This window comes from Chrysemys picta, chromosome 9 (genome assembly GCF_011386835.1).
Source record: "Chrysemys picta bellii isolate R12L10 chromosome 9, ASM1138683v2, whole genome shotgun sequence".
NCBI classification, from domain to species: domain Eukaryota; kingdom Metazoa; phylum Chordata; order Testudines; family Emydidae; genus Chrysemys; species Chrysemys picta.
Window position 1 is genome coordinate 75,185,083 of NC_088799.1, and position 144,179 is coordinate 75,329,261.

At 42.5% G+C, this 144,179-nt stretch overlaps 1 protein-coding gene across 1 annotated transcript; it reads left to right on the forward strand.

Annotated features, from left to right (window-relative positions):
* Window positions 1-72,527: 72,527 nt before the first annotated feature.
* Window positions 72,528-112,914, forward strand: LOC135973420 (protein POF1B-like). The gene is made up of 14 exons (XM_065556496.1): window positions 72,528-73,381; window positions 85,501-85,608; window positions 90,287-90,493; window positions 100,325-100,455; window positions 101,420-101,447; window positions 102,566-102,640; window positions 103,370-103,462; window positions 104,461-104,574; window positions 105,612-105,764; window positions 105,969-106,079; window positions 107,438-107,566; window positions 108,168-108,244; window positions 110,016-110,130; window positions 112,774-112,914. Exons 1-13 carry the CDS (start codon window positions 72,722-72,724, stop codon window positions 110,122-110,124), a joined length of 1,995 nt encoding a protein of 664 aa, XP_065412568.1. The 5' UTR covers window positions 72,528-72,721; the 3' UTR covers window positions 110,125-110,130; window positions 112,774-112,914.
* Window positions 112,915-144,179: the final 31,265 nt, after the last annotated feature.

The following is a 144,179-nucleotide window of genomic DNA, read 5'->3' on the forward strand; positions in this document are numbered from 1 at the left end:
CCACATAAGAACGGCCATACTGGATCAGACCAAAGGTCCATCTAGCCCAGTATCCTGTCTTCTCACAGTGACCAATAGCAGGTGCCCCAGAGGGAACGAACGGAACAGGTAATCATCAAGAGATCCACCCCCTGTCGGCCATTCCCAGCTTCTGGCAAACAGAGGCTAGGGACACCATCCCTGCCCATTCTGGCTAATAGCCATTGATGGACCTATTCCTCCATGAACTTATCTAGTTCTTTTTTGAATCCTGTTATAGTCTTGGCCTTCACAATATCCTCTGGCAAAGAGTTCCACAGACTGACTGTGTGTTGTGTGAAAAAATACTTCCTTTTGTTTGTTTTAAATCTCCTGCATATTAATTTCATTTGGTGACCCCCAGTACTTGTGTTGTTAGAAGGAATAAATAACACTTCCTTATTTACTTTCTCCACACCAGTCAATCATATCTCCCCTTAGTCGTCTCTTTTCCAAGCTGAAAAGTCCCAGTTTTATTAATCTCTCCTCATACGGAAGCTGTTCCATACCCCTAATCATTTTTGTTGCCCTTTTCTGTACCTTTTTCAAGTCTGATATATTTCTTTTGAGATGGGGTGACCACATCTGCATGCAGTATTCAAGATATGGGCGTACCATGGTTTTATACAGAGGTAATATGATATTTTCTGTCTTATTATATATCACTTTCTTAATGATTCCCAACATTCCATTCGCTTGTTGACTGCTGCTGCACATGAAGTGGATGTTTTCAGAGAACTATCCACAATGACTCCAAGATCTTTCTTGAGTGGTAACAGCTAATTTAGACCCCATCATTTTATATGTATAGTTGGGATTATGTTTTCCAATGTGCATTACTTCGCATTTATCAACATTGAATTTCATCTGCCATTTTGCTGCTCAGTCAACCAGTTTTGGGAGATTCCTTTGGAATCTTCGCATTGTGTTTTGGACTTAACTATCTTGAGTAATTTTGTATCATCTAATTTTGCCACCTCACTGTTCACCCCTTTTTCTAGACCATTTATGAATATGTTGAATAGGACTGGTCACAGTACAGACCTCTGGGGGACTCCACTATTTATATCTCTCCATTCTGAAAACTGATAATTTATTCCTACCCTTTGTTTCCTATCTTTTAATCAGTTACCAATCCATGAGAGGACCTTCCCTCTTATCCCATGACAACTTACATTGCTTAAGAGCCTTTGGTGAGGGATCTTGTCAAAGGCTTCCTGGAAATCTAAGTACAATATATCCACTGGATCCCCCTTGTCCAAATGCTTGTTGACCCCCTCAAAGAATTCTAGTATATCGGTGAGACATGATTTCCCTTTACAAAAACCATGTTGACTCTTCCCCAACAAATTATGTTCATCTATGTGTCTGACAGTGTTGTTCTTTACTTTAGTTTCAACCAGTGTGCCCAGTACTGAAGTAAGGCCTGTAATTACTGGGATCACCTCTGGAACCCTTTTTAAAAATTGGCGTCACATTAGCTATCCTCCAGTCATTTGGTACAGAAACTGTCCATGTGGAAGGACTACTAGGATGATCCAATGGAATGAGAAGAGACTCAAAGATCTTGGATTGTTTAGCCTAACCAAAAGAAGGCTGAGGGAAGATATGCTTGCTCTCTATAAATACTTTGGAGGGATAAATACCAGGGAGGGAGAGGAGTTAAGTGCCAATGTAGACACAAGAACATATGGATGTAAATTGGTCATCAAGTTTATGCTGGAAATAAGATGAAAAATTCTTACCATCAGAAGAGTGAAGTTCTGGAACAGTCTTCAAGGAGAACTGGGGGTGGGAGGACAAAAAACCTAATTGGCTTCAAAGACTGAGCTTGATAAGTTTATGGAAGGGATGGTATAGTGGGACTGCTCACAATGGAATGTAGCCAAGCTGTGACTATTAGCAGCAAATATTGAGGGCTCTAAGTAACTAAAGAGAATTCTTTTCTGGGTGTCTGGCTGTTGGGTCTTGCCCACATGCTCAGGGTCTAACTGATTGCTATATTTGGGGTCGGAAAGGAATTTTCCCCCGGGTCATATTGGTAGAAACCCTAGAAGTTTTTTTTGCCTTCCTCTGCAGCATGGGCACGGGTCACTTGCAGGTTTAAACAAGTGTAAATGGTGGATTCTCTGTAACTTGAAGGCTTTAAATCGTGATTTGAGGACTTCAGTGACTCAGCCAGAGGTATGGATCTATAACAGTAGTGGGTGGGTGAGGTTATGTGGCCTGCGATGTGCAGGAGGTTAGACTAGATGATCATGATGACTCTGCTGCTGTGCTCTAAAAGGTTCCTAGTGCACTTTGGTCTATGTTGCTTTGAAATGGGAGTAGATCAAAGTGCATTAGGGAATGTCTAGTGTGTAATAGCAGGGTCCACATGGACTGTTAGTGCTTGGCAGGCTAGTGTGAAGTAGATTTATACCTCAGTTTGCGGCATCTTAACTGTTCATATAGACAAGACCTTAAAGCTCCATGCATACTTTTATAAAGCATTATTCAATAGTAACAGCCTCTAGATGTGATGGACAGTTTGGCAGGGCAATCTTACAGTAGTTGTTTAAATAGGACTCCTGCCACCTATTACCTTAGAGAGACAACTGCTTGCCAGTCACTTTGAGTGGGGTCCATATAGACAAATACTCAAAGAAATAAAAATGGTTATTTACCTTATAGTAACTGTTTGGTTTGTCAAGATGCTTTGACTACACAGATCCCACAACCTGGGCCCTTTCCCCACTAACATGGAGTCCTTTTGCCTTTGGAATTCTGTATTAGCTACGGAACTGAGTGATGGTTGAGGCCACCTTGCTGTTTATGCCTTATGGGGAAGGACTCAAGAACATACAAGGTGCATGCTCATCACCAGTAGACACTGCTGGCCCAAAGGAATCTGATCTCGTGGTCATGCTGTATGTGCACTCAGAGTGGGATCTGTGTGGACAAAATAGCTCTAACAACTCTTATAAGCCAAGTTACTGTTTTTTAGTTACCATGACCAAGGTCATAGTCTAATATAACCTAATTTTTAAGTGAAGACAAGCCCTTAATTTTTTGGCTTATGCTCTGAAATATGTGGATTTATATACCTTGAAAATAAATAATCTTATTCAGTGGAACTGTGGATGTTTTTGTTCTCCATATAAATCTTTTTTTAATACTTCTAAGTTCCTGGCTTCAATGATACATTGTAGCAATGAATTTCACAGGTTGTGTTATGTATATATTCCTTTTTACCAATTTTAAAATGCTACTTTTCTATTTCATTGAATGTCCCTTTGTTCTTGTATTATAAAAAAGTAAATAGAAACACTGAATTTACCTTCTTTCGAACATTCAGTGTTTTATCTCCCTTTATCATGTCCTCTCTAATTCATTTCCTTTGTAAACCAAACAGCCCCATTATTTTCAGTCTCTCCCCATATAAGAGTCTTTCCACACCTTGATCATTTTTGTTACTCTTCTCTGGACCCCTTTGGTTTCTGCTGTATGTTATTGAGAGATTTTGACCAGAACTAAACAGATTTTCCAAGGGAGGGTATACCATTGATATACATAATAGAATTATAATTTACTTTCTCATAAAAAAACAGAAGTTGTTTTACCATAGAAACAAATTCTATTTAAGTTTCCTGACGCTGATCTGTAGCAACGCTGTATGGTATTAATGATAGCTTTTCACTTCTTAATTTGACTGGACTTCTTTGACTTTCTTCATCCTGCTCATTATCTCTTTAGGCTGGGATTATCAAAGAAACTGACACTTTTAAAAAAATATATCATTTATATGATTTGTGAACTGATTGGTTTATGATTTGACCTGCTATCAACTTTAACTGGAACCTGTTGTCCATAAGTAGAAAAGGTTCTCTTTAAGCAGAATATACTGAGAACTATGATGTAAGTGCTTCATTTTCAGTTAGGCATACAAACATGGAAATCACATCCTATTGATATGCCTTGCATATCTGTTTATATAAAGACCAAATAATGTAAAATGAGGATCATTTTTCAGTCCATGTTCACTTTTAAAAATTACTCCTTATAAATTATCTCTGTAATTGATATTCAGATGTGTATGTCAGTCCCAGTGTGTTTCCCTCATGCTTTATAGGAGAGAGGTATTAACACAATGCATTCTCCAGCATGAAGAATATGCCAACTTTCTGTAGCTTACCCTTCATTCACAGGAGAACCATACTGCTGCACATAATAGAAAAGGGTTCTCTCCTTCTTTGCCCTGTGCCTTTCATTAAGAAATCAAAGGACCTGCTTCATTTATGTAGACCATTCCATTGTTTTGTCTGAAAAGCATAAAAAAAGCAAAGGAATTCCCCCAAAATTTGTTGGCTAAGTGACCTAATAAAACAAGGATTACTGATTAAAAAACAAGGTCCATTTGGTGTGCAAGAGTGTGCCTAATTTATTCATGCAAATGCTATGACTGTATATGAAAATTGGATAATTGCTAGCACAAATGACTACTGGCATTTGCACACACATTTACTCAATTAGTATGTGCAATCATAGTAATTTCATGCACAAATTAACTGCACAATTGTGCATGCCTTTTGCACATGTAATTGCATGCCTAATTGGTCTGAAAGTCTGGTCTACAATATGTATCTAGAGTTTTATTGCAGTATAATGGCAAAAATAGTCAGTTGCACACAAAAAATTGCAAATGTTACATAAAACTTGGCATTTTAAAATAAGAAACCAAGCTCACTTTATAAGGTTTCAAGGAATGAACATTTCACTAGATTCACTGTCATCTGCTACCTGTGGCAAGTAGTAGGTAATGTTAGATCATATTCCATAAATTTAAAATGACATTGTAAAACTTAATTTGCCCTGAATTTTAAGTAATAGAATTAGGTTATTAAGTAGAAAAAAGAGGAGCACAAAATTACATTATTATTTTGTTCATTATTAATATATGCTGTACATTTCAGAGAAAATCATTTTTGTCTACAGGCTTCAGCAAAAATTATCAATACTTCCATGAAAATGAGGGTTAGAATATCACCACCACAATCTCATATTGCAAGTGCAATGTATTAGATATAGATTTAACACGGAGAAGTACAAAAGATATATATATATATCACAAAAATACCCAAAATCAGCTATGTCTGATATAATTTTCTTCCTAAACATAATCTCACACATGTTAATTTCATTAAAAATAATTAACATATTACCATTTTAAAAATTATGCTTACAAATGATGTTCCGAATATTTTCTAATTTTCCTTTAGTTAAATTGCTAGTCACCTTAACATGGAACATAATGTGATCTTAAGAATGCAGAATTTACATGAACTAATTAAATTATATTGTCAAAATAATTTGTAAAAAGTTTAATATAAACCTGAAATAGCTTTTTGAAAAGCATATCACTTGTAAAAGTTCAGTAAAATTCAGTGGGCTGTGTTAAGTTGGTAATAGCAATATCTCATAATACTATAAATAAACCAAAATGCCTATATCATCTTAGGCCAAATAATTCCATATTTGGTGTGACAGAAGTGGAGCTGCTCTGTAATAATTTCTGAATATTGTATGTGACCTGGTTATTGGGATGTTTACTGCATGAAAATGATGGTTTAGTTAAATAGGAGTGTTGTAAGAAACAACCAGAAAACCAAAACAATGGCTTAAGACACCCCTCAGCAAACAGTTAAGTTGGTGATGGGATAATGGAAGAACCGTTGACTTTGAGGATCTGGTTTGAGCTCCTATAGAACTTTCTGAGCTGGTTTTGAGCAGCTGGGTTGAAGCCTGGGCACTGACAGGAACAAAGAAAGTCGGGCTGGGGATGTTTGAGTGCTGTTTGGGGAAACCAGACTGACCCAGGCACCTGCTGGGAAGTCTGCAGTTGTTTGGTATCAGGGGGTAGCCGTGTTAGTCTGTATCTACAAAAACAACAAGGAGTCTGGTGGCACCTTAAAGACTAACAGATTTATTTGGGCATAAGCTTTCGTGAGTAAAAACCTCACTTCTTCGGATGCATAGAGTGAAAGTTACAGATGCAGGCATTATATACTGACACATGGAGAGCAGGGAGTTACTTCACAAGTGGAGAACCAGTGTTTGACTTGTTTAGGCCACAATCACAAAGAAGATATGGCAAGATGTGGGAAGACTGTTTCTTGTAAAATCCTTTTTCTCTAAAGGCTTTGTTCCTTCTGTTAAAATTAAACAATAGTTTGGTTTTAAGAGGGCTGTCTGGTCACTGTATACACCCCTTCACTCAGACTGCCAAAGGAAAGCACTGCAGAGGCTGAACCCAGGCAGACCATGTTGGGTAAGCATGGTTGATATACTGAGTACTGTAGACCAGAACCTCGTTTAAGACTGGGAAAATCGTCTGATTCCACCTCAAGGGAGATAAATGCATGATGCTGGACATGTGAGGAGGTCCATTCAGAGGGACCAAGAAGGGGGACAGAGGTGCAGCTAGCTCTGCAACCATGACACTTGGTACTAACAATAAAAAATCAGGGCACCAAAAAACCCTCAAATCATATTCTTTGAGATCAAACACACCCTATGCACCTCCTCAAATGTTGAAAATTATTGCACTGCTGGTTTGGACAGTAGCAAAACCTGCCGGACACCTTTTGAAACATCTGTTTTCAGTTCTGTTTCATTTAAAAAATGTCTGGCATTGCTCTCAAAAAATTTCAGGTAGTGAAAAGCAACTTTCTGTACTTCACCCTCCTCTCACCCAATACGGAGCAGGCTCCAAGTAAGGGAGTTACTTTAGGCCATAGCTTTGGGTAAAAAAGGACAAAGATGATAACTTGTGTGTGTGTTTCTATTAAATGTTTAGGACTTTTAAAAAAAAAGTTCCTTTTGTTCCCTCAGGCCAAATAGCCTGACATACGCTAAAAAGCAACCACCCCAGTTAAGAGAGCAGCATAAAATGAGGGAAAGGTAGAAAGTATGTTTGTTTTTCAAACAAATAGTTTTACTCTTCATTTTTAATATGGTAAATAGATACGATGATGGACAGGTTAGAAATTCATAAGCAGATTATGTGGGGGGTACTGGAAGCAATACCTTTATTTAGGTTACCTAATGCTTCCCATTATGAAAGATTCTTGTGATCTTTCTTTGAGGAGCTCTCATACCTCCATGGTTTGCAGCAGGCCTTTCAATTATGTTGAGGTGATAGCCTTGGGGCTTAGAATCTTGCCTTTTGTTTGTTCCATGAAATTTTATTCCGATTTGGCTGAGTTATAAGGTGTTGAAAATCACCATTTCCCAATTCTGACTTGCATCTCTCAGTATAATTTTGGTAATGTGTCAGTCTCAGAACTATTGTAAAGTTGGCTTCCCATCGCAGCATCAGCAGCATACACTGTGTTGTGAACCCTCAGGAGCAGAGCCAGCCCAGCTGTTGATTGAGCGGCTGCAGCCTTTGGGGAAGGGAGAAAAGAGAGAACTGGCAGTCAACCCAGCTGAGACCCAGACATACCACATAGCCCCAATGACCAATCTCCTTGCTCGGGGGTGAGGGCATCGCATGGTGCTGTAGCCTCCCCATCTCCCAGGGACAAAATGAGAGTGCCTGGAGCAGAGGCAAATGATGATAGCAGGGAAACAGGAAAGCATGAATTTCTGGACTCCTTTTACTAACTGATGTTATATACTGTATCTTACACATTACTATTATTGCTTTTTATTAAGCAATGCCTCCTCTCACTCTCTCAAACTGGGAATAGAACCTAGGTCTTTAAGATTAGGGAGGCAGACAAATTGCATCACTCAGCCCCACTGCCTCTTAGACAGAACTTGTCCATAGCTTTGACCTTGGGTATATTGTAAAATAGGGCTACTCACTATTTGTGTGTTATCCTCTAGTGGCTGATTCATAGAGGATCAAAGCCTTCTTCTGCTACCCCTAATGTAGTTAGTGTCCAGTAGTTGAAAGTTGTGGAAGCCTGTGCTGCAGAGCTGATAATGCATGCATTATCTTTTTCCTTAATTAAAAAACCCAAGCCTGTAGAAAATTACATCGTGTTAAACAAAAGTTACTTCGGTTGCATAGTTGAGCTTAGAAAGTTAGGACATGCCAGCATTAAGTTGCACAGGCAACCTTAAATCTGCCCATTTGTGAATGATTACTTGATCATGTTACCTTCCACAGGACTCCTGTTTCATTCAGCACACAAGATATACTATGCACACAGGGAATGAATCAGGGTTGTGTAGTGAGTGAGGCTGTTATCTTTAGGACCCCTGCCTTATTACTCTAAAAGTTTGGAAGGGGTGTAAAGAATGAGGCAGGGAACTGCGGGAAGATAAGAGATCTCAATCCTGGCCTTGCCTCTACAATGGACTTCCTATATAAAGCTGAGCAAGTCACTTAAACCAAAACTTTGGTGGGTGGTCACCCAGGAAGAGGAACACAGTTCATGGTTAACTTAAGATGCATGGTGCTGAATTTTCAGATGTGCTGAGTACTTACAACTGTAGCTGAAGTCAGTAGGAGTAGTGGCTGCTCAGCACCTCTGGAATGTGTTAGGAGTTCCTGAGCCCTAATCTTAAAGCTGCAATTTATTCACTCTGGTCTCAGGCACGTCACTTTGTTTCCATTTGTTTCCCCTTTTCTAAAATGGGGGACCACAATGCTATTTTATCTCCTATGGGAGTTGAGAAGATAGATTCATTTGTGAGAAAATGTGGTGATGAGCCCCATAGAAAAGACCCTGAGGAAGTGACTAAATCTGTTGATTTCAGTGTATGTGTTTGCAGAAAATAAAGAGTGGGACCACACACTGAATGAGGAGGATTAAAAGAAAAATATTTAATAGCTACCTCATTAGCTGAGCGCCACTGTGTGTTAAATGAGGCAGGGGGGCTGTGGAAAAAAGTGTGTGTTGTGGAATTAAAGATGGAATGATAATGCGTGTGTACAACCTTAATTCTGATCTTTCCTGTTTTTTGAGCGCTTGACTCTGCAACTTAACTTTATTTTAATATTTTCTATGTAATATAATATAGAACAAGGATAGTGGTGATTAATGCTTATACTCCTTTAATTTCAATAAACTGAGTCACTAAACTGCCTCTGTTTTTTCTGGTACAAAGATAAGCTCAAGAGGAGTCTGATTGTGAGCAAGTGACATTCATTTTGATTACTAGGGTCTATTTAGCTAGCATGTGCCAATAATGTGTGTTTTTAATAACTGTGTTCTTGTGCTCAGGGCCTCATATTCCTATTTTTTAAATAAATTTTTTACTGACTGAATTACTTGGAGAATTCTGTGCAGAACTATAGAGGCTGGGTTGAGTCCCTCTGAAAATTTGGCCCTAAATACATCCTTGGAACAATACCTTTTGGATGATCTGTACTACTTATCTTTGACTTAGAGATGCAAATCTCCTACTGAAGTTCTGTATATTCCTTTCCCTCACTTTAGTCAGGAAATGCCTCTATTCATTTGTATCCCTAATAGTGTCATGGTGTGTTGCCAAAAAGCAGCTTTTAAACGTTGTTTTGTGATTCAGAGGTTGTATTTTAATGTTAATTCCTATATTAACCAGCACTGCCTTATACTGACACCTGCTGGGAAGGGCTGGATGTTAACTTTCTTGTACAAAAACAACAAGGAGTCTGGTGGCACCTTAAAGACTAACAGATTTATTTGGGCATAAGCTTTCATAAGCTCCAAAGCTGCTCTCTCTCACCCACAGAAGTTGATCCAGTAAAAGATCTTGCCCTCTCCACTTTTGTCTCTCTAATATCCTGGGACCAGCACGGCTACAACAACACTGCGTACATTGTACAGTCTTGTCATTCTGTAGAATTGTCTGAAGCAAACAGATTATCTATGACTCATACTATGCATCCTATTAACTTCTACTGTAAGCCCACTACTTTACTTTACATCCCTTTCCAGTGTACCATTCTCCTCTGGCATTGAATTTTCTAGAATTTTGCCATCTTTTCTTTTGGACTCTATTACTGTTTGTAGCTTTAGGCTTCTCCTGTAAAGTCCAAAGAAATAAAATAAACAAAGGCTAGAATGAAAACATAGTTGATATGTGTTATATGTATGGAAAAACATGGAGACTTACAGATAGGAGGCAAATTCTCTGCTGACTTAACTCCATAAACATCAGCAAAGTTTTTAGAGACCAATTTTCTTTCTATATAGGTTGTTTTTGTATAATTTTTATAGATCAGTTTGTTTACATTTTAATTCAGTGTGTAAAAGTTGGGATAATTAAGCATTAATTATGAGTGACCTATATTTGCAATTTGCCAGTTACTGGATACATGAAGAACTTTATTATATCTCACTTAATCAGAGTGACTGGTTGCTATGGTTATGGCAGTTTCTAAGGAAAATGGCAGAATTCACTAGGGAGATCAGGAACAACCTGGAGTATTTCACTCTGTCTACACTGGGCCTTGAACCAATGTAGACACACTGTTTTAAAGCTCACAATACAAATAGTTCCAACTAAATGGTTTTGATACTGTTTAGCTGGCCAGTATGGACAGAGTTAAATGTAACTGTATTTAAGATGAATTTGTAATGGTTCCAGCAACTCCATGAAAGGCCCAGTGTAGACTAGGCCTAAGATTTCTCTGTAATTGTCACAGATAAAAGGTATTAAATGTATTTTTAAAAATTGAGCCAAATTCGGCCCTTAGGTGTACATATACAGCTCTTATTGAGGTCAGTGGGAACCACATGGTTCCCTGTGATGTTGGAATTTGGCCCTTAGTGCAGCAATGATTGATTTTTGGCTTTGAAGTAACCCAAAAAAATGCAGTTGTAGAATGCTACTAATTGAACATAATGGTGTTGGAAAAGATTCCCTATTGCCTCATGGACAAATAAATTCAAAGATTATTGGACGTGCACTCCCTGTGTAACTTGGCCAAGAAAACAGGAAAAGTGTAGCAGCAAAAGAAAATCTTTAACATATTTCTTGAATGTAAAGAAATAAATTAAAGGTGAAATTTTCAAAAACAATCAAGGATGGGCCTAACTGTGTCCCCATTGAAATCAGTGAGTTTTACCATTGACTTCAGTGGGGGCTATCCAGAGGTGAAGTTTTCTGTCAAGCAGAATGAGAACCACCTACATAACTACTACTGATACATCTCTTCAGATAAGTCATTTCCACCCTTGAATGTGCAATGCAAATCCTATGATTTTGTGCTTGTTTTTTAGAATTACTTTAGGAAAACTGAGAGCAGCAAAAATCAGCCTGCTTACACTTATGGAAGTGATGCCGCCTTAATGCTTATACTTCACTTTAACCAAAATCTGTTCTGTTATGACGTTCTAGTTAGTAGCATAATTGAGTGATTGCAGATATTGGAGCTGATGAAAGTGCGGAGTTCATGCTAGACATATTGGATACAGATTTTTCAAAACTGCATGTATAGCATTTATGGATTTGCAATTTTTTTTAAAAGGGAAGTGAGAGAGAGAAGATAGCTGACTAGGAAACTCACCTTTGTCTCATCTCATGTGCAAGTTTTGCTTCGGAGACTGGGATTCCAAAATAAAATTACATGTAAAATATTAAAAACTCATTCCTGCCATCCTAATGCAAGATAAACTCTCACTGAAGTCAAAGGGAATCTTTCCTGAGTAGGAACTGCAATTGCATCGGCGGCGGCGGGGAGGAAACAGATTTTTTCCCCTTTGGAATGTGTAAACCATTTCATAACATCTAAAATTCTGATATTTCTTTTTACATATTTGATGTGATTCAAGATAAAATATAGTTTTACATGTAAAATACTTTTAGGTCATTTTAACACCAGGAAAGGCAAGAAATTAAATAGTGCTTAAGGTAGTTTATTCTGAACTTACATATTTGGATCTTGGTTTAAGGAACAAATGCTCTACATTGATTATGGGATATATAGATGTCCTAGCCTTTCAGCAAGAAAGAAATTACTGCTGTAATTTTTATTTTTCATCTTTTGACAGGCATGGTAAGACTCAAAACAAGCTTTAATTTGATCTGGAAAATCACCCAAAGCGTTGTGATAAAATAGTTAGTTTAAAACTATCTTAACATCTGGGATAACATCCTGGCTTTACTGAAGTCAATGGTAAAACTTACTTTGACTTCAATGGAGCCAAGATTTCATCTTAGTAATTTATAAAGCTGGGATTTATATTATGAGATTTCTGGAATAACTTGCTTTTAGTGAGAGCAAAAATACACTCAAGGAAATTCATTGTTTCTGTTACAAGCAGATGTATTTAAAAATGGTGTGTGCAGTATTGAGTGGTGGAAGGGAAATGACCAATATTTTAAAGTTTTTATCTGAAATGGTTTGCCCATCAGTATATTTCCAACAAGTCCACATTTTGATCATTGTATAAATAAAACAAATCAAGGTGAGCACTGAAACCCTGTGAAGGTGCTATCCCAGAAGGAGAAACCTCTGCCAAAACCTCTTCCCAAATGTCAGCTGCTGTTACAATTCCAGTTTCTTTTTCTTAGGGTTTGTCTATGCTACAAGTGCTACCGTGGCACAGCAGTGGGGCTGCAGCTATGCCTGCGTCGTGCTGTACTGTGTAGACACTTGCTACATTCTTCACTGGTGCTTTATTTAGGTAGCATTTACTTTCACTTGTTTGTATTTCTTTTTGAATTGCTTATGTGCAGTAGTAGCTCCATAGCTAAAGCTGCATAGATTTTTCTCTGAAATCATATATTTGGACCTCTCAGTTATTTATGAATAATATTGTGTACTCTCACCAGGCTTACAACACTTAACTCTTTGAAAAAGGAATGAATTTTCTGAGAATGTACTAGCAATTTTAAGTTTTAGTTTATGTTCAGAATTGAGCTGGGCAACATAATTCTATAACTTTTAGCTCCTCTGGGTGATATCAGTTTTTCAGTTTGTAAAACCACTCTGGTGGTAACAGTAGTAAAAGCGTTTCAGAATGCTTGGGAAAGGGAAGGTTACTAATAACAGTATGGTTCTATTTTAACCAAAGAGATCTGAAGAAAAACTAGGTTTGAAATGAACAGGGGAGTAACACACAGTAATAAACATTGCTATCAAAAGATATCATCCTTCATTTAATGGGCAGTTTTGGTTAACAAAAGGTTGTTTAAACAGGCTATTGTATAACTTTGGTAGGAGATTTTGGAATGGTTTAATTTCCTTTTAAGTGAGGAGCTGAATTTTGGCTGATAAATTTGGATTCAGACAAAATTTAATAATTTGATTCACATAATGTATGAATTTGAAACAAAATTTTTGATTGCCTAACTGCTTAGCTTCTATTAATGTGTCCATAAAGGCTTATATTTCAGATATCCTGGAGATATCTGAAGTTCAGGCAGGTGAAATTTAAAATAAAATAAAATCTGAACAAAACACATTTTTTACCAGACTATTTAAGTATCTATACCTGTTCTGTGTATAAATAAAAAAAACAGAGTTTTCTATCCATCACCTGTCACCGGCATAAAATTTGCTCCAAATGTTTAGGGGAAAAAAACAAAAAAAGCCCTGACATCTTCAGTTTAGGAAGATAACATGCACCTACCTGTATTCTGTTGATAAGTGGGGTTTATTTTTGTGTGTGCTACAATGTAAACACTACTTTTCCACATGACCCAGCTGGGGATTGCACTAGTTATTTCTTAAAGCATTGTTTTCATGGGGATCTAGTATAGATGGTGAAATGACTCATAGAATCCAATGGCTGGAATCTGAAGATAGTCAAATTCGGACTAGAAATAGGTGCAAAGTTTTAGCAGTGAGAGTGCTTAACCATTGTAACAACTTAGCTGGGTGTGGACTAATCCAATAGTTTTCAACCAGGGGTACACATTGTGATGGGTTAGACTTCCTGTCTGGGATGCCATCTGATGTACTGGGGTTTCACTGAGTCCCTCCTGCTCCACCAACCTGGATTCCCTCTCCCTGTTTTGCTGAATTAGGCTCTCCGGCCTCTTGTGGCGCGCACACGCACACACACAGGTAGGGCCACACGCAGCTGCAGACACAGACTGAAGTCAGCTCTGTGTGAGAGGATTCACTCAATCATGCACATGCACATCCCTTTTGGGGAATAAACCCAAAATAATACTGTCTTGCGCTGTATAGAAAGATCTGCACAGCACAAGCTCATAAAAGTTCGTCCTCTCCCTCAATGTGAAGAGAGAGATGCACAATTTCTTGTGCCCCCCGCCCCTTAGAAATTGCACAAACTGGGTTTAATAATAAAATAAACAAATTTATTAACTATAAAAGGCAGATTTTAATTATTATAATGGATAGCAAACAGAACAAAGCAGATTAGTGAGCAAATAAAACAAAACATGCATACTAAGCTTCAGATCTTAAAGACTGGTTTCAAGAAGTAATTTCTCATCCTAAATGTTACTTTAGGCAAGCTGCAGAGTTTCAGTAGCTTAGAGTTCCAGTTATTTCTTCTTACAGACTGGACCCCTGTCTCAGTCTGGATTCAACCTTGCCTTTCCCTTCAGGTTAGTTCCTTTGTCCCTTCAGGTACTTTAAGCAGTCTTTCTTCTTGAGTAGGCAATGGAGGAGAGTCCAAATTAACGCACTCCCCAGCCTTAAAAAGGATTTACCTAAGGCAGGATTTGTTTGATCCCCATCCCCCTACAGAGGAAAAATACCAGCAGTGTCCAAGGTGGTATTTTGTATTAGATGATCTTATCACCTGACCTTGCTGTGTCAAAACAACTATGAAACCAGGTTTATTTGCAATGTCCACAGGAAGGAACTCCAGACAGATGGGAGACCCACACCTTCAAAGACTCGTTGTCTTTTTCTAATGGCCCATTAAGACTGATTGCTTACGGTCTGGTGGACGTTTCCCCAAGTACACACACAGTTGTAATTGTTACATAGTCAATATTCCTAACTTCAGATACAGAAATGATACATGCATACAAATTGGATAATCGCATTCAGCAAACCATAACCTTTCCAATTATATCTTACATGAGCCATCTTGCATAAAGTATATCTTAGTTATGCCATATTCATATCATAACCATATTTCTATGAAGAATATGGGGTGTAACATCACACATATACCCCTGGTGGTACACAGAGATCTTCCAGGAGTTACATCTAGATATTTGCCTAGTTTTACAACAGGCTACATAAAAAGCACTAGCGGACTTGGCATAGACCAAAAATTTCATAGAGACAATGACTTGTTTATACTGCTATATATACTATACACTGAAATGTAAATACAATATTTATATGTCAATTGATGTATTTTATAATTAAATGGTAAAAATGAGAAAGTAAGCTATTTTTCAGTAATAGAATGCTATGACACTTTCTATTTTTGTCTGTATTGGTAAACAAGTAGTTTTTAAGTGAGGTGAAACTTAGGGTTACACAAAACAAATCAGACTCCTGAGAGGGCTACAGTAGTCTGGGAAGATTGAGACTAATGAAATAAAATACAAGCTAGATAACTGCAGCCTCATTTGGGAATCTCCATCATTTATACTATGTCAATAGACATACACATTCCAAACACACTCCTCACCATTTCTCAGAGATTCATCTTCTTTCTCCTTCTTACACTTTTCAACCCACTTTATGATCACTACCCCTAACTTTACTTTAACCTATGATCCTGAGATGTGAACATTTGTAATGTGTTGTTGCTTTAAAAAGGCATACTTTCACCATTAACATATTTCAAATGAACAATGTAGAGTACTTTGATGTGGTCCTGAACACATTTGTATTTGCAGCTTTTCACCTAAGAGAAAATTATTAAAAGGCAAACTTTGAAAACACACAAAAAAAGAAACAGCAGAGGGAGCTGTTTTCTTACTTTCTTGCTATCTGTTGCTATTTTAAAAATCTGGAACCAAAATGATTGTTCATATATTGCAGAAAAATGCACAATTTGAATAGACCATAACTTATTCAGGTAAAAAGATGTTCTCTGGGAGGGCCTTAAACTCAACTCCCCTACACACAGGGGAATTGTTCACTATAGTTTCTGAAATGTTATCCAGTAGACTTTTAGCTGCAAAGTTATTACAGCATGATGCCCCATACATCTCTGCTTCTTACATGGTAGAACAGATATGCTCCATTATATCCAGATATCAAAATAATTTGTTTTCTTAACATTTGAAGGTTAACTAAAGACAATCAATTGTTTTATTATTTACATTTTAAGAGATATTTGAAGGCAGTTGAGTTGAAAGTGTATGTTTAAAATGTCAAATATGCTTAGCATATATTCTGAGACTCAACTTTTATTGTTCATTTATATGCATATGGATTGTTTCCTATTCACTTACAGAGAGCGCACACAGTAGAAAAAGTAGTTTTAACTCGACACATTCAAAAATCATGCTGAGATTCTCTTAAAAATCATATTTTATTAGATTTATTTTTGGCCTGCTTTTTTAGTTTTGAGCCTCCAGGAAGAAGACTCTCTCTCACCCTCAATTTATGTGTGATTATTTCAGGTTCAAGTTCAACCTTTATATGCGTATACAAAAATGCAGGTCTTCCTCTGCTTATCTTTTGCTATTCCTTACGATGTAGTCAGCTATCATTATATTCCTCTTCCTTATCTCTACCTTGTCTCTCTCCCCTCCCCATTTCTTTCTCTGTCCTACTCAGTGAATTATCCCACTAACATTCTTTTTGATACAGCCCCCCCACAGCCTCTCTTCCTCTACATGCCCCTGCTTTAACCTGCCCCTATATTTCCTCTATCCTCTATCCCACCCTTATTTCCTTGCTCCCAACATTGCTTTGTACCCCCACATTTCCCATCCCTCATCTCCTCTTGTTCTTTCCTCACTCTGTCCCCTGTAACTTCATATTCACCTGCCTTTCTCAGTCTATGTCCTCCCTCACATTCCACTGCATTTCTCGGTCTTTTCATGACTTCCCAAACTCCTGTGGTCCTCCTCGGTCTCCGTCAAACTCACTCATATTCTTTTCTCTCCCTTCTTCTTTCTGTATTTCCTTCTCTCCCTCAGTTTTCTAATGGAAAACATAGGCGGCAACTTGGCTTCTATCCTAATGGGCACAGTAAGAGGCTGTGTAGCATCTCAGGAGCAGTAGCATCACTTTCACATGCAAGAACTGTAGGGAAATAGTGGCCATCTTGTCTAAGGGCAACAGAATAGAAATAGATTAATGGTGAGTTTTTCAAAAGTACTCCGTGCTGGCCTAAATCTAAGGGCAACATGTGACATCAGTCCATTGAGAGAAATGGGGAGGGAGTAGCCAAGTAGTAAAAATTCACTAGAAAACTGTAATAGTTCATGAGAAGTTCTAAAAACCGAAAACAAAACCCACCAAAGAGAATGAGATTTGTGATAAAGTTGTGAGGATTGGCAGTCCTTGTATAGCCAAGCACACAGATTTGGACTAATATTTGTGAGAGGAAGTGTAGCTGAGCACATGAAAACTGGTTCTGTCATAATAGGCATGCAGGTTCTATTCCCAGCTTCTCCAAAAGTGTTCCTTGTGCAGTCACCTCATCTGTAAAATGGAGAGAATTATATCTGCTGCCCTCCTATGTTCAGTAATAACTGTGAAGCAGGGACTCTTGGCTCCCAGCCCAGTGTGCTTGTCTCTTGGTCAAAGGGTATTTTGATGGGGATATCTCTTTCTCTCTCTCTCTCTCTCAAATTGCAGAGGGTCAGGCGCTTTCCCAGCTGGGGAACCATATGCCATTATTGCTGAAATTTGGTGACTTTGATGTGATATTTTTCTTTTCACTTAAGTGGAAATTGTCAAAAAGAGAAGTGCTAGATGGACATTAATGGATGGTCAATAAATTGGACATCAGGAATGGTAACATACAAAATCCAGTAGGAGAACACTTCAATCTCCCTGGACATTCTATAACAGATTTAAAAGTAGCTATACTTGAACAAAAAAACTTCAGAAAAGACTTCAAAGAGAAACAGCAGAACTAAAATTCATTTGCAAATTTATCACCATTAATTTGGGCTTGAATAGGGACTGGGAGTGGCTGGCTCATTACAAAAGCAGCTTTGCCTCTCTGGGAATTGACACCTCCTTATCTATTATTGGGCGTGGACTACATCCACCCTGATTGAATTGGCCCTGTCAACACTGGTTCTCCACTTGCGAAGTAACTCCCTGCTCTCCATGTGTCAGTATATAATGCCTGCATCTGTAATTTTCACTCCATGCATCTGAAGAAGTGGGTTTTTACCCATGAAAGCTTATGCCCAAATAAATCTGTTAGTCTTTAAAGTGCCAGCAGACTCCTTGTTGTTTTTATAGTATTATAATGGATTTCTTATGGAAGTACTTATTCTAGTCACATATTTACCAAATAAATTAATTATCATCATTGCTTAGCTCTTTCCAGGGATGCCAGGCTAGTGTTCTTTCAGGCTATTATTTATTCATCAAACTATATTTTGCTATTCTATTTATCCCTAGTTATAAATTGGTTTTCTGAAAGGAATCACTTCTCATATGAATGTTTTTTGAACACATACATCTAGGATTTCATGCTCCTACCTCTTTTCTAGATATGCAGGTATAGAAATCCCACTCTAAGAATGTACCTCTCATTCTCTTTAAGATCAAAAAATGTAAAATCAGCCTAAAGTTTCATTCCGCCATCACATTTAAAAATATGACTCCCTATGAATTATCTCTAATTGACATTCAGATATGTACATCCGTCAGAGCATATCTGAACAAATCTCTCATATTTTGTGAGAGCGAAATGTTACAGTGATGCAAAGGGTTGCATGTACAAGGTATTGTTTGTACAAAAAAAGGTTTTCTTCTTGTTGTCCCTTTGCTTTTAATATCCATGAGTGATTAAAGGCCCTGCTTACTCTCCTGTTGAATTTAAAGTACCACTTTGGGAGTGGATGCTTGTGTCATCGTATTTAAAACATTGCATTATATTAACTTCACAGCATTAGAGAAACCAGAGAAATTCCCACAATATTTGATTGCCAAGTGACCTGGTGAAACAAGGATTATTGATTAAACACCAAGGCCAGATTTTCAGACAAATTAGGTGTGCAAAAGAGTGTTTAATTTAGGCATGCATTAACCAGATGCTCTATACAAGTCAGATAATTGCATACACAAATAAGTATTTGCATTTGCACACATTGTATACAATTTGTGTGTACTATCAATTTGCATCCAGAAGGAAAATGTCCTTCAGGGAAAGGCCATTTACACCAGTTTTCCACATTCCCCAGCTATGTAAGTGGAAGTTGCCCCTGCAGTACCTTTGTCAATTATTCAGAAGTTGTGTGAAAGCTAATGATGGATGGAGCATCACCTGATAAATTTGAGGTTCCAGATTTCTTTTTGGGGGATTGGTAGATTGGGGTGATTTCCAAACTTGTTCCGCTGCTTGTGCAGAGAAAGCCCCTGGCGGGCTGGGCCGGTTTGTTTACCTGCCGCGTCCGCAGGTTCGGCCGATCGCGGCTCCCAGTGGCCGTGGTTCGCTGCTCCAGGCCAATGGGAGCTGCTGGAAGCGGCGTGGGCCGAGGGACGTACTGGCCGCCGCTTCCAGCAGCTCCCATTGGCCTGGAGCAGCGAATCACGGCCACTGGGAGCCGCGATCGGCCGAACCTGCGGACGCGGCAGGTAACAAACTGGCCCGGCCAGCCAGGGGCTTTCCCTGCACAAGTGGTGGAACACGTTTGGGAACCACCGGTCTAGGGTATGTATCTGTAGTTGAACTGTCATTAATTATAGTTTTCCTTCTATATTCCTCTTGTAAAATATTTCTCTTGAGTGAGCTGTTTTTAATATATTATAATTTTTAATATGTATAATATAATTTGTTTTTCCTTTGGAGAAGATGACAAGGCCAGAGTTTTTAATCATCTCTTTACCTATCACATTTATGTTATGTTATATTCCATTCAGTGCATTACATCTGTTTTTAGAGTACTGTTGAAGATGAGACCTGAACAATTGAGTGCTTTAGTTGATGCCAGTTCTGCTTAAGCAGGAGAAGAGAATTGGGATTTGCTGAGTGCAGCAGGGACAGCAGTGTCCCCTAAAAGGTATGGATCCCAGTATTGTAGGATGAATGTGAAAGGAACAGTTTAAATGATTTTGTTGCAGACTGTTGTTCTTGGGCGCACACATGCACTAGTGTGAGCTGAATCACTACGGGTGGAGTCATTGTCAAGTCTTGCTCTAAAAAGATCCATTCAAAAGATGACTGGCAATGCTTGTGAAACCATTAACTTTAGCATATGGATCAAAGTGTTTCCCCTGTGTAGAAGGCCCCTAAACTGATGGAAATAACAGCTTTTCTCTCTAGTGTAGAAGGATCTTGAGAAGTCCACAACTAAAGTGAGCCGAGCTGGACTGTTTTTGATAACAGCCCCTATATTTGAATGTCTGGAGAATTCTCAATATGGGATTTTATGCTCTGGAATTTGCTTGATCCATAGGTCCTGTCAGAGCAGAGTTTGTTGTCTTTCAGGGCATGCTGTAGGCCGAGGGTTGCTCTTGAGGTTGATGGGGGGGGGAGGGGGAGAGGAGACTTTGAAAGTATGAGCAAGCTTGCCATTTGCCAAAGGAAGGCCCATCCGTGGTCCTTCTCAAAAAGAAAACAACTCAGAAAGGTGATAGAAGTTGTCATGAGGTAGATCTGTCATAGAGTTTTGGGAGAGCACTGAGATTTTAAGGGATGGAAAGCTGAGAGAACTGGTGAGAGCCTCTATAGGTCCAGAGAGAAAAGGAAAATTAAAAATTATTTATTTTATTGATATTTGTGCCATTCAGCATCATCGTGTTTCAATATGGAACTCAAAATTGAGCAAGGAAATATTAAAGCCAACACTAATAAAAGTAGGTCTGTGGGCCATGTAATCTACTCAACCCTCACTATGTACTTAAGATATTTGTTCAGTACAGCTCATAAATGACTGAGAATAGAGGTCAAATTCAGTAGTCCTGTAACTTTACATAGTCAACTGGATCCTAGTGGGAAACAAAGCCAGGAAGTCAGTTTCATTCTGCTCTTCCTGTGAGTTTATCACAGTTGTTACAGGTGATGAGGATTATTACTCCCAAGACTTGCAGTATCCGGTGCACTGGTCATAAATCAGTAATGCTTTGGGTTCCCTGTGTCTTTGCTGCTACTACTGCTGATGATTATGGTCTCTGCATATAGTTGTGAATATACTTATTTAAACTCTGCCTTTTTTTTTTTAATCTTGCTGCTAGTAATTGATGTTGACTGTTCTCTATCTCTGTGTTCTTGCTGCCTGCCTTAATTTCCATATACACCCCATGGCCCTCTTGCTGAATGCTGACCTGGCAAAAATGTTGGCAATCCACACATGCACCAGACATGTTTGCTAATAATGAGACCACTGATTTAGGCCAAGTCTGCCCTTAAAAGGTTTGCAAGTATAGTAAGGCTGGGTTAGGAATGTGGGTTGGTATTTTTACAACACCTTCAATCCAGTAAAAGTCCTACTGTAGATGCAGTTACACTGGCAAAAAACGTTTTTGCCTGTATACCTTATTCTGAATGGGAACTGGCATAAACTATATTGGCAAAAGACGGTACCTGCTGCATCTAGGCTGGCAGCTCTACTGGCAACTGTTTTCTAATGTATGCTAGGTCTGTGATGCACGTGAACGCTGACCAGATCAGCTTTGGGAGAAGAACTATAGGCAGGATTTGGGGTGAGAATCAATACTATCATCCAGCAGTGTGATACATTTCTCTCTCTTCCCATGCCTTGCCAAATTCTGAAAATGGTTATTATATGGTATCATTTCTATTTGTACTCAAAATATTGTAAGCATAACATTATAAGCAAAGGGGGTTGCTTTCATTTTTAAATGTTCTGAAGTGAAAAATAATCATTGCTCAGAATTAAATGTTGGGGATTAAATTAACTGAAAGGATGGATCTGTTATATAACACAAATTTCACAGCTCTGTTCAGTCCACACAGCCATCAAATAATATCGTTTTTGATCATTGGTGACTACTGCTGGTTTGACCTGATAAGAATGGCTCCATATCCTGTCTCCAGTTTTGTGAACCATCCAGCCCCTTCCCCCAGTGAACATTCTGACATTGAGAGAGGAGACAGACTGATCCAAGGGTATTATAAGTATTCTGGTCTTTACTGTTCTGGAAGCCTGGACTCCTGGAAGCACCAACCATGATGTGCGTCAATGGGTACACTAAGGCATGTGAAATTAGCTAGTATTTTAATTTGTAATGTTATATACATCCACCTCTCCTATATAATGTTACTAATTTTAGAAGTGGGCACATTTTTCTGTCAGATTAATTAAAGAGAGGGGATATAATTGTTTGAAGATAAGTTAAAGGGGAATGTTTTAGGTGGTGGTGGTAGAAAACACAATTTTTAATAAGATTTTTTTCTATTGATTTACCAACTCCATCTAAATATCTATCAATATAATTGACTCACAGTTTGAATTGAGTCATAGTTATGAATTTGAGTTGTAGTTATGTATTTGTATTACAATATCTTGCCTTTTGTTTGCAAAGTTTCTAATTAAGTATAAGCACTAAGTTTTAAAAATCAAGTTGTCACTGGTACTAGCATGGGATGTGCAAGGAGAGAAAGGTAACTTCCTTATGCTTCATCCATCACCTGTGCCAAGCACATGAACAAGCTGACACTGATTTGATAACATCATTGACATGGCTTGGTCAAAACACACTTCTGCTTAATCTTGTGATATTTTTGTTCAGAAATTATAAAACTTTGCCTGATGCTCTGAGACCCCAGTGACAGCACAGTTTTCGGTGGAATGGATTTTTAAACCATGAAAGTCCAGATTATACATGGAACAAATTTCATTTCATAACTGCAGATAATTTGGGGTCAGAAAATTAATTGCAAACTACAAGAAATCTGTTTTCATAGATATTAGAGACACTCCACCTAACTAGTTTCAAATTTGTATGCCCTTGTATTATCCTGATTAGCAAATCTTAGCATGCTTTAATCAACAGTAGAACCACAAGTCATAAAGATATCAAAGAAAATAACTTCCAGAAACACATCTTATTAAAAACAATACATAATTATAAAAAGTGTAGAATGAATTGAACAGCCTTTTATTTACTTGTTCGCAAGTACAATGATTACCCTGAATTACCTTCTGTCGTAATAAAACTTGAGATACAAGGCCAAATTAAGATGATTAATTTGAAAATTAACATATGGCACATCCTATACACTATTTCACTACTAAATACTGCTGTACAATCCCCCATATGGTTCACTCATAAGGGAGGAGTTTTATGTGTGGTTCTGCCAGGCATAAGTGATTTTGATCCTAACCTTTGAATACTTCAGGAAAATATATTTAATTACAGTCTATTTTGTATTTTGTGAATTATATATACATGCAGGGTGAGTATATGACCTGAGACATAATGATGTGATATTAAAGCATTTTGACACAAAACACTGATCTTGGCAATAAAATATAGGCAATGAAGCCCAAAGTCTGCCTTTGGGTAAACTAAAATTTGTAACAATGAAAACCTTAGTGGAAGAGGTGGATCGTCACATATAGCCATTTCACCATAGGATAAGAATCACATATACATTATCAGGGCCACCCAGAGGATTCAGGGGGCCTGGAGCAAAGCAATTTCGGGGGCCCCTTCCATAAAAAAAAAGTTGCAATACTATACTAACATGTATTTGGAAATGTAAAAAATAACCAGTGAAATACATTCAAAAATTAATTTTTAATAATTTGAAAATACACAAAATACATTATTTAAAAACATTAAATGCTTTAATGGTATGTATACATTTGAAATTACATAATGGGCTGTCACTGTGTGATGGTGATGGTTGGTTGGTGCCAATGGGCTGTCGCTGCCTGGGGGTGGCGCTACTGTTGCCCAGGGCTGGGTGGGGAGCTTGGCTCTGGGTTGGGGGGTGCCCAGCTCAGAGGGGCAGAGCTCAGAGCTGGGGGTTGGGGATGGGTTCGGGGGAGTGTCTGGTTCAGAGGAGCTGGGCTTGGAGCTGGGGGTCAGGGCGTGCCCGGCTCAGAGGGGCTCGGCTCAGAGCTGGGGGTCAGGGCTGGGGGGGGGGGTGTCACGTTATTGATTTAAACTGGGACCATATAGAACATGGTTGCAACCAAAGTCCTGTAGTGGCACCAAATCTTGTATAAAGGGGGTCAAATGAGGTGTCTAAGACAAGGTTATGGTTTACTGGTTATGATTATGCGGTTTATATGTGTGTATCAATTTTGTAGTTGAAGTTATGAATATTGGCCCTATACTGTCTGTATTTCAAACTTATGCTATGCTTCTGGGTGACATCCGAGACAAGCTGGTGTTAGCTCTGCCTAGCCTGCTTGATGGCCCATTAAGGATCATCAGCTATACAATGGACCCATTGAGAGAAGGCAAATATGCCTTGAGACTCAGCAAAGTATGCAGGGACTGGCCCATGTGACTCCAGACTCCATTTTGCTGTAATTTTTCACAGTAAGACCAAAGAGGTGTTCTTACACCTGGAGAAGACTATAAAAGGCTGCTGCAGCTCCTCCATCTTGTCTTCAATCCTGCTTCTTACCTCTGGAGGGACTTTGCTACAAATGGAAGCTCTACACAAAGGACTGAATGACCCATCCCAGCTGTGGATGTACTCCAGAGACTTGATTTGAACCTGCAGTTTATTCTATCACAAGCCTGAACTAAGAACTTTGCCATTACTGTATGTAAGTGATTCCATTTAACCAATTCTAACTCTCAGCTATATCTTTTTCCTTTTATGAATAAACCTTTAGATTTTAGATTCTAAAGGATTGGCAACAGTGTGATTTGTGGGTAAGATCTGATTTGTATATTGACCTGGGTCTGGAGTTTGATCCTTTGGGATCAGAAGAACCTTTTTTCTTTTACTGGGGTATTGGTTTTCGTAACCATTTGTTCCCATAATGAGTGGCACTGGTGGTGATACTGGGAAACTGGAGAGTCTAAGGGAATTGCTTGTGTGACTTGTGGTTAGCCAATGGGGTGAGACCAAAGTCCTCTTAGTCTGGCTGGTTTGGTTTGCCTTAGAGGTGGAAAACCCCCAGCCTTAGGCTGTGACGGCCCTGTTTTAGCAGTTTGTCCTGAATTGGCACTCTCAGTTGGGTCCCGCCAGGACCACATCGTTACAGGGGGGATGGGGTCAGGGGGTGCCCGGCTCAGAGGGGCTTGGCTCGGAGCTGGGGATCAGGGCTGGGGGGGGGAATGGGGTTGGGGGGTGCCCGGCTCAGAGGGGCTGAGCTCGGAGCTGGGGGTCGGGGGTGCCCATCTCAGAGGGGCTTACCATGCCGCTTATCCCCGCCTCCCAGAGCCTCTGCGAGCCGCGTCCAGGAGCCCCTGCCACTCGGTCCATCGGAGCTCGCAGCCCCGCCCCCTTACCACGCGGCTCTGAGTGGGAGGACCTCAGACCCTGCCCAAGCCACGCCGCTGCAGCACTGTCCAGGGCCGCTCCTGGATGCGGCGCGCTGAGGCGCCTGGGGATGGAGGAAGGCGGAGGCAGGGGGGAGCATCCAACATTCTTGTGGGGACCCTTGCGGGGCCTGGGGCAAATTGCCCCACTTGCTCCTCCCCCCCACCCGAGCGGCCCTGTATATTATTATTATTTTACTAATGGATCTATCCCTCAAAAGGATCTGCACACTCAATGAAATATATTTCCTTTTAGATGGAGCCTTTTACTTGTAATTCTAATTTTTGCCAAAAGAAAGCAACGGTTTTGGTTATACCCAAAATATGCAGAAAAATATTTAGCAAGTACATACTGTTTACGTTTTTAATTGCTATAAAAATAATTCTCATAATACCCCAGGAGGTTAGCGAACAATATTATGTTTGAGAATAATTTTGAAAAATAAATTTTTCCAGTGAAAAATATATAAATTACATTTTTCTACATATTTAAGATTAAATAAGTTATTGTTAGGAATATATTATAATTATGGGAAAGTTGAGAGCCATTTTCAAAACACCATTCATGTCATCATGCACATTAAAGGTGAAATTTAAAAAGTGATTTATAAGAGGGGGTTTCTCAGACTGATACACATTATATCTGTAATATTGTAGCAACTGCATGGAACTTGTAGAGAGGAGCACAGATTGCAAAAGAGAAAAGTTTGGAGGAGGCACCAAAAAGTTAGCTTGTTTGCACATGGCTTGAATCCTAGCTGCAGTATCAGCACCTTTGTAAATTGTTCTCTTAATAAAGAGCCATTTAATTTTACAAGCCTGGAGTCCTCTCCAGGGCCAGTCGGGGGCTGGGAGGGCGGGGGGGCAGGAGGACCATTTGGCCTGGGCCTCAGGCTCAAAGAGGGCCTCAAATGTAGACACTTGTTAATTTTTTGGCATTTTATAAGTTTCTAAACTTGTTTTTATGCGCATCCCTATCGGACCAAAATGTGACACAGTCTCAGCTTAGAGCTGCAAATTTAAGCAAATAAGAGATGTGATTTGGTAAAAGACGTAATTTTTTTGTTAACTGAGATAGATTTTGTCATATTAAAGAGTTAAAAATGTTCATAAATATTAATAAAAATATATTGGTTCTGATGGCACAAGATTAGACCATCTGTCGTCATTTTTTATTTTTATTATGGCTGGGGGCCTCAAAAGCTGGAAGTGGCTCTCTGAGAGGGCCTAGTCCTCTCCATATGCACCGACTCTCTGGGTGCTCCGGGGCTCAAGCGCCTACCGAAAAAAATAGTGGGTGCTTACCACCCAAAAGACCAGATTAATCTTTTGTGAGCCCCGATGCCTGGACTGTGGCCCCACTACATGCACTCCACTGTCTCGGCCTCTTCCCGCTGAGGCCCCACCCCCACCTGCTGCTCCACCCCGAGCCCCTCCCATGCTTGGCCTCTTCTCCCCAAGGCCCTGCCTATGCACCGCCTTGAAGCCTTGCCCCCCCCCCAGCCTCTTTCCCCTGAGGCCCTGCCCACCAGTTGCACGGGGGGAGGAGCAGAGAGGAGCACCCATCAGCAAAAACAAAAGTCAGCACGTGTGGTCCTCTCATGTTATTACCCAGGACGTGGTACATGAAACATGGAGGCAGCAGTGAGACTCAGAGCAAGGAAAAGTGTGTGATTAACAGGAAGGCAAAGCAGCAGCTAGAAACAGAGCAAACAGGCAGCAAGGAGGGAATCAGACCACAGGGATTGCTGGATTTTCAGACAAAAAACCTTGCACAAGCATGGAAGCAAGAAATTCTGTATATAGAGCTGACCATGGCAGATAAAATTTAAGAAAAAATAATTGGAGAAAAAAGAATGAGAAGTGAGAGAGATATTACGACCAGGACTAATACCTGAAACCCTGGATCACCTCATAAAGGTGCATCAGGCATGTTGTGACTCCAGAAAGAATGAAACGATACAGAGATACTGAATTTTTTTAAACCCCAAACTAAGATACAGAACAGGGTATAGAAACACATGGTTCCAGCTTACAGGAGATGTTGTTGAGAAAAACAGACTTACATGGGGTCCTCGGTATACATCTTCCCCCTTATCCGTTGTTTCAGATATCTGTCGCTCATCAACAGGGGAACACATTCCGATTTATGTTGGTCCTGATCAGCATATCAATCAATTGCATGGATCGGGACAGACATGAATTGGAACACATTCCCCTATTGTACAGTACAGTTCTGTACTTGTGTCCGCCGGCCACATTCAAGGCTTATTACCGATGGAGGACGTTTGAGCAACTGACAAATGAAGAACTGATTGAGCTGGACCAACTACGGATATCCGAAGAAAGCAAGGACGATGATGACGATGACGTAGGGCAGGAAGCAAGGAGTCTGATGACAAAGAATCTCTCCCGTTTCTTTGGATTGCTGGATGAGATGATGGAAATCATACAGAGCGGTGATCCTTTTCGTGAGCGGTCTACCAAAGTCTTCAGAGCTCTCGATGCAGTGGCTTGCTACAGGGAGATCTATTGTCCAAAGATTCATGCAGGAGAGCAGACATCGATAAAATCCTTTTTTAAGACTTCTGCAACCAAAAAGCCAGCCACGAAAAAGCCAGCCAAAGAAAACCCAGCCGCCACCCCTACCTAAGTTCAGCATAATTTACACTGTTTTATTCTATATTACTGTACTGTATTTACTGTATTAAAATGTGTTTGAACGGTGTTAGTAGGATTCTACATTATTTTATTCAATGTTTTATGTGTAAAATGTGTACTCTATAACCTGTCAGTGTAAAAAGGTACACTGTTTAGGCGAAAAGAGCATTGTCATAGGTGAGTGTGGTGAAGTTGTGAAATCATCCTCCCCTCCTCCTTATTCCATTGTTTCTTATGGGGAAAAATTCCCCAGTATATGTCGTTTCGGTATCCATCGCTCTTTTCAAGAACGCAACCCCAATGTATACAGGGACCACCCTGTATCCCTAGAATACTGTCTCCAAATAAGAAGTGCAGCGAATTGTCCAGGGAAAGCATCACAACAATGATAGCCACTAGTGCAGAGCAAATACACAGGATGAAACTAAAGGAAGCCAGGAGACTGACTGAGAATGCAGGCATGCGGGTATTATGATCCAGTGGATGTACTATGAAAGGCAAAAAGAAAAATGCCCAGCCATTGGGCAACAGTGCAAGGGGTGTGGGAAATAGAGCCACTTTATATCCCAATGCCGCAGCTAGCCCAGGAAGAAAAAACCAGCAGTACATGCAATGATGGAGGATATGACTAACAGATCCAATATAAAAAGGCTGACCATCATTCCATACCCATGTTTGCAACTATGCTATTGGATCAATTCAAGCCCAGATGGATTGCAGAGAAATGTGACCAAGTGGTGTTGATGTACAATAAAATTATTCCGAGACTAGTGGGCAGATAAAGGCTGTCGATAAAAATCCCACAAAATAAAAGATATGATTGGTTGGAGTTTATAGTAGCTGTTACACTGGAGTACCACCCACTGATGGGCAGCAGGCTAGTGAGAGCCGTGGATTTGATTGCAGTACAATGCCACAATATCCTCTTTCAGGACACCCAGAGGGCAAGCTGAAGTTAGAAATAAACTCTGGAGTGCAGTCCGTGAGACTACAGAAACAGAGTTCCACTAGCTTTGGTGGAACCACTGAATAAAAACTGGCAAGCCTGAAGAGGCATCACAACAGCTGTTGAAATGAGCACAGAGTGAACCAGCAACCTAGTAAAAACAATGAGGCGTCTGGTGGCACCTTAAAGACTAACAGATTTATTTGGGCATAAGCTTTCGTGGGTAAAAACCCATCTTCAGATGTACCGAAGAAGTGGGTCTTTACCCACGAAAGCTTATGCCCAAAGAAATCTGTTAGTCTTTAAGGTGCCACTGGACTCCTCATCGTTTTTGTGGATACAGACTAACACGGCTACCCTCTGATACTTAGAAGCCTAGTAGTTATGAGAGAACCTACATAAGCAGAGGAGCTGCATTGATCCAAAATCACGTAGCAGAGCATTGAAAAGAAGTCACTCCGCATTACTGATGACTGAGGAATATTCTATCCAATCTATTTAAGGCAAAAGCATTTGCTTTTTGCGATGTTGAGAATGGGTTCTGGCATACTGACCTAGATGAACCATCCAGCCACCTGGCAACTTTTGCATTGCCAGGTACTGCTGAGCATGAATACCTGCAGTGTTCATCAGCTCAGTCCCAGAGGTGTTCCAGTGGAAACTGAACCAGGCACTAGAAGTATTCCCAAGCATCAAGGTTGCCATTGGTGACATTTTTATTGTAGAAGGGGCTAACAAGGAAGGAGTAATCCTGGACTACACTACCAAGGCTGCAGGAACTCCTAAATAGATGCCAGGATTGGAATATTAGGCTGAATGCAGACAGCTGAAGCTGAGGAGAACTGAAGTCCCCTATACTGGATATTTGTTAACTCTTGAGGGACTCTGGCCGAAACAGACATTAGGGAAGTGCCCAAACCAAAAGATATGAAGGGAGTGCAGTGACTGAGAAGGAGGGCCAGCTGTCTTTCCAGATTCTCTACACACCTATCAGAAGCCTGTGAACCCTTGAGACCATTAACACACTAATGTAGCATGGGAATGGTCAGAGACCCAAGAACAGGCATTTGGAAAAATGACGTAAGAAAGAAAGACACCAATCCTAAAGTGCCATAGCCCTGTGGAACTGCTAGTGCTACAGTGTGATGCCTCAGAGGGCGGCCCCAGGAGCAGCACTGATGCAAAGCCACCAGTCCCTACCATTTGCTAGTAGAGCTTTGACATGTATCAAATGGGGGTATGCTCAGATAGAAAAGGAGCTACTGGCAGTGACCTTTGGAGTGGAATGATTCCATCAGTTCACCTTTGGGCATAAGGTGGACATGCAGGCTGATCACAAGCCATCAGAAAGCATTAGGAAGAATCCACTAGTGAGTGTGCCCAAGCGACTGCAATGCCTGTTGCTGAGACTGTAGTACTGTGAGGTGAGGCTAAGGGAATGCCCAGGTACATTGAGCAGGGCATACCTTCCAGAGTACAATGCAGGTGGCTCTGTGGCATAGTAGCTAGAGTCTATCAACTGTAGCTGAGGTCTGGCCTAACATGAGTGATTAACATGGAGGGAAGCCCCATTCTTGAAAGATAGAATTTGGCAGGTAAATAGGTCATTGGGCTAAAAAAACAGAATATCTGAACAAGCTACAATAAGAGGGAGGACACCCAGGGAACCATGAACTACAAACAAGATAACAATGAACATGATAAGATAAGGCAGGAATGTAGAGAGGTGGGGAAGAAGAGGTCCAGCATAGGCAATGCATAGAGAGCTTCTGCTGCACAGCAACTGGTTCTTGCAAAATAAGCCAATCGACTGACATGAGACAGGAAGTATATCTACTGGCCAGGTATGAATGCCCAATCGAGAGTGTACATGGAACAGTGTGACGTGTGCAAAGAGCATAGTAATCTACAACAGAAGGAGACATTGCAATGAAATCCTTACCTGACCCTGAAAAAAAGTCAGAACAAACCTGTTCACTTTTAATGACCTGTACTACATGGTCACAGCAGATTACTACTCCAGGTGGACTATATGGAGGATAGTCAGGCAAGAACTGTGTTCAGAAAACTGAAGGAGCATTTTGCAAGGTATTGCATATCTGACGCACTATCCTCAGACAATGAGCCACAGTACACTGTAGCAGAATTCAAGCAGTTCAGCGCTAAATATGAATTTGAGCACACAACATCTTCCCCCCAGGTACTCACAAAGCAGCGGGAAGGCAAAGTTGGTAGTAAAGACAGCAAAGAGACAGATGGTAAAAGCAAAACAGATAGGAAAACACCACTGCAATACATCCTCCCAGAGACTAGATAGAAGCCCAGCTCATGGACTGATGGGCTGGAGAATCACGATTCTGATTCCCAGAAGAGGTAGTCTGCTGCAACTTGGTGGAGTAATGACAGAGAGTACACAGATGAGTTTAAGAAGAATCCCGAGCTAAGCAGGCAGCATTATACAAAAGAAGATCCAAGGACCTGATGCCATTATGCACAGTTGAGCAGGTCTGGGTCCAACTATCAAATAGCCACACAAAACAGTAGCAAAAGACAATAGTCCAAGTTTCAGTGGGACATAGGTCATATGAGGTAGCTACAGCCTTAGACAGTGGTGGAGATGAAATGGAAGAAACTGTGGAGTAGTGGTAGACAGACATGGCCAATCAGGGCCTCTGAGAACGGGTTTGGGCCCCGGTGAAAAAAAATTTTGGGGCCCCCCAGCAAGGGCGGACTGGCTAAACAGGGCTCATGAGAGAGCAGGGAAGCCGGGCCCCGGGCCCCGGGCCCCCTTCTGGACCACCGGGCCCCAGTAATTTGTACCGGCTTCCCCACTCTCTCGTCGGCCCTGGGGCCAATGCCAGAGTCAGAAGGACTTAGAATGAATTAAATTTCCTTTTTCCCTTCCCCCGCCCCACCCCCAGAAATACACATTCTGATTATTTTTTTCCAGACAAAAAAAATCTGTTTGCTGCCAGAATTGGGAATTTTCTCTTAAGGTAAATTTTTGAAAAAATCTCCTTCCATGTTCTTACCATAGTTACTGATTGTAGGAAGGAAGAAAGCTCCAAATATCAGGATAATTTCAGCAGGGGGTCATTCTTCAGACCAGAGTTGCAGAAGGCTCTACCTGGCATTCAATTCTGAATCATTTGTATGTGCTAGTGTAATGCCAACAGCTCCCTGTCATTGGCGGGTGGGATCGAACCGGGGACCTCTGTAGCTTAGTGCATGAGCCTCTACTGCATGAGCTAAAAGCCAACAGACTGTTAGCTAAGGCTGTAGAGCAGATGCATTAATTGCTCTCTAAATGGTCTTGGTGCCCCTAGATGGGACAGAACACCACACCCAGAAGGTGTGTGGGTTACACTAGCAATAATACATGTGCACAAAAATAACTGCATCTAAAGTTGTGTACACAGAAAGGGTTCACATTTTGAAAATGTGTCCATTAGAGTCTGTTTCAAAGAGACAAAAATTTCAATCTAGGATTCTCCTATAACTTTCAAACATGAAAAGGGTTAATTTCAATAATGAATTATTCTAAATAAACTAACAGGCAAAGAAATATGACATAACTGCAGACCTCATTATTTTTACTTAGCCCTTATATAACACCTTTCTTCCATAGATTTCAAAGTACATTACAAAAGAGAATAAGCCCTATTATGCAGTTTTTGCAGACAGGGTATGTGAAGCAGAATAGCTAAATGCCACACACCCAATGTCACAAAGCATATTAGTGGCACAGCTGCAAATATAATCCAAATCTCCTGAATACCAGTTCTCAGCTCAGTTCAGTACTAATACAATCTCAAATGAATCCAGCACGACATTTGTTTTTGTACCTTCTCCCAATGCAGAAGGTAGCAATGGAATTACATCAGGGATCTGAAGAAGTGAGGTTCTTACCCACGAAAGCTTATGCTCCCAGTACTTATGTTAGTCTCAAAGGTGCCACAGGACCCTCTGTTGCTTTTTACAGATTCAGACTAACACGGCTACCCCTCTGATACTTGACATCAGGGATGAATTTGGCCCTATATGTTTACAGAGTAGAGGAATATTTGCACTGCTTTACAGGAGAGTGTCGTTTGAGCAGTGAAGATGCGCGTGTAAGCACGCAGTGCTTTATAACTTGACCATAATAATTCACTGTAGGCTGACCCTTAGTCATGTTGATTAGTATTTTACTATTGATTTCAGGGGGGCTACTTTGCAGCGAACCAGCTGAGTGGCAAACAGCAGAGGCTAACAGCGGGAGTTTGCCTGGGAGCTGTCCAAGAGGAGGTACGCTAAGTGCTGCATTAGGGGGGCTGTGTTGGTGAGTATCTGAGTGCCTGCTGCTGGGACAGTTGGTCAGTTTGACCGTGTGCTTGATTGCTTGCTTGTTTGTTTGAAAAGTGTGAATTGGGAGTGCTTTGTTCCAGGTGGGCCTTGAGTAGGCCTGACTGGTATATAAGGGCAGTCAGCAGCGAACCAGCTGAGCGGCGAACAGCAGAGGCTAACAGCGGGAGTTTGCGTGGGGAGAGCGCACGGAGGCTTTCATCTGCAGATTTCTTTGAGTAGTTCCTGCAACAGTTGAGGAAGTTCTTAACAGGACGGTGATATGGAAGGTGAGCGATCAGCTGTTGTCACCTGCACAGGCTGTGCCATGTTTGTCTTTCTTCCACAGGACAGAAGTGACTTTGTACAAAGTGCAAGCTGGTCTCCATATTAGAAGAGAAGGTTCGAGGGCTGGAGAAACAAATATTGACTCTGCGTTGCATAAGGGAAAATGAAGATTTCCTGGACAGACGTCAGGAGATGCTTCTACGGCCACACTGTTCTGAAGATTCAGAGCAGGCGCAGCAGGGACAGAAGGATTGTGAAGAGGTTTGGCAGCATGTGACCTCCAGAAGGCGAAAGAGGAGCGTCCATGCACCAGCAATGGAGATACAGGTGAGCAATCATTTCCATGTTCTCTCTACAGGTACTAATGCGGAGAGTGGACTAGATGACCCATCTGAGGGAAGGGAGCGGAAGGAGACTCCACCGATTGGAAGGCAAAAGATGCACTGTCCTAGGGTTGGGGGTTCCACGACCACCACTCCCAAGAGGAGGAGGAGGGTGGTGGTGGTCGGGGACTCCCTCCTCAGGGGGACTGAGTCATCTATCTGCCGCCCCGACCGGGAAAACCGTGAGGTCTGCTGCTTGCCAGGAGCTAGGATACACGATGTGACGGAGAGACTGCCAAGACTCATCAAGCCCTCGGATCGCTACCCCTTCCTGCTTCTCCACGTGGGCACCAATGATACTGCCAAGAATGACCTTGAGCGGATCACTGCAGACTATGTGGCTCTGGGAAGAAGGATAAAGGAGTTTGAGGCGCAAGTGGTGTTCTCGTCCATCCTCCCTGTGCAAGGAAAAGGCCGGGGTAGAGACCGTCGAATCGTGGAAGTCAACGAATGGCTACGCAGGTGGTGTCGGAGAGAAGGCTTTGGATTCTTCGACCATGGGATGGTGTTCCAAGAAGGAGGAGTGCTAGGCAGAGACGGGCTCCACCTAACGAAAAGAGGGAAGAGCATCTTCGCCAGCAGGCTGGCTAACCTAGTGAGGAGGGCTTTAAACTAGGTTCACCGGGGGAAGAAGACCAAAGCCCCGAGGTAAGTGGGGAAATGGGATCCTGGGAGGAAGCACAAGCAGAAGAGCGCAAGGGGGGAGGACTCCTGTCTCATGCTCAGAAAGAGGGACGATCAATGAGTTATCTTAAGTGCCTATACACAAATGCAAGAAGCCTGGGAAACAAGCAGGGAGAACTGGAAGTCCTGGCACAGTCAGGGAACTATGATGTGATTGGAATAACAGAGACTTGGTGGGATAACTCACATGACTGGAGTACTGTCATGGATGGATATAAACTGTTCAGGAAGGACAGGCAGGGCAGAAAAGGTGGGGGAGTTGCGTTGTATGTAAGAGAGGAGTATGACTGCTCAGAGCTCCGGTATGAAACTGCAGAAAAACCTGAGAGTCTCTGGATAAAGTTGAGAAGTGTGAGCAACAAGGGTGATGTCGTGGTTGGAGTCTGCTATAGACCACCAGACCAGGGGGATGAGGTGGACGAGGCTTTCTTCTGGCAACTAGCAGAAGTTGCTAGATCGCAGGCCCTGGTTCTCATGGGAGACTTTAATCACCCTGATATCTGCTGGGAGAGCAATACAGCGGTGCACAGACAATCCAGGAAATTTTTGGAAAGTGTAGGGGACAATTTCCTGGTGCAAGTGCTGGAGGAACCAACTAGGGGCAGAGCTTTTCTTGACCTGCTACTCACAAACAGGGAAGAATTAGTAGGGGAAGCAAAAGTGGATGGGAACCTGGGAGGCAGTGACCATGAGATGGTTGAGTTCAGGATCCTGACACAAGGAAGAAAGGAGAGCAGCAGAATACGGACCCTGGACTTCAGAAAAGCAGACTTTGACTCCCTCAGGGAACAGATGGGCAGGATCCCCTGGGAGAATAACATGAAGGGCAAAGGGGTCCAGGAGAGCTGGCTGTATTTCAAAGAATCCTTATTGAGGTTGCAGGAACAAACCATCCCGATGTGTAGAAAGAATAGTAAATATGGCAGGCGACCAGCTTGGCTAAACAGTGAAATCCTTGCTGATCTTAAACGCAAAAAAGAAGCTTACAAGAAGTGGAAGATTGGACAAATGACCAGGGAGGAGTATAAAAATATTGCTCAGGCGTGCAGGAGTGAAATCAGGAAGGCCAAATCACACTTGAAGTTGCAGTTAGCAAGAGATGTTAAGAGTAACAAGAAGGGTTTCTACAGGTATGTTAGCAAGAAGAAGAAAATCAAGGAAAGTGTGGGCCCCTTACTGAATGAGGGAGGCAACCTAGTGACCGAGGATGTGGAAAAAGCTAATGTACTCAATGATTTTTTTGCCTCTGTCTTCACGCACAAGGTCAGCTCCCAGATTGCTGCACTGGGCAGTACAGCATGGGGAGAAGGTGACCAGCCCTCTGTGGAGAAAGAAGTGGTTCGGGACTATTTAGAAAAACTGGACGTGCACAAGTCCATGGGGCCGGATGCGCTGCATCCGAGGGTGCTAAAGGAGTTGGCGGGTGAGATTGCAGAGCCATTAGCCATTATTTTTGAAAACTCATGGCGATCGGGGGAGGTCCCAGATGACTGGAAAAAAGCTAATGTAGTGCCCATCTTTAAAAAAGGGAAGAAGGAGGATCCGGGGAACTACAGGCCAGTCAGCCTCACCTCAGTCCCTGGAAAAATCATGGAGCAGGTCCTCAAGGAATCAATTATGAAACATTTAGAGGAGAGGAAAGTGATCAGGAACAGTCAGCATGGATTCACGAAGGGGAAGTCGTGCCTGACTAACCTAATTGCCTTCTATGATGAGATAACTGGCTCTGTGGATGAGTGGAAAGCAGTGGATGTGTTATTCCTTGACTTTAGCAAAGCTTTTGATACGGTCTCCCATAGTATTCTTGCCGCCAAGTTAAAGACGTATGGGCTGGATGAATGGACTGTAAGGTGGATAGAAAGCTGGCTAGATTGTCGGGCTCAACGGGTAGTGATCAATGGCTCCATGTCTAGTTGGCAGCTGGTTTCAAGCGGAGTGCCCCAAGGGTCGGTCCTGGGGCCGGTTTTGTTTAATATCTTTATTAATGATCTGGAGGATGGTGTGGACTGCACTCTCAGCAAGTTTGCAGATGACACTAAACTAGGAGGCGTGGTAGATACACCAGAGGGTAGGGATCGGATACAGAGGGACCTAGACAAATTAGAGGATTGGGCCGAAAAAAACCTGATGAGGTTCAACAAGGACAAGTGCAGAGTCCTGCACTTAGGACGGAAGAATCCCATGCACTGCTACAGACTAGGGACCGAATTGGCTAGGTAGCAGTTCTGCAGAAAAGGACCTAGGGGTCACAGTGGACGAGAAGCTGGATATGAGTCAACAGTGTGCTCTTGTTGCCAAGAAGGCTAACGGCATTTTGGGCTGTATAAGTAGGGGCATTGCCAGCAGATCGAGGAACGTGATCGTTCCCCTTTATTCGACATTGGTGAGGCCTCATCTGGAATACTGTGTCCAGTTTTGGGCCCCACACTACAAGAAGGATGTGGAAAAATTGGAAAGAGTCCAGCGGAGGGCAACAAAAATGATTAGGGGTCTGGAGCACATGACTTATGAGGAGAGGCTGAGGGAACTGGGATTGTTTAGTCTCCAGAAGAGAAGAATGAGGGGGGATTTGATAGCAGCCTTCAACTACCTGAAGGGGGGTTCCAAAGAGGATGGAGCTCGGCTGTTCTCAGTGGTGGCAGATGACAGAACAAGGAGCAATGGTCTCAAGTTGCAGTGGGGGAGGTCCAAGTTGGATATCAGGAAAAACTATTTCACTAGGAGGGTGGTGAAACACTGGAATGCGTTACCTAGGGAGGTGGTGGAGTCTCCTTCCTTGGAGGTTTTTAAGGCCCGGCTTGACAAAGCCCTGGCTGGGATGATTTAGCTGGGAATTGGTCTTGCTTTGAGCAGGGGGTTGGACTAGATGACCTCTTGAGGTCCCTTCCAACTCTGATATTCTATGATTCTATGATTCTATGAGTGGGGTACTAAGTGTGAGTTAGGGTATGACAATCCAACCCATAATGGTCTAAGCAGAGGAAACATTTAAGCTTTATTGATGTTAAGATTTAAAGATGTGATGTTGGCACATGTTAGCTAACCTGCTAACTAACAAGTTGTAAAAGTCTAATATTGACAATGTTCCACTTACTTTATCAGACCTGGCAAAGAATATGGTCTAGAGTTATATGTACACAAGATAAGAATTGTAATGGTATCCTGGGAAAACATGCAAGATTCCAGTGAATGGCACAGCCATACAGCAAGTGAGAAATTATTTCTACTTAGGAAGTATCATTACAGGAGATGGAAGATCAGATACAGAAGTCAGCACCAGAACAGCTAGGGCAAAAGAGACAGTCTGGAAGAATAAACACCTGATGAGAAGGGACATAAATAAGAAGACTAAATTCCAACTCTTGAAAATTGTCCTTCGGTCTGTATGAAATTACAGCTGTGAAATGACATTCAAACACTTGATAATAAAGGAATCCTATTATTTCAAATTATGGTGTTGTATCAGAATTCTGAAAATATCCTGGATAGACTGAGTAACCAACAAAAAAAGTATTAGAGATGATTGCAGCTCAGCAAATGCTTGTCAGGGATCTTATGGAAAGAACAATTTGATTTACAGGGCACTTTTTAGGAGGTTTAGAGGGCAGTGCATGTTTACAGGCACCGGAAGGGAAAGTTGATGGGAGAAGAACAAGAGGCAGAAAGAGAAGCTGTTGGATGAACCATTTGGGATGCTGATGGATCAAAAGGATTATTCATCCACAAAGAGATTATCAGAGGGCCATACAGAATGGGCTACTATGGTTGCAAACCTCCAGTAATGGAGGTACCACGTAAGAAGAAGATGGGAAATGCACATTGCTCTCTGCAAGTATTAAGCTAGTCTGGAGGAAGCAATTTGATTAGATGATCTTAATTTGATTAGATGAGATTGTTAAATTATACAGAGTGTTCTCTACACCAGACTTTCAGGTAACTTTTAATTAGCATTTATTAACACATGCTAACAAAAAAAATTTAGCCTGGTCTAGACAATGCAAAATTTATATAAATTGCATGAGAGTTCTAGGAGTGAGCTACAAATTAAATCTAAATTCCAATATTTTGACACTGGACTACATTCACCCCATCAGGCACAAGGGAGTATCTGCATCCATGGGAATATCTGCACCAGAGAAGTCACTCCCATGGAAGGAAAGCAGCAGTACTGTGGGCACACTCCCCTAGGATTCCATTTCCTAGTTTTAAATTCCAAGAGTAGTTTTAAATTCCAAGTAGGGTTCCACAGAGCTCCCTAGTGGTGGCTATCCAGGTGAGGCACTTCAACATCACATCTCCCACCTAACCCACATACCTCCCTTCCAAAATGAGGCTTGTATGTTTTTGGAGCTGCATCAATTTGTGCTAACTTGCTGTGTGATCTTAGGTGACTTTCACCTCTCTGTGCTTCAGTTTACTCCATCTGTAAAATGGGGACAATCCTGACATACCTCTCAGCAAGGTGAAAGCACCTTATGAGCTATTAGAAAAGAGAAGACAGGCTGAGTCAGAAAAAGCTTACTTTTCTCACACACATCTCCAAAAAATTCACGTATATAGCAACTTAGAACTTGACAGCTATGTGGGAGCAGGAATCAACTGCAAACCCAGAGTTTCAGGAGTACATTCTCAATGGATTGGCAGGGAAAATCCAAGGTGATATATCTTTCTCTTCAAAATTTCATGAGATCCGCTGTTGCAGGTTTTCTGCCATCTTTAACTGAGTTTAGTGAGAACATTCTTGTGATGTTTTAGCTACATCCAAGCCAGAATTTCAAAATATGTGTCTTCTGGGTTTGAGTCCAACCCAGAACAAAAACCCTGAGGCAAAATTGTTTCTGAGGATTCAAATTAAATCCTCCTCCACTGCCCCCAGCAAAATTCAAAGGAGTTTCCACTCAATGTTGTGATTTGATGTGTCTCTAAACATATAATTAAGATAATATTTATAAATACATAATAGTGAATGGAAATCTCTTTTAAGTGTTATAAGATGTATTGTAACGGATTGTACCGTAATGTATAAAATATTTTAAAATATTTACTAAATGTTATAGCAGCTGGTGATAAAGCTTTATAAAGTGGAGTAGATCAAGTGTGTCTATCTTCGTCACATTATTAAGAAACAGATCTTTGAAATTTCAAGTAATAAAGTATTTTAAAATATTGTGTTAATTTATAATGTTCCCCTTGATAATGTACTGAGTTTAGATAAAAGAATATTAAATACAATAAATAGAAAATTATTGTAAATATTTATATACAGTTTTTGCCAAGCAGTTTAAATATTTGATGTGAGAAAAATGAAACATATTTAATATATGAAAGAGATGTAAAGTATTTATGTGAAGTATTACAAAACTTAAACTATTATATATGCCACCATTCCATTTAATTTAGAAAGTCCTATAGCTAAATGGTTTTTCCTTCCTAGATGTATGTGCTATACATAAATGACTATTCTTGACACAATACTTAGATCAAAGACTATAATAAGATGAGGCTTGTCTTGGAATATAACTAAACTTTACCATTTGATTTGGGTTGGTAGGTTAAATTAATTGAATGCTATGATTCACTCAGATATATGTAGTTAGTGCCATCCTGCACCTATGTTTCCTATGTTCATTTTGGTCAACATTTTCAAACTTTACATGCCTGAAGTTAAGCACTTTAACAAGTGGCCTGATTTTCAGAGGTGCTGAGCATCCACAAATCTCAGTGAAGCTGGCTTGAAATCAGTGGTGAGTTGTGAGTACTCAGTAACTCTGAATCTCAGGCCACTTATGGTATGTTCACACTGCAATAAAAAGCCTGTGGCACCGAGTCTCAGAGCTTGGGTCAATTGATTCGGGATGCAGGGCTTAAAATATCAATGTAGAAGTTCAGGCTTGGGCTGGAGCCAAGTCTCCACCCCACCCCACCCCACCCTTCTGGGGTCTCATATCCCAGGCTCCAGCCCAAGGCCAAATGCCTACACTGCAATTTTATAGCTTTGCAGCCTGAGCCCTGCTAGCCTGAGTCAGCTGATCTGGGCCAGCTGCATTTGTGCTGTGGGTCTTTAAGAATAGACATTCCCTTAGGGGCCTAAATATAAGTTTAACTATCTAGTCTTATACATCCAAATTTGAAATTTTCGCTTTCGTGCATCCAGTCTGTCTTCAGAGATTTAGCCACTAAAGACAGGGAGGTTCGCCAAACAGAATGATTAACTGAGGAGTTGATTTATGTTTTTGATATTGCAACTTGTTCTGCAGTGACTGTGGACAGGTTACACCATGCACATAATTATATGTAACATAAACAAACTACTGCACTAGTTTCTATAGGCACAGTTCCAGGAACAATATAGGTTTGTTCTAATTAACAAATACAGCATCAGTGCAAAGTGTGAGAAATAGCATCCAGCAAAAATGTTCTCTATCAATGGAGTGTCATATGGGTATTATGCACATAATAAAACAGGAAATAATTCTAAATGACCTGGAGACAGTTAGGAAGGGGCTAGTGATAATTGGTTGATTGAGTAGCCCAAAGATGAGATCAGCCTCACTAGATAATCTCTTTGTCATTCCACTTGTCAGGAAAAGTACATGGAGATGTTAATTAGCTCTTATAGGAGAAAAAAAATTCTGATAAGAGGTTACCATTTTGGAAGGAGGAATGTTAAGTTTAGGAGTTGGTGTTTCTTGGTTGTTGAACTAGTTGGTATTTTGTGACCCTGGAACTCACTGGCAAGCTTCCTGTCTGCTTGGACTGTTCTGGTAGGTTCTCTGGGCCAAATTCAGTCTAGATGAATGTGCATACAACTCTCTGTGACTTCTCTCACTGCTTCTTCTAGGGTTGAGTTTGCTCCTCTGTAAGGTAACTGTCAGGATTCAGAAGGCTGCTTACACTGTATCTTCATGTTCGTCAGTAAAGTTCAGGGGATGTTTTCTTTTAATGATCGATATTGTAGTTATTATCTTCACCCTTTTAAGAAGTCTGGTCAGACCTTCCTTTTCAAAGGCATGAGCTCCCCATGGTGGCCTAAAGGATTGTCCACTCTTCTCAAATGCAGCTAATGTACTCTCGAAGGACCAAATCCGTAGCCCTGCCTCAATCCCCTTTACACAACTCCAGCAGTGCAAAAAGAGGACTTAAAACTCCTTCAGACAGGTAGCTAAGGATTCTCCCAGCATAGCGACACCTTTCAGCATGTTTGCAATGAATAGTGAGGTGCACCTGTTTTTTCCTGTTTCTACTGCTCTGCTCTGCTGCTCTCCTCTGCCCTGTCCCCCTATAGAAGTCTGGTACCACCCCCCAGGTCAGCCTTTCAGGTTTGTGATAGCTCTTCTCCATCTCTAATTTCTATGATCCCCTGTGTTTCTGTGAAATTAAACTAGTCTCTAAAATGTTACATGATATTCGGTATTCTTCTTAAAGCCTCTTGGAATCAAGAGATTGTATGAGAAAATCAGCTTTCTTTTTAAAGTAAATTTCTAGCCCTCATGGTTGTGCAGAAAAGCTCAAAAATGTAAAGCATGTACACCTTCATGGCTCAGAAAGCAGAGGCAAATAATAAGAGCCCCAAGTTTATTAATTGGTTTAAAAATCATGAGAGTTTTTTGGGGGAGGTCTGAATGCTTGAGTTTGGTAATATTGGTAGTGTTTTGTCCTAGAGAAAATCAGGCACATGTTTTGTAAGTAAAATAAAATATGGGGATGGGAAAGGATCTCCATTTGGCCCATTAAAGCACTGGCCATGTGGCAAAACCCTAAATTATAGCACTTATTAGATTTTTTTCTGCATATGCGACCTCTGGTTGGCAGCAATTCTACAGCAGCTGTGCTTGTCTAAGTCACCTTCTACTCATCTTTCTTAAACTTCCTAGTAGGGGGTTTAATTAAAGGGATTGTAGATGCCCATTTATTAAGGATGGATTTTAGAATAACAAAATAAATCCTACCATAATGCAGAAGAAAGTAGTACGTGAGCCACTAGTAGTTCCTTCCATCCCACTCAAGGTCTGTGGAGAAGAGACACTGGTCTAGTGATGAGAGAACAAGATTCAGGCCTGTAAAGCCATAGATTCCATTTCTGCATCTGCAACTACAATATTTGCTTTATGACATTGGGCAAGTCACTTAACTTCCCTGTGCTTTGTTTGCCCTTCGATAAAGTGGTGTAATAATGCCAGCTTTGCATGGTATTGTGAGGCTTAATCAATTAAATGCTGCTTCTAAAAAAACACTTTGAGGTCCTTGGATAAAAGGTGCTATATAAATGCAAAGTGATGTCATTCTTCTCATCATCACTATTTTATTTATTATTAAGGAAAGGTAATGAGCCGGAAGTGGAAACATTCATAGTGAGCTGTCCTATATAGGCAGGAAACCACCCTACCTCTCACCAAAATGGTTTGTTTGGTGTGCAGAATACAGAAGACTTCCCATATAATAAAGTAAATTGAATATTAGGCATGTAACCTTGGTGTGTCCCCTTAATTATTTTGATTACTGTATTCTAATTATAATAACACTTGCAAATGAATATTCTGTTTAATTACAAAGCAAATTCAGGCTGTTATGTGTAGTGATGACTGTACTCTAGAATACTCTGTCATGCTCTGCTTTCATTGAAGTTTAGCTCCACCTTACAAAGCACCCTCTTCCTGACTAAAGCTCATAATTCATTCTATAAAGTATTTTCACAAGATTAATGGAAATTAACAGAAATTCAAAAAACAAGACCACACACCAGAACTGTATCAATCTGAGTCAAACCAAAATTATCTAGTTATTTATTAATACCATTGCAGCATGATAACCTGCTATTGAATATTCTTTCATGGCAAACAAGAAGAGAAATGTAATTATTTGCCTTGGTTACTATTCCAGTGCCGTTAGGCTACAAAATTGAAATTACAAAATTAAATTAAAATATCTTGGTGAAATTATTCAATTGGATACAGTTTTCAATATATTGAGTCATTCTCTCATTATACTATTCTGTTTTCTGTATAATGTGCTTATCTTTACTATTATTTCTTCTCTTGGTTCATTTACTTTCTCCTTATATTGTAACTCCAAGTCAGTTATTGGCAATAAAAAACACAAAGTGATAAGACCACTTCTGAATGAAGATCTTTTTTAAAAATGATGTTATTATTGTCTAAAATTTTGTCCATATATTGAGCTACCACAAAGCCAGACAATTTCAGAAGACTGTAATGGAAAATTGATCCAGATGTGAGAAATAAGGCCTAGAACATAAAGCATAAGCTGTAATTTGTAGTGTTTAGCGAGTGTAAAGGAACATTGAGATCCACAACTTTTATACTTTGTTGTTCATTTTGCAATACCAATAACATAAGCTGAGCTATAAAATGTTGAAATTATAATAAAGATGCCCATTTATTAATTACTGCATGAGTCAAGTTTTTCCTGACTCAACTACTTTTGGAGGTAATGGCTTCTATGTTCTATAACAACAATATTTTTAAGATTTATCTTTAAAAGGATTCCTCTTTCAGCAAATATATATCTCTGACCAGTTAGATCAGGCTGATAAATGTGATGTGGTCCATAGCATGGTTAGCACAGCATTAAATATAAGCATTAGTAAGGGTATGTCTACACTACGAAATTAGTTCGAATTTATAGAAGCCGGTTTTATTGAAATCGGTTGTATACAGCCGATTGTGTGTGTCCCCACATAAAATGCTCTAGGTGCTCAAGTCGGCGGACCGCGTCCACAGTACGAGGCTAGTGTCGACTTCCGGAGCATTGCACTATGGGTAGCTATCCCACAGCTATCCCACAGTTCCCACAGTCTCCGCCGCCCCTTGGAATTCTGGGTTGAGATCCCAATGCCCGGATGATGCAAAACAGTGTCGCGGGCGGTTCTGGGTACATGTCGTCAGGCCCCTCCCCCCCCGTCACAGCAACGGCAGACAATAGATTCGCGCCTTTTTACCTGGGTTACCTGTGCAGACAACATACCACGGCAAGCATGGAGCCCGCTCAGCTCAGCTCAGCTGAGCTCACCGTCACCATATGTCCTCTGGGTGCCGGCAGACGTGGGACTGCATTGCTACACAACAGCAGCTGCTAACTGCCTTTTGGCGGTAGACGGTGCAGTAGACTGGTAGCCTTCATCAGCGATCTGGGTGCTGGCAGCCGTGGGGCTTGCCTTTTGGCAGTAGATGGTGTATTACGACTGTTAACCGTCCTATTACAAGTTGGGTCATCGCACATTAGCAGAGTCTTCCCCGAGCAGCCGATCGTGCAATAGGCCTGAAGACCATCGTCATACACTAACTGCCAAGCGCCCAGTATTTGCTGCCAAGCACCCAGAAAGATGCCGAGGGCTATCAGTCACGCTGCACCGTCGTCTTAAGATGTAAAAAATAGATTTGCTCTGTATTCATTTGCTTCCCCCTCCCTCCGTCAAATCAACGGCCTGCTAAACCCAGGGTTTTCAGTTTAATCTTTGGGGGGACCATTCTGTGTGACAGTTGTTTGTGTTTCTCCCTGATGCACAGCCACCGTTCTTGATTTTAATTCCCTGTTCCTGTACCTGTACGCCATGTCGTCACTCGGCCCTCCCTCCCTCCCGCCCTCCCTCCTTCTCCTGGTCCATCAGATACTACTTTCGCGCCTTTTTTCTGACCAGGCGCCATAGCTAGCACTGGGATCATGGAGCCCGCTCAGATCACCGCGGCAATTATGAGCACTATGAACACCACGCGCATTGTCCTGGAGTATATGCAGAGCCAGGACATGCCAAGGCGAAACCCAGACCACCCAAGGAGGCGATTGCAGCGCGGCGAAGAGAGTGATGAGGAAATTGACATGGACATAGACCTCTCACAAGGCACAGGCCCCAGCAATGTGGAAATCATGGTGTCACTGGGGCAGGTTCATGCCGTGGAACGCCGATTCTGGGCCTGGGAAACAAGCACAGACTGGTGGGACCGCATCGTGCTGCAGGTATGGGACGATTCCCAGTGGCTGCGAAACTTTCGCATGCGTAAGGGCACTTTCATGGAACTTTGTGACTTGCTTTCCCCTGCCCTGAAACGCCAGGATACCAAGATGAGAGCAGCCCTCACAGTTGAGAAGCGAGTGGCGATAGCCCTGTGGAAGCTTGCAACGCCAGACAGCTACCGGTCAGTCGGGAATCAATTTGGAGTGGGCAAATCTACGGTGGGGGCTGCTGTGATCCAATTTGCCAGGGCAATGAAAGACCTGGTGATATCAAGGGTAGTGACTCTGGGCAACGTGCAGTCAATAGTGGATGGTTTTGCTGAAATGGGATTCCCAAACTGTGGCGGGGCCATAGACGGAACCCATATCCCTATCTTGTCACCGGAGCACCAAGCCACCGACTACGTAAACCGCAAGGGGTACTTTTCAATGCTGCTGCAAGCCCTGGTGGATCACAAGGGACGTTTCACCAACATCAACGTGGGATGGCCGGGAAAGGTACATGATGCTTGCGTCTTCAGGAACTCTGCTCTGTTTCGAAAGCTGGAGGAAGGGACTTTCTTCCCGGACCAGAAAGTAACCGTTGGGGATGTTGAAATGCCTATCGTGATCCTTGGGGACCCAGCCTACCCCTTAATGCCATGGCTCATGAAGCCGTACACAGGCAGCCTGGACAGGAGTCAGGACCTGTTCAACTACAGGCTGAGCAAGTGCCGAATGGTGGTGGAATGTGCATTTGGACGTTTAAAAGCGCGCTGGCGCAGCTTACTGACTCGCTCAGACCTCAGCGAAAAGAATATCCCCATTGTTATTGCTGCTTGCTGTGCGCTCCACAATATCTGTGAGAGTAAGGGGGAGACCTTTATGGCGGGGTGGGAGGTTGAGGCAACTCGCCTGGCCGCTGATTACGCGCAGCCAGACACCAGGGCGGTTAGAGGAGCACAGCAGGGCGCGGTGCGCATCAGAGAAACTTTGAAAACGAGTTTTGTGACTGGCTACTGTGTGAAACTTCTGTTTGTTTCTCCTTGATGAACCCTCCAAACCCCCCCCCCCGACCCGGTTCACTCTACTTCCCTGTAAACCAACCACCCCACCCTCCCCTCCCCAATTCGAGCACCGCTTGCAGAGGCAATAAAGTCATTGTTTTTTCACATTCATGCATTCTTTATTAGTTCCTCACAGAAGTAGGGGGATAATTGCCAAGGTAGCCTGGGATGGGTGGGGGAGGAGGGATGGAAAAGGACACACTGCATTTTAAAACTTTAACTCTTATTGAAGGCCAGCCTTCTGATGCTTGGGCGATCATCTGGGGTGGAGTGACTGGGTGGACGGAGGCCCCCCCCACCGTGTTCTTGGGCGTCTTGGTGATGAGGCTATGGAACTTGGGGAGGAGGGCTGTTGGTTACACAGGGGCTGTAGCGGCGGTCTCTGCTCCTGCTGCCTTTCCTGCAGCTCAACCATACGCTCGAGCATATCAGTTTGATGCTCCAGCAGATGGAGCATTGACTCTTGCCGTCTGTCTGCAAGCTGACGCCACCTATCGTCTTCAGCCCGCCACTTGCTCTTTTCATCCCGCCATTCAGCCCGCCACCTCTCCTCTCGTTCATATTGTGCTTTTCTCATGTCCGACATTGACTGCCTCCACGCATTCTGCTGTGCTCTATCAGCGTGGGAGGACATCTGCAGCTCCGTGAACATATCGTCCCTCGTCCTACGTTTTCTCTTTCTAATGTTCACTAGCCTCTGCGAAGGAGAAACAATTGCAGCTGGTGGAGGAGAAGGGAGAGGTGGTTAAAAAAGACACATTTTAGAGAACAATGGGTACACTCTTTCATTACAAGGTCGCATATTTCGGCTTGCAGGCAGCCATGGTAGGCCACAGTGTTTTGGCTTTTTTAACCTTCTTAACATGCGGGAAAGGTTTCAAACAGCAGCGCATTTCCCATATCAAGGATGAATTGGGTTGTCCATTTAAAATGGGTTTTCAATGTAAAAGGAGGGGCTGCGGTTTCCCGGTTAACATGCAGCACAAACCCAAGTAAACCACCCCCCCACACACACACACACAATTCTCTGGGATGATCACTTCACCCCTCCCCTTCACCGCGTGGTTAACAGCGGGGAACATTTCTGTTCAGAAGAGCAGGAACGGGCGCCTCTGAATGTCCCCTTAATAAAATCACCCCATTTCAACCAGGTGACCATGAATGATATCACTCTCCTGAGGATAACAAAGAGAGATAAGGAATGGATATTGTCTGCATGCCAGCAAACACCGGGACCATACGCTGCCATGCTTTGTTATGCAATGATTCCAGACTACGTGCTACTGGCCTGGCGTGGTAAAGTGTCCTACCATGGCGGACGGGATAAGGCAGCCCTCCCCAGAAACCTTTTGCAAACGCTTTGGGAGTACATAAAGGAGAGCTTTCTGGAGATGTCCCTGGAGGATTTCCGCTCCATCCCCATACACGTTAACAGACTTTTCCAGTAGATGTACTGGCCGTGATTGCCAGGGCAAATTAATCATTAAACACGCTTGCTTTTAAACCATGTGTAATGTTTACAAATATTTACAAAGGTACACTCACCAGAGGTCTCCTGTGTGCCCTGAGGGTCTTGGGTGAGTTTGGGGGTTACTGGTTCCAGGTCCAGGGTCACAAACATATCCTGGCTGTTGGGGAAACCGGTTTCTCCGCTTCCTTGCTGCTGTGAGCTACCTACAGTACCTCCATCCTCATCTTCCTCGTTCCCCGAACCGTCTTCCCTGTGTGTTTCTCCAGTGAGAGAGTCATAGCACACGGTTGGGGTAGTGGTGGCTGCACCCCCTAGGATCGCATGCAGCTCCGCGTAGTAGCGGCAAGTTTGCGGCTCTGCCCCGGACCTTCCGTTTGCTTCTCTGGCTTTGTGGTAAGCTTGCCGTAGCTCCTTAATTTTCACGCGGCACTGCTGTGTGTCCCTGTTATGGCCTCGGTCCTTCATGGCCTTGGAGATCTTTTCTAATACTTTGCCATTTCTTTTACTGCTACGGAGTTCAGCTATCACTGCTTCATCTCCCCATATGGTGAGCAGATCCCGTACCTCCCGTTCGGTCCATGCTGGAGCTCTTTTGCGATCCTGGGACTCCATCACGGTTACCTGTGCTGATGAGCTCTGCGTGGTCACCTGTGCTCTCCACGCTGAGCAAACAGGAAATGAAATTCAAACATTCGCGGGTCTTTTCCTGTCTACCTGGTCAGTGCATCTGAGTTGAGAGTGCTGTCCAGAGCGGTCACAATGAAGCACTGTGGGATACCTCCCGGAGGCCAATAACGTCGAATTCCGTCCACACTACCCCAATTCCGACCCGCAAAGACCGGTTTTATCGCTAATCCCCTCGTCGGAGGTGGTGTAAAGAAACCGGTTTAAAGGACCCTTTAAGTCGAAAGAAAGGGCTTCGTTGTGTGGACGTGTCCAGGCTTAATTTGATTTAACGCTGCTAAAGTCGACCTAAACCCGTAGTGTAGACCAGGCCTAAGATGTTCTTTGTTACAAACTATACAGAGTTTCACAGAGCACAGACTTGCTCTTGCTCCGATTGATTTCAATAGGTGCAGGATAAGGCTTTGTTTTAGATATCCATAAAGGTATCTAATTATCCTTCTTGGATAAGAAATGGTAAGACGAACTGGTGTCGCAGCAACACTGTTCTCGTTCATTACTGTTAAGCCACCTGAAAGAGATGGGTATGAGAGCAAGAGAGAAATCTTACTGTATCTGTATGGGTAACATGGAATGGGAGTTTTGAAACTCTTTCCCTGTCATAAAATCATAGAATATCAGGGTTGGAAGGGACCTCAGGAGGTCATCTAGTCCAACCCCCTGTTCAAAGCAGGACCTAATCCCAACTGTCCCCCTCACACAGTCAGCAAAACTGCTATCTATCTATTTTCCTTCCTCTTATTCTTTCATAAGGAAGACTTTCTTCCAGGATATTGCCAGAAAAGATCTTGATAGTTTTCTTCTCTTCTTACTCTTCATTCTAAATGCAGGGCTACTTCCAAGGCCAGGGGAATAAGCTAGTCTGTTGTACTTCATGAGAATGAGCTTCATTATGGCTGTGCACAGCAATGAAACCAATAGTAAATTTTAATTATTTTAATCTCTTTTGCATAGCATGGAGAAAGTCTATGCCTTTGGGGAAGTAAAGGAAATACCTTGCATTTCACACCTGTATGTGCCTGGGAGACATGAAGCAACTGAGTCAAACAGGATTCATGTTGGTGGCAATTTTTGTTTGCTTGATTTTCCTTTAGTGAAGGGGATGCTTTGGAGACTGCTGGCCCTGTGGAGAGTCCAGGCAGCATGCATCTGTTAGAAAGGGAAAATAGTAAACCCAGGCTTCTCAGAACACTGGGAGTTACACCCAGAATATGCTATTGTGTTTTCTCACCACAAGGAAGGAGATAGGGGAACATAATGTGGTATACAAACATGGTCACTTTTTCTGTGCTCTGTCTGAATGCTTCCCTTTGCATGTAGCATGTTAAAGGGGAGCAAAAAGTGAGCAAGCAAAATCTGCCCAGTGCCCAATTTCCCATGTAGGAGTTAGGAAACGCCACTAGCTTCCCTTACAGTTTATGGATCATTCCCTGCAATTCCTCTACAGGACAACCAAGAAATCTGGCCCCCAGATGCATGGCTTTCCTAAGATTCACATCAAACTTGGGGGTACATATGAGCAAAAAATTTTTATTTTTTTTTCCAGCAAAAAATGCAGATGTGGTGCCACAGAAACATTTTGTAAATTAGTGTGGTTTTGCCAACTTGTTTCAATCTTAAAAAAAAAAAAAAATCCAAGGAAATTCAAACCTTTTGTTTTGACATTTTAAAAATGAAATGTTTAAATTTTTCAGTTTGAAATGACTTGTTTCAAAATTTCCTTTCATTTTATTTTTTAAAACAATCAAAATTTTAAAAGGCTCAAAATTGAACACAAGCATTTTATTTTGAACAAAACATTTTATTTGACCCCCAAATTAATTTTTTTTTACTTTTCGAGTCACCGAAAAGTTGGAACAATTTCAGTTTTCATTCGATACAAAATAGATTTTAAAACATTAATCGGAATTGCCAGCAAACCAAAATATCTATTCTTTGCACAGCTCTACTTGAGGATCCTCTAGAAGCAAAGGCCATCTGTGCAGAGGTTTGGGGCATGCAGTGCTTCTGAGACAAAGAGTCCTGTGGCACCATATAGACTAACAGACGTATTGGAGCATAAGCTTTCGTGGGTGAATACCCACTTCGTCTGATGCATGTGGTGGAAATTTCTAGGGGCAGGTATAAATATGCAGGCAAGAAGTGGGAATTCACCCAAGAAAGCTTATGCTCCAATACGTCTGTTAGTCTATAAAGTGCCACCAGACTCTTTGTCGCTTTTTACGGATCCAGACTAACACGGCTACCCCTCTGATACAGTGCTTCTGAGGTCACCATGGCTTCGATTAAACAATCCAGCCAAGTATTCCTCCACACACCTCAGCACCTCCCTAAAAATATATGTGGAGAAGTCTGCATCACAGAGGAGGGTACCTAAATTAATAACTTCAAGACTCTTAGGCAAGGAATTCTCCTAGGATTTGGTTGGGCGGGAATGGGAAAGGCAATGTGCCAACAGCAGCAACATACTGTCTCCCACATGTGAATCCCAAACCCTGCAGAGCTGAGGGGCTAATGGCGGGGTCTAGCAGGAGTGGGAAACAACGTTAAGAGACAGCATTTCTCTTCTGCACTCCCTCTTCCCTCCCACCCCTCCACCCTTCCTTGGGTAAAGATGCTCTGAATTTTCATTCCCTCCAGCCATCAAGCCAAAAGGGATAATCTGAGTCCACCTATTTTTATTCAGTGTTTAGGTTTGTTCCCCATTCAGTTTCCGCGTATAGCACACAGTAGCTGACACCGCAATCATACAGAACCAAGAGGGTTTTAATAATAATACAGTATTTTGCATTTCTCTAGTGCCTTCTGTCCACAAATTGCAAAGTGTTTTACAAACAATGACACTAGAAAATATTATCTTTATTTTACATATGGGAAAATAGACACAGAAAGAGGTTAAGTAACTTGCCTGTGGGGTCACACAGCAACCTTGTAACAGTGCAGGGAGCAAGCCCCAGTTTTCTTAACTCTGAGTCCTGCGCCTCAAAAACTATCCTACCTCTCTTCTTTAAAAGAAAAAAAACAAACTGTTGACTTTAAGAAGCCAAAGTATATTTTCCCCTGAATTATTTAATTCCAAATGTAAACTTTGAGGGTGCCCCCTCAGAGCTCTAGCTTCTCACCCATGAAGCCTGTCATAAACTTTTGCTGAATGGAGGAAGGTTGTTTTTTTTTTTCCCCATGGCTAAGTATATTCAAGTATATCTCATGTCTGAGACTGCAGAATAAGCTTCCCTTCACAGATCTAGGTGAGCAGTGAAATCAGAGGTCTTTGTTCTGTTTACTGAACAGCTTTTGTGGGAATACAAATACCAGCACATTCTGTTAAGTTTGCAAGGGGCAAAATGGCCTACTCAGTCCAAATATTGTCCTGAGTTACAGCAGATGGGAGTCACTTTTCAATTTCAACCCAGTAGTGTGTAATTAAATTGTAAAATCAGCTAATTTGTGGGTGTAGAGAAATCAGTTTACTAGATAGAAATCAAGAAATGTGCATCACGTACCTGAGATCAGGTTTAGGCTCTTAGTCTGTATAATGATTGCTAATTAGTATTATCCTTAATCTTTAGTGGGTGGAGTTGCTGTGAAACCAGTTTGAACTGGTGACTCCTGTTTACATTTCTCCTTCTCGTACAGTTGGAAAAACTTCTTAGTAACACAACTGTTGATTGTGTCATGTGCTTCCTGGATAGTGATGCACCCACTAGGATTTCAGAGCTCTCTGAAAAATTATGTTAATGTTATACAGTCAATGGGCCATCTAACAATAGCTTGAGGAACATCATGATCATCTTGTGTCTTCAACTATGGGAAATGAAATGGGATTGCTCTGTGCCATCTTCATAGGTCATCTGAATATTCAGCTGACCTGAGATAAATGAGACACATGAATGAAGGCTAGAATGCTGGAAATGGCACTGTGAATCTGATTGATCATAGTATAAATAGTTTGTGACTTCGTATGTCATCTCTGTGGTGAAAGGGGAGAAAATTTTCTTTCTCTACTGTAATGTCTACAAAACCTCAATCAGCTATTCTATGTGTTGATAATCTAGGTTATCATCTCCACTTTGATACAGAGTCGAGTGTTTCTCATTATGAAGAACTGTCATTCTACTTTTGGATAATCTTGATCACATTCAGAGGATGGGCTGTTTCTGTTGTTGCTCTTCCATGATAGGGAGAGGCAATGTGACATCTTTTCTAATAGAAATTTGGCAAGTATCCTTCACAGAGGTGCTTGGGGAGCATCAGGCTGCAACCTGGGAATTGTGTCAATGGCAGGAAAAACATAACTAGTAGGAACAGGAGGAATCCTTGTCCCACTGATGCAGCGCACACGCATGTGCACACACGCACATCCTGTTAGTGTCCATTTCATTATTAACTTGTTCCTTTATTCTTATCTCAAAGACACAAACTTTTCCAGTATTCTTAGTTTAAGCCACCAAATATGTTTTCTCAGGTTCTCAGCTGATGTAAATCAGCATAGCTCCATTGACTTCACAGGAGCTATGCCAATTTACACCAGCTGGAGTTCTGGCCCTGTAACTTTAGCTTCCTCCTAAGATGACTGTTGAACTGTTTTTCCTTCCAGAATGACCTGTTTCACACACACACACACCCCAATCTTCTCTCCAGCTTTACAGACACTCTGCTTTTTTATTCTCTGAGACATACCCTGGTCCAGCTGCTAGGATTAGTTTGCAAAATAGCTTTGCATCTCCATGCAGAGTTCTAGAACGAATCCCTTTATGGCTGCAGATCATCAATACTTCCCTTGAGAAGAACAAAGACCCGGCATCTCTCAAAAGAGAAACTGATAGTTTCATGAGCAGGAATATCTCTCTTTTACTGACAAATGCATCAAATATCAACTTGTCTCTGACAGGCCTTTTTTGGTGAATCACATTAGCTATTATTCGGGGTCCTCAGATTTCCTTGGACACCCCCCGTTTTAATCTGGTTTAAAACCTGCATATGGTACAGAGAAGGTGCTGGTTTCTTGGTCAATGATTTCCTTATTGCAATGAACAAATACTATCTGTCCATACTGACATCTGTCAGACCTTCTTCTGAGACATTTGTAGCTAAAAGTTACACATGTAGTCTTATCCAAAACTCAACGGAGTCATTGGAAATACTCCTTAGCATTTATTTACTGGATTAAACACTGTTCAAAACATTGATATTAACAGTCAAACCAGGGTTTGCCTTATTTCCATGTGGAGTTAGGATTGGTTAACCAAATTAGACTGTTTATGAGGTCCAAAAGAATTATTATTTATTAGCAGTGTGTGAACTTCTCTGTGCGTGAGATTCAAGAGTCAAATCTCACTTTGAGTACTGAAAGAGCATTTCAAGAAATGTGATCTTACACACAGTAGGCTTCTAAAGCTCTTTAACTGTTTTATTCTGAGACATTTGAATGAGAGCATTACCTATTTGTGTCTGTAGCTGTGGGGGAAAAGAAACTGAAAGTAGTCAAAAGCCCAGATTCTTTGGAACTTGCATCACTTAGCAAAATTTGGACTGATCAAATGTAGGCTTGTTTAAAAATTTGTATTCTTCTGAGTATAGATATTTTCCAGCAAATCTTACACAGATTAAAGACCTTCTGTATGATCAGTACAGGCTGTCTGATGTTCTTGTAGTGTTGTTATAATGCTTATAGTGTCAACAATTATGTTTATACTTGCAAAGTCAGGGCAGAGGCAGTTGAAGGAACATGGAACCTTATGGTGTTGAAATCAGCAGTACCTAATATGGGACATGTGGTGGGAATGCTCCTTAGTTTAGTCCTCAGCCTGTCAGCTCCCTTTTTTCTTGTGAATTCTTTAATGTTCAATTTTATAATTTTGAAGAATTATAGTCTCCTAATTACATGCTGTGAGTGGTTATCATGATACATTTTTAATACTGACAATTCTTCAAACTGTTAGTAAAAATAGGATCACACATCAATTTGATAAAACACATACTGGAACATTCTGAAAATCTAGCTTCAAACTTGTAAGGGGTATGTCTACGCTATGAAATTAGGTTGATTTTATAGAAGTCAATTTTTAGAAATCGATTTTATACAGTCGATTGTGTATGTCCCCACTAAGTGCATTAAGTCAGCGGCGTGCGTCCTCACTACCGTGGCTAGCATCGACTCACAGAGCGGTGCACTGTGGGAAGCTATCCCACAGTTCCCACAGTCTCCGCTGCCCATTGGAATTCTGGGTTAAGTTCCCAATGCCTGATGGGGCAAAAACATTGTCGCGGGTGGTTTTAGGTACATGTCATCAGTCTCCCCTCCCTCCCTCCGTGAAAGCAACTGCAGGCAATCATTTTGCACCTTTTTTCCTGGGTTATCTGTGCAGACGCCATAGCATGGCAAGCATGGAGCCCGCTCAGCTCACTGTTGCTGTTGCAAGCATTGTAAACACCTTGCGCATCATATTGCAGTATGTGCAGAACCTGTCTAAGAGACATCAGCACGAGGACAACTGTGAGGACAACATGGACACAGACGTTCCTGAAAGTACGGGATGTGGCAATTGGGACATCATGGCGTCAGCGGGGCTGGTTGATATAGTGGAACGCCGATTCTGGGCCTGGCAAACAAGCACAGACTGGTGGGACCGCATAGTGTTGCAGGTATGGGATGATTCCCAGTGGCTGCGAAACTTTCGCATACGTTAGGCCACTTTCCTGGAACTCTGTGAGTTGCTTTCCCTCACCCTGAAGCGCAGGAATACCAAGATGAGAGCTGTCCTGACAGTTGAGAAGCGAGTGGTGATAGCCCTGTGGAAGCTTGCAATGCCTGACTGCTACTAGTCAGTCGGTAATCAATTTGGAGTGGGCAAATCTACTGTGGGGGCTGCTGTTATCCAAGTAGCCAATGCAATCACTGATGTTCTGCTATCAAGGCTAGTGACTCTGGGAAATGTGCAGGTCATAGTGGATGGCTTTGCTGCAATGGGTTTCCCTAACTCTGGTGGGGCGATAGTCGGAATGCATATCCCTATCTTGGCACTGGACCACCTTGCCAACCAGTACATAAACCACAAGGGGTACTTCTCAATGGTGCTGGAAGCACTGGTTGATCACAAGGGACATTTCACTGACATCAACGTGGGATGGCCGGGAAAGGTGCATGATGCTCTCATCTTTAGGAACTCTAGGCTGTTTGAGCAGCTGCAAGAAGGGTCTTACTTCCCAGACCAGAAAATTACTGTTGTGGATGTTGAAATGCCAATAGTTATCCTTGGAGACCCAGCCTACCCCTTGCTCCCATGGCTCATGAAGCCATACACAGGCAGCCTGGACAGTAGTAAGAAGCAGTTCAACTATAGGCTGAGAAAGTGCAGAATGGTGGTAGAATGTGCCTTTGGACTTTTGAAAGCTCGCTGGAGCTGTTTGCTGACTAGAGTTAGACCTCAGCGCAACCAATATTCCCATTGTTATTACTGCTTGCTGTGTGCTCCATAATATGTGTGAGAGTAAGGGGGAGATGTTTATGGTGGGGTGGGAGGTTGAGGCAAATCTCCTGGCTGCTAATTTTGAATAGCCAGACACCAGAGCAATTAGAAGTGCACAGGTAGGTGCACTGCATATCAGAGAGGCTTTGAAAACCAGTTTCATGGCTGGCCAGGGTACGGTATGACAGTTGTGTGTGTTTCTTCTTGATGCAAACCCGCCCCCTTTGTTGATTTTAATTCCCTGTAAGCCAACCACCCTCCCCCCTTCGATCACAGCTGGCAAAGGAAATAAAATCACTATTGTTTTGAAACCATGCATTCTTTCTTTATTAATTAAAAAGAAAGGGAGATAACTGATAAGGTATCCCGGGTGGGGTTGGGGAGGAGGGAAGGACAAGGCCACATTTGATTTGTAGTGTGGCTACAATAAGCAAACTGTTTGAATGACAGCCTTCTGTTGCTTGGGCCATCCTCTGGAGTGGAGTGGCCGGGTGCCCGGAGCCTCCCCCCACCCCCGCATTCTAGGGTGTCTGGGTGAGGAGGATATGGAACTTGGGGAGGAGGGCAGGCGGTTGTACAGTGGATGCAGCGGCAGTCTGTGCTCTTGTTGGGTTTCCTGCAGCTCCACCAGATGCTTGAGCATGTCCGTTTGCTCCCCCATTAGCCTCAGCATTGCATCCTGCCTCTTCTCATCGTGCTCACTTAATGCTTTCCTGGACTCTGCCACTGAATGCCTCCATGCATTCAGCTGTGCCCTATTAGTGTGGGAGGACTGCATGAGCTCAGAAAACATGTCATCACGAGTGCGTGGCTATTCTCAGGGATGATCCCTTTTAGCCAAGTGCAAACAGCCCAGCATGAACAGGGTCTTTTTACTGTTCCCTTACAAAAATTTTCCTATTTCAACCAGGTGACCATGAATGATATCACTCTCCTGAGGCTAACACAGAAAGATATAAACCGAATGTTGCTTGAATGTGACCAAAACCCAGGACAATTCACTGCCATGCTTTGTGCTGCAATGATTCTAGACTACTTGCTACTGGCTTGGTATGGTAAAGTGTCCTACCATGGAGGATGAAATAAGGCAGCCCTCCCCGGAAACCTTCTGCAAAGGCTTTCAGAGTACCTCCAGGAGAGCTTCATGGAGATGTCCCTTGGTAGGCTTGCCTGAGCTCCTTGACTTTCACGCGGCACTGCTGTGTGTCCCTGTTGTCGCCTCTGTCCATCATGCCCTGTGCGATTTTGGCATATATATTAGCATTTCTTCTTTTTGATCGGAGTTCTGCCTGCACAGATTCTTCTCCCCATACAACAATCAGATCCAGTGTCTCCCGTTCACTCCATGCTGGAGCTTGCTTACGAGTCTGGGGGGACTGCATGGTCACCTGTGCTGCTGAGCTCGCCACGCTGACCAAACAGGAAATGAAATTCAAAAGTTCCCGGGGCCTTTCCTGTGTATGTAGCTAGTGCATTGGAATTGAAAGCGCTATCCAGAGCGGTCAGATTGGAGCACTCTGGGATAGCTCCCGGAAGCCAATAACGTCAATTTGCATCCACACTACCCCAAATTCGACACAGCAAGGTTGATTTTAGCGCTAAGCCCCTCGCCGGGGAGGAGTACAGAAATCGATTTTAAGAGCCCTTTAGGTCGACAGAATGGGGTTGCTTGGGTAGACACAGTCATTATAAAATTGACCTAACGCGGCTAAATTCGACCTAACCCTGTAGTGTAGACCAGGGCTAAGAACAGAGTTTTCCCACTGTCAGTTTCTGTGGCTAACTGCACCTCTGACCCCTCCTGGTCTCTCCAAACGCACCCCTGTGAGGTCTGAGGCTTGAGCAATCATCTGTTTTAGGGTGGGATTGTGATTCTCCCACTCTCAAACTGGGCCTTGGGTTGCAGCCCCCTGGTACTAACTGTGGTTCTCTCCGCAGGTCTGACTTAGGCCTGGGCTACACTAGCTATTCGCGTAGCTGAAGTCGAAGTATCTTAGTTCGACTTACCTGGCTGTCTTCATGGCAGCGAATCGACTGTCGTGGCTCCCCCGTCGACTCCACTTACTCCTCCTGCCGAGATGGAGTATGGGCATCGATTCGCGGTTCGATTTATCGCATCCAGATGAGATGCGATAAATCGATCCCCGATACATCGCCAGCGGGTAGTATAGACATATACCCTTAGGCTCAGACCCTGCAGCTCTGTTCCCTCAGGAAGCTGTGACTGTAACCAGTCTTCTTAAAACAAAATATTTAGTTAGAATCAAAGCATTTAAGAGAAAATAAATCTTAAAAACAATAAACCGATCTACATGTGTGCATGCCGTTCCCTAAGGCTTACCATTCCCAGTATCTGGGAAGGCCCAGCTCCTTCAGATTCCTCCCACAGTGTGTGTACTCTGTTGTCTTCACAGATCGCTGTAGCACTTTAGTGAAGTCGCTCCAACACCGACAGGAGAACTGCTCCCATCAGCGTAGTTAAGCCACCTCCCTGAGATGCGGTAGCTATGTCAACGGGAGAAGCTGTCCTGTCGACATAGCGCTGTCTATACGGGGGGATAGGTCAGAATAACTACGTTGCTCAGGGGTGTGGATTCTTCACACCCCTGAGCGATGTAGTTATACTGATATAGGTCTGTAGTGTAGACCTGGCCTTTGTGTCAACCTGTCTCCCTGGACATCTGTGTATAAGCAGGGAAATATCAAGTAGGAGCAGGGCTGTTATATCACCTCTCTATTTGGCACCCATTTAACAGCTACTGGAATACTGTGTAAAGTTCTGGTATCCTCAGTTCAAGAAAGACATTCATAAATTGGGCAGAGTTCAGAGAACAGCCATGAGAATGATTAAAAGATGGGAAAACTTTCCTTATAGTGATGCATTCAAGGAGCTCAATCTGTTTAGTTTAACAAGAAGATGATTAAGGGGTGACAGGGTCACAATGCATAAGTACCTACTTGGGGAACTGATAACTGGCTCTTCAGTTGAGCTCTAGCAGGCAGAGGTATAGCAAGATCCAATGACTGGAAGCTGAAGATAGATAAATTCAGACTGGAAATAAGGTGCAAACTTTTTACAGTGAAGGTAATTAATCCTTGGAACAATTTATCAAGGGATGTGGTGGATTCTCCCTCACTGGGACTTTTTAAATCAAGATGGGATGTTTTTTCTAAAAAAATATGCTATAATTCAAACAGGAATTAATTCAGGGAAGTGCAAAGACCTGTGTTATGCAGGATGTTAGACTAGATTATCATAATGGTCCCATCTAGTTTTATATTCTATGAATAGTCTAGGGGAAAATTCAGTTCTGATCTTTCACATATTGGTAACATCCAGGCAGGTTGCAGTTGTAATTTTAGTTTCACCTTTGTATGCAAAAAGTGCCATTCATAGCAAATAGTCCCCTCACTTATAGGTTTTAAAACAAAAAACAAAACAAAAAAACACCTTGTCCTTCAAAATTCCATTCAGTTTAATTTGTCAACAAAATGCAATCTGTGAACAAAAGGAACACCAAGCCATCCATTGACTAGATCATCATTATGGTTGGGTTGCAATCCCAGAACTATAAGTATCTCTTGCCACATAAGACTGGTTTAGATGGGTACTTACAGAGTTTAATATTATTACCAGTGACTTTAGGAAATTTGTAATGTATCTGCTAATCAGGCTTTTTTTAAATGAGGGAATAGACGTGACATTGGCAAAAGTCATGACTGATGTTAACCTTTAACTGCTTTGTGAGTTTTGTTCATATTCTACAGCTGAATATGGGGAGGCAAGGGGAACTGGAATGAATATGTTTGGAAATAGAACTAACAAAGGGAAATAAAACATCATATTCTATAGAAAAGTAACCCTTCATGCCTTTTTGATTATTTTTTTAAGACCATCATTTACCAGCAGATGGAATTTAGGCACAGTATTTAAAAGAAGGTATCTGAGGGAAGTTGCAAACACTTATGGTCTTAAATAAGTTATTGCTATTGTGTATGACATATTTCATTCTATGACCTACAAGGGAGTATATAGAATTTCAGAGATTGATGACATTTCAATTTAGCAAATTATCTCTTGGTCAAGTTTACAGTACTATCAAAGTGGTGAATCCTCTAACAACATGTAGGGCTTCCACATAATTTCTGAAATGTTACTGGGAAGACTAGGTTTGATAATCCAGTAAAATTTATTATAAATTCTGAAATTTAGTGCTCTTCCCAAAGAGGTAACACCAAAACAAATGTATCATAGCAGAATAGATTCTTGCCTTTCTCTTGGGGATGCTTTGATTCTTTCTTCTGTGATACACGTGTGTTTACATCTTTAATCCAGTACAGTAATTAATCATCCTGTTTTTGATCTTCATTTTCACAAGCTCATGCTGAAGGCAAGATACTGAGGGAAAAATGAAGCAAGATAGAATGCTAGTATTTGGGTTTTAAGCCTTCCACCCACCTCCTAAAGCTTGTATCTTTAACAATGGATAAAAATTAATGGCCAGAGGCAATGACTAGTTTTATACCAAACCTGGTATGGGATTAATTTTGCCTTGACCATTATTCATTCTTGAATTCTGGTGTGTTTAGAGTGGCAAAATAAAAGGTCACAGATGTAGCAATAGAAAATGCAGGAGCCTGCATGAACAAACTAAACCTAAGAAGAGTAAATAGGCAGGAACTGGATTTTCTGTCGCATGAGAAATTCAATGATTTAAAAAATAATCTCTGTTCTGAAATGGCATGAAAACAAATTTGAATGTTTTCTGTGAAGCAAAATTTTAGATAAAAAGTGTTTCAGGTTGGTAAGAATATTTCATTTTGATTTTGACCTAATTTTATATTGTACCATAATACACATTTTAAAAAATTGAAATGATTGTCATTTTGAAATTGAAAATCAAACATTCTGTTCCAAAAAAGTAATAAAGGAACTCTCTGCATTGACCTCAGCAGGGGCTGGTTCAGGCCATAGGTCTATACACTGATTTAGGTGCCTAATTCTAGGTATCGACGTTTGTCTTGGCCAGAGATTTTACAAAAAGCAGCATTCATTTATCTATCACATCCTTGTGTTTGCTGTATACCATAAGTTGTTTTAAAATATCCATTTATATTACAACCATTTTGTCTGAGTATCATGGTCCATACCATAGTTACATTAACCTGTTTAATGTATTTATATGGACTATATTTGTTTCCCTATTTTGAGATTTTTTTATAACTGTTTTAATCAGAAAGTTCCTTTACTGACTAGTTACACCTGACTCAGTGTTGTTACTACTGATGTATTTGTTTAAAGGCTTGATTTTTTTCAAAAGGCAACTGTCAAGGGCTGAGTCTGTTTTGGGCCTGTGCTGGGGTACCCCCATGGAGTCAGAAGAGAGTCCATCCCAAAAAGAGGACTCCATGGAAGGGACCTCGCAAAACGCTTCTGATCCATCTCCTCCCACAAGTGAGACAAAGACCCTACCGACCCTAGACTACTATTCTCCAGATCAATGGTTCTCAACCTTCTTGAGCTCAGGACCCATTTGTAATTTTATGGCCTGTTGCAACCCAGTAAATAGTTTGGAGGTGGAGGGGTTGGATCCTGCCCAGCATTCACCCCACAGTGGCAGTTCCTGTACTATGGGGCTGTCTGGGCTTGGCTCTCCGCTCCAGGCATTGCAACCTCCGAGGTTGCAGCGCTGCTCAGGTTTAGCTCTACTCCCCTGATTGGACCAAATTTGTGTGAGTGGAGTTGTGACCTGGATCATGGGGTTGCAGTACCACTCACTAAAATTTGGCCTACCTGGACTGCTGTCATCACAAAGGCTGGGCCAAACCTGAGTGGCACTTGGACCCCAGAGGTTGTAGTGCCTGGAGCAGGGAGGTGAGCCCAGCCAGCCCCATGGAACAGGAACCACAGGAGCTGCCACGTGACCCTTTGAAACATTCTGGTGACCCAATTTTGGGTCCCAACCCACGGATTGAGAAACCCTGTTCCAGATGACATCTTTGATCTCATTACTGCTCAGACCCTCCAGGAATGCTTCAACCAGGTAGCTGTAATCTATGGGGAAGCCACCTTGGAACACTCCACCCAACAATTTCCCCATTTTGAGTTATGCAATGAAATTCTTTACTGGGTGGAGTAACAACCTTATGCGAAAGAGCCAGAATCCAGTTCCACGTTCCCAAGCCTGCTCGACAAGAACTGTTGAGACTAGCACATTTTGTCCTGATAGCCAGACATCTGGGTAAGGCAAAGATGCTTGAGACACTACTGGCCCAATTCTTTTTTCTGGGAATTTTTTGGGAAGTAGCAGATTTTTGCCAGTTCTGCCCAGACTGCAAGAAGGTAGACAAGGCCAGGGTCCCTTGATTCCTTTCCTCCTCATAACAACCCTGCTTGAAAGGGTGGGGACTGACATCATAGGACCCCTTGAGAAGAGTGCTTGGGGCCACAAATTTATTTTAGTACCAGTTGACTATGCCACAAAGCACTCAGAGGCTGTTTACTTATGGAACGCCTTCATGCCCACCCTCATGTAGGAGTGCCTGCACATCTTTTCCAGGGTAGGTCTCCCCTCAGAATTGATCACTGATCAGGGGATAAACTTTGTCCCAACTGCTTCAACAAGTCTGGTCCCTCTTAAAGGTTTGACCACTCTGGATCTCGGTCTGTCATCCTCAGACCAATGACCTAGTCAAATGGTTTATTAAAAACCCTATGTCAATGTGTTTATTGGGACAGGTGCCACAAGTACTCCTGTTCTTTTTGCGGATACAGACTAACGCGGCTGCTACTCTGAAACAAGACAGAGACTGGATCAATTGCTGCTGTACCTTTTATTTACAGACGAGAAGTGCTGCAGGCATCTACTGGCTTCTCCTTTTTTGAACTTCTCTACAGGAGACAACCCCAGGATATCTTAGATCTGGTCAAGATGTCATGGGACATCCAGCCTACCCACTCATTGAATGTCCTCCACTAACTCTTGCAAATGAGGGAGAGGCTGGAGTGTCTCGGTTACTTCGTCTGGGCCAACCTATTCCAGGCCCAATAGAGTCAGGCCTAGCTGTATAATCAGGGAGTTAGGATGAGGGTATTCCAGCTGGGCAACCAAGTTGTCCTACTGCTTCCTAGCTTGGAGAAAAATGTCTAGCCATGTGACGGGGCCCTTATAAAGTTATTCAGAGGGTTGGTCCAATTGATTATAGGGTTTACTGCTCAGAGCAGTGATGAACAAAGCAGATCTACTATGTAAGTCTGCTAAAGCCCAGGAGTGCACACTTTATCCATCCAGAAGGAGATGATGAAGATTTAGGACTCTGCTCCTGGAACTAGTTGAGATAGGAGTTAAAGGGGTCCCACTGGGGGAGTGGTTGCTGAAAGGCCAGAGAGGTCAATTAGAGAGCCTAGTGTGAGCATATCAGGATGTATTTTCCCCCATTTTCAGGACAAACCTCCCTAGTGACACATCAAATTCATATAAAACCTAGAACCAAGTCCAGTCAAAAGACCTATCTAATCCTCAAGGGGTTGAAGCCCCATTTCACACAGGAGAAGATGTTAAAGCTAGGCATGATTGCAGGATCGAGAAGTCCCTGGTGTAGTCCAGAGATCCTCATCCCTGAATCGAAGGGGACTATTCAGTTCTGCATAGACTTCCACCAAATCAATGCAAACTCTAACATTAATGCCTACCAGATGTCCCAAGTTAATGACCTGTTCGATCAACTTAGCTAAGGCCAACACATCTCTACATTAGACTTAACTAAGGGCTATTGTCAAATCTGCTCTCCCCTGAGTCCTGTGCCAAGACAGCCTTCTTGATCCCCATAGGTCTTTTTCAGTTTCTTAATATGCCCTCTGGTGTACGTGGAGCCCCAGACACCTTTCAAAGACTAATGGACCAGGTGTTGCAGCCACATCAATCCTACGCAGCGGCCTACCTGGAAGACATGGTAGGCTATAATTAGGATTGGCCAACCCACCTCAGGGACTTAGCCACAGCTCTTTAGGCCCTACAGGATCCCAATTTAACAACAAACCCAAAGAAATGCATATTAGTTAAGTAAGCTACCACATACTTAAGGTATCTTTTGGGGAATGATAAAGTGCAACCCTTTGCTGTCAAAGTGGAACCCTAGCTAACACATCCATTCTGAAAACAAAAAAGCGAGTTTAAGTACGTCTTGGCTGGAGGGGTATTATAGGTGATTTTGTACCCAAGTTTACATCTCTAGCGGCTTCCCTTACAGATCTCATTAACAAAGCAGCTCCTCGGCGGGTAACTTGATCTCTCCAATGTTACCAGGTATTCCAAGACGTTAAAAGAATTCTCTGTAATAAACCAGTACTGTGTAGCCCTGATTTTTCACAAGAATTTATTTTACAAATGGATCCCCCACCCCAGGTCCTGGGGGTGGTACTGTCCCAGTAATTCCACATTCAAGAACATCCTATTGTGAATCTGAGTAGGAAACTCCTGGCATGTGAAACCTGGTATTTGGTCCGCCAGAAGGAGTGTCTAGAAATACAGTGGGTGGTGAAAGCCCTGCACTATTATTTGTTTGGGACTTCCTTTCTTCTCGTCAATTACCATGCAATGCTTCAATGGCTCCAGATAATGAAAAATTCAAATATCTGGGTTACCTGTAATGTACCTTGCCTTAAAGCACTTTCGTTTTCATACAGAGCATAGTCCCAGCAAGACCCACTCTGTCCAGGATGAATGAAGATTGTGAGCCACACAGAGGCCTGCGCAGAGCAGAGTCAGTATGTGAGAGGGTTTGTCTACACTGCAATTAGATACCTGCAGCTGGCCCATGCCCGCTGACTCAGGCTCGTGGGGCTCCGGCTGTGGGGCTGTTTAATTGTTGTATAGATGTTCCAGCTTGGGCTGCAGCCTGAGCTCTGGGACAACCTCCCACTTCCCAGGGTTCTAGAGTCTGGGCTCCAGCACAAGCCAAGACAGCACTACCATTTAAACAGCCCCACAGCCTAAGCCCTGCGAGCCCAAGTCAGCTGGCACGGGCCAGCCGTGGGCTTTTAATTGCAGTGAAGACATATGATGAGAGAGCAGAGGGAGTGAGGGAGCTACCTGCAGAAGACGAAGTCTGGAGCAGGCTTGCTAAATGAGTTAACCAAAGACATTTGATGCAGGAAGGGAACCTCAAGCAGCTGGTTCCTTTTAAGACAGCAAAAACAGTTCTCGAAGAGGGCTGACTCTGGGAAGTCTGTTAGGGAGTCAGCTCTGAGGAGGGCAGCTGCACGCTGAACCCAGAATGGATCACCTCTGAAGGACAGATAAAAGGACCCTGTGAAGGATCTCTTTCACTCACCCAGGCTCTGAGGTCAGAGTCGTGCCCCAGGACAGACTTTTGGAACTTTAAGTTTTAGGCTTGGTCTATGCTACAGAGTTAGGTTGACACAAGGAAGCTTACATCAACCTAACTATGGAAATGTCTACACTTAAATTTTGCTCCTGCCGATGTAACTGCCCTGCTATGCTGACTTAATAACTCCACCTCCTTGAGTGGCATAGAGTCAAGGTAAATGTAGTTAGGTTTATGCATTGTCAGTGTAGACACTGCATTGCTTATGTTGATTGTTACTGACTTTCAGAAGCCTTCCCACAATGCCCCACACTAACAGTACAATTGATACAAGTGCTCCTGGTGAGGATACAGACGGCTGACACAAGGAGCAAAGTGTAGACACACACAAGCGAAGTAATTACTGTGCTGGCAGTATGCCGACCTAAGTTAGGTTGAATTTTGTAGTGTAGACATGGCCTGACTTTCGAGTTCATTTTGTCTGAATAAACCCAGCCCCCAATAAGGGTGGTGATTGGATGAGCAAGGATGTGGAATCTGTAAAAGAGCCTGGAGGGCAGAATAAAGATCAAGGCAGTCCAGAGGCACTCCAGTCACAAGGTGGTATGAGGGCAGCCTACTCATTTATGGGGCCCTGATTGGAGGCCTTTGGTGCTACAGTAGTAGTACTACTATTATTAATAATTTTGTGCAGGCAATTACACTGTGCATGCAAATTCCAATTTGCATGTGAACTTGTGGTAACTGCATCTGCAACTATGCAAGGAGCAGCATACCTGATTTTTTGAAAATCAGAACAAGTTGAAAACCCTAATGTATTTTGGGGCTGGGAAAATAGTTAAAAACAGGAGACTTTTCAGCAGATTTCATATACAAAGCCTATCATTCAATTTGGAAAAATGCTACATTATCTGCTATCATTATTTTATTATATTAAAGTCTAGTTAGGATCAGGACTTCATTGTACTAGGTGATGCACAAACACATATGGAGACAGATTCCCTGCTGCAAAGATATTTTAAAAGGTACAAAAACCTAGACTACTTGAAGGCTTTTTCAAGGCCATAAATTCTTACATCAGATAGGAACTTTCATAAACAAAATGTCAGGTCCTCTTTTTTGTGTGTTGTTTGTGATGCCAAGTTGCTAATCTTGCATAAAGTTCTTCCCCAGCTAAAGGGTGTTGGCTGAAGCAACTCCCACATGCCAAAAATGTGTTCTGTTGCAGTAGATCTTAATTTCAATCAGCTGATGAAACAAATGTGTATTAAAGTGGGAGGATTAGACAGCTCATCATGATGAGTTCTGCACTTTCCTTCTCTTTGTAGTTTAACTAGAGACTAACAAGAGTTGGCCCCTTGTTTCTTGTGTCATCAATCAGCCACTGACCCGAAATCTGAGCCTTCTTTAATTTATTTTAATTAGAGAATTTAATTAATTTACCCCTAACTCTTGTTGTTGAATTATAGAACAAAATGAGTAAATTTTGGTCTTTGAAAATTTACTACAAAAATTTCTTCATTATTTGCCAAAATATACTAGTTTACTTTTAACAGTTAAATATGAGAATGAAAAAGTATATACCCTGGAAACATTTTAAATACAATAAAATTAATGACTGAAACATTAAAGATAAACAGAATTGCATAAGCTATCTTACATAAGCTGTTTTTTAAAAAGCATTAGATATACAAGATAAAGGAATACAACAAAGTTGATGCAACTCCAAGTGGGAAGCACTATTTGAAAAGAAATTATTTTTATAACTTTTATAACAGATATATGTATACTTATTATAACCCATAACCTGTTTAATATATTGGGCCAGATCCTCAGATGTTGTAAATTAGTTGATTTATATCAGTGGAGGATCTGGCCCATTAATTCTACTGTTGTGATATTAAATGACTACTATCTGTTATACATCACCATGTTGATTTTGTAGTGTGGAATCATGTGAATGCAATAGTACAGAGAAGCATGTAAAATAAGTATTATTTTAAGCCATTCTTTCCACTTATTGGGAAAATAAAAAGCAAAATTAGCCTATAAAAATAACACCTTGGATTTTTGTTTGTTTACTTCATTCTGGTAGTTTTGTCCAGATTTTAAAGTTTTAGGTACATTCAAAAGGATCACAGTAAAAGATATTTGCCTAATGATTTCAAAAGAGTAATTAAAAAAAAATGACACTACTGCTGCTTCTTTGACATAATTCTCCCTGTATAATGTATAAATTAAAAGAAAAGTATACAAAATATTTTTAAAGGTTTCATGTTGTTCCTCTGGAAATCAATGGTACCAGCATCTGTGCCAAAACATGTAATGATTCCATCTTCCTTAACTCTAATAACAATATGTGAATTGCTCATCAAACAACCTGTCTGGGAGGGGAAAAGCAAATTATTGTTGTGAGGTTGAGCTCATTTTCTGTTCTCAGGTCACAATAAGCATAATGCCATTCTGTGGCACAAAACTCCCCCATTACAGTGCCAGGCTTTTTAGCTTAAAAATTGCCCTACTATGTTCCAGATAATTGCAGACTCCTTTTCATTACAAGTTTTCCTGGGACAGCTTGGGACTGTAAATTAAAACCAGGTGGCATAAACAGTGATATGTATTCAAATTACATTCATGTACCATAAAATAAGAAAGACCCAGCAACATGTTTACCACTTACTTTATGTTGAAGGTTTAAGCTGTTTTCTCGCTGTGGAATATAAAGTTCTTTATTTATTACTCTTATCAGGTTTGGTAAATAATGGTCCTTAATTTTTCATAGAAATCTAGGATTCAGCCCTCAAATGCTGAGTATTTACTGCATATGTTATATGTGAGGTGTGTCACATCTCACTGACATTAGGAGATGAGGGTGCTCATAGAATAGAAGGTGATCAGCACCTTTTTGATTTGAGCCCCAATGGTGCATTTTCTTCTGAGAACATTAAAAACTACTAAAACTCAGAAATCAGTATTGTAATGTGTTAGAAACTGAATGGTTACATCAGTTACATAGTAAAGGATTCCTTCCTCCCATCTCCTGCAAACACCCACTTTTTACTGGATTAAGAATCAACATATAAATCAAACAAAAATGATATCCTCATCCATGATTGCAGAATCCCCATTCCAAAAGGAGAAAGGTGAAACCAACACTAGACACGATGTATGCACATTAGCTATTATGCTTGTGGTGTTTATTATTTGCTATTAAATCATCATAACAGACAATACATAATAATAAACACAAAAAGAGAGACAAAACCCTGCTGAAAAATAGCATGAGACAGAAGGGAGAAAGAGGGGGAGATGGGAAGAAATTGCGTACTGTTTGATTCACATAACCCTCATATGTTGATTTTTTATTTAATGTTAAAGGATAGCTAACTAACCAATGTTCATTAATAAATGTGCAAAACCTTAATACAGGTTCTTTATGCTCAGCTTGGATATTAGTGAAGACCTCAAGCTGAAATATGTTTTCCCATTTTTGTAGTACTTGTTTCTCTTCTTTCATTATATGGAATAAAGAGTCTTAATTTTTTTATACTGCAAGTGAACCAATGTTTTATTTTTATTTTATTGAGAGTGGCAGGACTATTCCAAATGGTGGTTTTATAGAGTTCAGCTATATTGGAAATTAGGAATATCAACATGATGTGTGTCCTATTAAATTCTTCTATAAGTAAACTTTCTAGAAGGCATCTGATTTTATACTCAAGCTTACTTTCACAATACCTGGGTCACATTTTTCTGGATTCACAGAAAAATGTTCAGTAAAATGCCTCAACAGAAAAACAATTGGAGTCAGTGACTGGACACTAGGAATGAACTTGGCCCTAAATCTTTTTTTAAACAACCTCCTTATGTCTGGCAACATCTGAAAGACAACAAGAAATAGTTGTTAATCACTAGATTTTTTGTTGGTCTGGAATCAAAGGAACAAATACTACTTATGATATATGAAGGGATGAAAAAAGCAAAATTCCGGCTGTACTGACTCACTGCTTTGCTTATTTATACTGTAAACTGAGCTAAGAGGTGGTGCAAGGAGCTGCCAGGAGGGGCAGAACAGCAATTATAGTTGCTGTACTTTTGACAAAGAGCATTATTAATCATAACTGAAGAATTACAGTTCCAAATTATGCATATGACATGTATTGCTGCTTTTCAAAATACATTGGGCCATATTTGTTTACTGGTTTAGCTGACATGAAAAACAGCAGAGTGCCCTGCTGTGGAAAATGGGGACATAGGGTTGTAGCAATGCAAAGTGCCCATAGCTTCACTTATGAGTGGCCACTGTTAGAAGTAATAATAGCACTCAAATGGTGATTGCTGTCTTAACATTTTTTATCAGTCTTATGGGTACAGATTGAATATTGTGCCACAACAGCAAATCTCTTCCATTATCTTATCTCACAAATGATGAACTCTGCTGTAGATTTTGGAGTTGAAGGCCCTTCTACATCCTTTTCTGCTGCTCAATTTTTTTAGCTTTTAGAAAAATTTAGGAAAACATCCTCCTCCATTAGCCAACAAAAGAAACAAATGGTTTTCTACAATAAACATAACCTCTAGTAAAACAAAGTCACTTAATACTGTAACTAAGAAGGAAGTTACAGACAAAATTCCTGTTAATAAGAATGGGAGTTCTGAGGATAATTCAATTTTTTTGTTCATTGCTTTGAAAATCTTAGCTCTTAGCTCTCTCAAGTGCTTCCTGTGGGATAATCAACATCTCCTAAATCCTTGCTCCTTCTGTTCTCTCCTCTTGACTGTATGGACATTCATCTCTCTTTCAGGCTCCAGAAGACTAGCTTGACCAGGCTCAGAGACATTGCTTGAGGACTTTGAGTTGAGGAGCTTGTAAGCCAGGGTTCCTGAGGTAAAGGCCTCTTAAACAGTTATTTCAATCTGTCTCACTGTTCTTTCATGTGTCTGAAGCTACTCCTAGCTACAATTAAAATTAATCATAAAATCATCATCAGTATGTACAAGTAATAATACAACCTTTATCTTGTGGGACCCGAAAGCAACTAGTAAGCTTATAGGGTGACAGTGCACCAATCTGGAGCATCAGAGGATGATATATATATATGTTTGAGATTTTATACTATATTTTACATAGTAATGCTACTATCCTGTGCACTAACTTGCAAGAAGAGGGGACAGGGCCATCTGGTTATTGAATGTGAAAAGGGAGCTCCAGAAAAAGTATTCTGGATTGAGAAATTCAGTGGAACATACATTCTTTCCTATGGAGTAAAGTTTTAGGCTATTGACTCCCAAACAATCAACAGAGAACTTGCTGGTGGTCTATCCCTAAAGAGCAAGCTGGTCACATGATGCTGGCTCTCTTCCTTGACACCGACCCCCAAACTGTATTAAAAATAGCTGCAAATATATTAAAATGATTGCCTAATATCACTTTTCTTTATAAGCAATTGCTGTAGTAGCCAGAGGTTGTTATGTGAATGGGTGAGAAGGTGGTCCCTATGATTACAAATGGGAAGTGGTTTGCAACATAGTAGAAAGTTTTGCAACCCCCTTACTTCTAGCATAGAATTTGAGTGATTTAACTGGCTGTGACTAAGTAGCAGATAACTGTATGATTACACTCCCCCCTCCCTTTAACCCAACCTGGAAACGCATTAAGACACTAAAGGGGAAGTGTAGGTGGATTCATATTAGGAATCAAATTAATTCATTTTGTTTTATTACAGCTGCAGGAAATGTTGAGCCAAGGCTGACAACTGAAAATGAGTATATAAAGGGATTATTCTGCACAAATATACATAGACTCCTATTTGAAAATATGGTGGTTGTCTCTATTGGAAACTGTGGTGTTTTGAAAGTTGTATTAAAATTTTGATTTATTACTTTAAATTACCAAAGGTCTTCAAATTTCCTGCCCCTGCTTGCCCCTATGGGTCTTTGTAATGAAGCATGAGATCTGGGCCTGGCAGTAGCCAGACCAAGGTAAGCTGTGGTCTGTTTTTGAGAGCAGTGTGCTTTGTCTCTCTCTGGTTTGTGCAAGTGTTACTATTCTGAATTCCAAGAAATAAAGTTATGTTGCATTTTCCAGCAAGAGTATTTTTTTTTATCTAACATCTCTCTTTGTATGCTATGCCTGTAACAGAAATTAGTTTAGGCCATAAATTATAAGTAATGTTAACAATGTATTCTAGGCTTTCCTTCACTCATTGTATTTTCATTATTTAAATGTTTTCACCCCTCAGCTCATAGATAGGAATTCCTTCCTTGTCACCCTGATATTGGCAGCAATGGTACAGTCTGTTTTTAACAGAAGAGGAATGGGTGACAGCACTACCGCATTTCCAGCGCCTTTAAAGGCTAAAATTACTTTTCCCACTCTCAGAGGGGTAGCTGTGTTAGTCTGGATCTGTAAAAAGTAACAGAGGGTCCTGTGGCACCTTTAAGACTAACAGATGTATTGGAGCATAAGCTTTCGTGGGTGAATGCCCCCATGCGTCTGACGAAGTGGGTATTCACCCACGAAAGCTTATGCACCAACACATCTGTTAGTCTTAAAGATGCCACAGGACCCTCTGTTGCCTTTTCCCACGCTAAACTCGTGGGAAACTGGGGGCTTCTCCTCCAGGTCGCTGTCGCTCTGCCTCTGACCGCGGCTGGCTTGCAGGCGGTGGTGGCTCTTTGACGGGGGCGCGGTGCACCTGCCTGCGCTACTCCCCCTCCCCCGGCGTGGCTCCCAGCGCCTGGCCAGCCCCCGTCCGCGCCAGGCCGAGCTGGCAGCCTGCCCGCGGAGGCGGCGCGGCCGCTCCCTGCTGCGGGGAGTCAGGTGAGCCGCTGCCGCTCCAAGGCGTGTCCAGTCCTGGGCGCTGCCGGGCGGCTACTAATCCCCGCCCCGGCCCAGCTCTCTCGCACTTTCTGCCCCGCGTCCCAGCTCCCCTCCGCCGTGCCCAGCTCCCCGTCTCGGGGTGGGCGCCCCGCGGGCAGCATGTACGGCGGCCAGCAGCAGTTGCAGCCCCAGGCGCTGCCCCAGCACCTGCAGCATCACCGGCCGCAGCATCACCGGCCCGAGCCCTGCTACCACACGCTGCCTCTGCCGCACCACCGGCCTCGGCAGTGCCCCGAGCCGCTGCCGTGCTACGAGCCGCCGCCTCGGCAGAGCCGGCCCCGGCCGTGCCCCGAGCCCCTGCCGTGCCACGACCTGCCGCCGCCCCTGCAGAGCCGGCCCCGGCCGTGCCCCGAGCCGCTGCCGTGCCACGACCTGCCGCCGCCCCTGCAGAGCCGGCCCCGGCCGTGCCCCGAGCCCCTGCCGAGCTGGCCCCAGCAGTGCCCCGAGCCGCCGCCCCTGCAGAGCCGGCCCCGGCCGTGCCCCGAGCCCCTGCCGAGCTGGCCCCAGCAGTGCCCCGAGCCGCTGCCCAAGCCATGCCCCGATCTGCGGCCCCTGCCCTGCCCGGAGCCGCTGCCCCACCAGCACCATCAGCATCAGGACGGCAACGTGGTGTACGAGCGGGTGAGGACCTATAGCTGCCCCGGGGGCAAGCGGGTGCAGGTGCTGGAGCCCCCTCCGTGCTCCCCCAGGCCGGTGTCCCCGCTGGAGAACGCGTCAGGCCACCAGCATGTCATCTGGAGCTGCGACCCGCCTCAGCAGGTACACGGGCCTCCCTCCCCTTCTCCCCTCCTGCCCTTGGACGGGGGCTCGTTAGGCTCCCCTCTTGTGCTTCTGTGGACTTGGACCTCTGCTACTTCCTGCTGGGTGTGTGTGTGTGGGGGTGGGGTGTCATTGACTAGTTACAGAGTGTTGGTGTGTGTGTGGGGGGGATGACTGACTAGTTACAGTGTGGGGGGAGGCATTGACTGGTTACACTGTGAGGGGGGGGTCACTGATACACAGGCTCATTTACACAACTGTTGCTGAGGGACTGGCTACCCTTGAAATTCAAAATCCTTGTATATGGCTGGACTTCCTGAAGTGAGTCATACAAGGGCTACTACGCTTCTACACAGATTTACAAGCTGCATAGGAGAGTATTTTCTTTTTTGGCATTCATCAGTGTGGGAGAGGTGTGTTCAGCTTTCACCATAGAGCTACTGACATAAAGAGAAAAGATAATGTAGAAAAGAGTTCTGAATATGTGTGACAGCTTTATGAATGTGGTGTAAACAGGACTGATTTAATGTATGAGCACTGATTATCTGCAGTGGAGAACTGTAACAGGTGAAATCATTAGGTTTAAAAGTGTTTTGCAGTCTGTCCTGGGATTTCTGTTCTTGTTCTTATATAAGAAATTTATATATCATTTTTGTACTGTTAAGATAAATGGATTATGAATTGGATAGGTGAACCTCATAAAAGCTAGTGACTGCTTTTGGAATGAGATCAAAACCAGATAGTACTTTAAGATATTTTTTTGTGTTACAATGTAATTAATATAATAAAAATTACTATTGGAAGTACTGAAGTATTAAAGTATTAAAGAAAATCATTATAAATTTCATCTTTACACAGGGCATTGCTGAAATTATGCTAAGCAACCTGTTTATTATCTATGTGTGAAAAGCTATATATAACGCTTTAGTAATTCCTACTTGTTGACTACAGGGCTACAAACAAACAAACTCCCACAACATTTCAGTTCAACACAATTCAATAAGGACAAATGCAAAGTACTCACTTAGGAAAGAACAATCAGTTGCACACATACAAAATGGGAAATGACTGCTTAGGAAGGAAATGGATCTGGGGGTCATAGTGGACCACAAGCTAAATATGAGTCAACAGTGTAACAGTGCTGCAAAAAAAGCGAACATGATTCTGGGATGCATTAGCAGGAGTGTTGTAAAAAATAGCATGAGAAGTAATTCTTCTGCTCTACTCCGCGCTGATTAGGCCTCAACTGGAGTGTTGTGTCCAGTTCTGGGTGCCACATTTCAGGAAAGATGTGGACAAATTGGAGAAAGCCCAGAGAAGAGCAACAAATGTGATTAAAGGTCTAGAAAACATGACCTATGAGGGAAGATTGAAAAAATGGGTTTTAGTATGGAAAAGAGAAGATGTGAGAGGGTTCATAACAGTTTTCAAGTACATAAAAGGATGTTACAAGGAGGAGGGAATTATTCTTCTTAACCTCTGAGGATAGGACAAGAAGCTTGCAGCAAGGGAAGTATAGGTTGGACATTAGGAAAAACTTCCTAACTGTCAGGGTGGTTAAGCGCTAGAATAAATTGCCTAGGAAGGTTGTGGAATCTCCATCATTGGAGATTTTTAAGAGCAGGTTAGATAAACACATGTCAGGAATGGTCTAGATAATACTTAGTCCTGCCATGAGTGCAGGGGACTGGACTAGATGACCTCTCAAGGTCCCTTCCAGTCCTATGATTCTATGATCTTGCAGATATTCCATCCTGTTACAAAATTTTCTGCATCTCTCTGTGTCCCAATACAATTAAAAATGGTGGTTTTGAAATGTTGTCTCACCCCTATTTTTTGTAAATGTTGTCTCACCCCTTATATTTAAGTGCATCTTTTTATTGTCTTTTTATTTGTGGCTTTTGTTTCTTTTGATACAGAAAAGTTTAATAAATACAATATATAAAAAAGAATAGGGACTACTGAAAAAACATTAGTTCCATAACCCATCTTAAATGAACTATAACAAGAAGCTTTATTTAAAAACTTACAGATTAAATGAAACTGTAAAAGAATTCTACTTGAAGTTGAAAATGCACAAATCAATTTAAATAGATCAGACTATTAGCTGTAGCCCTTTTTCCAATAGGCGGATATTAATGGGATCAATAGGAATTGGATCAGGCATCATCTATGGTTTGTAATAGAAACACTAACAACACTTAATCTATAGTGGCACACATTCCTCTTCATAATTCTGCAGAACAATAATTGTCAAATTTGACTTTTGTATACTTTAAAAAGTTATTTTAACAGTAACGTATTTAGGGTATTAGGTAGGAATTTTGGTGTTCTTGGATATATCTCTTAACCGTAATTATATTAACTTTTAAACTATTTTAATATCTATCTGTCTGATTCAATTAAAAAATGACCTTACAGAAAAGTACTTTACCAGATAGAAAATGATAGACTTTGCATAGGCTTTCTGAACCGTTGTATAGAATTCAGAATTTTTAATAGAAAATATATCCTGCTACAGCATTCTATAGGATAGTTTGTAGATTATTGGTTCCCCCCACTTTTTTTTTATTTAGAAAGGATATCATTCTCTATTAAATTACCGTATTTAGGATTGCTGAGAAATTTCTATAGCACTCTATTGATTTCATCCCTATTATGCTCTCTAGACTACAGGACTTTTCCCTCCGAGTCTCCAGTGTTTCGCTTCATGGAAGCTGAGGAAAATTTTATTTTTGTGGCATCTGCAGTTTTTCATAGACTACCACAATGTGAATGACTTTTCAAAAATTGAATTTTCTATGACCTTGAAAAATTATTTAAGACTGAGCAAAAGAGTATAAAACTCAGTAATAATATGTGTTTCAACAGGTAAACATTTGTAAAATCCCTGTCTTCATAGTACAATATCCTGCTATAGGGCTGTATTTTCAGATAAGTGAATGTGCAGATTTTCACACACAATGTGCTCACAGCTATTTATTTACTCACAGCATTTACTTTGATTATGCATTCAAATTGGGTTATTGTGTGTACAAATTATTATCTTTTTTGTGCACAATTGTCTAGTTTCCATTACTAGTGGTAATAAGTTATATAATTGTTTAAGCTAACTTTTTTCAAAATCAGGCCTGTGAGGGTTGTTGTTATAATAATAATAATAATATTAATTAATTAATTAATTAATAATAATAAAAAAGACTATCGAGCAAAGAAAATTCCTTTTTGTGTCTTTAGCTCCAGTTTATGAAATGAAGAATTTTAATCCTGAACAAATTTAAGGAAAACTTTGACAAGCAAGTATTAACGCTGCTTGTCAGAATTTTACAAGTGGCATTTAGACAGAATTCTGTGCTGAGAATTAGGAGGCAAGAGTTACCCTTCTGCCACTGACTGTGCTTTGTGATCATAGGCAAGTCAGCTAAATTCTCTGTGCTTCAGTGACCCTGTCTGTAAAATAGAGAGATATGCCCAAACTTGTAATGTGCATTGAAATCTAGAGAAGAAAATGTTAAGTATTAATTACACCTCTATCCCGATATAACGCGACCCGATATAACGCAGTAAAGTGGGGCGGGGGGGCAGGGCTGTGCACTCCAGCATAGCAAAGCAAGTTCGATATAATGAGGTTTCACCTATAACGCGGTAAGATTCTTTGGCTCCCGAGGACAGCGTTATATCGGGGTAGAGGTGTAATATGTAGTACTTTACTACGCAGTGTAGTTGTAGCTGTGTCAGTCTGGGGATATTAGAGAGGTAAGGTGGTATTTTTTTAGAAGTTTGTTCAATAAAAGATATTTCCTCACCCACCTTGTCTCTCCATGTAGTATTGTAGACATATTAGGAAACATGAATTAAGTGTGTCAAACAAACAAGAAGTTCCTACCCTGAAACAATTGAGGTTCTAAATTGCTGATCCAGTAGATTGCTTAACTTTAAGCATGCACCGTAGTCATATTGAAGTCAATGGGACTACACCTCTAAACCGATACAACGCGGTCCTCTGGAGCCAAAAAATCTCACCATGTTATAGATGAAACCACGTTATATCCAGAGGTTAAAGTAAGCTGGTATGGTCAGGCTTCCCTGGCGGTGATTTAAAGGGCCCGGTGCTCCAGCCACTGCGGGGAGCCCCAGGCCCTTTAAATCACCACCGGAGCTCCGGCAGCTGGGCTCGGGCAGTGATTTAAAGGGCCCGGGGCTCCCCGCTGCTTTACCGTGTTATATCCGAATTCGTGTTGTATCGGATCACATTATATCTGGGTAGAGGTGTATTTGTGTGCCTAAAGTTAAGTATCAGAGTAGCAGCCGTGTTAGTCTGTATCCGCAAAAAGAAGAACAGGAGTACTTGTGGCACCTTAGAGACTAACATTTATTAGAGCATAAGCTTTCGTGGACTACAGCCCACTTCTTCGGCTGTAGTCCACGAAAGCTTATGCTCTAATAAATTTGTTAGTCTCTAAGGTGCCACAAGTACTCCTGTTCTTCTTTTTAAAGTTAAGTATGTGCTTAAGTGTTTGCTGAATCAGGCTCTAAAGGCACAAAAAGGTCAGCCATACAGTGAGTTGTGGTTTCTGTAGCTGGAATACTGGTCATAAACTTTTGGAAGGTGGAGAGGGAGGATGCTTAATAAACATTAATTTAGGAGGTTTCTCAAGAGCAGGTGTCAGCAAGTGAGAAGGCGTGTAGTTGGAAGTGGATGAAAGAAACGAAAGAAGTGGTTGGCAAGAATTTTGGAAGAAGTATGAAGAGTGACAGGGAGAGTAGGTGGAATTTAATGTTTGTTCAGTCCCCTACATGGGGAAATATATAATTCTTTGGGAGGCTGAGTTGTCCAATTGGAAATGCAGGGGACTAGAAGTAAGAACTCTTGAGCCCTATTCTTCACTCTCCTATTGACTTTGTGCAGATTGCTTAATTTCTGCATCTCTCAGTTTATCCAGTTATCACATAGGTATACCTGCTTCACATCGACGTTCTGAACCTTAATTGAGTTCTCAGATAAGAAGTGATATAGAAATAGTAGATTGTTTGCTACTGCTGATTGGCCAAGAGGATTCTCTTGTGTGATACTTACAGAATCTATCCAGAAGTAATTTTTTTTATGTTCATTAAGGACATAAAAGATAATGAATGGGTGTGGGTGTATAAATCAAACATTTCTACTATAGCATTTACTCTATCAGTGAATCAGTGTTTTCCATTATGATTATTCTTATGTATACTTTGATTACATTACAGAGTAAGAAAATTTGGAAATGGATAATGTCTTTTATGATCTATTTGACTGTATTGCCTTGTCACAGATGAAAGCAGCTACTTTATTAATATGTTGTTCTTAGTATTTGTTTGCTGTATCCATCCTTTGATTTACTCTTTCCTGTTTGAGATTGTGGCATTTAGCTGTCTGTTTATTTAGTGATTTTTTTTTTTTACAGACTGTTAGACCAGACGTAAATCTCATTGCAACAAATTTCCTTGGCTGAGTAGTTCAATGAAATAATTATAATGGGGGGGGGGGGCGCGGATCAAAACAAAACAAAAACTCATGAAGTCACCTTAACACTTATTAAAGAAACCTTAGAGGGCAAAACCACAATCTTTTCTGCTTGCCAGTTCATGTTTAAATTTGTCCTCCTAAGTTTAATAGTATGGGGCCCAAACCTGCTTGGTTGCATTGGTGCAAGTCCAAGGCCCAATCTTGTCACTGAAATTTGTCCGATAATGGGATGTTCTCCATGCCGACCTCTATCTCTTGCAAGAAAGGAATTCAATTGCCCCCTGGCCAGGGCCGGATCTAGGTTTTTTGCCGCCCCAAGCAAAAAAATTTTGGCCGCCCCCCCCCCTTGAAAAGTTTTCACTTTTCAATGTTTTTTTGTTTTGTTTTGACCAGCTAGACTGTAGCAGCTCATTCAGAGTTGTTATGGTCTTTCATGTCAATGAGGATTTAGGGATTCTCAAGCCCACAAATCTCCCAGCTGCAGAGCAATGTGAACTACATTTGCCTGCTAAAAATCCTTACACTGTTCTCCCTGGGGGGGAAAGATGCACATATGCAAGAAGCTGCATTGCTAAAATGCAACCACAGTGAGAACAGAAATCAAACAGCACCAAACCACTGGGTCACCCGATGGACTAATCAATGAACCATTTCTACTGGAGTGTGTGTGGGGGAGGTGTCAGGGAAGGGGGAAATTTGGGGCCAAAGTCTAGTAGTTTCTCAAACAAAACTCTCAGTAACTTCAGGCTGGGGTTCTGAGCAACTAGACACCCCCACCCCAGCCTGGTAGTTTGAGGAGCAGGTGCCAGCCTGTCCCCTGCTTTTCAAAGCCGCTCTCCCCATCAAGGAGGGGGGGCGCTTAAAACTGCTGCCGGGAGCGGGTCCCAACTTTGTTTATTTCCCAATTGCCCCCGCCCTGCCTGCAGCGAGTCCCTCGAGGCCCAGGCCAGCGCCAGATGCCAGGGCCACATCTGTGGGCGTCCTGTCCCCTGCGGACTCCACCGGGCGCAGCCGGAGCCACCCCATCCACGCTGCCCCGAAGTCCCAGGAAAGTTTCCCTGCGCCATCCGCAAGTGGGACTTTCCCAAAGTCAGGGCGTGGCAGAGCAACCCGTGCCCCCCAGCGGCTGGCGCGCCAGGATGCTGGGGCCTGCTCTGCGCCCTCCAGGGGGCTGCCTGCTGGTGACCCCTCCCCGGGGCCACGCTGGGGGCGGACCTGCGCGAACTGACCTGGCCAAGCGGGAGCAGCGCCCCCACCTCTGGGGGTGGCTCAGTGCATCCTCCCACCACGGTGCTGGGCTCCCGCATCTCCTGGAGCCGGCTGGTGGTTCCGTCTGGGCACTTCAACGCCTCCCCTCGGGCAGGATGCAGGGAGCTGGGCTGGGAGGAGGGCTCCGCGCCGCTCCGGTCGGCTGGGAGGGAAGGATGCGGGCTGCTCTGCCGAGTTTGCTGCAGGGTGCTCCCCTCCTCTGGGCCGCCGCCCCCTACAAGGTGGCCTGAGTGGCACACCAAAAAGAAAAAGGAAAAAAAAGGGCGGCTGGAATGCCGCCCCTTGGAATCTGCCGCCCCAAGCACCAGCTTGCTCCGCTGGTGCCTGGAGCCGGCCCTGCCCCTGGCACTTGTGAACGTAAAACATCCCGCTGAGCTCTAAATATATTATTATACGTAGCGTTTTGAATCTTTCCTTAAATCTTAGAAGATGAGAGATGTGTTCTACCTTAATAGTCTTCTGGTCTTTATACCTATGAGAATACTTCAGTACTTTTTATTAGCGTAAAATAGTTTTACAAGTTACAAGCACAGTTGCCAACTTTCACGTGGTAAATAAGCACCCCGACTTTCACAATAAGTAAAACATCAAGCTAATCCCGTTTCAAAACAAGGTCAAAACAAGCCAATCCCTAAGAACCCCAACACTTTATGACAGGTTTCAGAGTAGCAGCCGTATTAGTCTGTATCCGCAAAAAGAAGAACAGGAGTACTTGTGGCACCTTAGAGACTAACAAATTTATTAGAGCATAAGCTTTCGTGGACTACAGCCCACTTCTTCGGATGCAACACTTTATGTGACTAGATCCCCCCTGTGTGCAGTCTGGGACTGTGGTGGACCTGCTGTGCACCCCATATTCTCTCCCCCCCCTTACCCCTGCTTGGCACCCCCTGCCCCCCATTGCCTCTGCATGCCAGGAGCCGATTTAAAAAAAAAAAAAAAAAAAAGCAACAAGCTACAAGCCAAACAAGCAACAAGCTACAAGCCAAAAACTAGCCAACAAGCAACTCACAAGCCAATTAAGCCAAAAACAAGCCCAATTTCTGCGTTTTTTTTGCGTGTTTGGCCTGTCTGGTTACAAGCGAGAGAGCTTAATAGCATGAGTGATGTATTCCAAAGCCCTGAGGCAGTGGATTTAGTTTAGGCAGGTTTGAAGGCTCTTTAACAGATTATTTACTTTAAATATAATCCAGTTTCTTAAAAGGATACATTTTTCAATGCACCACACTACAGTATGTACCTCTGTATAAAAAAACCCCAAAACTTTTCCCGATTGTTTATTTGTATTACCACAGTTCCTAGGCGTGGCCCAGAACTTCTTGCGCAGGGCTCTGTGCAAACACACAACAAAAAAGAAGCTCCCTGCCTCAGAGAGGCAATCTCAACCTAAGTAATTACCTTGAGCCAAAGACTGAGAAACAAAACTATATATCTATAAAGTGTGCAGTCTTTGGGAAGGGAAATTTGTGTGAAGAAATCAATCACATGTTAATTTGTAGGTGTTTCAGTTTATAGTCCATATCCTTTAAAAAGTAGGATAACTTGGAAACATGGTTATGCTTTATAAGCTATGTATCATCTTTTGAATGTTGTGTACTCATATAAGGAGTCCTTTTGACTTCAATAGGATTACTTGTATCATGAAAGTTTGCAGGATCAGGCCCTAATTATGCAAAGGGGAGAAAATGTGATTAAGACTATGACAAGTCTTCAGCAGTACTCATAACTTTGACATTCTCTAATTACTATAATTGATGCTTAGCTAGAGTAGAGTCTTTTCTACTTTGATTTCTTTTTCCTGGTGTTATGATTCACTCTTTAGGAGGAGGATTGAAAAACTGCTGCAGGCTGTTTATTACAGTGCAACACAGATGTGGGAGTTCCAAACTAGATATCTGACCTACTTTGGAATTGCTCTTATCTAGTGCTGAATGCCCCTTCGATTTAAACTTTTGATAACAGCAACAAAGATCTTCCTGGCATTGCTAAGTTGTTAGGGGAGGAAGTGACCATGACCTGTGAGTTATTCCTGCTGCTCTATAACAGTTAACTAACAAAAGACCCAATCCTCAAACTGACCTCAGTGGGAATTCTGCTTACTTGAGAAATATGGTGTTGTAGCCATGTTTGTATCATGATATTAGAGACACAAGATGCATGAGATAATATGTTTTATTGGATCAGCTTCTGATGGTGAGAGAGACAAGCTTTTGAGCTTACACAGAGGTCTTCTTCCGGTTTGGAACTCTGTGTAGCTCGAAAGCCTCTCTCTCTCTCTCTCTCTCTCTCAACAACGGAAATTGGTCCAATAAAATATATTACCTCACCCACCTTGTCTCTCTACTTGAGGAATGTAAATTTGGGCTGTAGCTCTGTCCTTGATGTTGTAAATGTTGCTAGTGCACACCTGGAATTTAAGTTGTCAATTTATGTGGGTGCTACTCTAGAAGAAGTGGAAACAAATACTTGCCAAATGAAAGCAAACACAGTTGGTAGGATTTCTTTTTTAATTATAGAATTTAGAGAATGAAAATGATCGAATTTAAAAGGAGAAACTTCTCCTGGGAACATCTTATTTCACAGTTGTCATTGCACTATGCTCTGGAGCACTTGGTGCTGTCAGGTATGGGATACTGGAGTAAGTAGTCTAGGGCAGTGGTCTCCAAAGTGGGGTGCGCAAGAGGATCCTTGGGGGTGCGTGGCAGGAGGAGCATTTTTTTTTTTTTGCTTTGGCAAAAATGGTAGAGCCGGCGCGGCAGGTGGTGCGTGCTCAAAATTTTTTTACTGATAGGGGTGCGCGATCCAAAAAAGTTTGGAGACCACTGGTCTAGTGGTCTGATCTGGCAATTCTTATGTTCCAATCATTTCACTATTTAAATAAAAGACAGATTTTCTTTGCTTCTCATCTCAGAAGGGAGGGACTGAGAAAAGAAAACAATAAATAATGTATTTACAGTGCTTTTCATTTGTAGAGATGAGAGTACTTTATGGGTCATATCTTCAGCTAGTATAAATTGGTGTAGCTCTGTTGAGTTCAATGGAGTTATACTGATCTAAACTAGCTGAAGCTTTGTCCCATTAAGTCTGCATAAGCTTTGATTCTTACCTGCATTTTGCAGACAAGGCACAGAGGCTAACTCCATTGGTGTGTTATGTGAAAATGAAAGAACTGAAAAAAAGAAAATGCTAGCACTGAGCATTCTAATTTTGCCCAGCAGATGTATGCCCCTGCCCCCAAATCTTCTGTATAACGTGGGGAAAAGTGCACAATGCTCAATAATGTTAAAAAAACTAACTACCTGCATGAAACCTAGCACTGGTGATTGGGGGTGAAAGCAGATGTGCACTACTGTGGCAATAGGACCTAGATGTTTTAGCATGAGCACAATGTGGGTAGCCATTTTCATTATTTAAAGACCACCCTAAAGTACTGCTTAACCCAAATATGTGGAAGAGTTGTGTTTAGGATAAAGAATGTCTGTGGCTGGCTCTCAAGAGTGGCTGCCGCAGCCATAGAAATGCTACTTCTTTACATTAAACAGTATCTCCCACAACCAGTTCTTTAAAATGTGCTGGACACAGTACTGTTACTAGCCCTCAACATATTTTTTTATTAGCTCGGAAAAGGAAGGAAGATCTCGGTAAAGCACTGGATTAGGACTGGAGATCTGTGTTCTATTAATAGCATTGGCACAGAATTTTGTTATGACTTTGGGCAAGTTGCATAGGTCCAGATTTTCAAACGTGCCCTTTTGTTGGGTGCTCAAGTTTAGTCACTGCAATGTAAGCCCAGGGTTTGAACTCAGGCTCAAACCTAATCCCCCTTCCACCTACACACGCATTGCACTAACCCAGGCTCCCAGGATCCCAGGATCCCACCACAGGGGTGGAGAGTCTGAGCCTGAGTCAAATTTGGACCCAGAGTTCATGCCCTTTTGGACTAGTGCTCTGGGAAGCCACCAAAAGTATCCCACAATCCCACTTTCTTTGTTCTCTGGATAGTCAGGTTTTGTGGATAGCCAAATTTTCCCACACTGCACCACAAACAAAGGGTTAGAGTGGCCATTTTGGGAGGGTGCTAGGAAGTCTGGGATATGGGTGGTTGAACTCAGGCCTGCATAATGCAGTGTAGATGTTGGAGCCCCGGTTTGGGGTCACGTGTTCAACAATTCCTAACCTGGAGTTTACAAATAAGTGTAGATGTTCTAGATTAACAAACCCAGAGACTGCTAACCCTGGGTTTACACTGCAGTGTAGACATATCCTATACAAATACTTAGTTCACGGTATGCTGGGGGGTAAATCTGCCGTGCATTAGCCTGCCACACACTAGCTGTTCATATGGACCGTTCCGTCAAGCACTAAAAGTTCCAAAGGGAGTGCTGATCTACTTGTAGAGGGGTAGATCAGAGCACGCTGTGGAGCATGGACAGCTAGTGCGCACCAGGCTAGTGTGAGGTAGATTTACAGCCCAGCTTGCCATGAAGTGGGTGTTTACATAGATAAACCCAGTGACCAGTCAATACATGCTGTATTTCGTTTCCTTCCTCTTACTTATATATCTGTGCTCTGCTCTGGTCTATTCTAAACAGTTGTCGTCTTCTTAACACATGTGTTTTAGGTCAGTTTCTCTCCTACAGAGTTGATTTAGCACTTTATAATCTGCCTGTCTTTGCACAGTTTATCAATGATAATAATAATGAGCCCAATCTTGTATACTCTCTAAGGGCTTGATCCAAGGCTCACAGAAGTCAGTGGGAGTCTTTTGTTGACTTTAGTGGAAACAAGCTAAGCCCCACTGATTCAACTCACTTCCTTATGGAGCTCAAATGATAGATTCCAAGGCCAGAAGAGACCATTGTGATCATCTAGTCAGACCTCCTGTATAACACAGGCCATAGAACTTCCCCCAAATAATTCTTAGAGCAGATCTTTTAGGAAAATATTCAATCTTGATTTAAAAATTGTCAGTGCTGGAGGATCCACCAGGACCCTTGGTAAACTGTTCTAATGGTTAATTACTCTCACTGTTAAAATTTATGCCTTATTTCCTCCAGTATAAATTTTTTTAGCTTCAGCTTCCAGCCATTTGATTGTGTTATGCCTTTCTCTGTTATATTGCAGAGCTCATTATTAAATATTTGTTCCCCATGTAAAATTAACATGACCTTTTAGTGTCTCAGCTACTACTTCAGTGTACACAGTACTGAATCATGCCTAAATATGTTGCTCTTGTCCTTCCATTTGAAAAAAAAACCCAACACTTTTTATTCAAAATAGTCCTAATTCTAAATAGGAGTGGTATATCCACAAAATTGTATATTAACACTTTTCTTTAAATGTTTTACAGTTACAGGAGCCATTGTCTCCGTTTCTGAGAGGAGGAAGTTACTGCCCAGGGAATAATGTTATCTATGAAAAGACAATAAGAAAATATGAGTTGCTAAATCCTGAACAGGTGAATAATTTCTTATATCATTTATATTAATCTGTTGTGCAAGAAAACAAACACTTTTCTACTACTGTCTCAAGTGTTTGCTTCTCTTGGAAATTAAAGCAAATCTGATAGAATTGTTTTAGTACACGTAAAGGCCAAATCCTTACTTAAAATCAATGGAATTTCTTTTAGGAGTAAGGTGAGTAGGGTTTGGAACATCTATTGGCCAAGCTCTCGATGGCCTACACTCAACTTGATGGCATTTCTATGTCTGTCTCTATATAATACAATAACTTTTGAATGTCACTTCTGATCAGTTCCAAAATTTCAGGGAATGTTGTGGCCAGAACCCTGTTATTTTGGGGGGAAATCAAAGGGGAGAAATGTGGTACATGTGGAACCCCTATCTTCTGTTTAGCAGATCAACAGTTTCAAGCACCTCTGCAGTTGTCTATAGATCAAACAACTGGTTGATGGCACCCATTAATGCCTTCCATCATAACAATACCCCAGTAGAGTTAAGATGTTGACCCAGTGAATGACCCATCTCCCAGATGGTCGGGGGAATGTTTGCTCACAGGGAGTTCTTATCATGGGGAGGGGAGAATGAGGGACCTTGGAATGGAGAGAGTGGGGGGCACACAGAACTCCTGGCATGGGGGAAGGAAATGGGAATGAGGGCTAAACAGAGACCCTGCCAAGGAGCGAATGGGGGGTGGAGGAAAGAGGCACACAGCAACTGACATGGAGGAGAGAATGGGGTCCCTGGTATTGGAGGAGGAAAGAACTGAGTGAGCACACAGAACCCATGGCAGGAAGGACATTGAGGGGAATTGCAGGGAGTCCATGAAATAGAGGGAGATGATGGGGTAGCACATGGGGAGCTTATGGAGGGGAGGGAACAATGCAAGGAGCCCCTGGGATTTGCAGTGAGCTTGGCCTTCCAGAAACTACAAAGTGTGCAGCCTGTTAGTTAAACTTTCCCCCCAAACTTCCTTTTAAATTGAAGCTGAGAGTTGCTGTGCCTCTTTATTTGCTAGTACTATAATTTTGAGCCTGACTGTGGAACCTTTACTCTTATTGGTAACTACATTTGCATGGGGATAGTCCCACTGACTTCTAGAAATAATTCCAAATTGCATGAATTTTAGAAAAACAAGACTATAAGGAAAGGTATTGTTTGGAATCTTACTTGTTTCTGGCCAATTACATTGTGGTGAAGCTGGTGGAAAAATTTCGCCACCAAAAAATGGGGTCTGATCAAAAACGTATTTTTCATTAGATTTAATTTAATTTTTCCTCAGAAAACTTTGAAACAAGATGGCAATTTAAACATGAAATGTTTGTCTTGTTCAAAAACAGGAAAAAAAATTGTGAAATTTTGGATTTTTGTTTTCTTCCTCCTTTTTTTGCCACTGAATGCGGTAGAACTACCGTATGTATAAAGGGCCTCTTCTCCTGCATAACTTTTCCAAAGTTGGAGAAGTTTTGAGTGGAATACGGGGACGGAATGCTTAGACTTTTTTTTTTTTTTAAGTGATGGTTTAAGAGGAAAATTAGAAAAAAGCAGGAAAACAAAAACTGGACATTAAAAAAAATACATTTTACAAAAAAACTTCACAAACTCAAATGTTCCATTTAAAGTATTAAGAAACAACAACAAACCATAGAATCTAGGGCTGGTGATTTTTAAAATGCATTATATGTGGAAATATTTAATTACTTATTTATTTAAATTAGACTTGTAGGTATAAGACCCCAAATCAGCAAAGCACTGAAGTATATTGACTTCAATGGGACTTAAGTGTATGCTGCAGTGCTTTGTTGAATCGTGGCCTAAACTAGCTTCTAGATTACTTACAATTTCCTTATCACTCTCATCTGCTTGCTAAATTTTAAAAAGTTGCATTTTTCCTGCATTATAAAAACATAAATGATGTGGCATCATGTAGTCTGCATAATACACCTCTACCCCGATATAACGTGAACCAATATAACACGAATTCAGATATAACGCGATAAAGCAGTGCTCCGGGGGGGTGGGGCTGTGCACGCCTTCGGATCAAAGCAAGTTCGCTATAATGCGGTTTCACCTATAACGCGGTAAGATTTTTTTGGCTCCCAAGGGCGGCGTTCTATCAGGTAGCGGTGTATGTGAAAAATGTTGCAGATGTCACTATGCATTGTTCACTGTGAAAATCAAAAACTTGAAAATTCATGAAGCAAATTTACTGATCCATCTCCAGATTAAATTCAGTTCCAAATACTTTTCTTACTAACTGTGCTACAGAGAAAAAGCCAAAAAATAGAAGTCTTTCAAACTTGATTTCTTTTCCTAACTTCTGTGTTTCTTACTATAACAGGATATGTCAAAGGAACATATGTTAGAATAGTAATAGACTCTAAATATCAATATAAAAAACAAGTGGAAGTACCATTTCATGAATGGGTATGTTAAGAATGCTAACTTTATTGAAATATTTATCTCATATGTAAAATATAAAAATTTATTACAAATCACACAGCCCCTTGATTTTCAACTCTTAAGATTCTGAGGAGTTTGTGTTTGAGTGTTCAAACATTAGAGAGACAAGGTAGGTGAGGTAATATCTTTTATTGGACCAACTTTTGCTGGTGAGAGAGAGAAGCTTTCAAGCTTACACAGAGCTCTTTTTCAGGTCTGGGAAACTGAGGCAAAGTGTACACTACAAAATTAAGCAACAGAGAGTCCTGTGGCACCTTTAAGACTAACAGATGTATTGGAGCATAAGCTTTCGTGGGTGAATGCCCACTTCGTTGGATGCATGACTCATGCATCCGACAAAGTGGGCATTCACCCACGAAAGCTTATGCTCCAATACATCTGTTAGTCTTAAAGGTGCCACAGGACTCTCTGTTGCTTTTTACAGATCCAGACTACCACGGCTACCCCTCTGATACTTGACTACAAAATTAAGTCGACCTAACTTACGTAGGCATAGTTGCTGCAGTAATTACATTGCTTGTGCATATCGGCACTTGGCTCCTTGTGTCGGTGGTCCGCGTCCGAAACAGGAACGCTTTTATCGATTATGCTGTCAGTGTGGGGCATTGTGGGACAGCTCCTGAAAGCCAGTAACAGTCAATGTGAGCAACACAGTGTCTACACTTACACTGCATTGACCTAACTGCATCAACCTTGACTCTACGCCGCTCATGGAGGTGGACTTAGTAAGTCGGCGTAGCAGGGCAGTTACGTTGGCAGGAGCAATATTTAAGGCTACGTCTACACTACACAGCTTTTAGCGACATGGCTGTATCGCTACAGCTGTGCTGCTAAAAGTCATGCAGTGTGGCTGCTGTTGGCTCTCCTGCCAACCAGAAAAGTTCACCCCCAACGAGTGGCATTTGCATTGTCAGAAGGAGAGCTCTCCTGCCGACAGCGCACTGTTCACACTGGCACTTGTCGTGGCAAAACTTTTGTCTTTCAGGTTTTTTTTTTTTTTTTTTAAACACCTCTGAAAGACAAAAGTTTTGTCGTTCAATTGCTAGTGTAGATATAGCCTAAGTGTAGACACTTCCATAGTTAGGTCGACGTAAGCTGCTCTGTGTCAACCTAACTCTGTAGTGTAGATCAGACTTCAGAGTGTCACTGCTAAATACAAGGTGGAACAGATTATTTAATATAAGTAGTTAACACATATTTCAAGGAACCATTCAAGGTGAAGTGGCCTATTAACCTTGAATGGTCCTTTGAAAAATGTGTTAACTACTTATGCTAAATAATCTGTTCCACCTTTCAGAGTAGCAGCCGTGTTAGTCTGTATCCGCAAAAAGAATAGGAGTACTTGTGGCACCTTAGAGACTAACAGATTTATTAGAGCATAAGCTTTCGTGGGCTACAGCCCACTATGCATCCGAAGAAGTGGGCTGTAGCCCACGAAAGCTTATGCTCTAATAAATTTGTTAGTCTCTAAGGTGCCACAAGTACTCCTGTTCTTTTTGCTGTTCCACCTTGTATTTAGCAGTGATATTCTGAGTGTGTTTCCCAGACCTGAAGAAGAGCTTTGTGTAAACTCGAAAGCTTATCTCTCTCACCAACAGAAGTTGGCCCAATAAAATATATTACCTCACCCATCTTGCAGTATTTGCCAACCCCAAATGTTCAAAAATCATGACTCAGGCTCACCAAAAATCATGGGTATGTAAAAATAATAGATGTGGTGTTCTTTGTATTTGCCTTCTGCTTTTTGAACCTTTAAGGTGCACAGGGGGTCACATTTTGAAGTTTACTCCACAGCCACGAGGGCTAGAAATTTACTTTTTCTTTAAGAATGAAGGCTGAAATCATTACATATCCACTTGACTCTAGGAGCTGGGTCTTAAAGGAAAGCAATAATCATCATGAGACTTGTGACAAAATCATGAGAGTTGGCAACACTGCCTCCTTGTCTCTCTAATATCCTGGGGCCAACACAGCTACAACACTGTTCAAATACTGCATTAATGTTGTAATATGCTAAATGTCAAGCATGTATTTGTGGCATTTTCAATAATATAATTAAAATATTTGCCTAGCTGATCAACATAAACTACCGTTTGAGTTTTCCCATGCAAGAATTCATTTTATTCATTTATACAGAGGCTTTGTACTGGAGAGAGAGTAATGTTCTCTGATTCTACAATAATGTTGAATCCCCTATGTATTTTTTTTTTAAAGGAGAAACAATACCAGTTTTCCCACCAGTCCAACCAATCCCAGGTTAGCCAGGTATGCCAGCAATCTGAACAGCCCCAAATCATCCACCAGTGCCGAGAAACACAAAGTTGCAGTCCCTGCGAAATAAGCTCAATCTCTGTGAGTGATGGTGGAAGAGGAACGAACACAGTGCAGAGGGTAACAATCCGAGGCTGTGAAGAAGAACCAGTAAGAAGAATTCCTGTTTAATAATTTACTTTTCACAGCATATTAATATTGTATATAGTGCACAGCATTTTACCAAGAAATTAAACTAAAGGTCCATGGGAGCTTAGTTTAAATTATATAGTGTGGTGATTATGTTCTATACATCCTTTTTGAAAATGCTTAGAATAAGTTAAATTAAGAGCCAAAATGTATATGTATAGCTGCAAATCTCAGCTTTTCCATTTTCTTGTACTGTCAGCACAGTATGTGAAATGTTTGGTTAAGTGTTTGAACTGGCAATGTTCTGACCTAGAAAGGGTCCTGCTCTAAAATTGTTTCAGGAACCCTGTAATTTCTAGGGGCCCAAATGGAAGGCATTTTTTGGTTGGAATCTGAGCAGTAGAGCAGTTTTCAATAATCATGCTTTATAATCATGTCACCTGCAGATGGAAATGAGAATTTTAAATAGATACTTTCCTCTCAATATACAGATTGTAGCATTTGGAGGCTAATTTTTCAATTGTGTGTGGAATGAATGCCTCCGTAAAATTGTGTGTGCCCATTGCACTTGCAAAACCCCATGTTGGCATATGCCAATAGGTAGTTACAGGAGGAACACAATCATTATGAAGCAGCTGAAAATTTTGCCCTTGAGTATAGTATTATGCCTAAAATGGAAAAGATTAGAAAATGTATCCCCCCTCAATAGGTGAATCCTTCTTTATATTCAGGAGTAAGGTATGTAGATTGACTTGGTTCTGAACATCTGGTAGGAATTGATCATAGTTTTTCCTCATCAGTGAGACTGTATGCACTCCTACAGAGAAACCAATAAAGAGACTCATTTTTCTTTAACAATTATGGTCAATATATACAATACCTTCTACATGCTGTTCAGAATAGCCATGCTGGGTCAGACCAATGGTCTATCTACCCAGTATCTGTCTCTGACAGTGGCCCGTGTCAGATGCTTCAGGAGGAATGAACAGAACAGGGCCAATCCCAGCTGCCAGCAGTTGGACGTTTAGGGACATCTGAAGCATGAGGTTGCGTCCCTGACCATCTTGGCTAATTGCTATTGATGGATCTGTGCTCCATGAACGTATCTAATTTTTTTTTTAACCCAGTAATACGTCTGGTCTTTGTCAACATCACCTGGCAACGATTCCACAGGTTGACTGTGCATTGTGTGAAAAACTTCCTTATGTTTAAAACAAACATGCTACCTGTTAATTTCATTGGGTGACCTTTAGTTTTTGTATTATGTGAAGAGGTAAATAACACTTCCCTATTCACTTTCTCCATACCATTCATGAGTTCATAGGCCTCTATCATATCCTCCCTTAGTCGTCTCTATTCTAAGCTTGAACAGTCCGACTTTGTTAGTCTCTCCTCATATGGAAGCTGTTTCATTCCCCAATCATGTTTGTTGCCCTTCTCTGTAACTTTTCCAATTCTAATATATCTTTTTTGAGATGAGGTGACCAGAAATACACGCAGTATTCAAGGTGTGCATGACCAGTTTATAAATTGGTATTACGATATTTTCTGTTTTATTATCTATTCCTTTCCTAGTGGTTCCTAACATTCACTTAGCTTTTTGACTAACACCCATGTTCATCCATCAGTATGCCATACACTGATCTTAGCCAACCAAATGGTTAATTTGTTTAACTGTAGCTAGTCTCAGCAGCACTCAGTTTCACCTATGAAGGGTTTGGGCTGTTAACTGGAGTAGTGCCAAATGAATATATATTGTTAATGTATATTGTCAAGCTAATCATTCCAGCACAGATTTCTTTGTGACAATATTTTCCTTGAAATTAACAACATTTCTATATTAGTCCCATCCACCGTTACCAGTGTGATTATGACTGGGAAAGTGCAAAGGAAGACCCTCTATTATGCTTACTTACCCTTCCCTGTGTCTTTGACCATATCTTTTTTTTTTCCTACTCCTTCTTGAAATTTTGCACTAGTGTATCCTTTCTCCTGCTTCATTTCAAAGCCCTTCATAAATCTATTCTATTTCTCTGTCCTCATTTTCTCCTACATCGCCTCCTGCTTCCTCACTGGGCTTCCCTTATGACTGTTCTTTGTCCCCTTGCTCTGCCAACTTCATACCTTTTCCCATACCATTTGGAAAAGCCTCTCAACATATGTCAGGTGCCCTCCCTTTCCTTCTTCACAAAACTCTACAATATATGTATGTTCCATGAAGTATAAGAGGGGCAGACTTAAATAGCTGTGGAACCTTAACTCTCTAGAAACTTAAATTTCTAGACTTTCAACCATTTAATTTTTGAACATGGGTTCTAAGAAAGTTCTTTTGTTCATGAAATATATTTCACACCTTAAATCACATTACTCCCAAACAAATGTCTTTATTAAGTACTGTGTACTACTACTTATCTTTCTAGTTTATAAATCAGATCTTTCATCTATTAACTGTTCATTCTTCTATTGCAACTTAGGTGTCTCAAAGTTTGACTTGTTGGTTTAGTCACTGTTTATCCTTTTGGGGCTTTAACCAGTCATGCAGTCATACCTCTAAAATCAATATTTTGCCTAAACGAATAAACAAGAAATTAATTCATCCTCAACTTCTGAAACAGTCAGAAGTCCTCCACAAAGGATATATTTATAGTGCCCTGTCAGGATTACTTTCTGTCTGCACTTACCAATAAATTGTTAAATTAATGTGGAACTATACTGAATTGTTTATTTAGTAGCAAAAATTACCACGTAATAAACATTAATATGTTAAACATGCTCTTCCAACGTAATTAAGGAATTAATAAATTCTAGGACTTCCTCTACAATTATTCTAGCATTGTGTATCAGATTTCATTTTTTGAGAAATAACAGAGGTTATTTTGGGCTGCCTGCAAGATTTTAATAATACATAGAGATATACCTATCTCATAGAACTGGAAGGGACCCTGAAAGGTCATTGAGTCCAGCCCCCTGCCTTCACTAGCAGGACCATGTACTGATTTTTTTGCCCCAGATCCCTAAGTGGCCCCATCAAGGATTGAACTCACAACTCTGGGTTTGGTAGGCAAATGCTCAAACCACTGAGCTATTCATATTAGTAATTCCACTAAGGACATTGTCAGTACTCAGTTGAGTAAGAGCTATAGGATTGGGCCCTGAACTTCCATTCATCTTACAGGACTGGACTCTGTGCTTTCAAGATACTTTGCTTAATATCTCTATAATTCTTAAACAAGAATAAAACATAGTGCTATCAGGGCCGGCTCCAGCTTTTTTGCCGCCCCAAGCAGCAAAGAAAAAAACAACCCCCCCCCTCCGATTTTGCTGCCGCCGAAAAGGAAGAGAGGGAGTGAACAGGGCTGGCTCTAGGATTTTTGCCGCCCAAAGCAAAAACAATTTTGCCCCCCCCCTGGTTCTTTAATTACCCCACCCCCGGCCCCGCCTCAACTCCGCCCCTTCCCCAAATCCCCAGCCCTTCCTCCTCCCCCTAGGCTCTCAAGCCTAGGAGGGAGGGGGAGAAGCAGCGCCCGCGCCGCGGCCACTCGGAGTCTCCCCCCCGTCCCAGGTTTGAGAGCCTGGGAGGGAGGGAGGGAGAGATGGAGGGGGAGACTCCGAGTGGCCGTGGCGCGGGCGCCGCTTCTCCCCCTCCCTCCCAGACTTGAGAGCCTGGGAGGGAGGGGGAGCAGCGGCACGCGAATCAGCTGTTTCGCGCGCCGTGGCAGCAGCAGCGGAGGTGAGCTAGGGCGGCCGGGGCACATTTTTAGGGGCGGCATTCTGGCGCTGGCCATGCCGCCCCTAAAATGTGCCGCCCCAAGCACCAGCTTGTTTTGCTGGTGCCTAGAGCCGGCCCTGGGAGTGAAGGACCTGCCACCGAATTGCCGCCGAAGACCTGCATGTGCCACCCCAATAACAGACAGAGTGCTGCCCCTTTCTGTTGGCCGCCCCAGGCACCTGCTTCCTTTGCTGGTGCCTGGAGCCGGCCCTGAGTGCTATGGTTGAACAGTTTCTTAACGTTTTTTCTATTGCTGCAGGTTTTAAGGTTCTGTCTGTGGTCCCATGTTCACACGCTCTCTCTCTCTCTCTTCTCCCCCCCCATCATACCTTTTTCTTCATAGAACAAAGAGAGGCCTTTTTTTCAAATAGGTAAGCCTGAAAGATTAGACAACAGATCTTCTAAATTTGGTAAAAATCAAAATGAACCACTACTGTTTTTAAACAGAGAGTAGGTTGGAATTATTTACTACTTGTTTTTATATATATATATATATAAGTGGATTTGGTTCTGGATTTTGCTCATATAGCAAACTACACTTATACACACATAATAAAGCTGAAGTTGTGTTTCTTCATCCTACCCACTAAGTAAATGCAGTGGCTGTCTCCCTTCACCATTACAGTTTAACTTACTGTTCAAAACTTTGGCTGTAACAATTAGACAAAGAAATGCAGGTGTCTAGGCATGAATCGTGGACTAGACATTTTATGGTGCCCCTACTCGTTATTAATATTCCTCAACATGCTACCAGAATGATTAAAAATATGACAATGTACTTTTCTCCAGTACTTAAATGTCAGTTAAAGTTTGTGCAACACATTGGTGACATAGAGTGCTGTGGAGCTGCTAAGTGTAGCTATAATTATCTTCTAAAACTGAGGTGGCAAACCAAAAGAGAATTTTGTTTCACAGAAATTTCTGAAACATGTGTGTTCCCATCATTACTCATTTGGCAAAAGATGGCAACATACGGTAAGGGAGTATCTACCTACTCCTCACATTGTTTACCAGTTCTGCCAGACAGCAGACAAGAAAACTGATACCTCTATTTGGCAAAGGTAACAAGCTGCAACTCAATTAACATGTTTAAACATCCAACAGGCAAAGTACATTACATTTTATTCATTTATGCCCAAACCCTTATCCCACTAAAATTAGTGGCAAAGCACCAGTTGATTTTAACATGACCAGGATTTGGCCCTTGCAGAGCTACCATAAGAACCATAATTGAGCAAAGGTTACAAAGAAAACATAGCAACATATAATAGTAATAAGAGAAAAATCAGTAAAGGCCAAAGACTAGTATAACCCAGTGTAAATACTGGCTCTCGGTCTTCCTCAAACACCACCTTTTTTAGACTGCTGTTGCACATTGAGCCAATGTTTTCAGAGCACAATCTAGAGAAACTCCAAGATTTCTTTCTTGAGTGGTATCAGCTCATTTAGACCCCGTCATTTTGTATTTATAATTGGGATTATATTTTCCAATGTGCGTTACTTTGCATTTATCACCACTGACTTTCATCTGCCATTTTGTTGCCCAGTCACCATATTTTGTGAGATCCCTTTGTAACACCTTGCAGTCAGCTTTGGATTTAAATATATCAAGTAATTTTGTATCATCTGCAAACTTTGCCACCTCACTGTTTACCCCCTTTTCCAGATCATTTGTGAATATGTTGAACAGCATTGGTCCCAGTACTCATCCTTGGGGGGCTCCCACTATTTACCTCTCTCCACTGTGAAAACTGACCATTTATTCCCATCCTTTGTTTTCGATCTTTTAATCAGTTACTGATCCATGAGAGGACCTTCCCTCTTATCCAATGATTGCTTACCTTGCTTAAGAGCCTTTGGTGGGACCTTGTCAAAGGCTTTCTGAAAATCCAAGTACACTATATATCCATTATGTCATCCTTGTCCACATTTGTTGGCCCCCTCAAAGAATCTAATAGACTGGCCAGGTATGATTTCCCTTTACAAAAGCTGTGTTGACTCTTCCCCCAGCGTATCATGTTCATCTGTGTGTCTGATAATTCTGTTCTTTACTAGTTTCAGCCAGTTTGCCTGGCATTGAAGTTAGGCGTACCAATCTGTACTTGCCAGGATCACCGCTGGAGCCTTTTTAAAAAATCAGCATTACATTAGCTATTCTCCAGGCATCTGGTACAGGGGCTGATTTAAGTGGTAGGTTACGTACCACAGTTAGTAGTTCTGCAATTTCATATTTGAGTTCCTTCACAGCTCTTCGGTGAATATCATCTGGTCCTAGTGACTTATTACTGATTTATCAATCTGTTCCCAAACCTCCTCCATTGACATCCCCCTCTGGGACAGTTCCTCAGATTTGTTACCAAAAAGAATGACATGATTTGCGAATCTCCCTTGCATCCTTTGCAGTGAAGACAGATGCGAAGAATTCATTTAGCTTCTCCACAACGGCCTTGTCTTCCTTGAGTGCTCCTTTAGCACCTTGATCATCCAATGGCCCTACTAATCATTTGGCAGGCTTCCTGCTTCTGTATCGTCGCTGGCAGGCCTCAGGGAATTCTAATGCAATATTATACATCTTGATTCAACATAATCAATTCATTGATGCAGCATAGGTGTTAAATTCTCAGATTTTCTTTGTGTGATTTTTGAGCTTTAGTTAATAGAAAGCTGAAACGAGAAGAGATAACTAGCCACAAAAGGAAAAGGCAAGATGAGTTCTAGTAGTGATCCAATAGAGATCTTACTTGGTTTTAAGAAAGAAGAACTAACATTCAGCAATTTTTAACTCGAATTTCACTTTTAGAGCCTAAAAATGCACCACAGTCTTAGTCACACATGGTCAGTATATTCTAATTCATTTTACTGTAAACAAAAAAGAGCAATAGTCCTTGTTTGAATGGTTTCCGGGGCTTCTTAAGTAGACCGACACATGTTGTGTGGCAAGACATTTTATTACCTTCTGAGCTGTAAGAGTGCTCTCTGTTCTGAGATGCTTATAATTCCAGGGCTGAATTTAAGGAAGTAAGGACAGAGTGACTCCCTGCATTCTTGATCTCCTTCACTGATTTCATTTTAAATGTCCAGTTTAAACTGATTTTAACATATTTTTGTATTTATTAAAATTAGTTTTAATGATCTATTACATAATAGTTTTATCATCTGATGATAATCTTTGAGCATAGTCAGCAAAAGCACTTCAACAAGAACAGATAAGTGGCTCAGGCAACTTCAAGGTGAGTAGGAAAAAAGAATATAAATTATGTAAGAGCAGGGAACATGACAAAGATGCGTGGAACAGATAAAGCAAGGAGAGGGAGACAAACTTAAAAGGCAGAAGTTTACTCTGGTGACTCATATATTTTCCATGTAGAATTATACAGGAAATGAAACACAGTTCTTTAGGACAGTAATGAAAGTTAACCCTTGCTTGTTACTCTACAGGTTTAGAGAGACGTTACCTGTCCCTAGCGACTAGTGCCTTCACTCCTACTCCTCCAGATCCTCCCATTTCCCTTTCAATGTGCTGTGCTTTCGTATATAGAGTTAAATAGGAGCATGCCAATTGTAATGAGTGAAATCGGAACCTATGGAGAATTTTGGAAAAGTTAGAGAAGAAGTTTTTTCATAGCACATTAAAGTTAATATTTGTGTGTATGTAAAAAGAAACTGGCCTCTCTGAGGTTGAGACACATTCCATTTCTGCTTAGGAAGACATAGTTGAATGATACCTCAGCATTCCATAAAGACTGCTTTTGCAGTGCTGCTGCAGTCAAAAAGACTATTTGATTGCTTCACCGAATAAATGAAAGATGTCTATGGAAAACAGCCTCAGTCTAGGTGACTGTAGTCATGTATACTAAATTCTGCAATAAAGAAAAGGAGGTTCTTCTTCGAATGGTGGGTCCCTAGAAGTATTCCAATCGTGGGTGTGCATTCCTGCCATGTTTTCTAAGCAGTGTCCATTGAGCTGCATGTGTGTCTCCTTTGTACTCGCAGCTGAGGTTATAATAGGCCGTGCGGGTCAACACCTCTCCATTCCTTCTTACTGCCGCATGGCCTGAGTCAGAACTCTTGTTCCTTTGCGCTCTTAGGGTACATCTACGCTACCTGCCGGATCGGCGGGTACTGATCGATCTATTGGGGATTGATTTATCGCATCTAGTGTAGACACGATAAATCAGTCCCCGATCGCTCTGCCATCGACTCCGAAACTCCACCACGGTGAGAGGCGGAAGCGGAGTTGACGGGGCAGCGGCGGCCGTTGATCCCACACCGCGAGGACGCGAAGTGATTAGAAGTCGGTCTAAGATACGTTGACTTCAGCTACGCTATTCTCGTAGCTGAAGTTGCGTATCTTAGATCGATTTTCCCCCCCTCCAGTGTAGACCAGGCCTTAGAGAGTGTTCTAGTCTGTTGCATATCGTTCTTGTTCTTGTTTTGTTGTTTACTTGTTTGTTGTTTAGAGCTTACTCTGGTGGATCCTTCCTTTTGTTCTACTTCTCCAACTCCTTTGATACTTTAGCACCACTAGTTTCCTCTTTCTCCAGATTGCAAGTGTATTGTAAACCACAGTGATGGAATAAGTGATCTTATTTGAGATTCTGGTTCTGTCATTCTCCATCTAAATTGCAATTTCACTTGCTTGATGAAGAGTCCAGAGCCTATAATCCTTAAAGCATATATTCCAGAATGTCCATGTGTGTGTTAGATTGCATGATTTGAGTTAGTGTAGCTATGGATACTTGAAAGACATTTCTATACACAATACAGTGGAAGCAAAAATCATTAAGAAAATCTGGAAGTTATCAACAGTTTTCATTTTTTGTATTCATTCAGTGAGGGTGTTTTTGGTGTGGTTTCCCCTGTCCCTAATGAATGCTGAAAAGATTTTTTTCCAATCATTTTTCTCTCCCCTACTTCCGCTGGGCTGTTTAACTTGAATTGTCTGTGGCTACATAGTGTGTTGAGGTCCTGAAGGGTGGATTGCCCCAGGGGACTTAGGCATCTAAGTCCAAAATTCAGATTCTCAAAATTCCCGTGCAGCTGTCACCTATCCCTGTAGGTGCTTAAGTTTCCATGGGTGAAGTCTGCTAGGCCCCTACATTTCTGCTGTTGGGCATCTGCTTGGTTTCCTCGGTCCTGACACCACTGAGCAGCTCCAAGCAGGGTTCACCATATGCATTCCCCAGATGGTTTCACCTGTGGGGGTGCAAACTGGTTAGGGTGACCAGACAGCAAGTGTGAAAAATCAAGATGGGCGGTAATAGGTGCCTATATAAGACAAAGCCCAGAATATCAGGATTGTCCCTATAAAATTGTGAAATCTGGTCATCCTAAAACTGGTAGACATGCTCAGAGCAGCCTTAGAGCCTAGTGATCGGATCAAGCCCAACACAAAACACACCTGTCTCCAGAGCCTAGGTGCCTGTCTTTGGGGTTGTGAATGCCACTTGGCAGCAGCACACCTAAAAGTTATTTGCTGTAACGCTCAGCCTGAATCCCCCTTGTGAATTCCATCCCGAGTGTCTTCCAAATTCCACGATTAGAGGCTGCCTTGTATTTTGCGGGGATTCTTTCTTCTAGAAACAGCTGCTTAAAGCCAACTTCAGCTTTACGCAGCTATTCAAGCCCATCTTCCCAGAAGCAGAGTGTCTGTGCTGCCTTTTCAGAGTGCCCGTGGCAAGTGCCTTGGGGAGAATGCTGGGCAATACGCTGTTAGCCAGATAGCTAAGAAGTAAAAGGATCTGTTGTATGCTAGTAAAGATCCTTAAAGGGGCTGCATGCCTAAGTTGAAATCTCACTGCTGTCTGCTTCTTTATGGATCCTGATTTGCCAACTAGGGGGAAATTGGGCAGATTACTTCCTCCTCCCTCTGTCATGGTCCCTGGGTAAGCTGCCTCTTCTGAGACACTTTTTTCAGTCCCCCAAGTTTACCCCTTTCAAGTGACAGGCCCAACTCTTCTTTGGGTGGGACCCCCAGTCCAACTGCTCTCTATCTGGGTCTCTGGGTTACACTCCCCTGGTTGTCACCTTAAAAAAAGCAAAGTCTTTTTTGTTAACCTTGATAACATTGTTTTCCCCTCCAGGTACACAGTCTTCAAGAAGCTAATGGGCAGCTGGACTCCAGATATTTTGGCGAGCTACTTGCTGAAGTGAACCGCAAGAGCAATGACCTGTACAGCTGTTTACTGCAGCATGTGGAAAAGATAGGAAGAAGGTATTGTAGACCCCCCTCCTTGTGGTGTTCTAGGAATCTCAGGAATGTATACTATGTTAGAGAAAGCAGTGCTGTTTGTTTGAGCTGCATTCTGCAGACAGCTAAAGTTCATAGAGTGTGGTGCATAATAACTTAACTCCTTGAGTGTCTCAAGATGTCAGAAGCCATGCTATTTTATTGAATGCAATGAGTATTTCAAACTGTTTGACTAATGGTCAAGGCACTTTACACAGTTAAACAACTATGTATCTCCCTTGTCAAGATAATTTAGACAGCACATAGTGCATACTGCAGTGAATATACTGCATGCTCTGACATTTTGCTTTAAGACACAGTCACATTATTGTACTCGCCTGAAGATGCAAAGAAGGAAACTACCCTGATGCCAATGTTAAGTGGCATGCTCTGGATTCAGAGACAGGTTATGTGCTCCATAACGCACAGCATCTGTAGGCAAATTAAGCTGCTTTCTATATGTATTATAAACCACTTCTGAAAGAATAATTTGATACGGAATCCTCTCAGGCTGCAGCTATCTTCAAAACAAATTACAAGTTTTTCTAAAATTCCTCATTCTTCTCCTCCCCACCACTTCTTTTCTTGGACTCATTGGGCCATATCTGCCTCCTGTTCAAGCAGTCAAGGTTCTCCAGGAATGAATTTCGCCCAGTCTGTAGAAAATAATAAGATTTAATAATACTGAGGAATTAACTCATCCAGGTACTGGTTAAGGCATTGACAGTGCTTAGAGCAATTGTAATGCCTCTCCGATGTTGCTTGGGAAAATAAGAGGCCAGTTGGACTGACGATAACCCTCCTTTGTTCTGATCCCTAAATTAAAAATGTGGTGGAGAGCAAAAGCCTGCCCCATATTTCTTCTCATGATTGGGCGGTTTTTTTCATTCCTTTCAAATCAGCAAGAGACCTGCTGTTAATCTGTCATTTTTGTGTGTGTTTTTTACAGGACACAGGACAATGAATCTACACGTCAAGTAAGCACTCGGAGCAATCCAATCCAAATGGTCACTATTTGTTGGTAATAACAATGGGGCAGATTCTCAGTTTTGAACTCAATGAAATTATGCCAGTTTACCCCAGCTGAGGATCTAGCCCAATCTGTAATGTAAGGAGGACAATCTTTGATAGTTGTGCACTCCTAGTAAACAGTAGGATTCCTAAATATATCTATAGCAATATGGTTTTAAATATGATGTTTTTAAATGTGTACATTTAAATAATTTGTACCATTATTTAGTTGCTTGTGAGGGGCAAACATTAAAACTTTTTTCCTGCGTATTTGCCTGTAAAACTGACAAGATAGGTAAAAACCTGGATAAGATGTGTGTCACTTAAAAAGCTTCCCACTGTAACTACTTAATTATATATCACTTTCATCCTCCCACAAATGCTGCAGCTGTTTTTCACAACACTGCACCGTCTTTCTCCACAGGAAGTGAAGTGTAATATTGTCTCCAAAAGAACTTAAAGGGAATTTAGATTGACAAATGCAGACAGACAGATTAGTGAGTTACAATCTTTAACTGCTGTGATTCTGTTGGAATTTGGCCAAGTGGATCACGGGCAGAAATTGTTGTTCAGTACTAACTTGGTGGAAAGAGTGCCACTTACTAAATCATGTATAGCATGTCGGTCATTCTAGTCTCCATCGACTTACTGAGCAAGTCTGTCCATACTTAACATGTAGGATTTGATTTGATCAGATCACATCACACGCTAGTGTAGCTGCAACTCAGTGTAACTTTTATTTCTCCAGAATAGGAAAATAATGAAGTGTTTATTATTTCTAAAATAATACACATTTTAAAATGACACACTTTTTGCTTATTCATCAGCAAAAAATAAATATGCTTCAAACTAATGTGTCTCCGTCTAAATTAGCTTTATATACAATATAAGATATAAATTTTGGAAGTTTTCTGGATATAACTTGATCTGTGTGCATGCCATTTCTCAGAGTTTTCTGTCTTTCTCGTGTTTTCCAAGCAGTAGAGTAATTTAATAAAGAGATCACATTGTGATATACAGGAAGAATTCTTATTTAAGACGTCGAAGCCAACAAATTGGTTTGTTTTTCTATCTTCATTATTAGGTAGAAGATATTGAAGGTTTGATTCCTAAAGGACTGTCTGAGTTGACAAAGCAGCAAATTCGCTATCTCCTGCAGGTATGCAAATGGAAAATATTACTTGCAAATCTACAAAAAAACATAGTTAATTTGAGGCAGTTAGTGTTTGCCTTACACCTGGAAGCACAGATGTCTTACACATTTTTATTCTATCTAATGTAACTATGAATATTATTCCTATAAACATCTAATCCTTTTTTGAATCCTCCTAGGGGTTTGGCCTTGATGTCTTGTGGCAGTCATTTCCACAGACTAATTATCTTTTTTACACTATTCACATTTCCTCTTATCCGTTTTAAATCTCTTGCCTTTCAGTTTCATTGGAAGTCTCCTTGCCTTATGAGGCCGGATTAAATAGGAGCATCTGGAGTACCTTGTCTGCACCTTTCCTTATTTGGTCATACTTTATATTAAGAAGTGATTAATAGATATTTTATTAAATTGTTAATAATTTTGTGTAACTGACAGATAGTGTTGTTTTTAGTGAATGAAAAAGTCTCATCCTTGTAGACATGGATTCAGATTTCAAAGTACAAATGACATCAGCAGCTCTTACAATTCTGTTTCTATAATTAGTTAGCTGCAGAGTAATGTAATTTCTAAGTTTGCAATTATCTAACACGTGTCTCTAAACAGATTTGCAATAAATCCCATACTGTTACACTAAAGACAATCAGTTTTACTATTCTCGTTGTTTTGTTATTTTCAGTTATTGTCAAAGATTACATCCCACAAAGAAGCTGAAACCAATCCTTTTCTTTTTTCTAGATGAGAGTGACATCCGATAAATCACTGCGACTTGTACTTTCCACTTTTGGCAGTTTGCGCGAGGAGCTTTGCCATCTACAAGATGACTTAGGGGTAGGTCTTTGCAAAATTTAGATTCCATTGCCTAATCTCTTTGGTTGGTTGATTTGAAGGCCAAAAGGGACCATTACGATCATCTAGTCTGACCTCCTGCATAACACAGATCTGAGTTTGTTACATTACATTGTTTGAAGTATTTGCAAGAATCAGCTTTAGTACATAAAGAAAAATTTAGACTAGACTAGTATCTTGTCCCAGCAGCAAACTCCACTGCAGTTACCACTCTTGCATGATGACTTTCCCTTAATAATTAGCTGTATAGGTAATTGCCTGTTTTGATGAAGGATACTCTGATACCAGGATGATGTGGAAGACAGGACAGCAAAATAATAAACCTATATATACTGTGGAGGATTTATATCTACCCTTACTTGATGGTGCTTAACTTGATCACATGTAAAATTATAAAGAACAAAAATACAAAAAACAGAACCCAAAATATTCTGTTGAACAGAACGAGACAGGAGCCAGAGCTTTCCCAGGGGCTGGCCAAAGACCAAGGAATGAACTTCGAAAGGAACAAAGGACCATCGCAAACCTCACCACCTTCCACTCTAAGTGAAAGGTGCATTTCTTTGATCTTGCCTTCTCTAACATATGTTAAAAAAATCCAAAACACTCCACCACACACACTTCTTCCCCTGGGGGAAGGATGAGAGAACAAATGTGACATATGTTAGTCATGTTGTTTAATGCACTACTATCATGAGATGAGAATCTATATAGAAAATAATGTAACCATGGACACTTTGGGCTAAGTGTGCAGTATTGTAACAGAGCAAACAAATCAAGAATAGTATTTAAAGTGTATCCAACAAAACAGATTTAGAATTAAGTACTTATTTGGGGGTTTTGTTTCATTTAGTTTGACTTTATGATGAGCTGATGAATTAAAATAATTTATCTATTTCTTTTAAAAATAAGGGGATCATTTTCTTATTTATACTGACAAATTATAGAATCTATTCATAACAAGTACTTTTGTCTCATAGAAATTGGAAACTGACAAGATGTTACTAGAGAAAGATCTGGCTTTTAAAGAATCTCAGGTGAAGGAGTATGAAACACTGTTGGCATCTGTGAGAGAGAATAATCGCCAACAGCAGGTACATTCATATATTTATTTTGAACAAATTTACTATCCCCCAAGAATTCACACTTAGAATAAATACTGAGCTCTATGAACAACTTTCACAAATCTATTCTTGGTATAACAGCTTCCAACAAAAAGGAGATAAGTTAGAGATCAGCATTCTCTGTACCATGTGAATGTGTTGTTCTGAACAACTTTATACAGTACTGTTACTGGAGATGTTCAGGCATCTAACACATAGGATTCTGGCTAGGAAAATAAAGGGTCCAATTCTCATTTATACTAAAGCCCCATATGCTGCTCTGCCCATGATATGAAGCCTTAATATGGATCCAAATAATTTTTTCTACTTTAATTTTTAAAAATGTATTTGTGTGTGTTTAAAAAATTTGTATCTGTCAGTTGCATGTGAATGAGATCTGGAAATGTGTTCTGTGTAGGATATGGTAATTGCCAAAAATATCATAATTCATAGCCATTCTAGCAGAAGCAATACGTTGAGTCGGCTAGTAATTTGTTTACAATTTTTTTAGTAATGCTCCATGTACAACTGAAGTTGTTGTCCGCCTGTGAAAGCCAATTAAGAATTTAGCCCACTATATCAAATAAACATTGGGTAGTCTTTTGGGGGGAGGGAATTTTGTCCAAAACTAGTGATTTTGACGAACTTCCTCGCTTGAAAAATCCAGTGCTAAGGTTCATAGCTTCTTCTAGAGTGAAGTTGGGCATTCTAGGAGGTAGGCCAAACTCTTTCCACACATGCTTACACCAACACTGGATACAGTTTATACACTAAAGGCCTGGCGCAGGGAGGTGCTGACTGCCTTTAATTCCCATTGATTTAACAAAAGTTAAATATGTGCAGCATCTCCCCACAGCCGGCTCTCCAGCTGATATGAATCAGCTATGAATAAAGTTATGTAGGACAAGAAGTTAAAAAATGGCTCCCCATAAGTAACTGTATACCCAAAACTGAGCTTTGCTCACAGACAATCCTTGAGACTACCTCACTGACCATATCTAAGAATTTTTTGTGTGCTGCTTTCATAGCAAGGACTCAGAGACAGTGCTTCAAAATGTCGTTCATTGGAGGAACAGATCATCTCTCTCCGGTATGCTGAGGGAGAGAAGGACTGTCGGTTAAAAGAACTGGAATACTGCAAGCGTGCCTTGGAACAAGAGATCCAGAACCTGAGAATGCAGGTAATGGGTTTTTTATTTTCCTGTCAATATTTTTTCACTCAAATCCAGCTGCAGTAGATTTAGAATTCTTTAGAAGGTGGACATGTAAAGATAATTTTAATACAGAGCAAACTTGTTTTCTCATCTGATGATACATACTTTATATCCTTATAACTGTATTAAACTGTATAATAATTAAGAGTGCTATAATTTTGTTTTGCATAGACCTGTTCTAATCCAGTGATACAAACCACCACAGATGAGCTCTCTAGTCGTTACGTGGAGATGATTAACAACCTGAGAGAGGATAAAGATAGAGAGATCCGCAATCTTAGGGTATGTTGGTTATCTTCTAACATATACATTCATAATCATGTATGGATTTCTGAGCAAAGTATGGATATAGGAAAGTGGCAGGTTCCATTTTCAAAATTACAAAATGGAAAAAGCTTATACCAACCAACTATACATACTTCAGGTATTTTGTGGTTTGAAATTAGAGATAGTGGTTTCCGTTTTGGACCCATTGAAATCCTGGCCTTATTGTTCACGTTGTGTTTGGTTTATAACTAAAAGTTCTCTCCAGAAGCAGATTTTACAGACTCTTTTCTGACTCCAAAGTGGGTTGGCAGTTTTACTACACATTAGAGACTTGTGAGTTGAGCATAAACAAAAGGTTCACGTATCTTGGGGGGATGCAAAAACTAACCAGAAAGGCAGCTTTCATAAAATAAGACAGATCCTGATTTAAATTGTACCTATAAAACCTCTGTCACACCAAGGGTACTGTATTTATATTTGGCCTGCCTAGAGATCATTCTAACTTGTGCTGTAATTGATAACCAAAAGAATTTACCAGAGTATGCTGAGTTTCATAAACCTACTGATACCAAACAAAATAAAAGCACCAATGAACTACTACTAAAGTAATAGTGTTAACTCGGAACCACTCCATTGCACCAAAAAGGAGCTAAAATCATTTAATTGAAGTTGACCTATTCTTGAATCTCCCTGAACATTTTTTTTAATATTCATCTGGTTATTTTAGTGTAGTTTCTTGCTGTGTGAGAATCCACACAAACATAAGGGGATGACATCTACAGAGCTGACAAATGTACCAAGTGGACAAACTGGAAATACAAATCTTTTTTCCCTTTTATTTCTGTTAGAGTACTCCAAGGTAGTGTACCAATAGCAGATATAAAACTTTATTTAAAACTTTTAAACAAGTTTAGTGTTCCACAGTTTTGACAGAAGACGCTGTTGGGGATCTAACTTTTAACTAAGCCATCTTTTCTCCTGTACAGGTGTGTGAGAGAAAAAGGTGTTAACTAAAAACAAACCGAAAAGTTTTAAACATATGAATAAAATCGGCTTCTCCTATCAATCTAGTTTAATTATCCGCATTCTACCGGTTCTCCGGTTGCCTGTAGCACCTTTCAGAAAAAACAACATAGAAAAACTTGAACTTCCTCCTTTTCTTTTCTCCCCCCTACCCTCCCCATCAAAATAAATAAATTAAAATTCATATCTTTCTGAAACATAAAGCAGCAAAAAAAAAAAAAAAAAAAAAACCAAGGGGGCACAACTCCATTGTTTGTTCATTGTGGGTCAGCTTTATTTAAGATATGTAGACTTCAGAGCTATTCTTTTCCTTAGATTCCTTAGCATGTGTATAACTATTTATTTTAAAGTCCCAGCTAAACCAGTTCCAGCAAGATATTTCAAGAAGAGATGGAAGTAACAGTGACTTCCAGATGAGGCTGCATGAACTTACTTCAATGTTAGAAGAGAAGGAGACTTTTATTAAACAGCAGCAAGAGGTAAGAGTGTTCATTTATGCTGCAGTTTTATAAGGTCTATTATAACTCTTACCCTGTTGCGGACCATAAGAACATTCAAATGTTAACTGTGTAAATCATTAGAATTTAAGGTGGGAGAGAGAGCGGGTGGGATAGAGAAGATCTGCCAAGATAAGAGATCAGTGGTGCTGTTTCCTTTAATTGCTCTGCTACATGTAAACTACACTTTGGTTTGCAGGACATTTCTTCCATCTATAACTATAAAATTCCTCTGTAAGAATCTTTAATACTTATCAACAGCTGCCCCTTCCTTTCCTCCATGCTAAGTGGATGCCAGTGGACTCTATGAGCATGCTTCATAGAGAGGGGAATTCTGCCACCTGTTCAACCTTTGTGTCTCCTGAAACAGGAGTAAGTTTTTGCCCAACCCCTAGTAATAACGTTGACTGTTAGGTAGAGCCTGTAGGTCTTTCTGTGACCCAGTCTATTGGAATAAAACTTTATTCCATTATGTTTAACTTTAAGGTTAAAAGGTGTTTAACCTTAAGTATTTTCTTGTGACTTTAGAGTTAACATTTAGTGAAGAGTTCAGAATTACCATTTTTATTTTTGTTTTCCCTAGGAACTCTTTAGGTTGAAGCAAGAAAGATTATCATGCAATCAATCCACAGGTGTAACAAAGTCTATCATCACAAAAAAGTAATGTAGCAATACAATTCTTTTTTAAAATGTTTTTTAATTTTTATTTCATTTAAATTTCATTTAATTTTCAGTAATTATACTGGTTTTCACAGAAGCAGTTGCCTGCAAATGTCAGGTTACAAGATTCTCTTTTAAAATGTTTATTTAATAACAGTGCTTAGAAAAAACTCCACATCCTCTCCAGACATTTTTCTGCTTTATATAGTCCCACTGACCATATTAATGAAGTGTTTGGAGGATGTGAAGATAAATGAGTGTGTTCCTTCCTCTGAATCTCACTTGATAAACTAAACCTTAGAAGGTTGTATATGTCTGAGAAATGCCAGTGTTCTATCCTATTGCACTTCTTATTCAAAATGTGTATTTATGGCCAGAAAATATCAGAATAAATATGGCAACCTCCATCCTTATGTGAATGCTGATTTAGATTTGCTTGCTTTAGGGATAAAAAATATGTACTACTATACTATTTTGCTCTTCAGAGCTTGACATAAGGCATTGGTGGGAGCAAGGCTGAAGTGTAAACACTGACATAAGCTGCAAGGGCCCCATTTCACCTCCACGAGAGGTGTAGGACTTATGCTGGTGTAGTTAGGATGTTGGCTGTCTTGTCAATTTTCAGGGCTCTGTGAAATTCACCAGAAGGCTGCTCCCGGGGAGCACAGCAACTGACAGGAGTCCGTGTGCGGATCTCCCTGCCAGAGACAAATAGCCCCGGGAGGCTGCCCTCCCCCCTGCTCCTGGCAGGGAGTTGCATGGAGCTGAAATCCCTGCCTCTTAGCCTCAGGCACTGCCCCTCTTCAGTCAGTGGAAGCATTCCTGATGTGGATGCACACCACTGACAGAAGGAGGGTAATGTGGACATCAGCCACTGCGGTAATTACTGTGGTGGCTGTAAGTGCTGTAACATAGGACATGTCTACACTACAATCTTAAGTCGACCTGAGTGAACTGGGCTCTCTTCTGAATTGCGTAACAATAAACTTTAAAGGCCTCGCTGCTTTTTTTTTTTTTTATTAAAGTATACCCTGTTTGTGTATGGGGTGTGAAGTCTGGAGACTGATCTGTATTAATTTATGAATACTGTATGGCTATATTGGGTTATGGGAATGTTTACTCTAAGCATGCATTGGTTTAGTTAATAGCATGTTCTAAGGAAACAAGCAGGAAGGTAACAGAGTGGATTCAGATAAAACACCTCCTGGCAAACTGATCTGAAAGTTAAGCAACACTATGAGAGCTATGATGATGCATCATGCAGGATCCAGCCAAAGCTGCAGCTGTTTTGCCAAGGCTAGGAACACACATGCCAAAAGAACAGTAAACAGTTAAAAAGTCTGTACTGTTGCCATTTTTTTTTTTTTGGCCTCTGCTACTGTATGCTTGTGTCTTTGAGCATCCCTTAATGCTAATTAATGGGTGTTGGACATAATCATGGCATATAGTTTGTAATTAGTAATGAGTGTTTGGCTTTAAAAAAAAAAAGGTAATATGTGTGGAAACACTTCTAAAGTGGATGCCTTTGAGGAGAAAGAAAATTTTGGTTGGTAACCAGTTAACTAAAGCCTTTTAAAAACTATGTTTTAAATATTTACTTAACTCTTTTTAAACAAATCTGGGTGCGATAACTAATCTAGAAATGAGTATTGTGGGGGAAAGGTAGAATTTGGTCCTCCAAGGCAAGATACTGCTTTGGATATAGGTGTTTAGAAAGCTTAACAGAGACGTACAATATTCCACTTACAGTTTTGCACAACTTTTTATACAGGTACATGAACCAATATCCAATCCTTGGTCTCCTGTCTGATGACTACATGGTTTCATCACCAGTTAGACAAACAGAGACTATTGTAATTGAGAAGACTGAAGCAATGTAGAAACATGTAAGCTATCCATGTTAGTTATATACCATTTCTTGTTGTCAATGTGCAGGTTCAGTACTCTAAAGAAGCCAAAAATGGGCCTGTAAAAAGCATTATTTCAACAAAACCTATTTTGGAGGCTTCTTTTCTATTTCAGTAAATAAAGTAGCAAAATGAGCAATGAGTCAGTAAGAACAGCCTAGAGAATGTTTCATAATAGACAAGTACAGTGACATTTCTAAAAATGGTCTATGCATGTTAGTGAAGAATAATAAATAGAAACAGCCTTTACTTTACTTGTACCTCATCTTACAACCCTACTTTTAGCTTTTGAAAGGGTTACAGTTTTTATTGATATTACACCATAAGAAGTACTGAAAATGTGCCCTATTTTCTGTTATCTCTAATAGGATGTACCACACCCTCAATAAACTAGTAGGGTGGGTGAATAAGAGGCTCTTGTACAAAACTCAAAGCCCAGAGACTCTGGTGGCTTCAAACCACCTTTATGCCCTCTGAAGTCTGGGCTGCTCCTTTGGCACCTGGAGTCTGGTATAACTGAGACAGTTACAAGCAGCTTCAGGGTTGCCCCACAGCATTGCCTGGAATTTCTGCTTGCTGTAAACTAAAGCCCCCACCCCTCCCACTACATATAATCTCCAGGGCTTCTGAGGGGATCCTCTGCAGCCAGCCTTACACAGTGCCTGAGGAGTCCTCCACCAGTTGGAATCAGCATTGGTTGTAGGGCCCTTTTACAATAGGTGGAGCAGTGCATAGGGCTTGCTTTTGGATACAAGTAGTTTGCAGACAAAGATTCCTGGGGAGCAGTACTTTAACCCTGAATATAAATAATAAATATACACCCAGCACCATAAACTTAGCTGGCACTTCACACAGATAAACCAATTCCTTTCACTGAAGAAACAAACACATGACAGGTAGGAAAGATTAGTGGGTTTTAAAGAGAGAGTGGAGAGCATGATAGGGGAGAACTGGGAGGCTGTTCCTGCTGTAGGGGACACCATAGGAGTAAACTCAGTTCTGAGTACAAGGAGATGTAAGAGAGGATTGAGAGGGGAAAGGTGGTGGTAGAGGTGTAGAATTTTTTTTTTTTTTAAATCGATAAGGGCAGGAAGCTGGAATTTGAAATGAAAGATAAGAGTCCGATGTTTGAGGTGGGCAGGGTGAAAGTGTTTCTAACCCTTCTCACCAAAACACTCCTGCAGAGAGACCACACAGGTAGAGATTGATCATCTCTCACTTTGCATAAGGTAATGTATAGTCAGGTGTTTAAACAAGAGGGAATTTTAGTAACTGAACATGGAAGCAGCAGCAAAAACAGAAAGACCAGAGGAGTTGCCAGTGAAGATGAAAGCAGGAAGTGGGATTAGAGGGAAAAATTAACAAATTAATTTTGTAGAGACGGAGTTTGAGATGGTGGCTGGACATAAAAGCAAATTTGAATGAGGGAAGAAAATGGGGAGTAGTTCTAAAAAGGGAAAGTAATAATGGAAGACTAGGTTTTTTGTACTTATTCAATCATCATCAAGCCTAAAGGAAATCCAGATGTAACAGGGCATGTTCAGGCCTGGGTACGCAAAGATGTACATTTAAAGAAGTCACAAGGGGGAGTTGGAGCCTGTTTGAAAGTTAAACATGTTTGTTTATTTCACTACAGGAGAGAAAGAGCGAGTACTATAAGCTGAGAGAAATTTTGAGTTTTTATCTCCTGCAAACACCAGAACAGCTCCCTAAATGAAAAATCCCTCCCACACTTTAATGGGAGCAGGATTTCACCCCTTAAGTCAACGGCATCAGGTTTTCACCCAAGATCTTTATACAGTAGAATCTCAGAGTTACGAACTGACCAGTCAACCACATGCCTCACCGGAAGTATGCAATCAAGCAGCAGCAGAGACCAATAAATACAGTACTGTTAAATGTAAACTACTTTAAAAAAATTTTTTTTAAAAGGGAAAGGAGCATTTTTCTTCTGCGTGGTTAAGTTTTAAAGCTGTATTAAGCCAATGTTCAATTGTAAACTTTTGAGAGAATATCCATAACATTTTGTTCAGAGATACGAACAACCTCCCTTCCCAAGGTGTTCATAACACTGAGGTTCTACTGTAGCAGGTTTCAGTTGAAAAGAAATTACTTTACTTAAGTTACAAACCTACGACAATGTAGGTTTATACTAGTAGTGTTTTATTTTCAACGTCACCTGTAACATTACAAATGCTACTGTAACAACAGATGAGGCAGTGTATTTCAGTTACCACAAAAAATTATCAGTATTTAAGCAAGTTTTTGTCATTGAAATGTGGTGGTGGGTATAGGTAAAATTTTCAAAAGCACCTATGTGCTCATTACTGCAGTTTTTAAAAATAAATAGCAGTTGAGTAGCATGCTACCATGAGTACCAGAATATTTAAACCTGGATGCTTAAAGTTAGGCATTGAATGGGAACTAAGGCTATTCACTTTGGTATCTGAGTCCCCTGGAAAGTCAGATACCTATTTATATAAAAACACCATGTTCCTTGCATAGACTTATTTGTAAACACTTGTACATGTACAGCAAAATTTTTACATATGTGAAATCTAATGTGATGTTTGTTTTGTGACAGGAATAACTTCCATTCAATTAACTGCTTATTTCTTTTAGGAATGAGCAGCTGGGACCGCCACTGGATCTGTTCAAAGGCGCTCATACCAAATGACTGTATCATTGCTTTTACCTGCTGCTGTTTTTCATCATTAAAAGGTTCAGTTTAATATTTAGAACCAGGCCTTTCCCTGAACCCCTGTCTAATGTGTATGTGTTAAAGACACACAGTGGGAAATAATGGATTGTGAAAAGCAATGGCTGGCCTTACTCAAAGCAAGCAATTAACTTCTATCTGATGAAGAACATGCATTTTTCATAGTCTGCCCATTTCAACCACTGTGTCGTAACACACACAATACTAGCATTACATGCAGTTAAATCCCAGACACTACATTCTCTATGGAGATGAAAAGCAACATACCATTTATGATGTTCAGTCATTCCAGACCACGTTGAGTAAAGGGGTATTTTCCATTCCTTTGTCTTACTTGCTGCATTACTAAGGAGAGGACCAAAAACCCCACCTATATTTAGTTTGCATGTTGAAGAATAATTGTCATAACAGTTGTGAACGGTAGGGACAAAATTACATCGATTACAAATGACGGTAAAGTTTGACATGTATGTCTGTGGTAAGCACGTCAGCATTTCTTGCAAGGGCGGCACTCATGATTTTGATACACTTAAGTGTTTACAAGATTTTCTAGCAGTAGAAACTGGTACCACTATTTTAAAGTGTTACTTTATTACTTCACGGATCTTAGATTGGTTCCAATCCTGCACTTATCTCTTATCATCTGTCCATACTGAGATCAAATGCTAAGTGCAGCCAAGAGGTGTATCTAGAACTAATGGAAATGTAATCAATACATAAAAAAAGCACACATAAAAATTGTGATCTCAAAATGGCATGAGAAATTCTAGAAGTAAAAGTTACCTCTCTGAAAATTTCTCTACATAAACTAACCAAAATGCTTTAACTTGGGAGCAACTCCATCCAAGATAAACTCCCTCCATCCAGCTCCTCAGTGCTGGGCCATAAGTGATGAGTACCAATTTTGCAGATATATTTTATGAAAAACAACATCTCTAATTTGGCAAAATAATCTTGTAAACTTTTAAATTTAAGGTAACTAAGTTTTAAAAAGTGCATTAAAGATCATATGAATAAGTTTTTGACTGAACCTTTATAAACTGAAAAACAGCTGTGACTATTTGTACCAGGCATAGTTTAAGATTCTTGAAATTTACTTGTAAATCAAAATTTCAAGAATGTGGTGTATACATTTTTTTTTTATATTGGGAAAAGTAGAATGAAAATAGTGCTTGGGCTATATTCTGTTGTTAATGGAGCAAAATTCCCACTTGATTCAGGACCACAGAATGTGTCCCAATGATTTTGGTGTAAGAGATAAAATAGAAAAAAGAAGTAATTTGAAGCAAGGGGGTAAGGTTTGAAAATATAGATATATAAAAAAAGAAGATACTGGGAGAAGAGGAATTAAGGGATCTACAATACTTAAATAGGTGCTAGCTTTGGAGTCCATTTTATATCCATACAGATGGTCAATATATATGTTGGTGAGAGTACTTGTGACCTATGGGTGATAATAGCTGGGAAATAAACATTCTTTGTCTATTAATAAAATATCGTGTGCAAGTTTAATTTCCTGTTAACAAAACCTTACAGCCATGCGCCCATCTGCTTTAGAAAACATCTAATACCTATTGTTTAATTCTTGCTCTAATCGCCTAGGCTACTTCATGCTACATTTTTATTTAACACTGTTACTAGACCCCAAATCCTCCATGCAGAATCTAAGGGGAGGAGGCAGAGTATGGTGAAGGACACTCAGGGGAGAGAGCCAGGCATAAAGCTATGCTTACTTTATAATCTGCTGCTGGTTTATGGCCCTTTGCACCACCAGCGTAAGCACAAAGAAATTATCAATATTTTTAATTTTGAGAATATCAAACAGTTACTCTCCCCTCTCCACCCCAAAGTCACAAAATACAACTAAAGACTGTCAGGTGGGGCAAAAATTTCTCAAAAACATTGAAGGCAACTTCAAAACTTGACCATTCAGTAGGGACTAATCCATTCATCCTTACTCAGGCAAACTGCCCATTGACATTACCTATGGTATCGCAACTACAGACTCACTGAAGCTTTAATTTGCTAGAACTCAAATATTTCCTTCATTTTAAAGCAACTTTCCTATTTAGAGCTTGTTTCTGCCCTTCTGAACCCAATGGGTTGTTTGCTGAAGCCCTAGATAGCCAACTACAGCCAGAGATCTCTATCTACATCTCTATCTACATCTAGCACTGTAGACATCCACAGTGTATCTCTAGATAGAAAAGATTGCTATGTCTATATAGGTATGTAGTTGCATCTACAGATATTATATACACACACAGATCTATGTCTATGATGAGAGAGCACTGTGTGTGTGTATATATATATAGATAGTGATTCTGGGAAATTTGCATGTCATAGTAGATGGCTTTGCTGCAATGGGATTCCCTAACTGTAGTGGGGTGATAGATGGAACCCATATCCCTATCTTGGCACCGGAGCACCAGGGCAGCCAGTACATAAACGGCAAGGGGTACTTTTCAATGGTGCTGCAAGCAATGGTGGATCACAAGGGATGTTTCACCAAAATCAGCGTGGGATGGCCGGGAAGGGTTCATGACGCTAATCTGTTTAAACGGCTGCACCAAGGGATTTACTTCCCAGACCAGAAAATAACCATTGAGGATGTTGAAATGCCAATAGTTATCCTTGGGGACCCAGCCTACCCCTTAATGCCATGGCTCATGAAGCCATACACAGGCAGCCTGGACAGGAGTCAGGAACTGTTCAACTTCAGGCTGAGCAAGTACAGAATGGTGGTAGAATGTGCCTTTGGACGTTTAAAGGGTCGCTGGCGCACGTTACTGACTCGCTCAGACCTCAGCCAAACCAATATTCCCATTGTTATTGCTGCTTGCTGTGTGTTCCACAATCTCTGTGAGAGTAAGGGGGAGACCTTTATGGCGGGGTGGGACGTTGAGGCAAATCGCCTGGCCACTGATTACATGCAGCCAGACACCAGGGCGATTAGAAGAGCACACCATGAAGCGCGGCGCATCAGAGAAGCTTTGAAAACCAGTTTCATGACAGGCCAGGCTACGGTGTGAAAGTTCTGTTTATTTCTCCTTGATGAGAACCCGCCCCATTGATTGACTCATTCCCTGTAAGTAACCCACCCTCCCCCCTTCGATCACAGCTTGCTTTCAAAGGAAAGAAAGACACTATCGTTTAAAAATCATGTATTTTTTATTAATTGATTATAAACATAGGGAGAGAACTGACAAGGTAGCCTGGGTGGGGTTTGAGAGGAGGATAGGAGGGAAGGAAAAGGCCACTAAAAAAGTTCAAAATAATGACAGCCTTTTGCTTGGGCTGTCCACTGGGGTGGAGTGGCAGGGTGCATGGAGCCTCCCCCACCGCGTTCTTACACGTCTGGGTGAGGAGGCTATGGAACTTGGGGAGGGCGGTTATACAGGGGCTGCAGCGGCACTCTGCGATCCTGCTGCCATTCCTGAAGCTCCACCAGACACCAGAGTTTGTCCGTTTCCTCACGCAGCAGCCCCAGCGTTGCATCCCACCACCTCTCATCTCGAACGTCCCTCCTGTCCTCACGTTGGTCCCTCCTGGCATCTTTCCTGTACTTTGAGACCTTGTCCTTCCACTCATTCGGATGAGCTCTTTCATCGCGGGTCGATTGCATGATTTCCAAGAACATTTCATCTCATGTCCGTTTTTTTCGCTGCCTTATCTGAGATAGCCTTCGGGACAGAGGAGGGAGGCTTGAAAAATTTGCAGCTGAGAGAGGGAGGGAAAAAAGGGAGAGAAGTATTTAAAAAGATACATTTTACAGAACAATGCTTATACTCGTTCACGGTGAACAACACTATTCACATTACATAGCACATGTGATTTCGGTACAAGGTCACATTTTGCATCTTGAGTGCCTGCAGCTTTGGTGTTAGAGATCACAGACGCAGGTCCGGGCAACAGAATTCGGCTTGCATGCGGCCATGGTAAGCCATTGTCTTTCGGCCTCTGCAACCTTCATAAAAGCAGCGCCTTCCTTTCCCACATACCAAGCAAAGCCCGTTGAGTGCTGTGGTTTTCCTGTTAACATGCAGCAGCAGAAACCAAACTAACCCCTCCTCCCCCCAATCCAATTCTCTGGGATGATCGCTTTACTCCTCCCCACACCCCTACTAGCCAAACGCGAAAAGCTCAGCGCCAATGACTCACCCTCCCCCCCGCTTGGCTAACTGCAGGGAAGGATTTCTTTTCAGACACAGGCAAACAGCCCAGTAGGAATGGCCACCTCTGTCCCCTTAATTAAATTCCCGTATTTCAACCAGGTTACCATGAACAATATCACTCTCCTGAGGATAACACAGCGAGATAAAGAACAGATGTTGCTTGAATGCCAGCAAACACCGGGACCATATGCTGCCAGGCTTTGTCATGCAATGATACCAGATTACTTGCTACTAGCATGGCGTGGTCAAGTGTCCTACCATGGAGGACAGAATAAGGCTCCACTGCCCAGAAACCTTCTGCAAAGGCTTTTGGACTACCTCCAGGAGCTTCATGGAGATGTCCCTGGAGGATTTCCGCTCCATCCACAGACACGTTAACAGACTTTTCCAGTAGCTGTACTGGCCGCGAATGCATCCCAAGTCCGCAGGGCAAATTAATCATTAAAAAACGCTTGCTTTTAAACCATGTTTTATATTTACAAAGATACACTCACCAGAGGTCCCTTCCATGGGTTCATGGTCTGTCTGGGATACCGCCTTGGGAGGTTTGGGATGGTACTTCAGTCAGGTTGAGAAAAAGATTCTGGCTGTTGCGGAGAACGGAGTGCTGTGTGCTCTCCGCAAGCTCGTCCTCATCCTCCTCCTCATTTTCCCCGTCCGCAGAATCCTCAGGCATGGCCGAGAGTACCCCCTCCTCGGAATCCCCGCTCAGGGGTGGGGTAGTGGTTGCGGCCCCCCCTAGAATTGCATGCAGCTCAGCATAGAAGAGGCACGTCTGTGGCTCTGACCCGGACCTTCTGTTTGCTTCTTTGGTTTTCTGGTAGGCTTGTCTGAGCTCCTTAACTTTCACACGGCACTGTAGTGAGTCCCTATTGTGGCCTCTCTCCATCACGCCCTTTGAGATTTTTTCAAATGTTCTGGCATTTCGTCTTTTGGAACTAGTTCTGCTAGCACGGAATCCTCTCCCCATATAGCGATCAGATCCAGTACCTCCCGTACAGTCCATGCTGGTGCTCTTTTTCGGTTCTCGGACTGCATGGTTACCTGTGCTGATGAGCTATGCGTGGTCACCTGTGCTCTCCACACCGGGCAAACAGGAAATGCAATTCAAAAGTTCGCGGGGCTTTTCCTATCTACCTGGCCAGTTCATCCGAGCTCAGATTGCTGTCCACTGTGGTATAGCTCCCGGAGGCCAATACCACTGAATTTTGTCCACACTAACCCTAATTCGAACCAGCAATGTTGATTTCAGCGCTACTCCCCTCGTCGGAGAGGAGTACAGAAATCGATTTTAAGAGCCCTTTATGTTGAAGTAAATGGCTTCGTTGTGTGGACGGGTGCAGGGTCAATTCGATTTAACGCTGTTAAATTCAACCTAAACTCATAGTGTAGACCAGACCAAAGAGTCTGATTCAAGAAACTTGCAAGCTCTACCTAGCGTGTCTGCAAATCTTCTAAATGCGTGGAGCCAAATATCTCCAGTTCTGACACTGACCTGCTGCACGACCTTGCTCCAGTTACATTAGAGAGAGTTTCTTTCTTTGCAAAGCACTTTAAGCTCTACAGATGAAAAGCACCATACAATAGCTAAATATTGCACGCGCACACACACACACCCGAAAGCAATTCGCTTGGAATAGGATACAGGAGATATGACTGAGATGCAAGATAATTAGAGGCAGGGTGACAACTAATCAAGTCCTTTTTTAGTCTGCTCCAGAACAAGAATACACATACTATGAGATTATGTAGTTTTTTTATTTGGACAAACATTTCTGATTACTAAATGAGTGGTGTCAGTGGTCTATGGATACAAAAAAAGACGGTTACTCACCGTTGTAACTGTTGTTCTTCGAGATGTGTTGCTCATATCCATTCCAATTAGGTGTGCGCGCACCGCGTGCACGATCGTCGGAGAGTTTTCTACCCTAGCAACACCGGCGGGTCGGCTGTGGAGCCCCCTAGAGTGGCGCCTTCATGGCGCTGAATATATACCCCAGCCGACCCGGCGCCCCCTCAGTTCCTTCTTGCCGGCTACTCCGACAGTGGGGACGGGGGGCGGGTTTGGAATGGATATGAGCAACACATCTCGAAGAACAACAGTTACAACGGTGAGTAACCGTCTTTTCTTCTTCGAGTGCTTGCTCATATCGATTCCAATTAGGTGACTCCCAAGCCCAAGTTAGGTGGTGGGGTCGGAGTGAGACATTGCTGTGTGCAAAACCGCTGATCCGAATGCAGCATCGTCCCTGGACTGCTGCACTAGTGCATAGTGAGCTGTAAACGTGTGGACTGATGACCAAACCGCCGCTCTACAAATGTCCTGGATCGGAACTTGCGCCAGGAAAGCAGTCGAGGAAGCTTGGGCCCTCGTGGAGTGAGCGGTGAGGTGCGGTGCTGAGACACCTGCCAGGTCATAGCAAGTCCGGATGCAAGATGTAATCCAGGAGGATAGGCGTTGTGAGGAGACCGGTAAGCCTTTCATTCGGTCGGCCACTGCAACGAAGAGTTGCGTCGTCTTTCTAAAGTGCCTTGTGCGGTCAATATAGAAAGCCAGGGCCCTGCGTACGTCCAGAGAATGCAAACGTTGATCCTGGCGAGTAGCATGTGGTTTAGGATGAAAGACCGGGAGAAATATATCCTGGTTGATATGAAATGGAGAAACCACCTTAGGGAGAAAGGCAGGATGTGGACGAAGCTGCACTTTATCCTTATGGAAAACTGTGTAAGGGGGCTCGGATGTAAGCGCCCTGAGTTCAGAAACGCGCCTTGCTGAGGTGATGGCTACGAGGAAGGCTGTCTTCCAGGATAGGTACAAAAGTGAACAGGTGGCCAGTGGCTCGAATGGAGGACCTGTGAGCTTGGAGAGAACCAGGTTGAGGTCCCACGTCGGAACGGGCTGACGTTGTTGTGGGTACATCCGGTCTAAGCCCTTGAGGAATCTAACGACCATCGGGTTAGAGAATACCGAGGATGCGAGTTCCCCTGGGTGAAAGGCTGATATAGCGGCCAGGTGAACTCTAATTGAAGATATCACCAACCCCTGCTGTTTTAGGGAGAGGAGATATTCCAATATGAGAGGAATAGGTGCCTGTAACGGGGACGTGGCTCGTTGTTCGCACCAACAGGAGAACCGCTTCCACTTGGCCAAGTACGTGGCTCGTGTTGAGGGCTTCCTACTGCTCAACAGAATCTGTTGGACCAAGAGTGAGCATTGTTGCTCTGCCTGGGTGAACCATGGAGCAGCCACGCCGTGAGGTGAAGAGATTGCAGGTCGGGGTGACGCAGCCGGCCGTGGTCCTGAGAGATGAGATCCGGACATAATGGAAGCGGGATCGGTGTCTGAACCGAGAGTTCCAACAGTGTGGTGTACCAATGTTGTCTCGGCCACGCTGGAGCGATCAGAATTACCTGTGCCTGGTCTCTGCGCAATTTGAGCAGTACCTTGTGGACCAGAGGAAACGGAGGGAAGGCATAAAACAGGTGGTCTTTCCAGGGAAGGAGAAACGCATCCGAGAGGGAGCCCGGAGCTCGACCTTGCAGGGAGCAGAACACGTGGCACTTCCTGTTGTCTCGAGATGCAAACAGGTCTATCTGGGGAAACCCCCACTTCTGGAAGACGGAATGTATGATGTCTGGACGGATAGACCACTCGTGCGTCTGAAAGGACCTGCTGAGTCGGTCCGCTAAAGTGTTCTGGACTCCAGGGAGGAACGATGCCGTGAGATGGATTGAGTGGGCGATGCAGAAGTCCCACAGGCGAATGGCCTCTTGGCATAGAATTGACGAACATGCTCCTCCTTGCTTGTTGATGTAAAACATGGCCGTGGTGTTGTCGATGAGAACTAACACACAGCGGCCACGTAGGAGATTGAGAAATGCCTGGCACGCCAGGCGCACCGCCATCAGTTCCCGAACATTGATGTGCAGGGCTAGCTGGGGTGCAGTCCACAGGCCCTGGGTATGGTGTTCGTTGAGATGGGCGCCCCAACCCAGAGATGAAGCGTCTGTGACCAGGTGCAGAGAGGGTTGTGGGGCGTGAAATGGCATCCCCTCGCAAACCACATTGTGATCTAGCCACCAGGTGAGGGAGGTCAGGACCGAGTTCGGGACCGTGACCACCATGTTCAGGCTGTCCCGATGTGGGCGGTATATCGATGACACCCAGGTCTGGAGTGGGCGAAGCCGAAGTCTGGCATGCCTGGTTACGTACGTGCAGGAAGCCATGTGACCCAGCAGGGTGAGGCACGACCTCACCGTGGTAGTTGGGAAGGCCCTGAGCCCTTGAATAAGGCTCGTGATGGTACAAAAGCGGTTGTCTGGCAGGATGGCTTGTGCACGTCTGGAGTCTAGGACTGCGCCGATGAATTCTATTCTCTGGGTAGGTTCTAAAGTGGATTTGTCCTTGTTGAGTAGGATGCCCAACTCGTTGAATGTGTGCACTATTATGTGGACGTGAGCTCGAACTTGCTCTTTGGTGCGACCGCGTACCAGCCAGTCGTCTAGGTACGGGAACACCTGTATCCCTTGCCGACGAAGGTATGCTGCCACGACAGCCATACATTTCATGAACACTCTTGGGGCCGAGGATAGGCCGAAGGGAAGGACTGCAAATTGATAGTGCACCTTGCTTACCACGAATCGCAGGAAGCGCCTGTGAGGCGGGTAAATTGCAATATGAAAGTATGCGTCTTTCATGTCGAGGGCGGCGAACCAGTCTCCAGGATCGAGGGAAGGGTTAATGGCCCCTAAGGAGACCATGCGGAACTTCAACTTTACTATAAATTTGTTGAGTCCGCGCAAGTCCAAGATGGGTCTCAGACCCCCTTTGGACTTGGGGATCAGGAAGTAACGGAAATAAAATCCCCTGCCCCTTAACTCTACTGGAACCTCCTCTATGGCCCCCATAGCAAGGAGCGTGGAAACCTCCTGTATAAGAAGTTGCTCGTGAGAAGGGTCCCTGAAGAGGGACGGGGAAGGGGGGTGGGAGGGGGGGATTGAAGAAAACTGGATAGCGTATCCCCTCTCCACCGTGCGAAGGACCCAACGGTCCGAAGTTATAAGGGACCAAACACGGTGGAAGTGGGAGAGGCGATCCCGAAAGGAGGGGGCTGGATCCTGGGGGATGACTGGGGCGCCGTCCTCGACCGCACCTTCAAAAGTTCTGCCTGGGGCCTGCGGGTGGCCTTGGTGGCCCTTGGTTCTGACCAGGTTGAGGGCCGGTCCACCTTCTTCTACCACCTCGCCCCCGCCTCCGGGCAGAGTCCTGTCTCTGACGAGGTGGGGGGGGGGGGGTAGAAACGCTGAGGCTGAGGCCTAAATGGCCTGCGCTGAGGACCCGCAACGTGCATCCCCAGGGAGCGCATGATTGTCCTGGAGTCCTTGAGGCTCTGCAGGCGAGAGTCCGTCTTCTCTGAGAACAACCCCTGTCCCTCAAAGGGCAAATCCTGCAGGGTTTGCTGCAACTCAGGGGGCAAACCCGAAACTTGAAGCCAGGAGGTCCTTCGCATAGCGATACCTGATGCCAGGGTTCTCGCAGCCGAGTCCGCTATATCTAATGAGGCCTGCAAGGAAGTCCGAGCCACCTTCTTACCTTCCTCAACTAGGGCCCCGAACTCTTCCCTGGACTCTTGGGGAATCAACTCCTTGAACTTCCCCATAGAGTTCCAGGAGTTAAAACTATAACGGCTCAAGAGCGCCTGCTGGTTAGCCGCTCTAAGTTGCAGCCCTCCGGCTGAATAAACTTTACGGCCAAACAAATCGAGGCGCTTAGCCTCCTTCGATTTGGGCGCTGTGGCCTGTTGCCCGTGGCGCTCCCTTGCATTCACCGATGACACCACCAGTGTACACGGCTGTGGATAAGTATACAGGTACTCATAGTCCTTTGAGGGGACAAAGTACTTTCTCTCCACCCCTCTGGCTGTGGGTGGAATAGAGGCAGGAGTTTGCCATATCGTAGTGGCGTTAGCCTGGATCGTGCGGATCAGGGGCAACACCACTCTGGATGGGGCATCCGCCGAGAAGATATTTACAATGGGGTCCTGCACCTCCACTATCTCCTCCGCCTGTAGGTCCATATTACGGGCCACCCTACGTAAGAGGTCCTGATGGGCCCGAAGATCTATTGGGGGTGGACCTGTGCACGACGTGCCCGCCACTGCCTCATCCGGAGAGGAAGAGGAAGATGCCTCCGGTGGTAAGGGGTCCAAGGGAGGGTCCTGTTCTCCCTGTTCCTGGGACGGAGCATCACCTGCCCTTGGGTCCAGGACGTCAGGTGGTGCGGGCACGGAAGCCTCCATGCCCCCTGGAGGAGGGCGAGAGATGGTGGACTCTGGGGCCCTTCTATCAGAGTGACCCGAGCGAGAGGCTGAAGTTAGTGGAGCCCCTTGCGCCTGATGGTACGCCCACGGGGTCCAGAAAGACCAGTGAGATGGGGCATGAGCAGGGTCCTCTGCTACCTCCTGCCAGTGGCCTATATCTTGCTCCTCAGCTTGCCCCTGAGGGGGGTATGCCGATCTCGATATGTCCTCAGAGGAGCGAGACACCGATCTCGATGGCCATGGCGGTGCCGACTGCGCCGAGACGATTCCCGTGGGATACGGTGCCGTACGGTGCCGGTCTGGAGATGTTCTATCTCTACGCGGTGCCGGCGATCGGTGCCGAGATCGCGATCGGTGCCGATGACCGCACCGGTGCCGGGAGTCGGACCTGGACCTGGACGGCGACCTCGAGTAGGCCCGATGCCGGGAGCGACCCCTCGACGTTGAGCGTCGATCGTAGCGGTGCCGAGAACTACGTCTCGATGTTGACCGGTACCGACGATCATAGCGGTGCCGGGACGTAGAACGGTGCCGCGACGATGATCTTAGCCGCGAGTACGACCGGTGCCGAGGTGATATCCGGCGCCGGGACTGCGAGCGGCGTGGGGACCTGCTTCGGGACCTGGAACGGTGCCGTGGTTCCAGTCCCTGCGATGGAGGGCGCATCAAGGCAGGTTTCCCCCTGGATTGGACTGGACGAGTCAACGGTGCCGACGGTGCCGGTGGCTGGGGCGGTGCCGGCTCCGTGAGAGCGATCAAATCTCTCGCCGTCGCGAAGGTCTCTGGGGTCGACGGGAGGCACTGTATCACCGCCGGTCTCGGTGGTGACCCTGTCTGCACCGGACTCAACGGTCTCGGAGCCGGAGTCGACGGTGCCGGAGGCACCTGTTTTTGGTGCTCCACAGGCGGACGCGGCTCTACCCCCGGCACCGGGGGAGCCGGCGTCTTCGGTACGGCAGTCCCCGTCTTATGGGATTTTTTATGTCCCGGCGATGATGAACGGCGCCGAGGCACTTGCTGTGAGTGCGGTGCCGACGGGGTCCGGTGCCGTGGAGGCTTGTCCGACGCCACTCGCGCAGTCGGAATGGTCGGTGCCGCCGGGGCACTGCGCACCGAGGTGCTTGGTGCTGGGGCTTGACGCGCCGATGGAGCGTCCGGGCTAAGTGCCGCCTCCATAAGGAGTTGCCGAAGCCGAAAGTCCCGCTCCTTCTTGGTCCTCGGTCTGAAGGCCTTACAGATCTTGCACTTATCTGTCTGATGGGACTCCCCCAGGCACTTCAGACACGAGTCGTGCGGGTCACTCGTTGGCATAGGCTTAGCGCAGGACGCGCACTGCTTGAAGCCGGGAGCCTTGGGCATGAGCCCGGCCACGCGCCGGGGGAAAAAGGGGGAGACAACCCCCTTAATCCCCTTTAACTATACAACAACTATTAACAAAGTGAAATAAAACAACTATTTAACTATATACAACTAGAACTATAACTATAACTATCAATACACGGAATGAGCTAGGGAGAGTGGAGAACAGCTACGCTGCGCTCCACAGTTCCAACGACCGTCAGGGGCGGTAAGAAGGAACTGAGGGGGCGCCGGGTCGGCTGGGGTATATATTCAGCGCCATGAAGGCGCCACTCTAGGGGGCTCCACAGCCGACCCGCCGGTGTTGCTAGGGTAGAAAACTCTCCGACGATCGTGCACGCGGCGCGCGCACACCTAATTGGAATCGATATGAGCAAGCACTCGAAGAAGAACTCTTAAAACCATGATTTACTGCCAGTTTATTTTATGCTAAACTAATTTTTAAAGCTCTAGGAATAAGTTTGTTTGCTCTGCTAGTCTGCCTCCAGCACCCGAAGCTTGACAGGGAGTAACTCCCACCGTGATTATGCATGTATCCAACCATGCATTGCTATACAGAAAGAAATTTCCCTTCCTGATTCCTAGTGGTCATTAGCATTGGTATCCCTTCTTCCCCCAGTGCCTACCAATGATAAAAGCATTTGGAAGAAAAGCTTAGGCTATCAAATCTCTATTGTAAAGTCTGCAGGTACAAGGCATTCCTAGTAGCAGAATGTCACCCCTGAAATTCAGTCCTACAAGATACATGCCAAAGCTGACCCCAGAGAAGTAAAGTGTTCCATTAATGCTGTTCTTGGAATCTCCTCATAGACTACTGCTGCTGCTGGGTTCATTGTTATATAGTCAAAGTATATTTTTCTCATTTTGGAGATGCTATTGTATGGTATTGTTTTTACCTATATAAACTGTGCCCAGATGCTACCGTAAACGGAACCTTTAAAAACTACTAAACAAAACAATTCTCTTACAGATTGTCAAATTTGCATAAATAGACTAAATACTTCTAGACACCACAGTAAATAGTGCAAGAGAGTTAACAGAAAATATTCAAAACTTACAGTAAAAAATTTTTTGGAGGCTCCATAGTACATCCAGACTTTTGCAACACTGTTGAATACTTCATGCAGAGAGGAGACACCTTAAAAAAAACAAAAAATATGCAAAATTACCAAAACTCTCTATTAAATATGAGATGTTGACATGTTTATAGCAATAACATTTAAAAGTCTTTCAGGATTACAAAAGCCAATCTGTGATCTATTTGAATGCTCTTCCCCATAGTGATACAAACAGCAGAAATGTAAAAATAATTCAGAGGTTAAAAAAACTCCCACCAAACTAACTGATAGTTTGGATTAAAACAAGAATTATTAGAAAATTCAAAGTTAAAGAAAGAAACTTTCCTTAATCTTCATTTGTTCTTTATTTGCAGAAGTCTCTGCAAATATGCAGCCACACTTATAATACAGAATCCACAAGAGATGGAGCTATGAATAAAAATCTATCATTCTCTCTCTGAATTCCTTTGTTTTTATTAACACTCCTCATCATCTTACTATAGTTTTATATGTATTTTTATTTTAAAAATGGACAATGAGACTGTCCAATAACAGAACCATAACTGATTACTTTTTTTAATCGCTTGACAGCTCTAGTTATCACGATTAATCACGCAATTAAATAATAATAGAATACTTTTTATTTAAACATTTTTGGATGTTTTCTACATTTTCAAATATATAGATTTCAATTGCAACAGAATACAAAGTGTACAGTGCTCACTTTATATTTATTTTTATTACAAATATTTGCACTGTAAAAAACAAAAGAAATCATATTTTTCAATTCACCTAATACAAGTACTGTAGTGAAATCTCTATATCATGAAAGTTGAACTAACAAATGTATAATTATGTACAAAAAAACCCGTGTTCGAAAATAAAACAATGTAAATAAAACTTTAGAGCTCACAAGTCCACTCAGTCCTATTTCTTGTTCAGCCAATCGTTCGGATAAACAGGTTTGTTTACATTTGCAGAAGATAATGCTGCCTGCTTCTTGTTTACAATATCACCTGAAAGTGAGAACAGGCATTTGTATGGCACTGTTGTAGCCAGTGTTGCAAGATATTTACATACCAGATGCGCTGAAGATTCATATATCCCTTGCTGCTTCAACCACCATTCCAGAGGACATACGTTCATGCTGATGACAGGTTCTGCTTGGTAACGATCCATAGCAGTGCAAACCGACATGTTCATATTTATCATCTGAGTCAGATGCCACCAGCAGAAGGTTGATTTTCTTTTTTGGTGGTTTGGGTTCTGTAGTTTCTGCACCAGAGAGTGTTGCTCTTTTAAGATTTCTGAAAGTATGTTCCACACCTCATCCCTCTCAGATTTTGGAAGGCACTTCAGATTCTTAAATCTTAGGTCGAGTGCTGAAGCTATCTTAAAAATTTCACATTGGTATTTTCTTTGCATTTTGTCAAATGTGCAGTGAAAGCGTTCATAAAATGAACAACATGTGCTGGATCATGATCTGAGACTGCAAGAACATTAAATATATGGCAGAATGTGGGTAAAACAGCAGGGGACATACAATTCTCCCCCAAGGAGTTCAGTCACAAATTTAATTAACGCATTATTTTTTTAATGAGCATCATCAGCATGGAAGTATGTCCTCTGGAACAATGGCCGAAGCATGAAGAGGCGTATGAATATTTAGCGCATCTGGCACGTAAATATCTTGCGACGCCAGCTACAACAGTGCCATGCGAACATCTGTTCTCCCTTTCAAATAACATTGTAATTAAGAAGTGGGCAGCATTATCTCCCATAAATGTAAACAAACTGGTTTCTCTTAGCGATTGGCTGAACAAGAAGTAGGACTGAGCGGACTTGTAGGCTCTAAAGTTTTAGATTTGTTTGGTTTTGAGTGCAGCTATGTAACAAAAAAACCCCTACATTTGTAACTTGCACTTTCATGATAAAGAGATTGCACTCCAGTACTTATATGAGGTGAATTGAAAACTACTACTTTTGTTTATCATTTTAGTGTGCAAATATTTGTAATAAAAATATAATATAAAGTGAGCACTGTATACTTTGTATTCTGTGTTGTAACTGAAATCAATATATTTGAAAATGTAGAAAGATATCCAAAAATATTTAATAAATTTCAATTGGTATTCTATTGCTTAACAGTGTGATAAATCACGATTAATTTTTTTGAGTTAGTCACATGAGTTAACTGCAATTAACTGACAGTCCTCCTGATAACTAAGTACTGTGTATTTTAAATGCATATAATTCACTCAAAGTTGTTATATTTTTACAGAACTATTTTTATTAAAACATGAATTTTAAAACAGCTAATATGTATTTTGTCCATGTACAGGAAACAACAGTAGATAAAAAGGAAGTACATATTAAAAATAAATTGACATTCTTTTGCCATTTTTCACTTATTTAACTTTTTAGTTAATTCTATAGCTGTGGAGTTTATTAAAAAAGATCACAAACGTTTAGATGCAACACTGGGATAATTGTTTTCCAGATTTAACTTTATATTTATTATGAAGCCCATTTTAAATTACAGTACATGGCCAAGAAAAATTATCGTGTCACCAAGTTTTTAGTTTTTCCCTTACTTACATCATTTAAAATTTGCAAAACAAAAATTCATTTAAACAAAATTTCTTAGTTCTGGTGGCAAAAATACCATGCTTGTATATGCTGTTTACTGAAGCAGAGTTACTATCTATTGTCTTACTTAGTAGAAGTGTCTTCTATTCAGACATAAAACATTGTTGTGTATTGACCATATGCCAATATTGTTAACAGTTAAAGGTGTAGGAAGTACTCAAGCCATTGTTCAAATACCATGAGCGTGGGAAACAGGAATATGGACTTTTGTCTTTTCTACTGTGGCTCTTTCCACCTTTGATTATAATATTCGACATTTCATTTATCATGTAATATTAAGGTTCTCTGAATATGGTTAACTGCTAAAAAACTTATGAGATAAACACAAATCACTTTTAAATTTACATCATTTAATCAATAAAGTACAATAAAAAAGTGACATTTTAAAGCAACCCCATCTGCATATTTATAAGTTTCCTTTCTTGAATGAGCAAACATGATATTAATAGGCACACAAGCATATACATGGCCAATAGCACTTGCCTCACCTTAGTGTTATGACACAGGGCAGAGTACAGCTTTACAGCAGAGTTCACTTTACACAGTGTGCTACTTTGGATAGTGTCATAAAATTTTATTCGAAAAACGTCACCATATTTGTTGTGTGATACTCACTGACAGTTTGTTAAGAATACCATCTGCAATTCTTGAATTAGCAGAAAGCATAAGTACTGTATAGCACCAACAACTTTTTGACATGCCTGGATTGCACATTATCCATGTTCCCTTGCTAGTCAAACTGTTCACAACTCCTTTTTGTGTGTGTTTTTTTAAAAAAGCTTAAATCTTCCTTATTTTTGTTTCTTGAAAGATAAAGATGTTTAGTGAATAGTACTTCTATTAGGAGTGACAACATGGATCCTGCATTTTAAAACAATTTATAGCAAAAAGTTTATCCCCAAAATAGTGAATGCCCACCTGGTACTTATTTGGAATACTAGACTAAGTCAAACAGCTGAGCATTTTTTTGGACTAGCAATAAGTGCGCACACTAACTCCAGCAAAAACAACTGAACTCTCCAGTAGTACACAAGGGTCACATACAAATATCCAGAATGCCCACAATCAGCAGAATAAAAATAAGCAGCAAACAAGAGCAGTGTATTTCCTTTCCATACAGTGAACTGTGGGATTGCGCTGTTCACCCCCATTCACAACTTGGTCTGCCAGTGCCTCCATCTCATCCTACAGAAGCAATCTATCCATGTCATTTCTGGAATACTTTGGCCTTTTCATTTCCATAAATGAATTTTAAGAGAAACTCAGCTCTTGGATTTCGCTCTTTTCTCTCTTCTGTTTTTTCCTCCTAGCTCAATTCCAGCACTCCCTTTTCTCCTTCCAGAATCCCACTCTGCTCCTTCTGCTGCAGAATTCCCACCCCACCCTGGGAGCCTATTCTCTCCTGGCTCCTTCCCACTCTTCTCCATATGGTCTTTCCATTTACTTCCCACCCTTCCCCAGGTCTGTGCCTGTCCCTGTTCTACTGGGCTTGGGGTCCCCCTTATGTCCCCAACCTTTGCTGCCCAGTGAATATGTCTGCACATCCAACAAGCAACTCAGAAGAGAGGTGAGCCAGATGCTGTCCCCGTGTCCGTTCACGGGCAGATGGCGGGAGCTGGTGGAGGCTAGCACTGGGAGAGCAGCAGCACTGTCTGCTCTGCTGGCCAGAGCTGGGCAATGACAGAGCCTGCCCTTGGAGGTGAGGGAAGTGGGCTGTGAGCCTGGGAGGTCAGATGACAATATTAAAGTGCTCACATTAAAATAAAAATTGTCTCCCAGTTTCTAAAAAGCTGTTTAGCTAAAGTGCACATGCTCCAAACCCTTATTTTTAGTTTTAGATTATTTTTTAAAGCAATGAAACGTTCAGTAGCTTGATTTCCCATATGATGGAAATCTGACCATACCCTATATATTGATCAGAATCCTGGGAAGACAAAGAATCTAGGTAACGCATTCATCTGTCGGATAGAGTTGCACAAGCCTGCTTCTAAACCGGCACAGCCAGGAATAAGTCAGCCACCAACAGGTACAGGTAAAGCAACGACCCCAACTTTTAAAAAATTAACCTAGAAATAGGAGAAAAGTAGGGTCACCAAGCCATCACCTCAGGGTCCAACAGTCCAGTGCACTATCAAAAAACAGGAGAAGCTTCCTCCAACCATGGGTCTAAGCACCACACCTTAATTCCTCCAACCATCACCTTTGCCTCATATGAGAGTCCACACACAAAGGAGTATCACAATCAGCACTTGCCCTACCAGCCCGCCACCCCATTCTAATATTTGCATTTCATAGGCAGTAGGAACTCAATTTGCAAATGAAATGATTGTTCTGATAACATTGAGAACCACTCCCTCCTGAGGTAAGCTCTCTTGCTGAAAAGTGTATTCATTAACCATGTTTTAAAATTTTGTTGCAAGTAGGATTTAACAAAAACAGTTTTAGAACTTTTTCTTCGTTGCTACCTAGTGACAATGCAAGTGTTCATTATTTGTTAAATCCTAGTCCTGATTTCATTTTCTGTAACGAGAAGTTTGTCCTGCCACTTTGTATTTCATTTCAGCTGTTATGAAACATGTTTTACTTTTCTGAAGATAGGCTGTTTGGCATACTTTCTGCCATCAGGCCAATTTCTCAAAATTTATTTGATGCATATATCCCATTACAGTCTATATGCAGTGCTGCAGACCATACAATGTTTGGCACCATTTATGCACCTTATTATGGGGATATGTAGAAAATAAACTGCAGGACTAAATGTAAAAGTACATCTAGATGATGAAATTAAAACTTATCTTGTAAAGCATATTCATAAAATAGTCTGGCTACACTCCCACAGAATAACCCAAGAGGTTATCTGCACCAGCCTTACTACTTCTGCAGCAAGTAGTACTGACAGACCCCACTGCTAGCCCAGCTGCCACTGGGAGAATGACAGAATAACTAAGGATGATCGCTGAGGGTTCTTTAATATTGACCTGCCAAGCGGGAAATTGCTTGTATATAATGTATGAAGGACTGAACCGTTTCCCACTACAAAAATGGTTTTATGCTTTATTTTTTAAACTTTAACACATGAAGAAAGTGGTGAAACTCCAAGACATTTAAGATAAAGAGATTTGGGGATTAGCTTGAGATGCAAAATTCAGCTCTCTAAACTGATGGACAGTATCTGTCCACTCAATGTTCCATTAAAATTCCATACTTTAAATCTAATTTTTGGTAGATGAGACAGACTATACAAAACCCTAAATTAGTTATTGTAATTGTGTCAATGTTTTGATGAAGATCAATAATCTATTTTTGGTATTTTTAAACTGCACTGTGTTAAATGCAATTAATTATATGCTCACTGTGGTAAAATGGCTACATACATTATGAATCATGGAGTGTGTATTTGCAAGTGAATGTTATAATCTGTGCAGAAATTTAAACAATTGAAAGTTTTATTAGCTATGTAATGTTTCAGCTAAAGTAATAACCCATTCCCTACTTCTGACAGTTTTGATACAGTGGTTTTGTTTGTTTACTTTAACATCTCCTACTAGGGGTCACTGTTCTACTCAAAAGTAGAAATTTGAGGCACTGAGAACATAAGAGCCTACTAGATTGCAAACTATTTGCTTCATCACATTTTGACAGTTTTTATATACTTAATATTTTCATATTTTATTTTTGCAAAAGTATTTAAGTCACACAAGAAGAGATACTTTCTTGCACACCACTACCTCGCTATAACGCGACCCGATATAACACGAATTTGGATATAACGCGGTAAAGCAGTGCTCCGGGGGGGGCGGGACTCAGGTGGATCAAAGCAAGTTCAATTTAACGCAGTTTCACCTATAACGCGGTAAGATTTTTTGGCTCCTGAGGACAGCGTTATATCGAGGTAGAGGTGTACCTCTAGCTAACCAGCAGATTGCAACCATTCCTTTCTGGTGAGGAACCCAGGAACTACACTCAACACTTCTGTTGCTCTAATTTGACTATTTCAACTTGCTCTTGCACTCTGTCTCTCTCTCATGCAAACACACTTCAATAGTTAAAGAAAAAACTGTGTTGTTCACTTAATCATAAGACAATAGGACAAGATGGGCGACTCCCTTTCTAGTTGTAATAATCTTATACTTAAAGACAACTGAGCATCAGTATGCTGTATATGGAATCTCACCTAAGAATCCCAGGACATAAGCTCTGTTCCTTCCTTTGAGTTCTCCCTGTTAAATAAATAATAATTTGATATAACTTTAATTTATTTACTTTGTTTCTCAGCTGCTATTTTTTATCTCATCTACAAATAGTGGGAGCCTAGATTATACAGGAGAGGATATTATAAAGCATAAATAAATATTTAGGAAGAATTGTATTCAGGCCTGAAACGACTGTTTAGGACATGGGATATTGATCACATCACATTGCAGCTGAACCTGTACAGACATATAATACCTAAAAAACCATAATTTTAAACACTTAAAATATACATATACTACATCTGGTAAAATAATTTTTTAAAGGTTTAAGACTAACTTTAATCTCAACAATTTACACAACACTGAACATAGCGGGACAGACCACTGTCCCTTCCAGTTGGAGAGCCTTGCTCCAAAGTAGCCAATACTTTAAAATATCCACATTATGGCCAGCTAATTATCAAAAGGTGATAAAATTCTCCCTTTAAAAATACATCCACTACAACCTTTTCATTCAGCTGAGTCTAGTACTTCCAGCATGAGACAGGGCAGAATTCCCCTCTCGCAGAAAGTTTTCATGCCCTTTGAGGAGCGATGGCTAGTGAAAAAGACATCTTGGCCTAGATCCTCAAAATTATTTAGATACCTAACTCCCATTCCCAAAAGAAATTAAACACCTAATGCTTTGAGGACCTGGATCTTTACCTCAACATGCTAATTGTGAAAAAACTTCTATTACCTTCAGCCCCTCGAACTATCCAGCTCGTCCTGTCTTGATCTCAAATTAGTCAAGAAACAACTTGCAAAAGCAGTGACTGGATCCTGTCAATCAATCCATCCTCTGGCTCTGCTTTGACCATTGATATATTGTAAACGTCACATATCTTTTTTGGGTCTCCCCAACAGTCTTTAACAAAAATATTTTAATATGGAATACGCCTGCTATACTTTTCCTTGGACTACATAGCCTCAGAATGACAGACTGACATGAGGCCTAGAGTCAATTCCTCCCCCACCCCCTCTCTCCAAATCATTTCAATTTTTCAACGGTCATGATTCAAAATTAGCTTGTCAGATTGATTTAAAATTCTTGCCCCCAAAATTTTCCTCTTGCTTTAAGAGTACATATGAAGAGTCCCAACCTCATGAATAGAGTCAAAATTAGGGTTATAAAAAAAAATTATATTTATAAAGTTATAATGGAAAAGGGACGTTAATTATCTTGTTGTAACTGGAGTTCTTCGAGATGTCTGGTCCCTATCTGTATTCCACTGTGGGTATTCCTACGCTGCACTGACCTAAGACCGGAAAATTCTTACAAGTAGTTGGTCTGCACCTGCATCCCTGCTCTCCTCATGCTCTATACGGAGGGTATAAGGGGTGGGACGGGGCAGACTGATCCTTCTCTAGTCAAATCTAGTCATTATGTGAAGCAGTGGGGAATGGGGCCAGGTAGTGGAATACAGATAAGGCCTGCACATCTTGAAGAAAAAATGGTTACTCGTCTTCTCGTAACTGTTGTTCTTCGAGATGTGTTGTTCATGTCCATTCCAAGTAGGTGTGCGCGCACGCACGTGCACGGTAGCTGGAAGATTTTCCCATAGCAGCATCCGTCGGGTCGGCCTAGGCGCCCCCTGGAGTCGTGCCTTTATGGCGCTCAATATAGAGCCCTGCCGACCCGCCACACTCTCAGTTCCTTCTTCACGGCTACTCCAACAGAGGGGTAGGAGGCTGGGTATTGGAATGGACATGAACACATTTCAAAGAACAGTTAAGAAAAGGTGAATAACCGTTTTTTCTTTGAGTGCTTGTTCATGTCCATTCCAATCAGGTGACTCACAAGCTCAAGTTCAGGAGGTGGCGTCAGAGTCGTCCACTGATTGGAGCACCACTCTTCCAAAGGTTGCATCGTCTCTGGTCTGCTGGGCTATTACATAGTGCATGGTGAAAGAGTGAATGGAGGACTATGTCGCCATTCTGCAAACATCCTGGGTGGGAACCTGTGCCAGGAATGCTGTTGAAGAGGCTTGAGCTCTGGTGGAGTGCACAGTGATCGAAAAAGCAGGGACCCCTGCCAGGTTGTAGCATTCCCGGATGCAGGACATGATCCATGACGAAATCCGTTGAGAAGAGACAGGACAACTTTTCATTCTGTCCGCCACTGCCACGAATAACTGCACCGACTTTCGGAAAGGTTTTGTTCTGTCGAAGGCTAGCACTCTGCAGACATCCAATGAGTAAAGTCTTTGCTACCTGCCACTTGAGTGCGGTTAAGGATAAAATACTGGGATGAAGATGTCCTAGTTGATGTGAAACTGGGAGACAACCTTCAGGAGGAAAACTGGGTGAGGTCTCAGCTGGATTTTGTCCTTATGGAACACAGTGTAAGGGGGCTCTAAAGTCAGGGCCTTGAGCTCAGACACCCTTCCTGGCTGAGGTTATCGCTACCAGAAATGCTACCTTGTATGAGAGACGGAGCAGGGAGCACGTCGCCAAAGGTTCAAAGGGTGGTCCCATGAGTCTGGAAAGGACCAGATTGAGATCCAAAGCCGGGACAGGCTGCCGGACATGCAGGTATAGCCTATTGAGCCCTTTAAGGAAACGGCTGACCATAGGGTAGGCAAAGACCGAGAGGTCTTTTGCACCTGGATGACCCTTATTGACGACATGGACAGCCCCTGCTGCTTGAGATGGAGGAGATAGTCTAATATAAGTGGCCCAGAGGCGAGCGTCAGGGATGGATGATGCTGTGCCGACCAGATTGAAAATCTCTTCCACTTAGCAAGGTAGGTAGCCCTGGTGGTGGAGGGCTTTCTACTGACCAGGAGGACTTGCCTAACCGAGTCTGAGCAGGAGAACTCCACTGGTTTCAGCCATGGAGCTTCCATGCTGTGAGGTGCAGCAACTCTAGGCTTGGATGCTGGAGATGGCCGTGATCCTGAGTTAGTAAGTCCGGGAAGAGCGGCAACGTGACTGGAGCTTCCACAGACATTTGCAGGAGTGATGCGTACCAGTGTTGGCGGGCCAGGCTGGAGCTATCAGAATCCCAAAGTTTCTTCCCTCTGTATCTTGAGCACCTTGTGAACGAGAGGGATGGGTGGGAACGCGTATAGGAGACGGCCTCCCCATGGGAAGAGGAACGCGTCCGCGATGGAGCCTGGGCTGTGATTCAGGAAGAGCAAAACTGCTGACACTTCCTGTTGCATCGCGTGGTGAACAGGTCTATCTGGGGAAAACCACACTGATGGAAAATTGAGTTCACGATGTCTGGGCGAAGGGCCCATTCGTGTCCATGGAACGACCTGCTGAGATGGTCTGCCAACTCGTTCTGTACTCCAGGGAGGTACGATGCTTGCAGGTGTACAGAGTGTTCTACACAGAAGTCCCATAGCATGAGGCTTCCGGGCACGGGAGAGGAGCATGCAGCCGCCTGTTGGTTGCTATAAAACATCACCGTGGTGTTGTCTGTCATGACTGATGCACGTCTCCCTGCTAGATATGCTTGGAAAATCTGGTATGCCAGGCATACCGCTCTCAGCTCTCTGACATTGATGTGGAGAGCAAGATACACCTGAGACCAGAAGTCTTGTGTTCTCAGGTCTCCCAAATGTGGCCCCAGCCCAAGTCTGACGCGTCTGTCACTAGCGAGAGGGATGGCTGAGGAGTGGTGAAAGGGATCCCTGCACATACTACCTGCGGGTCGAGACACCACAGGAGGAAGTCGAGTACCGGACGAGGCAGGGGTACAATCCTGTCCAAATTGTCCTGGGCTGGCCGATACACTGACGCCAGCCATGACTGAAGAGGTCAAAGTGTGAGTCTGTACTACATAGGTACAAGCTGCCATATGTTCAAGAAGTTTCAGGCAGTTCCGTGCTGTGGAATTGTCTGAGACCTCGAATAATGTCACCCAGGGCTTGAAATCTCACTTCTGGAAGAAATGCCCTGGCGTGTGTCAAGTCCAGTATTGCCCCCACAAATCCTATCCTCTGAACCAGGGACAGCTTTGATTTCCCCTTGTTCAGTAGCAGACCCAGTTTGTCGAAAGAAGCTCTTATGAAGGCTTGAGTCCTGGATCAGCCTTTGATCAGCTAGTCGTCGACCTGTACTTGTCGCCTGTGGAGGAATGTGGCCACGACTGCCATGCACTTGGTGAATACTTGAAGTGTCCGACAGGCAGAACAGGAGTACTGTGAACTCACAGTGGGTGTTGTTCACCACAAACCTGAGGTATTTTCTGTGGGACTGAGTTATCGTTATGTGAAAGTATGCATCCTCCAAGTCGAGGGTGGCATACAGTCTCCTGGATCCAATGAAGGGAAGATGGAGGCCAGAGAGACCATGCGGAGCTTGAGCGTCTTCACAAATTTGTCGAATTCTCGCAGGTCTAGTATGGGCCTGAGCCCACCCTTGGCTTTCAGTATTAGGAAATACCGAGAATAGAAAACCATGCCCTTCTGTTCCTGAGGAACCTCTTTCCCTAGCCCCTAGCAAAAGGAGTGAGTGCACCTCCAGTATAAGGAATTGCTAGGGGAAGGGGTCCCTGAAGAGGGACGGGGAAGAGGGGTGGGAGGGCACAGAATTGGATGGAGTATCCCCCTCTCTACCGTACAGAGCACCCAGCGATTCAAAGTGATACGGGACCACGCACGGTAGAAAGGGGACAGTTGGGACGAAAAAGGTAAGGTGGGGTAGATCCAGTTTTTATTCTGGGGCACCATCCTCAACTGCACCTTCAAAAGGCCAGTTTGGGACTGGAAGGTGGTTTGGATTGGCCAGAGCCTGGCCTGAGGATGGGTGAGGCTTTTTCCTGCCACTACCATTCCTCCTCCGGGAACCGGCCTGATAGTTCTGCTGGTAGAAGCGCGGAGGAGGTTGCGGTTTAAAATGCTTCCGCTGTGTAGCGGGAGTATGGAGGCCCAATGATTTGAGAGTGGCTCTCGGGTCCTTTAGGCTATGTAGCCTTTTGTCTGTTTTCTCAGAAAGGAGCTGAATCCTCGAATGGGAGATCCTGAATAGTCTGTTCGACTTCATACGGCAGGCCTAAGACCTGGAGCCAGGAGACTTTTCTCATGGCTATGCCCATGGCCATTATGCGGATAGCCGCTCCGTCCAGTGCGGTTTGTAGCGAAGCTCGTGAAATGAGCTTCCCCTCCTCCACCAGAGCCAAAAACTCAGCGCGGGAGTCCTGCAACATCAGTTCCGCAAACTTCGCCACTGCCCCACATGTGTTATACCAGTACCTGCTGACAATGGCCTGCTGATTAAAGATGCAGAGCTGCAATCTGCCAGTGGAATAGACCTTTCTCCCATAAAGGTCAAGTTGTTTTGCATCTAGGGAATGGTGTCCCTAGACTGTTTGTCAGAGGGTGGAGATTGATGGCAGGAGAGAGATCACTTGATCATTACCTGTTAGGTTCACTCCCTCTGGGGCACCTGGCATTGGCCACTGTCAGTAGACAGGATACTGGGCTAGATGGACCTTTGGTCTGACCAAGTATGGCCATTCTTATGTTCTTATGCCTCCCGATTCTTCAGGGAGAGTCCCTGGAGCCCTAGCATTCATTTTGGTTGGCAGCATCAACCACAAGAGAATTAGGTGGGGGTATACAAATGCTCGTAGCCCCTGGACAGCACAAAGTAGTGCCTTTCGTTGCGCTTAGCCGTAAGGGACAATGCAGCTGGGGTCTGCCACAAAGTTTTTGTGGTGTCAGAGTTGGTCTTTTATAAGAGGCAGGGCAATATGTGCAGGTCCAGAGGGGGCAAGAATGTCTACCATTGGATCTGTGTCCTCCACTACCTCCTCTGCCTGAATGACCAGGCCCTGGGCAACCCGCTGCAGCAATTGCTATAGCACCCTGCTGTCCTCCAGCACTGGGGCCGTAGCTGTGCCTGGCAGCGCCTTGTCCGGTGAGGATGAGGAAGAGACTCCCGTAAGAGGTGGCTGCTCCCTTCCTTCTACACGCAAGGGGTCCTGTGGCACCTGGATTTCTTGGGCTGGTGCCAACCCGCATGGTGTCACGCCCCTCGGTGTCGGGATTGCATACACCGCCGCCAGTGCCAAAAGTGTCATCGGTGCTGAGGCCATCGTCAATGCCGGAATTGCAGTTGGTGCCAAAGCCGTTGTTGGTGTCGGAGACATTGGAGCTAAAACAACTGGGGCCGGTGCCGGCGGCATCAGGATGGACGTGCCGGGTGGCAATGGGGCTACCCCAGATCCTGCTGATGCCAACAATGCTGGAGGGGGTACGAACAGGACCGCAGCCACCGACATCACCCTGCAATGTGACCCTTGACTCTGACTTTGGCTTTGATGAAAAGCCCAGGGAATCCAAAGGGCCACTGCGCAAGAAGCTGCTATTGCACGGGCCACAGTGCCGGGTAAGGGTACCGGTCCTGTGTTGACGCGGACCGTCTGCTCCTGCTCCTACGAGACCGACAGGAGTCCGACTCCGATGTGTCTGAAAAAGAGGACCACGGAGGAGCGGTATTTCCAGGTGCTGACCATTCACGCCCAGGGCTTAGGGACCGGTGCGGCTGCTGGGTCCGTTCCGGTGCTGGAGAGTGGTGCGCCGGGGTTGGAGATCGGCGGGGCATCATGGCGGGCTTTCCCCTGGAAGGTGCACGGGGAGCAACTGGTGCCGGCAACCTGCCCCATCTAGCAAGGGAGAACGGTGCTGTGAGATGGAGCAGTTCTTGGGCTGCCTCAAATGCCTCTGGAGTCCAAGGGAGGCACAGCTCCCGGCTGGGCCTTGGTGAACGAGGAGGGTCTGGACTCAACCGCCCTTCCATGCGGGCAGGAGTCAATGTGACAGTCACCAGTGGTGGAGCGGAAGTAGCGTGGCCTAACTTGGGTCTCACAACAGCTGGCTCCTTAGACCTAGCAGGGGGAGAATGACCCCTCTCCGGCCTCTTCCTCTTCTGTGGCACCGGTGATTGAGAATGGTGCCTGCGTGCGGCATGTGAGTCACGAGTGGAACCGGGATGGTGCCATGAGTCCTTACTTGCCTCCGGTGCTCGTACTGACGGTGCCGTAGCGCTCCACACCAAGGCAGGGTCCGTCGACCCGTGGTTGGACTGGGGACAGAGTGCAGCCTCCATTAACAGCACCTTCAGGCACTGATCTCTATCCTTTAATGTCGTGGGCCAAAAGGTCTTGCAGATGGCACAATGATCCTTCTGATGGCTCTCTCCTAAACACTTCAAACACAAAGGATCGCTTCTGGGCATTCACTTGCCCGCAGGCTTCGCAGGCTTTGAAGCCCGGAGACCCCGGCGTCAAAAGAGCATAAGAGGAAAACCCCCCCACCCCAAAGGAAACTTAATTTAACAATAAGGACTACTAGCTATTTAATTAACACTATAAAGCTAATGAAAACTATGTATATATACTGCTAAATGTGCTTGCCGAGACAAGAGCATGGGGAAGTTCAAGCTAACCGTCACTGGCGGAAGGAACTGAGGAGGTGTCAGGTTGGCAGGGCTCTATATTGAACGCCATAAAGGCGCGACTCCAAGGGATACTGCTATGAGAAAATCTTCTGGCTACTGTGCACATGCATGCATGCGCACACACCTGATTGGAATGGACATGAACAAGCACTCGAAGAAGAACTCCAGTTGCAATAGGGTAAGTAACTTTCTTTTCTTCTTCAAGTGCTGGTCCTTGCGTGTATTCCACTGACAAGCAGTACTCAGAGAGGACGACGGAGTGAGGATGCAGGTGGTATGGCTGCTTGTAGAACTGCTGCCCAGACGATGTGTCAGCAGAGAAGGCTTGGACCATGGAATAATGTCTCATGACTATGCGGCTAGAACATCACGTGGCTGCCCTGCAAATATCGAGCAGGAGTACCTCTTGCAGTGATGCCACTGAAGCCCCTCGTGCCTTTGTAGTGTGTGCCCAACTAGAGTAGGATCCAGCTAGAGATCCACTCAGAGATCCTCTGAGAAAATGTAACTTGACCTCAGACTCATTCTGCATCAAACAGTCTAGGGGACTTTCTGATGGGTTTTATTCTTAGCAGATAAAATGCCAATCCTCATCAAGGGCATGACGTCTCCTCTCCTTGCCAGAGGGATAGGGCTTTGGGAAAAAACACCCCCCCCCCCAACAGATAAATGAACTGACTGATGAAATTTTGAAACTATCGTAGGAGTGTATTTTGGGTGTAGTCATAGGGTACGTCTATACTTACCCACTGGTTCAGCGGCCAGCAATCGATCTTCTGGGATCGATTTATTGCGCCTTGTCTAGACGTGATAAATCGATCCCAGAAGTGCTCACCGTCGACGCCGATAATCCTGCTCTGCGAGAGGAGTGGGCAGAGTCAACGGGGGAGCCTGCCTGCCGTGTGTGGACCCGCGGTAAGTACCTTTAAGTTCGAACTAAGATACTTCGACTTCAGCTACGTTATTCACGTAGCTGAAGTTGCGTATCTTAGTTCGAACTGGGGGCTTAGTGTGGACTAGGCCATAGCATATTTTCCCAAGTTTACCCACTTTTCTGGCCAAGGTGATGGCAATAAGGAAGGCAACTTTCATCGACCAGTAAGATGCAGACCACATAGCTAGCTATTAAAAAGGCTGAGTTAGTGAGTGTTGAAAGTAAAAGGTCCTAAGTGCGGGTTTTTGGTTGAAAGGGTCTGATCAGACCTTTCAAGAATCTCTCTCTTACTGGTTGAGAGAAGATCAAATAACCATTGATGACAGATGATGCACTGATTGCCACCAGGTGAGCCCACAGCAAGCTAAGGGAAAGACCCATTGCCTTGAGAGTAAGGTGGTAAACTAAAAGAGCAAGAATATCCAAGGTCTCTGAAGATACATGATTTTGCTAGGCCCAGATAAAGAAACATTTTTAATTGGCTAGGTAACATCTTCTGGTGGAATCCTTTCTGATATTATTAAGAATAGTCTCTGTGGCTTCAGAGCAGGAAGATTCTAGGCTTGATGTCCTTCCAAATTCAAACCGTGTGGTAAATGCCTCAGGGTTTGGGTGCTTGACACTGCCATTCTTCTGGGTCAAGAGATTCTGGAAGGACCAAATGCTGATTGGTGGACAGAATGACATTTGTAGGAGCCTTGGAAACCAGAACTGCTTGGGCCACCCAGTGGCAATGAGGATCGCTTGTGCCCTGTCTTGTTGAATCTTCCATAGACCCCAAGGTAATATTGGGAGGAGACTGAAGGCATAGTTCCAAGGTAGTAGGGGAGCTTCGCCTCTGGAGTACTTTCCTTGAGCTCACCTGAAGCATTACATCATTACATGTTGCATTTCCTGTTTGTCAAGGCAAACATGTACCAAGTGGGGGGTTCCCATTGAGTGAAAATGCTGTTCATTACTGAGTTGTGTAACTCATTGTGATCGATGACTAAATGCCAGCAAATTCTGGATTCCTAGATGGTACACTGACAATAGTGTGATATGGTTCTTGATACACCAGTTCCATAAGATAACCGCTTCTATACACAGGGAGATGGATCTCATTCCTCCTGGCTTATTTATGTAGAATACAGTTGTAACATCTGACATTATGAGTACACAGTGAAACTGAACGAATGATGCAGAAGCTCTGCAAGCATCTTGAACTGCCCTGAGTTCTGGAAGATTGACGTGCATTCTGGTATCTCAAAGAGTCCAACTGCTCTGTGCTGTGTGACTATCCATGTGCGTTCCCCAGTCTGTCAGGGAGGCACCCATAATTATCATGTGGTCAGGCGTGTGAGATAAGAAAGGAACAGCCACACATATTTGACCTGGATCTCTTCCCCAAGTTACTGAGGTCCTCACCCTGGTAGGGATTGTTACTATGGTGTTCATACCAGGTTTGCTTGGTCTATATATACTTTTTGGAGCCAAACCTCCAGGCAACAGAGGTGGAGTCTGGCAAACAGTGTCACATAAGCACACAGCACCACGTGCCCCAAGGCAGAAAGGCAAATCCCAACTAATGCACAAAACTTGGTCTAGCAGGCTGGTCATGGTCTGAAATCTTTCCATTGAGACATAAGATCTTGCCTTGACTGAGTCAAAAGGTTTCTCTTATAAATTCTATGGTCCGCACTGGGGTCAAGATAGACTTTTCCAAATTCACACAGACTCCTAGAGATGACAGAAGCTGAAGCAGCTAAAATGTTGACGTGAGGGCTTCTAGATGTGTCCTGCCAATGAGAAGCCAGTCATCTAAAGATGGTGAAGAAGCTTCATGTGAATGGCGCTGCTACTACTAGAAACTTTTGTGAAGACCTTAGGTGCAGTTGCTAGACCGAATGGAAGCATCCTGTGTCCTGTATTGATAGTGGTCATGACCCACCATAAACCTGAGGAATCTTCTGTGAGCAGGGTGAATGCGCAAGTGAAAGTATGCATCTTTTACATTAGGAGCGGTGAACCATGTGTTCTTTTCCAGGGATGGTATTGATGCCAGTATAACCATTGGAAGAGAGATTCTACCTCCTGGCAGAGGATCTCCTTGTGAGAATGGTCCCTGAATAGGGATTGGGAAGGGAAAGAAACTCGATGGCATAGCTAGAATGGATGATTTCCAGCACTCACTTGTCCACTGTTATTGCACTTCAATTGAGGGAAAGAGTGCTAGACAGCCACCAAAGGATATTTGAGCATTGGGTGGAGATGTCATTAACAATGGTTTGCTACTCCTAAGCATCCCATCAAAAGTATCTTTGGTGGGGGGGGGAATCCGGGTTCATGTGGTTGACGTGGAAGGTGCAGGGTATTATCGCTTTTGTACTCTCTGTCCTTTACGAGACAGTTCATAGGATTGCGGATGCTAAAATAGTTGAGGTATAGGCCTGGGTTTGTAGGGATGTTTGTGGTATTTCCTCTTTGGAGCTGGTGTTTATATACCCAGGGAGCGAGGGCTGTCCTGGAGTCCTTTAGTGAATGCAAAGTCTCAGAAGTTTTTAGTTGAAAAGGTTGGTCTCCATTGCATTCTGCACCTCCCTGAGAAACCATAAGTGTAACCATGTCAGTGTTGCCCTTGACGCAGTGTCCATTGCATCAGCAGTAAATTTTAATGCAGTTTTGGCCCCGAACTTGCTTTCATCAATAAGGGCCTGAAATAGAGCCCATCTTGATGAAGTAATTTGCACTTAAAATCTAAGAACTTTGAATAATTCAGAAAATCATGCTTAGCCGACAGCACTTGATCATTATATATTCTGAACTGGAGGCTACTAGATGTTTATACCGTCTCTCACCAGATCCAGATGCTTGGTTTCCTTGTGGGGGGGGGTTTGGCTCGTGGATATTGCTGCCTAGATCTTTCTGTGGCAGCCTTAACAACCAGGGAATTTGGTGTGGTAAATAGAAACTCCACTCCCTTAACCGGGACAAAGTTACACACCTCAGCCCTCTGGGGTAAGGGCGCATGTTCCGGTCTATGGCATATGGCTCTTACTGGCTCTGGTATGGCTTCAATCATTGGGAGTGCTATCGGGCTGAACCCTGTGAGTTGCAGGATATCTAGGAGCTTGTGTTGTGTATCCTGGACCTCTATCAGGGAGATCAAGAGCTCCTCCACCACCCTGCT

Excerpts from the sequence above, each read along its gene's own strand:
- LOC135973420 (XM_065556496.1), top strand. The coding sequence starts at position 72,722 with ATGTACGGCGGCCAGCAGCAGTTGCAGCCCCAGGCGCTGCCCCAGCAC. Across the intron at positions 85,609-90,286 it reads AGTTGCTAAATCCTGAACAG|GAGAAACAATACCAGTTTTC; the intron begins GTGAATAATTTC and ends TTTTTTTTAAAG. Across the intron at positions 107,567-108,167 it reads TTATTAAACAGCAGCAAGAG|GAACTCTTTAGGTTGAAGCA; the intron begins GTAAGAGTGTTC and ends TGTTTTCCCTAG.